This window comes from Ursus maritimus, unplaced genomic scaffold, assembly GCF_017311325.1.
Source record: "Ursus maritimus isolate PB19 unplaced genomic scaffold, ASM1731132v1 scaffold_2, whole genome shotgun sequence".
In the NCBI taxonomy this organism is placed as follows: domain Eukaryota; kingdom Metazoa; phylum Chordata; class Mammalia; order Carnivora; family Ursidae; genus Ursus; species Ursus maritimus.
In genome coordinates this window covers 75,641,495-75,785,673 of record NW_024424452.1, presented here as the reverse complement: position 1 = coordinate 75,785,673, position 144,179 = coordinate 75,641,495, and the positions used below count along the sequence as shown (strand labels likewise).

General features: G+C 41.6%; 3 protein-coding genes across 9 annotated transcripts; 1 reads left to right on the top strand and 2 right to left on the bottom strand.

The window, feature by feature from the left end:
• The first annotated feature begins 2,496 nt into the window (after positions 1-2,496).
• MYOC (myocilin) lies at positions 2,497-15,459 on the top strand. Its single transcript, XM_008696237.2, has 3 exons — positions 2,497-3,159; positions 12,516-12,641; positions 14,114-15,459. Exons 1-3 carry the CDS (start codon positions 2,598-2,600, stop codon positions 14,896-14,898), a joined length of 1,473 nt encoding a protein of 490 aa, XP_008694459.1. The 5' UTR covers positions 2,497-2,597; the 3' UTR covers positions 14,899-15,459.
• A 4,078-nt stretch (positions 15,460-19,537) lies between these two features.
• MYOCOS (myocilin opposite strand) lies at positions 19,538-22,868 on the bottom strand. Its single transcript, XM_040634594.1, has 2 exons — positions 22,774-22,868; positions 19,538-20,245 (listed from the first exon to the last, which is right to left on the bottom strand). The coding sequence occupies exons 1-2, from the start codon at positions 22,866-22,868 to the stop codon at positions 20,122-20,124; spliced, it is 219 nt and encodes a 72-aa protein (XP_040490528.1). The 3' UTR covers positions 19,538-20,121.
• Positions 22,869-36,522: 13,654 nt separating this feature from the next.
• Positions 36,523-128,962, bottom strand: PRRC2C (proline rich coiled-coil 2C). Of its 7 annotated transcripts, XM_008696205.2 has the most exons (36): positions 128,694-128,962; positions 107,214-107,375; positions 106,071-106,242; positions 104,261-104,370; positions 103,049-103,174; positions 100,825-101,048; positions 97,509-97,591; positions 96,685-96,818; positions 96,521-96,608; positions 95,345-95,489; positions 93,712-93,765; positions 89,002-89,623; positions 80,782-80,951; positions 80,090-80,342; positions 77,673-77,883; positions 74,226-76,475; positions 72,033-72,241; positions 68,200-68,354; positions 66,103-66,895; positions 65,609-65,694; positions 60,736-60,924; positions 60,337-60,588; positions 58,960-59,052; positions 55,812-55,913; positions 52,386-52,587; positions 49,506-49,709; positions 47,575-47,687; positions 47,039-47,175; positions 44,283-44,514; positions 43,957-44,064; positions 42,717-42,935; positions 42,152-42,255; positions 41,654-41,780; positions 40,489-40,725; positions 38,890-38,942; positions 38,228-38,450 (listed from the first exon to the last, which is right to left on the bottom strand). In XM_008696205.2, exons 2-36 carry the CDS (start codon positions 107,323-107,325, stop codon positions 38,378-38,380), a joined length of 8,442 nt encoding a protein of 2,813 aa, XP_008694427.1. In that variant the 5' UTR covers positions 107,326-107,375; positions 128,694-128,962; the 3' UTR covers positions 38,228-38,377. The 7 variants fall into 7 exon arrangements, with proteins under 7 accessions (XP_008694412.1, XP_008694419.1, XP_040492136.1 ...); XM_008696190.2 differs by lacking the exon at positions 38,890-38,942 and having other exon boundaries at positions 36,523-38,450; positions 106,071-106,248; XM_008696197.2 differs by lacking the exon at positions 38,890-38,942 and having other exon boundaries at positions 36,523-38,450.
• Between the last annotated feature and the right edge of the window lie 15,217 nt (positions 128,963-144,179).

Genomic DNA, 144,179 nt, shown 5'->3' with positions numbered 1-144,179 from the left:
GGACGGAACGCGGGCGAGGAAGAGGAACGATGCGCACACCCGTGGGAACTGAGCGGAGGAGCCACGGGGCTTACCGACTGGGAGCTCCTGGGTCATCCGAGGCAGTGCTGGCCCCAGAAAGGCTCTCAGTCCAGGGGAAGTCAGAACAGCATTCCTGAGTCCTAGATTCCTCCCTGACAAGCAGGGTAATCTGGAGCAAAATACGGCAGAATTACTCACGTTTCTCCTTATGTAAACTGCTTTCCTCTGCCGAGCCCGCAGCACAGGGACAATCTCAGTCCTTTGAACAGAGAGAAAACGTTCCTGAGAGTGAAGCCAAGCAGATTTGAACCAGTTCTTGCTGACTAGAGGATACTCACAAAATCATCTTGGTAATGTTTACTATCTGATTCAGGAACTGAGAACAGGACCCTTCCAACGGCAGGAAACAGACACCTGTTTGTAAATGTCTCAAGTTCAAGTTTAACTTGAGAATCAAATAGGAATAGAATCTTCTGGGGTGCCTGGGTGGCTCAGTCGTTAAGTGTCTGACTTTGGCTCAGGGCGTGATCCCAGAATCCTGGGATCGAGCCCCACATCAGGCTCCCTGCTCCGCTGGGAGCACTGGGAGCCTGCTTCTTCCTCTCCCACTCCCCCTGCTTGTGTTCCCTCTCTCGCTGGCTGTCTCTGTGTGTCAAATAAATAAATAAAATCTTAAAAAAAAAAAAAAAGGAATAGAATATTCTGAGCAAAATCTATTTTCCCAAACACAAGGTTAGGCTGCAGGGGCACATCTGAAAATATTTACTTCACAGATATTGAAGATGTTTTTGGTATCAGACACTATAAATTGCTCAAATGTAAACGGTATTTTAAAAGTTACTGGTGAGGCCAGTACACACAATCTGATTTGCACAGACCTCCTCCTAGCATTTTCGGTGTTTTTTTTTTTCATTTGTTATTTGTTTGTTTGTTTTCTCTTTTGGTTTATTCATGTAAAGCAGGGACTGTTAAACAAGGCTCCAGAAAGCCTGTGAAGGGAAAAAAAATCACATCTTTATCTTCTGTATCTTTTTTTTTTTTAAGATTTTATTTATTTATTTGACAGAGAGAGACAGCGAGAGAGGGAATACAAGCAAGGGGGAGTGGGAGAGGGAGAAGCAGGGAGCCTGAGATGCGGGGCTCGATCCCAGGACCCTGGGATCATGACCTGAGCTGAAGGCAGACGCTTAACGGCTGAGCCACCCAGGTGCCCCTATCTTCAGTAACTTCTAACTAAATTTTAGGTTTGACATTTCATTCCGTTACGAAAATAGCCATAAATCCAAAGCTGTATGAGCAGTTCCTGTGACTTTGTCGCTACCCGTAGGAATCGCAGACATTTTATGGTACATTACGGTTGGTGAGTCCATACAATAAATAGCATTTACCCTCAGACTCCTTGGAAATGAGGCAACCTTCCCTGTTTTTAAGTATTTAAAGATCTTGTTTTTAAAGACAGGGCACCTGGCTGGCTCAGTGGTAGGGCACGTGACTCTTGCTCTCAAGGTCATGAGTTCAAGCCCCGTGTTGGGTGTGGAGCCGACTTTAATACATTAACTGATTTAAAGTGTTAATGAAGAAGGATATGTATATTTCAAATTTTAAAAATATTTTGATAATAGTATTTCAATATCATGTGCTTCCTTTGCAGTCATGTATGTATTTTCTACATTTAAAAACATCTTCCTGAGAAGGGTCCCACAGATGTCATCAATGACGATGCAGGCGCTTTTGCTCTCTCTCTCTCTCTTTCTCTCTCTCTTTCCCTCTNTCTCTCTCTCTCTCTCTCACACACACACACACACACACACACACACACACACGGTAAGAACTAGCCTCGAGGCCATCCCTGACAAGGGTGCCTGATATGCCAGGTCTAGAACTAGAAAGCCCTCCCAAATACACGCCCACCCTTGTTTTAAAGCTAGGGGCAAGGGAAGGATTCTGCTTCCAACTGCTTCTACAGGATTGCTGTCGCCTGAAGCTGGTGGCTTGCTGCCCTTATATTCTGGCTGGCTATTTGTCTGTCACCACCACAGGGAGAGAGGGACCGTGTCTTAAGAATACCCGCATCCCCAGTTTCTAGCACAGTCCACGATACGGAAGCAGGTCTCAATAAAGTTTGCAGAGTAAATGAAAATACAAACTAGAAATGAATCCTTGTTGAAAGAGACGGGCACGTGGTCTGGGTGAAGCGGGCCTGTGTGAATGTGTGTATACGCACTCGGGTGGGGACACAGGGAATATTGAAGGGGTACGGGGTGCATAAAGTGAGGCATTCTTTTTTAAAAGAAATTCAAAACAGACTTCTGGAATGTCATATTCTAAGACGCTTTCTGGCCGTGTGAAAACAATTCCCCTGTGCATGGCCCCACCCAGCCTCACGTGGCCACCTCTTGCTCCCCCCCCCCACAGGGGTGGCTCTCCAGTATATATAAGCTCTGTGCAGCCCAGGCATGAACCAGCGGGGCCACCCATCCAGACGCCTCCCAGAGTAGGAGAGCTTTCCCGGGGAAGGCTTGCCCAGCCCCTGCACTGAGGGCTTCCGTGCACATCACTGCAGCTGCAGGCCCAAGATGCCAGCTGTCCAGCTGCTGCTCCTGGCCTGCCTCGTATGGGGTTCAGAGGCCAGGACGGCCCAGCTCCGGAAGGCCAATGACCGGAGTGGCCGATGCCAGTATACCTTCAGTGTGGCCAGCCCCAATGAGTCCAGCTGCCCCGAGCAGGGCCAGGCCATGTCAGCCATCCAGGACCTGCAGAGAGACAGCAGCGCCCAGCGTGCTGACCTGGAGTCCACCAAAGCCCGGCTCAGCTCCCTGGAGGGCCTCCTCCACCAGCTGACCTCGGGCCGGGCTGCCGGGCCCTCCGAGACCCAGGAGGGGCTGCAGAGGGAGCTGGGCACCCTGAGAAGGGAGCGAGAACAGCTGGAAACCCAAAGCAGAGAGCTGGAGGTGGCCTACAGCAATCTCCTCCGTGACAAGTCAGCTCTGGAAGAAGAGAAGAGGCGACTGGGGGAAGAGAATGAGGATCTGGCCCAGAGGCTGGAAAGCAGCAGCCAGGAGGTAGCGAGGCTGAGAAGGGGACAGTGTCCCCAGGCCCACAGCTCCTCTCAGGACGTGCCACCAGGCTCCAGGGAAGGTAAGAACATGGGGCGAAGGGCACCCGAGTCCAGAAGGTGACATGGTTCATAGTCACCTGTTACAGGTGGCCCAGGCTTGCCTTTCCGGCCTTCTCCTTTCTCCCCGAGCCGGTACCTCTGGCACGAGGCAGACGACTGAAGGAGGGCAACGCAATCACTCTAACATCTTACTAGTCATTTCGCTCCTGAGAGTTCTGTTTGGGTTAGTGGCTCCGAGTTCTTGTGCCTCCCATGACGGCCCTCCCAGTCATAGCAAAGTGAGAAATATAAGGACCAGGTGAGACGTATGTGTAGATCAGTAGAAAGTTGCCAACTATCCTCCTTAGAAAATGCCCTTTCGTGACTCTTTGCTTGGAGATTGTGATTTCTACCTTTTGTTGTTAATATAACCTCTATTTATGAGATGCCAATAGATCTATGAAATCATGATGGATGGTAGGGTTTTTTTTTTTTTAATGTCCTTTCTTGGCAAAATAAAGAGGTGGCAACCCTTTGTCGGGTTCCTCAGTCTATTGTTTGGGAAATTTCCCTACCCTTTGCCCAATCCGAGAACCTCTGCTTTCAAGACCCCAGGCCACTCCTTGAGGTGGTTCTTTCTCACTGCGACGCTCTTCTGTTCCTCCTGCTTCCTGCTTGAAGGTTAGTCCGGGCATGCGCGCTGCGAAAGGGGGCCCTCCCGCCCCATTATTCAGGAGGATAGTACTTGTGTCACTTTTTGTGCGATCGTGCTCCCAAATATTCCCTGTTTCATAATTTGTTTTCCGATCAGGAGGAAACAAGTGAGCAAATCCAACTGTGGGACTGTCAGTCCAGACTCTTCAGAGATCTCAGCCTCAAGCAAGAAAGACAAGGGGGTGTGGCTTGTTCTAGATTATAGGGGTTATGGAGATGTCGTGGCCCAATGCAGTGCCCGGCTTTGGATTGGGTCCTACATCCAGGGGAGAAGAGCCACAGGGACAGGTTGGGAATCGCTGAGGAAATTTGAATATAGGCCGCTTCCGAGGTCCTGTTGTTGATGACTGCTCGGTTTCTTGGGTGAGAGATGGTATGGTGGTTATGATGCATATCCTTCTTCTACGGAGACTCATGCTCACGTACTAGGGAGGTAAGGTGTCCGAATGGCTGCAGTTGACTTTCAAATGTTTCATCAAAGACTGTGAATGTATCAACAGTGACAGAAACAAAGGAAAACAAATGTGGCAAAATATTAACAATTGGTGAATCTCAGTGATGAGCACCTGGGGGTCGGGGGCTAATTGCATGATCCTTTCAACTTTTCAAATTGTTTGGAAATCTTCAAAATAAAACTATTATTTTTTTAGAAAGGCTGTCTAGGGGCACCTGAGTAGCTTGAATGGTTAAGCATCAGGCTCTTGACCTCAGCTCAGGTCTTGATCTCAGGATCATGAGTTCAAGCCCCACCTTGGGCTCTCTGCAGGGTGTGGAGCCTACTTAAAAAAAAAAAAAAAAAAAAAAAAAAAAAAAAGCTTTCTACCTGAGAGGCAAAGTCTGCATGTAAACGAGAATAAAAAATCCAAGAGTCGATGCCTGGGTATGACCCTGGGCAAGTCACTTAGCCTCTGCACCTTGGTTTCTTATCCGTTAGGCGGTAATGAAAATTCCTCCTGTGAATGATTTTTTTGGGTTCAAACAAGATAACTCTCAGGTGTAAATGATTTTTTTAAAAATCCTGTATTTCTATAGTTGGAAGACACTCGATTCTAAATTTTACAACAAAGAAAAATAAGGTCTGAAGACACCCAGGGCCCTGGGTGGCACAGTGATTGGTGGCGGCATGAAGATTTGTTGGACCGGAGTCTTCGAGCACAGATAAAAGAATCAGCATTAATAGAAACATGATGAAGCATTACTTATTTCAGACTGTTCAGCGATGGAGTCATATTCTCAACAAAAACCCGTGTGTGTGTGTGCGAGCGTGTGTGTGTGGGTGGGTGGGTGTGTGTGAAAACAGAGGCAAAGTTTTGGTTTTTTTATTGTCCTGTGGTCATTTAACAAGACCGAGGGAATTTATTAGATGTGTTCTCTAATTTTACATTTCTTTTTCTTCTTTCCAGCTGCCCTACTTTTGAAATAAGGACAACAGCCTATTAGAGTGAACTCCAAGCTTGGAAGGTCTTTTTAGCAATGGGTGTTTTTTTCATGAGCAGGAAATTACATTAGTACAAGAACCTTCTACGTTCTGCAAAAGCAGCCTGCAGGGCGTCTGATCCATTGGCTTGTTCTGTGCAGATGTGGAAACTGAGGCCCAGAGCTGGTCCATGGCCACCTGGCCAGCCAGTGGCACAGCCAGAACAGAGTTCTAATTCGGTCCCTCCCAGCTGAAGTCCCGTGGCCCTTCGGGACCTTGAACTGACCTCTGGTTTGTAGAACCTAAAGATAAAAGACAGGAAGCTTACATTTATTTGATTATTATTATTTTTAAAGATTTTATTTTTTAAAAAGATTTTACTTATTTATTTGAGAGAGAGAGATTGAGCATGGGCAGAGAGAGGGTCGGAGGGAGAAGCAGACTCCCCACTGAGCAGGGAGCCCGATGCAGGATTCGATCCTGAGACTTTGGGATCATGACCTGAGCCAAAGGCAGTTGCTTAACCAACTGAGCCACCCAGGCGCCCCTAAAGATTTTATTTTAAGTAATCTCTACACCCAACGTGGGGCTTGAACTCACAACCCTGAGATCAAGAGTCACATGTTCCACCAACTGAGCCAGCTGGGGGCCCCAGGAAAGTTACATTTAGAAACGTTTGGAACAAAAGATGGGCTTCAGGGTCCTAGATCTGAGGGTAAAGGGCTTTCTGGGTGGCTGGAATTTAAGTGTGGGTGTGCTTCATGTAGGGGCAGCAAGACTGAGGCTGCGTGAGCCCAGCAGAGGGAGGCCACAAAGGTGGACCTTTTCTCACTCGGCCTGTCATTCACACTGTCACCACCACTGTCTTTATTGTGCAATTGTTACCTAGAAAAAGGTCTCCTTAGAATCACAGAAATCACGTGTGTGTGCGTGTGTGTGTGTGTGCATATATACATAATTTTGTAGTAATCGTTTTGTAGCAAAATGTCTGGAAGCCTATTAAGCCCAAAGTAGAAAAATGCAGATTACCAGATGATAAATCAGAGCTGACTACTAGTGTCACCAGAGAAGCCCCCTCTTCCCTTTATCTGACCCCTACTTCAGATCGGTCCTCCCAGAGAACAGAGCCTGGGATGGGGGCCTGTGTGCGGTGGCTTATATGGGCCACGATCCCAGGGAGCCGAAGCTGGGACAGGGGAGAGTGAGTCAGGGAAGGAAGGGGAGCCAATAAGGAGTGGGGGGCATTCTCCAGGGGTCCCCACAGTGGGAGGTGGAGGCTTGAGGCCTCCACGCCCTTCTGGGCAGCTGTGTAGACTGCCGTAGAGGAAGGGAGCATTCCTTCATGCTTCCGCTGCTCTGCTGGCCACGGGTCATCGCCCCAGAGGGTATACCCCACGTCCACAATGTGCAGGTGTGGGCGCCAGGCTGGCTCTTACAGAGAGTCAGAGAAGCGGTGCACTGCCACTGAGGCTGGGTCCCGGCGCGTGGCCACAGCAACGACTGGGGAAAGGTGGGCAGGATTAGAAGGAAGAGCACCAGAGGTGTTCAATGCAATAATCGCTGGTGGAGGTTACCGTGCAGATGAGAAATAACAGGGAGAAGCACCCAGCACAGCGTCTACGCAGGGTGGGCATGCCGTAAGCAGATAGTAACTCTCAGGGCTTCTTTTCCTTTGAGCTGCGCTACTGTTTTAAAATGTCGTTTAATGATTAAAACATCGAGATAACAGTTTTGTAATGCACCTTGACCCTAGAGACAGTACCGGTTAGAGCAGCACCCAGGACGTTAGTCCGCCCACTAATCTTCACTTTCCTGGGGAGTTTCTAGGGTAAGCTCTCTACAATGTGTCTGCAAGGCAGGAGTGAGGGAGATAGGGCAGAGCAGACAGAAAATTTCCAGAATTTTGTAAGAGACATGAACTTTTCAACCACAGAAGAACTGAATTTTAATAGAAACAAATAAAAGCTCTGAAAATGTTTAGCTATTGGATACAATACAGTCAATATTTTCATAACCTCTTTTTGTTTTCTCCCCACATTCAGAGTGAAATAGGGGTGATTTTTAAACATTCCAGAGAGATTTTAATTTTGACACACTGTTATTGAGGACGTTTCATTTATACTTTGAGCTAAGAATACTGAGGCTCAGAGAGGTTGAGTAACTTGGCCGAAGTCACACACCTGGTACAGGGCAGGCCCAGACTAGGAAGCTATGACTTGGGGCCCAAGCCAGGCTGGTTCGCAGGACAGCTTCCCAGCCTCTGGGCTGTGCATGCTCTCCCGCCTGCCCCCCCCCCCTGGCCCCGGGGTTCTGTCCTCATGCCAGACAGCGCTACTCTGGGACCAGGCTGACCATTGCCAGGTGCTCCTGGCTGACACGACCAAGACACAGCCAGCAGGCTTGTCATCCACCCATCCCATCTGCCAACTGAGAAAGGGCCCTGCACTTATTCCAAAGCCATTCCCTGACATTATGTTTCACTGTGGCTGTTTACTCCAAAGAAAGCACATGAGCTGTGGTTCCAGCAACTGTGAAGAAAGGCGTGGGGCTGAGGCAGGGACAGGGACAGGGAGAGGGAGGGAGAGGCAGAGAGGAAGGGACCGGGAGAGGGAGGAAGAAAAGGGGTCCCTATGCAGAGCCGCGAGGGCCTTGGAGGCACCAGGAAAGGAACTCTGCCCCAGCCGGGAACCTGGGCCCCCTCTCCTTTGGCAGCCAGAGGAAAGGCTGGGCTCCCCAGGTGCACAGCCTGGGAGCTGTGTGCACATGCGCACCAATGTGGTGGCCTCCGAGCTCCGCTCCAGGAGGGGGTCGCCCCCCAAAGTTCTGAGCAGCAAGTTTGCTGCTGGTGGGAAGCCTCAGGTAGCGGTCTGCACCCCGTCAGGAGACAGAATCCACACGGCAAGTTAAGTCTTAGAAGTCATAAGTTATATATTAAAAATATTAAGAATTGGGTACGATGAGAGCAACTATGAGGTATAAGTATACTGCGCGCGGCACCCTAGGGCTGAGGAAAGGTCCCAGACGAAGGACAAACTTGGAAAGGGTTCAGGCCTTACTGACGAAGGTGAGGTCCAGCCCATCGGAGAGCAGAGAAGCTGGCCAGTTTGTCCAGGCTGGAGCTGGAATGGCCACCTCCCGAGGGCGACAGGCAGCCTGCGGCGTGGGGACAGTGGAGGCAGGGACAGGCTGCCCGAGCCCTGCAGAGCCAGCCGGGGGGCTTGCAGGGGAGGCCGGCAAAGCACGGGGTCCCTGTGCAGGGACTCTGGGTTCCGCGGGCAGGGCTGTGGAAAGGTTACGGCCAGGCTGAGGCTGCAAGGTCACAGAGGAAGCACGTCTTGGACCCGCGGCTGGGGCAGGGCTCCGCCAGATGTCCTCGAACTCACACTGCCAACCCAGTCCCCGGGGGCTCCTTGCCGCTGACCTTCCTCCCACAATGTCCCTCCAGCGCCCTCTACCGACAAAGCTTGACACCGTGCTCACGATTTTGAAGGAGAAATCTTTGTTTTACAGAAAGCATCTAGGGAAGGATGCGTTTGGCACCAAGGGGCAATTAATTTATAACTGACAAACCTCCCCCACCACGGGGTGGAAAAGTTCACAACTTCCATGGCCTTGGCAGACTTGGGCTCAAGTCCTAGTCCCATCACTAACCAGCTGTGTGATCTCAGGCAAGTTACTTAACCTCTCTGAGCCTGTTTTCTCTTCTGTAAAATGAAGATAATATGGTCCACGTCAGGACTGTTATGTGGAATAGAGGTAATGAGCACAGGACCTGGCTCATGGGAGGCACTTAGTAACTAATAATTAAATTAGTTGCAGATTGCAGTCCTAAGGCCTTTTTCTATTTCTTTAAAAGCTGTGAAGGTATCGGATCACATAAATAATTTCTATGAAACTGCTTTGAAATGCAGAGACAGCTATAAGCACCTGTTGATCATCTCTTTTCACAAAGGATCTGTTTTCAGTATTTCAGTATTTTAGCTATCTTCAGGGAAGTCACCCCGGAAAATGCCTGTTTGGATCTGTTTTCCCCACTTTCTTTATCCTCTCTTTGGCTGAAGTGGGCATTTTTCTTAATTTTCTACTCATTGACTTGCAGGTGTGTGCCCTTACTTTTCTCAGTAAGTCACTAAGCTCCATGGTCATCCTCGCCACATTCACAGAATAAAATAATGTGCCTCAGGTGTGAGAGGAAGGAGCTGGTACCGGGGAGGCCATTGTATGGCAACTGTGGGTCCCAAGCTGAAGGGCAGGGGACTGGGGTGGGGCAAGGGAACCCTCTAGAAGTTTTGTACAGATGCCACTGCAGTATTTCTCACCTCACATTGCCTAAAATTAGCTCCGGTATTCTGAGAATTAACTGAAACAATTAAAGCAGTTTGAATTATTCTGAGGAATAGTCTGTGATGGTCAGAGGAAAGGTACCGAGGAAAAGAAACAGCTCACCTCAGGGAGTTTGCTCAATGCTTTTGAGAAATTGAGAAATGTTGCTGCATATCTGAGCCTCCACTCAGTGTGGGAGGCTGGCAGGCAAGTCAGGGGTGGGTTGCTCCTCGTAGCCAGGGGTCAAGGCTCTGTCATTATGTTTTAGGCCTAGGAGAAGGCGTGAAGACGGGAGACGCAGACACAGAGGGCGCAAGTCTGCGCTCCAGGAAGCAGGGACGGTTATAAACAGCTCTGCTCGCCCCTTGTAGAGCAAGGGGGTCCCTCACTCTTACCTTTCCCTGGCAGCACACAAGAGCAGGGAGCCTCGGGCACCCCGCCCCTCTGCCATGCTGTCCACAGGGCAGCACCGATTCTCTGGTCTGACAGCCCTGGGAGAGGGGGGCAGGGGCTGGTGAGGGTCCTCAGTTGGTCTAGGAACCTCCGTCTGACCTAGTGAATCAGCCTCTGCCCTGGGTACCCCCTTAGGTGGAGGCAATCTTCAGAGCGAAGAGCGAAGGAATTTCCTCACCTCAACAGATTTTCAGGCAGATAGGAGATTGAGGGAACAAATTAATTTCCTAGGACCCTCCAGGAGCCATTTGGATTGTCCAAGGGGTCCTTGTTCCCAAATTGGCCTGGAATGAACCCATGTTACTCCTCAGCGAGAGGACTTTGCCAGACCATGAACTCCTCAAGGGGACCATGGACCAACTGTAATTATTCACCATGTATTCCGCACCCAGAACGACCTGGCACTGGTAGGTGCTTCAGAGGGGCTGGCTATTTAGATGGGTGGACAGCTCCCCAAGCCTGGGGAGACTGAAGACCTGCCATGTCCCCGGAGGTATTCCCGATCGCCCCTGGACTTTGGGGTGCACATGCTACACATTTTGGCTTAAGGGTCTTAACTGTTCATGCAGCCCACTCCGGACTGAGGGACATCCCAGGGCAGAAGGATGCACTCCCTCCAGGGCCATCGCTCCCAGGGAGGCCAGTTAACGCCTGCAGAGAGCACTGCAGGGGGCAGCCCCATGCCAGCCTGAGAGCCTCTTAGCTGGATAGGAAATGTTCTCTACCTCCCTCTAGTACTGTGCATTGAAGCTAAATGCCCCTCTAGTACTGTGCATTGAGGTTTAATGCCAGTAACCATAAGGGGCACCTGAGTCCAGACATGTGAAAATGTGAAAAAATGTATGTGGCTTAAAATTGATGAAATGTGTGTAGCCAGAAGGGTTAAGGGTTCCATTGTCAGCTTCTGCGCCTGCAAGGTTAAATTTAGCAGAGTGAAGCGAACAACATGATAGAAGACAGACCATCTTCCCGACCTTCTCGGCTGTGCAGGAGCCCAGCCCCAGGCACTGACTGCCCCCGGGGACAATGACACGGGAATCCTGACTGGGGAGCCAGGTCACTCAGCGGCAGAGAGCTGACTGAGATGGCCCGCGAGAGAAAAGGCCAATGTTTAAAGCATATCTTTTTATTCTGATGCTTTGACGTCTGGGCCTCACAGGGTTAACTGATTCCTGGGGACCTGTATGACTCACCTGCCGGCACGCCTTTCATATGCACACCCTCCGACCCACAGCCCAGGCCCCGCCCCACGCCACGCCCCCACGCCACGCCTCCGGGGGCTCTGACCCTCGTACTCAAGGCCGCTGTCCACCTGCCCTGATCACCTCAGAGCTGGGGACCAGACAACTAGGGACAGCCTGTGCCCCAGGGCCTGCTGAAATTATTCACCTTAGCCAATCCTAAGCCTGCTTACCTGGTCTCACCCGTTCCTTCCCACAGGAAAAACAATAAAGGTTCTTGCCTATGTTTCCCCCCCCCCTCCTGAGGGACCCTGATGCTGCCCCATGTGGCCCCTTTGGCATGAGTGTCCCTGCCCCTTGAGAGCAGTGAGTATAACAGACTATCTTCTCACTAGCAGTCAACTCCCCATCTGTCGGCCTCACCATACCTGAATCATAAACCTACATTTTAAGACAGCTAAGCCTGTTCCTTGTGGCTCTTGCTTTTTCCTTGTATTCAAGGACTCTTGTATGAGCCCAATCCTAAACCGAAGTAGCGAAGTGTGACGAAGCATGGTAACTTAACCTCTAACCAGTGTCCTCCACACCCCTTCCCTCAACATGCGCGACCCCCACCCCCTCCCTCGAATTCCTGCAGCAATCCCGCACACCCGCAGACAGAGTATTTCAGCCCAGCATGTAAAGCTGAAGACGTTACCTCTCACAGGAACATTTGCATTAGGACAGGGAAAACAACCTTATGTCATGCAGGGAATTGTTAATGTTGAATTTCAGGCATCCCTGAAGATGCTGAGGACCTTCTCAATATCCCTGAATCACACCTCACCTGCTCATAAATTAGGGAATTATTTTAATTGTGTACAAGCTTACTTTATTTTATGTCGAATACCCTATTCTGGGCAAGGCACATCGCTATGCAATTTATTATTCGTGAGCTTTTTGTTATGGGAATTTTTCAAACATTCACAAAAGTAGAGAGAGCAACAAGAACCCCAGGGTACCCATCACCCAGTTCCAACAGTTGTCCCCCAAATCCAATCTTGTTTTATCTCCATTCTCAACTTTTTAAAAATCTTTTTTTAGTTTTTGTTTAAGTAATCTCTACACCTGACATGGGGCTTGAACTCATGACCCCAAGATCAAGAGTCACGTGCTCTTCTGACTGAGGCAGCCAGACACTCCTACATATTTATTGTCTTAAATCCCGAACACCATCGTATCTTTGGAAGCCTATTTAAATACCATCCTCAACATAGTCATCGTGCTGTTTTCCCTCATAGTACAAGTTTGTGTCTTTCTTTTAATACAGTTTCTAAATGGAATGTGGAGACCGTGAACTTCCAGGAACTGAAGTCAGAGTTAACTGAGGTTCCTGCTTCCCGAATCCTGAAGGAGAGTCCATCTGACCATCCCACGAATGAGGAAGGAGACCCTGGTATAAAGTTAATTTTTCCCTTTTATACACACATCGTCTTTACCTGTGACTCGTTCTGTGTTCAGAATTGGTCAGCCGGCTTCGTGGGGAGGGTGGGCCACTGGTCAGCCCTGGCAGTGAGGCAGAGAAGGGGGTGAGGAAGAGCCCCTCTCTGCTCCTTTTCCAGAGCACGCTGGCAGGCAAAGCCCTGTATCTCACTCACCACCCACTTGGGGATGGTGGGCTCAGCTGGGCTGCACTGGGGGAAGAGGAGAGATAGGTTTATTTCACCCACTTGATTGCCACATAGAAATTCGTTACATTTTTTAGTAGATCCTTCATATCTTTCTTTATCCTAGGGTCAGGTGACATAATGCACCATCTCAGCACATGGTCAGCACATACTCAGAAAAAGTACCTTTTCTGAACTTTGGGTGCTGAGGAAAGGTACAATTGCCCCTCTCCAAAGTGTTCCCTGAAAGCCCGACTTTAAGGCAGGCTGTGGTTTTCAGAAACTGTGACTATCCATGTTATTGACAATTATTTCCAGCAGAAGAGCATGCATGGCGATTCCCTGAGACATGAGCAGCAAAGACTTCCCACCTTCTACAAGAAAAGTGAAAAAATCAAAGAGATCTGTTGTGTTTGTTGCAGCTAAATCTAAATTTTCGACCATTTCTTCATTATATTTTAAAAATTATGTGCAGGTTTTATTGTATTAGAATGATGCCTGATCTATGTGGTCCTTCGCTTTGGGATTGAAGAACTTTGTTTTACAGGGTTTCTTATAATGGCTTGATTTTTGTTTCGTTTTTATTTTTTTTCAAGATTTTATTTATTTATTTATTTGAGAGAGAGAGCACCAGTGGGGGGGGGGGGAGAAGGGGCAGAGAGAGAGGGAGAAACAGACTCCCTGCTGAGCAAGGAGCCCAACACCAGGATCCATCCCAGAACCCTGAGATCATGATCTGAATCAAAGGCAGACGCCCAATGGACAGAGGCACCCAGGCGCCTCTGTTTCATTTTTTTAAATGAAGGAAATCAGACATGAAAATCATAAAGAGTAGTATAATGGACACCTGTGAGTTCCTGCCTAGCTTCCACTGAATATTAGAAATATAGTTTGAAGCCCTCTGTGCAGCCTTCCTCTTTACAACTGATACCCAATAGGAGAAGTTCAATTCATAGGATATATGGATCACATAATCCTTTCTGGGCATTTGCTCTTTACCCAGTACCTAATACGTATAAGCCCATTTAACATTTACAACATCCCTCCTACCCAAAACATGATCCCCCTCTACAAGTGACCAAGCCAAGGTCGAGGGGGCTGAGGGACCTGAACATGACCCAGCCAGCGGAGGGTAGAGCCTGACCTCAACCCCAGACGCTCTGTCTCGGGGGCTCTGGCTTTGGCCGGCTCTGCCCCGCGGCCACGGGGCGCAGAGACGGCGGAAAAGCGTCCCGGGTCATGCCTGTCTTTACCTCCCCAGGATGCGGAGAACTGGTTTGGGTCGGAGAGCCGCAGACCCTGCGGAGAGCTGAAACAATCGCGGGCAAGTACGGCGTGTGGATGAGAGACCCGAAGCCCGTCCCGCCGCACACCCGGGAGACCACGTGGAGAATCGACACGGTGGGCACGGACATCCGGCAGGTGTTGGAGTACGACCGCGCTGCGCAGTTCCTGCAGGGTTACCCCTCCAAGGTGCACGTGCTGCCGCGGCCGCTGGAAAGCACGGGCGCCGCGGTCTACCGGGGCAGCCTCTACTTCCAGGGCGCCGAGTCCAGAATGCTGGTCCGCTACGAGCTGGCCACCGAGACCGTGAAGGCCGAGCAGGAGCTCCCCGGGGCCGGCTACCACGGGCAGTTCCCGTATTCGTGGGGCGGCTACACGGACATCGACCTGGCTGTGGACGAGACGGGCCTCTGGGTCATCTACAGCACGCAGGAGGCCAAGGGCGCCATCGTCCTGTCCAGACTGAACCCGGAGAGCCTGGCCCGCGAGCAGAGCTGGGAGACGAACATCCGCAAGCAGTCAGTGGCCAACGCCTTCCTCATCTGCGGCCGCCTGTACACCGTCAGCAGCTACTCGTCGCCCGATGCCACGGTCAACTTCGCCTATGACACGGCCACGGGGCGCAGCAAGGCGCTGAGCGTCCCCTTCAAGAACCGCTACAAGTACAGCAGCATGGTGGACTACAACCCGCGGGAGAAGAAGCTCTTCGCCTGGGACAACTTCAACATGGTCACCTACGACGTCAGGCTCTCCAAGATGTGAAGAGCCGCCGGCATCGGGAAAGGCCGCGGCGACGGTGGCTGGGGCTCCGGAGGGCGGAGTCCGCCGCCCAAGCCCCTGCAGCTTTTCTCGGCTTTCTCCGCTTTCATTACTCGCCCAGCAGGACGAGCGGGGTCACCGGGCCTGCGGGTGTGGGACGAGCGGGCGGGGGTGAGACGGTTACACGGCCCACGGGCTTTTCTTCCGGCAGCTGTTCAAGGGCTGTGTAACCGAAAGAGTGCAAGTTTTGGGGTGACTTGGGGCACAAGTTATAATGCATAGTAGTCTCTTCACGAAAGCACAAGGCTTTTATAAAAGGCCCTCGCTGGCTAAAAAGGCTGTGTGTGCAGGAGTAGGGCGCGGGCAAAACAGTTCGCCCCTCCCCGTGCCGTCGAGGGCCACCGTCCGCATGCTGCCTGGTTGCAAGCCACAGCTAGAGGAGGGGGAACAGCTCTCGTGGCCAGCACTGAACACCTGCAGGTGGGCTTCTAATGCTTCTCGTAGCGTCCAGTGGGGCACCACATAACCTCTGCCCTGTGCAATAAAGCCATCTTACATACGGTCCTCCAAGAACTTCGTGGGTTACTTAGCTTAGGAGAAGAGCACTGATTGCGGCCATCGGATTATTCCTTTGGGTTGGGAGCGGTGATTGCAGGACTCTAACGGTGTGTGTGTGTGTGTGTGTGTGTGTGTGTGTGTGTGTGTGTGAGGCCTGCACCTGGGTTTGAGGTGCTGCCCAGGATGACGCCAGGCCAACAGTAGAATCCAGCCCTCCGCTCCCCCATCTCCTGGTGTTCTTGGTCCTTCCCAAACCATCGTCTCTTTCCCCAGCTCAGCCTCTCTTCCCCCTGGCTCCGTGTTGCTTCTTACTGGTTGTTGTGGGCGTGAGTTCCATAAACTACAACCCCAGGTGAGCAGCCCGGACACCACTGGTTTTTAGTAAATGAACTTACTTGCTAACTTGAGGTGCCGTCGTCCCTGGCGGTAGAACACTGCCTTGCCATCCAGCGTGGACTCTGTCCCCTTAGCGTGTTTTCAGTCTGTTCAGGTTTCTCCGCTGCCCCGTGCTCCTCCGGGCGGCATGTGTGCTCCACAGCAGCCAGGGCCCTCGGCCCAGGAGGGAGAGGCATCAGGCAGAGATTCTTCTCGCACCTGCCGTTGGTCACCAGCGCAGCCTCCAGCATTTGCCACTGACTCGTCTCGGCGTGTGACCTCCGCGTCCTGGAGGCCAGCTCCAGCAGGCTGCTGCTTTCCCCAGCCTGTCCTGTGTCCCCTCAGGCGCTCGCGTGCACCAGAGGAAACTCAGGGTGCTCAGGCCCTCTCTCCTAGATTGGCCTCGGGGTCCCTTCTGCTCCTCTGCTGGTGTGGGGGCCACTTCCCTTAGAACTTTGCCACCCACACAGGATTTACCTGGAAGCAGGAACCAGTCTCCTCTGCCATCTCATGCACCAAACCGTCTGCGACATAAAGTCCTGACAAGAACTCTCTAGAATCGAAGCTCTCTTTCTCTCCTTTTCCTGGCTTCCCCCAGACGTTATACAGACTGCAGGGATGCCATGGTCGAGCCCTTTTCCTGTTTTCTTCTCAAATCTTGTTCACGGGACCAGGGCTCAGCGTTTTGGTTTCTAAGAGAACCAGCACTTAAACGTCAAAACCCTGGGGGCACCTGGGTGGCTCAGTCATTAAGCATCTGCCTTCGGCTCAGGGCGTGATCCCGGCGTTATGGGATCGAGCCCCACATCAGGCTCCTCCGCTATGAGCCTGCTTCTTCCTCTCCCACTCCCCCTGCTTGTGTTCCCTCTCTCGCTGGCTGTCTCTCTCTCTCTCTCAAATAAAATAAATAAAATCTTTAAAAAAAACAAAAAAAAGTCAAAACCCTGACTTTAAAGACAAGTCTCTCTATCATGAGTTCTAAAGAGTATACTTTGGAAAGCAAAACCCAGAATATAACTTGTCTTCCCCACTGAGTCAGTCCTCACAGAGGCTACGCATGCCAAGCGTGAGCAGGAACTGGGTGAGATGTCTCTCCACAGGTGTATGCGTCTGCTCAGGCCACCGTAACGAAGGGCCACAGATGGAGTGGCTAAACAGTGGAAATTTATTCTCTCACAGTTCTGGAGGCTGGAAGCCTGAGAGCGAGGTGTCGGCAGGGTTGTGTCTTCTGAGGCTTCCCTTCCTGGCTTGGAGGTGGCTGTCTTCTCCCTGAATCTCCACAGGGTTCTTTTTCTATGTGCCTTTGTGCCCTAATTTTCCCTTTTTTAAGAACAGCAGTCAAATTGGATTAGAGCCCAGCCTCTGTGACCCAATTTTACTGAAATTACCTCTTTAAAGGTCCTGTCTCCAAAGACGGTCACCTTCTGAGGTACTAGTGGTTAAACCTTTGACATACGAATTTTGGGGTGGGGGGACACCATTCAGTCAGTACCAACTGGATAGCACCACAGCACCCCAATGATAGCAGACTCTTAAAGACTAGAAAACCCAGAAGTAGGAATATGCATGAGCTCATTCACCCTTCTGAGCCCCTGTAGCCGCCAGGTGCTCGAGTGAAAAGTGGAAGATGAGGAGACAGCTTTGGGTGAGGAGACAGGCCGTCACAGCTCACACACTGGTGAGGAGAATCCTCACACAGACCAGCCCACAGCTCCTGTTCTTTCCCTCTATCAGCTCCGGCTTTGGGATGGAAGAAGAGAGTGAACAAAGGAGGAACGAAGGAGGGAAGAAGGAGATCTTTCTGCACTTAGCTTCCAGGACCCGAGGCTCCCCCTACATCACTGATGGCTCTTTTGGTTTCTCGAGCTGTTTCCTCCGTTCAGCCTGCGTTAGTCAGGGTTCTCCAGAGAAACAGAACCAGAAAGAGATGGAGACATAGATATGAAAAGAGATGTAGTATGAGGAATTGGCTCATGCCAATGGTGGAAGCTGAGAAGTCCCACGATCTGCCTTCTGCAAGCCGGAGACCCAGGAGTCTGGTGAAGAAATTCAGTCCAAGTCCGAGGGCTTGAGAACTGGGGGAGCTGACAGTGTAAACCCCAGCGCAGGGGCAGGGAAGACACATGTTCTGGCTCCAGCAGGCAAGAGGGAGGCAGAGGGGGCGAATTCCTCCTTCCTCCAGCTTTTTGCTCTATTCAGGCCCCACACTGGGGAGGGCAGTCTACTTTACTGAGTCCATGGATTCAAAGACTAATCTCATCTGGAGACACCCTCACATCACACCCACAAACAACATTTCACCTGGGCACCCATGGGGCCAGTCAATTTGACACACAAAACTCACGATCACATACCCTCAACCTCTGTTTTTTTAAGAGTGTATTTATTTATTTAAGAGAGAGAGAGAAAGAGAGAGGATGAGCAAGGGGAAGGGCAGAGGGGGGAGACTCTCTGCTGAGCAGGAAGCCCAATGTGGGACTCGATCCCAGGACCCTGAGTTCACAATCTGAGCCAAAGGCAGACGTTTAACCGACTGAGCCACCCAGGCATCCCTAGCCTCAATCTCTTAAGATTAAAGTGTTTCAGGGCTCAATGGTCTCCTTTTTACCTTTCATGGTCTCACCTAGCATCGTAGCTCTGAATCCCGCATCTATGTTGATAACCCCCAAATTTATACCTCCAGCCCACACCTTACTCCGAAACTCCAGATTCATATATTTATTTGCACACTTGACTTCTACATTTAAATGTTGCTTGGGCGGGGGCACCCGGTTGGCTCCATTGGAGGAGCATGCAACTCTTGATCTCATGGTTGTGAGTTCGAGCACCACGTTGGGTGTAGAGATTACTTAAAAATAAAATCTTGAAAGAAAGACAGAAAGACAGAAAGAAAGACAGAAAGAAAGAAAGAAAGAAAGAAAGAAAGAAAGAAAGAACTGGAAATAAAATACCACAAGGCTTAGTCTTTCTCGCTTTTGCCCTCCTGGATTCTATTCTTTACATGCTGTTTGACCTTAGACAAGTCACTTAACCTCTCTGTTCCAGCACGAATAGAACTTTCTGTAATGTCAGTCATGTTCCATATCTGCAACATCCAATATGGTGGCCACTAGCCCCATAAGCTACTGAGTATTTGAAATGTGGCTAGCGAACTGTGGAACTGAATTGTATCTAATTTTAATGAATTTAAATTTAAGTAGCCACATGTGGCTGGTGGCTACCCTACTGAACAGTGTAGTTTTGTTTCGTCATCTGACCGAAGAGGAGGTCGTGAGGATGTGCAACGCCGAGCTGGCTAGGACAGTCACTCCATGCATGCTCCCCCCACCCCTGCCCCATGCTGCTGCAAGGAAGCTGAGCTGATCAAAGGCACAGTCCACTATGCGTGTAGGGGGACCAGAGTACATTTCTAAGGGCAGGCTTGGAGAGAGGACACCCACAAGGACCTTATGAAGTGGATGAAATAAAAGACAGCACCTCAGGATATTTCCTGTATGTGGATTTGAATGATCACATTTTTAAAAGAATTTTCTTTTTAAAGGTTTTATTTATTAATTTGACAGAGAGAGAGAGCAGGAGAAGCAGGCTCCCCGCTGAGCAGAGAGCCCGACGTGGGGCTCAATCCCAGGACCCTGAGATCATGACCTGAGCCGAGTGATCACATTTTGATGGCTTCAAACTGCTCAGAAGCGCCCCAGACGTCCTTAGAAGTGCAGAGTCTCGAACATGGGATCTGAGCAACAGACTTCTCTCCCACTCTGCACTTGGCGCTTTTCAGGTTGGGCTTCTTCTGCTACAGAGTTAGAAATGCACTTAAGCCTCCTGGAAGCACACCTTGAAGATTCCGTCCACGAACGTGGACACAGTCAGCCCGGCGCTGGCGGAGAGGATACCGCTCAGTTAAACTAGCTCTCGAGGCCATAAAGCTGTAGTGTCCCAGGCTGAGTTTTGAAAACCCAAGTATCTCATGGTTCTCTGGAGCTCAAATCTTTAAAGTCACAGATTCCTGGATTTTCATTCATCCTGATTTAATAACAAATATTGAAGCCTCATCTTTTTTTTTTAATTCAAATACAATTGACCACATCTATAGAATGACAAAATTAAAGATCAGATGTGGACGTGTGTCAGAGACTTGACTTAAAAAACCAAAGATTGCTCTAAGTGCGTTAGTGAGGATAAACACCGCTCAGCCATGATCGTGAGAGAAGCAAAACAGGAAAGAAAGAACAAAGATGTTCCAAGACAGTCTTCAAAGACACCCCCAACTTCGCCGGAGTGCTGTAAGTGCAATTAGACGCTGTTGTCTTCGACCGGCGAGGGAGGAGGGGCTGGGGGCTCTGCAGGGACTTTCTCCAAATCCAGGGCGGAGGGAATCTCTCTGGCTTCATCACTTTTCTTGGTAAATCTCTCTTCTCTGGGAGGAAAGGCACAGTGAGTGTTTTTTAAATACACATAGGATTCTTAAAAAAAAGAAAAAGAAAGCCCCAGATCCCAGGACCTAAAGTGAACCACTCAGCATGTTGAAGGACATCCTTCCTGACTCATCTACCCAGGCTTATGGAACTGTCAGCTGGCGAAAGGGAGATGGGCTCTGTTCACGCTTCACCTGTCCAGTCAGCTCTTCCCAGAGCTCTGCCGTCTCCTCTCCTCCACTGGCCCCGTGGGTCCAGACCCACCAGCCTGCGCTCTGTAATTTCAGCTGAGCCCAGGCTCGCTCTCCAGGTTCTGTTGGCATTCCAGCCATTCTCTGGCCAGTTCAGCCTTTAAAAAAAATATATATATATATATTTATTTATTTATTTATTTATTTGGGGGTTGGAGAGGCAGAGGGCAAGGAGAGGGAGAATCCCAAGCCCAACACGGGGATCAGTCTCATGACCCTGAGATCATGACCTGAGCTGAAACCAAGAGTCGGTTGCTCAGCCGACTGAGCCGCCCAGGCGCCGCTGGCCGATTTGGCCTCACATTTACTTTGCCTGTCCTTTCTGCCTAACATCACCCCTGCACTCCTTCAAGCCTGCAGGCTATCCTACCGTTCTCTGGGGTCTACCAGGGTGTTCCCATCCTCCTCAGGGCTGGGCTAACCCTGTCTTCAGAAGGAGAGGACCAGCCTGTCAAGTGCTTGAAGAGTCGGGAACCTGGAGCTACCAACTTCTGACCTGCAGACTCTCAGCCACACCTCATGATAAGCTTCTCAGCCCAGCAGGCTGAGAGAGAAGGTGATTGACCCGGGTCACGCTCGAGGCTAGTAAAAGGCAGAACCCCGATCTCCTGAGCACAAGTTCACCACTGCACGTCCCAGTCAGAGCTGAGCCCTAACTTTGCTGGAGGGATAGGAGGTGACGGGGAGGGAGGTTAGGGGAGGCTTCAGAGTGTGGAAGCTCTTCCTTTTTCAGCAGGTGCTGGGGCAGCGACCACAGCCCCCCGGAGACACAGCCCACTCTCACGAGATCAACCAGGGCTGTCAAATTTGCCATGTACCCCTGTCAGTGAAGGTTTGCAACACCCCATATCTATAGTAAGAAATTGTACCTAAGGTTTTTTTTTTTTAAATCAATTCGCAAATGTCGCACATCCCCGCAAACTCAAAGGTCAAGAAATATTGTGAGTGATACCGGATGGAGGTCCGTATTTCAAATCAATAATTTTTATTTTTTGGCCAACTACATATCAGTGTTAATAAAGCCATTACTCTTCCATTCATACTGTACCTACAAAGAAAACCAAAATTGTCCGCTCTGCCAATTTTTGTTGTTTACTTACATTTGCGTTATTAAAAAGATTTCAAGCCAGGTTTCTTGGCAGAAATTTCGTTCGGCTGCTTGTCTCTTTGGAGGGTTCCATTCATTGAGACCAGATAACATAACTTGTAAACCCACTAACCAACACAAGTAAATTGCAACATATTGGCATTTGCCACAAGTGAGGGAAGAAGCCATGCCCCCCCCCCCAACTTCCTCCAGCTTGTAGCTCCCATCCCCCCACAGGAAAGCCTCGGACTGGACACCTGACGGACACACAACAAAGGAGCTGCAGCTAGCTGGTCGCCAGTTCTAGCTGAGCTCGGTTTTCATAGAAATCGGAGTCCTAATCGTTTCTTTCTGCACCTTTTTGTAGCAGAGGTCTTGGGCCCCGACTAGGTCTCAGGATCTCAGACCAGAGAGAGGACAGGGCACTCCTCAGAGGCCATCATGGGCTCATCGGAGTTAGCAAATCAAAAGACAGGGTGCCCAGTGAAATTTGAATTTCGGATAAACAACAACTGATTTTTTACTCTAACATTGCACGGATGTCCTTAGGCCATAAAACCTTTTTGTTGTTTATTTAAAATTCAAATTGCACCAGGGCCCCTGTATTTTATCCGCTAACCCCACCATCAGGGAAGGCGTCAGGCAGTGGGGGTTCAGAGCTCTGACCTGGCCCACAGGTGCTCCTGCTGCAAAGCCTCTCCTCGGGACCAGACCGACCGGACGCGCTGTCAGCATCGCTTCCAAAGGCCGGCCGGCCCTGGACTGGGCTCCAGGCCTGCAGTGGTGAAGGAGAGGGAAAGCTCCTGCCTGCAGGAGGCCTAGTTGGGAACGAGGACAAGCTGCAGGGAGTCCAGGCTGTCCCCAAAGTCATGCACTTTTATACCGGGAGGGTCACCACCACTTCCATCCAATGACCCAAGAGATCCCCACCCCCCCAAGTGAAGAGCCACTGATCCGAAGTCCATCCCAGCACCCTTATCATCGCCTGTTGAAAGACCACGTAAATCTGTTTCCCATCGTGGGTGACAAAGCAGTTTCTCATCCCTAAAATCTGCCTTGAAGCAACGGATGAACATGTTTGAGCACGTTTACGCAGACCAGTGTTTTCTGCGGTTTTGGGCGTCTGGTGGGGATCGGCACTTACTGTCCCGCCCACCCCCACGACCCAGTGCACCAGAGAGCTCTCAAGTACCTGGTGGCCATGGTGACTCTGCGCCTGGTCACCTCCGAGGCCAGGTCTCCGTAGGGCAGGTTATTGCCTTTGACCGTGGGGCTCTTCTGAGCCATGGCCTTGCACTCAGAGGACTCAAGGAATTTGGGTTCACGGGCACCTATGAATCTAAAATACAAGCACCAGTAAACAGACTCCAGGGGGCAGACGTGGGTCCAGCACAGCATGGCCTGCAGGGCACGTGGGCTGCCACATTCCCAGGGGGACCTCCCTACAACCCCACCCCACCCCCACTCTCCCCCAGCCCCGCCTGTCGCAAGGCAGATAGTTCTTCAAAATCGAGGGCAGTTACGATGACCCCTAGATAAAAGCTGGGGAAATGGAGGCCCAGAGAGGTGACGGCTCTCTCCCCAGGTTGCACAGCTGGGCCCCGTCCCGTGCTGCTTCCCCTCTAACAGGTGCTACTCCCATGGAGCCCTCCCTGCTCCCAGAGCTGTTTGACATCACTGACACGTGCGGGGCTTTCTTCGCGGAGCGCTTACCCTCTAAAGAACAGGAAGCTATATGCTGGCTAACTGAACATAATAATAACAAAAACAAATAAATTTAAAAAAAAAAAGAACAGGAAAGGGCCGTGGGCCAAGCTGGGGCTGACAAGGCTATGCATTCAGATGTGCACGTGGCGGAGACACTGGGGACTTGACACTGACCACAAAGGTCACAGCTGCCGCCCATTTAGTGCTGGCTCCCCGGAGAGGGCCTTCGACGTTATCTTATTGGAGAACGACAGGAATTATGCAAAAGAGGGTTCTAGGATCCCCCTGAATGAACGGAGAAACTGAGTCGTGGAGGACGAGCCCGGGGGCACAGAGCTGGAATGGGAACCTAGGCCTGCCTGGCTGCCAAGACTCCACTGCTGAGCCGAGCTACCCTCCAGTTCTGCCCCCGCGACGAGCCATCCCCAAGGAGCAGGCGAGGCGACTCCACCCCTGGACCCCCGTCACACTCTCGAGGTGACCCTGGGGCATGAACGCGAGGGCCCGAGCTCCCCAGCGTGATCTTCTGGCTGGAAAAGTTGGTTCTTAGGAAGACGCCCGACTGATTTACCTCTTGATCCCCGCTCAGCTCCGTTGGGGACCCCTTCCACACTTCAGCTCATGGTCTCGGGAAGAAACGCCCGTTATAGACTCTGGACCCGCATGTCAGCTACACCCCCTCCGCAGAGAAGGAAAAGACCAAAAAGCCACCACCGTCAGCTCCTGCAGCTTCTTTTATCCCCGTGTAGTCAGGCTCTCTCGGGAACTGGCGTTAATGGGGTTGATTTGCCCCTTGAAGATAGCAGCTGACGCAGATCTTCCCTGCAGACGTGACCTTGATGAGGAATCCCCCGATGAAGATGGGTCTTGCGTGCAGAGCGGGGCAAGGGCACTCGGCCACACGGGCGACGAGGAAGCCCCGCCTGAGACGCTGGGAGGTGTGACATCCTGATGTGTGACCTAAAGGCCACCGTTCCAAGAGCGAATTCATGTGCACCCCTGCTCCCAGGACCGTCCTGGGGTGATTCACGGCACGTCTGCTGAGGTGGCTGGGGCTTCGGCTTCGGAACGGAAGGCACAGATTTCAAGACTCTTGCTTTTGAGCTGAGTGAGCTTGCATAAGTGATTTAACACCTGTGAGCCTCGGTTTTCTTACCTGTAAAAGGGGAGTAACATTTTCTCCTGGGGCAGTAGTGATGCGTGAGAAAATATTGGCAAGAGTCCCTCATTTTTACCTCCCCCACCATTTTAAAATACGTAAGTATCTGCCCCAGGATATATATAAATGAATAAATCTATTTAGCCCCAGGATGAATATGAATCTATGCGTGTACACAGATTGCCCCTCATATAATGCAGGAACGGAAGCCTCTTCCTCACAAATACACTTTTGGAAAGCACGAGCTCCTGTTCCCTTCCCTCCCACCCCGGAGCCTGGCAGAGTGTTGAGATCCGAGGGGGAGCCCAACAGTGACTTACCCTGAGTCAGAGTCTGCGGCAGCATTGTGTCCCCATCTGTTTCCTTCAGCCGTATGATTCCCCAGGTCTCTAAGCTGCGCAGGGTTTTCAGTGTGAACAAATTCCTGCAGGGTGTTTGAATGTCAGAAGCAACGATTGCACGTGCACTCCAGAAGGGACACAGCCACTCTATTGATGCCTTAAAACGGTCCGTTTTGTGTTTGTTTGCTGCTGTTTGGACACGGCGGCTTTGGGAAACGTTTCAGCTTTAGATAGGAACGCGCGGGAGGGTTGATGTCGTGCCGATGCACCCAGAGCGATTTACCGCAGTCTCTGCCTCCCACACTAGGTATCCTTTAGGGTGGTCCATACTTACCTAAGACACCTTTCTGAATCCTAACACCCAAACCCAAAGTTTCCAGTCCAGGTGGGTAAGAAGCAGTCTGGCAGGAAGAGGGTCTTTCTTCACACTGACCACAGCAGAACCCCATTGGAAGGAACTGCTGCTTGGAAAGCCAGGATTCGAAATGTCGTCTGCCCGGCATCAAAGTTTATAAACTTAACAACCATGTTGGTCCACTCACAAAACACACGGGTGGGTAGATAAAATGAGAACATGTGTTGTCTAGAAACAACAGGCAAATATACCACTACCAACATGATTCGAAATAGGGGCAGCGAACCTTCCACTAAGCTCTCTTGGTGAAATTCATGGCACACAGAGGGAGGTGATCTCAGTGACAGGATCTGCTGTGTTGGGGCCATGTGGCAGAAGAGGGACAGGAATCCTCTCGGAGGAACGGGATGGGTGACCGTACTGGGCCTCACTGGAGAGTCTGGGGACTCCATTCCTTCACCATCCCTGTGACAACAGAAGCACATGGCTCCAGCCCTCTACGGTGACTGTGACTCAGCCATGATCGCCACGACCCTTACAAACCCCGTGTGATGTTTGTAGATTCTAGGATAAGCAGCACTAACGTGAGATCGCGGTCCCTGGCCCTGCTCAGCTCCCTGGCCCACTCCTAAGTCTTCGCACTTGCTCGGCTGGTTGCCGACACGAGGCCCCCACACCCCCTGCAGCTGTGTGTCTAGAGAGAACACAGCCTGGCTACTGGTCTCACTTTAAAGTCGTGACTGCAAACTTCCAGTGGGAGCTCGTCCCAGGCCTAGAAACCTCTCATCTCAAACCTCAAACACTTCTTCCTGATCCTCACTCAGCGTGGGACACTGAAGCAGTGGTAAGAACCCGCAAAGCACCTCTCCCCATATGCTTTGCCTCCTTTCCCGCACCTACAGTGAGCTGCTGGCCCTCTGAACTTTTTTCCGAAGTCACCCTCGTATTCAGGCCCCAGACCCCATCCTTCCTCACCCACTCAAGGTCTTTGCTCAGCAGTCCTCCCCTCCTGAACATCAACTTTCCCCTCTCCATTGGCTCTTTCCCAACTGTGTACAGATATGTTATTTCTCCCATCTTGAATCCACTGTGTCCCACCACAAAACAAATAAGCAAAAATCTCTTGGAGAAGAGTTGTCTATATCTGCCATCTCCAATTCCTTCCCTTCATGCTCCATCAAACCCACCCCAGTGGCGTTGGAAACCATAGATCCCTCCCTCCTTCCTGAGACATTTTCTTCCTTGACTTTCCAGGACACCATGCTTCCCCTGCTCCAAGCTCACTGGTTACTGCCTCCGTTCCTTTTGCTTGTTTCTTCTCATCTTCCTCATGTTAACATGAGAGCGTCCTCGGCTCAGTCCTTGAATCTCTTCTGTTCTCTCTACCCATTTCCTTGCTGATCTCATTTAGTTGCATTATCGTCCCTAGGATGATGACATCCCTCCGTCTCTCCAGCCCAGGTCTGTCCCCTGGACTCCAGACTAATACATCAACTGCCTACTTGACATCTCCATTTAACTAATAACCATTTACGCGTGACATGTCCAAGACTGAACTCTAATCAACTCCTTCAAATGTGTCCCACCAGCTGTCTTCCCCATTTCTTTTAATGGCAGCCCCATCCTTTCGGCTGCTTGAGCCTCAAACCTAGACGTCATCTTTGCCTGCTCCCATGATGGCTCTGGGAAGTGGGGAGTAAGGGATGGCCCACATTAAATAAAGTAGAAATTCTAGAACAGATGGAAGAAGGGAACAAAAGGATTAGAGACATGGGCATTCTAGACTGGATATACTGTATAAGGGCAGAAAACTCACCAGCTGAGTATGCTCTGTGGGTGAGCCTGCAGGATACTCACTTTACCAAAGGGACACAGTAAGTACTGCACAAAAGGGTTGCAGCATCATTGCGAAGCTCAGGGGTGGCTGTCCTCTGGAGGCCAGGGCTGACGGTGCGAGATGCTATTATTGGAATTGGCCACACAGAGCAGTGAGCAAAATAGGTAATAAAATAAGAGGTCAGCTGATAGTGCGCCATGATCAGAAACAGGTGCATAAAATTACCATAACGAGCAGCAAGATCTGAGCGGCAGCTGGGTGGTTTGACCCCCACAGAACTATAGAGGTAGTTAATAGAACACAGCATTCCTAGGAATGGTGAACAGTCAACAAATATCGCTCGGTTTCTACGAGCACATCAGTGGTGAATGCTTCTACAAGCAATGATCAATGGCAGCCCCCTCAACAAAAACTCACCACCTCTTGTTCAGGTTCTGGACCTGGAACCCACCGACTAAAAGAAATCAGGTAGAGGAAGGACCCTGTAAAACCATGGTAATGACTGCCCATAGGGACCCGGGGCCATTTACTCAAGTAGCCATACACTTGGGGACACACACTGTGAAGAACTTTGGACACAGGATTCAGCCTGATGCTGATATTCGAAGGGTCAACATGGTCCCTCCGTTAGAGCTGGGGGGAATAGAGAGTCCAGGTCCAGGCCTAACTCAGGGAGTCCACGGGGTCTGCGACTTGCCCAGGTGTTCCATCCGTACGTGTTGAGTATGTAATTGGAATGGATGTACTTGTAGGCTGGCTGTATTCTAACACGGGGCCTGCGGGAAGGGCTGGTACAGTGAGAAAAGCTAAGCTGCCCCCTCCCAGCAGCCAGAGTAAGTATCTCGTGGTAAGGTGGGGACAGCCCTGACGGATGCTTTCCTTAGAAACCTGAAGGGTTCGGGGATAGTGGTTCTTCGAACATCCCCATTTTATTTGCCCCTCTGGCCTTTACAAAAACCACACCGAAGACCACAGCAGACCCAGCAGAGTTGTTGCCCTACGTCATGGCGGCTGCCATGTCCCACGTAATGTTTGTTAGAGCAGATTGATGTGGACCGACCCCATCAGGGAAGTTTTTAGGGATCCAGAGGTCTGGGGCATGCTGTTCCATTCCCTCCAAATTACAGGACAATGGACTGTGCCTCCCACCTCTCGCCACTCTTCTTAGTGGAGCACAATGACTGGTAGGCCTCTTGGGACCCGGAAGCAGCGTATTCCAGACTTAGGAATACCGCTCGACCTAGCGCCTGAGCGACGCGTTAGCGTGCCGGCTCTGGGCAGATTCCGGAACAGGTGCAGCCGGGGGCCAGCGGACTCACAGCCACGGGGTCAATACTAACTCGAAGGCCTCATGGTGCTAAAGGTATTGGTGAGGAAACGAGCTGCTGTGTGCTGAGCTCCAGGAGCAGAATTACAATGCAAGGCTGTGTGTAATGGAGATTTTATACAAGGTTCCTGGGAGACACGGAGCCCCCGACCCCGGGACGTGAAGTGACGACATGGCCAGAACAGCCTGTCTTGAGCGGTTCTGTTAGCCCCTCAAAATCCTGAGTTTGAGCAGGCCCTGCTGCAACCCATCGTAAGACACCAGGGACACCGCCAGCACCATGCAGACGTAGGGCCTGAGGGACGAGCAGGTGGCCCAGGGCCCCACAGCTTCCACGAACTTCACACCAGATCTTCTCCCTAAGTGTGCCCCTCTGTGTGCGTGAAGGGTCCCTGATGGTCAGCTTAGAGAGAAGGAAGAAACTCCAGCCTGGTTCTGTGGGTGCGAGCCACAATTGGACAGCTGTGGCTCTGCAGCCAGGGTGGCCCCAGATGACAGTGATGAGGGGAAATGTTCCCAATAGGCACTTTTGGGCAACGCATCTGGTCACTTACTGCGTGGGGGGCGTGGGGAGAAGTGGCCCCAAACCGAGAATATAAACGGTAAAGGGCATGGCTGGTTGGTCAGGAACTTGGAAATACCATGACTGGAAAATCATCCCACACTTGGGAGACTGGAGTTGACACATTCTGAATATGGCTTTGCCTTCTCTGCCTGCAGGACCTTGGCTGGCTTTGGCGGAGAGCTTTCCAAGTGTTTTTCTATCCTCGTGGTTGGTATCCTACGTCTCTTTGGACCCAAGAAGCTACAGACATGGAAGGAGATGTGCAGTGGACGTATAACCAGGGAGCCCACTGTGCCTGTCCCACCCGGTACCACCTAGAAGTTGCCAGCCTGCTACAATGGAAGGGCCTGTTGAAGATGCAACGGAGGTCCCAGGTTGGAGAGAACACTCTGCGAAGATGGTGTGGCAGGGAGTTTCTAAGACTCCCTGATGATCCTGGCCTCCTGTCACTCACAACTGTGTGTCATCTCCGCCCCTGAATGTGTACTTACTGACTGGCTCCTAAGAAAGAGAGTATGGCAGAAGTGACAGGCTGTCACTTCCAAGACAAAGTTACAGGAAGACTGTGGTTTCTGTCTTAGGTGCTTCCTCACTACCTGTTGGGTTGATCGCTTTGAAGCCAGCGATGTAACGTGAGGCTGCCCCATGGGGAGGCCCAGGGATGAGGGGACTGAGGCCTACCAACAACCAAGAGTGATCTTGGAAGGGGACGGTCTCCTCATGACCCCTAAAATGAGGCTGTAGCCTGTCGAGACCTTGACGGCACTCACGAAAGACCTTGAGCCCTGGGTACCTGGCTGAACTGCACCTGTGTTCTTGACCCACAGAAATGGAGACATTGTCATTTGAACTATTAAGTTTGGGGATAATTTGTTATCCCACAGCACTGGGTAACTAGCATGGATGGACTGCCCTTTCAGAAACCAAGGGTGGAGTTGAGTTTACCATCACTCCCAGGCACCCACTTGGAGAACTGGGATTTCTCATCCCTGCAACTCTGGGCCCTGCAGGTTTAGAAATTCTTGCTCTGAGAGGAGGAATACACCCACCAGTGACACAGGAACATACCCACTAAACTTTTTAAAAGATTTTATTTATTTATTTATTTATTTATTTAGAGAGGGGGAGCAGGGGAAGAGGCAGAGGCAGAGGGAGAGGGAGAGAGAGCATCAGCGGCAGACTCTGCACTGAGTGTGGAGCCTGATGCGGGGCTTGATCTCACAACCCTGAGACCATGACCTGAGCAGAAATCAAGAGTCAGACACTCAACCGACTGAGCTACCCAGGCGCCCCAGGAACATACCCATCATATAGCTCAGAGTTACTTTGGGGTCACTTGGCACGGAACAAGTAAGGAAAGAAGTTACCGTTTGGCAGAGGACCTGACTCGAGTCATGAGGACGCTGGACCAGGGACGAGTATGTCTGACTCTGAAGCAATCTATGGGGGCAGACACACGTAGCTGCCTGTCGTAGGAAGGCCTGGTGAACATGGGGTCAGACTCCTTCCGTGATTAGGACCTGGTTAAGCCACCCTAACTAGCAGAGGTGCACGCTGACAGAGCAATCTAGAACAAGGAGAGAAGATGCCACTTTGGCCTAGGACCAGTTGCAACGGCAGGGAGGGTCTATGTTTTGCCCACTAACCTTCCTCCAGGAAGAAAGCGACCGGAGTCTGAAGCTCTTCCCAGAGCTGCTTCTCTGGAACTGGCGTATGTGAGCGGTGGGAGGGGGCACAGCCTAGACCCTCTCCTGGACGGAGGAGCTCCTACCCCAGCTATGGACAGCGGGGGCTCAAGTCCCCTGCCCAGAATTGCCCTCAGCTGAAGAGAATGCCCCACCCAAAATGTCACGCTCCCTCCTCCCCCACTCGGGGCACTAATCAGACAATATGAAGGTAAGTCTGGCCCTCTTGTCTCAAGGACACTGAAAGAATATCCTGTCTCCAGAGCATCTCACAGTATCTCCACAGCCTTTGTTGCAACAGCATCTCTGTTCTGTTCCTCCCGCTGCCCAATCCTCCTTCACTCCCTCACAGGGGCAGGCCCCAGTAAACCCCGTGGGCACCTTTTGCACCGTTTCCTGTGGCCCCTAAAGCACGGTAGCAGCTGAACAAACCAACAAATGGTTACCTTTTTGGGTGCTGTGCTGTCCCCAACCCATGTGCGCAACTCTTAGGTACTAAGAACTATGAGCTTCGGACCAGCAGAGACCATCCGGGGCTGAGCTCGGGCCTGTGCAGGCGCCTTCAAATGGGAAGAGTTCAAACCATCGAACTGGAAAAGATGTCAATGGTCTTCAATGGTTTCTTTTTGGTAGAGAACTACTTTTGGGGGGGTGAAGTCTTATGTGGGACCTCGATACTAAGATGCAAGTGGAGAGGGAGTTTTTTATTTTTTTAAAGATTTTATTTATTTATTTGACAGAGAGAGAGACAGCCAGCGAGGGAGGGAACACAAGCAGGGGGAGTGGGAGAGGAAGAAGCAGGCTCATAGCGGAGGAGCCTGATGTGGGGCTCGATCCCAGAACGCTGGGATCACGCCCTGAGCCGAAGGCAGATGCTTAATGACTGAGCCACCCAGGGCCCCGGAGAGGGAGTTTAAAGTCCTCTCCACCAGTGTGGCTTCTCTCCCCGTGAGACACCTCTGAGGAACCAAGGATTCCCGTATAATCTGTAGTGGGAAAGAGAAGCCCCGACCTCATCCCATGTTTACAGAAGCTACTTAGCTCTAGAAACTCCAGCTTCTTGAAGAGCACAGGCCCTGGGTTAAGCTATGTAGGTTTATTAAACAAGGCCATAAAGTTCTCACTTTTTTTTTTGCAACCTACCAAACACCTGGCATTCTATTTAAACATATATATATATATGGATTCCAGGACCCTGGAATCACGCCCTGAGCTGAAGCCAGATGCTTAACAACTGAGCCACCCAAGCGCCCCTATTTAAACATATATTATTTCACTTCCAATGAGGAAGACAGAATCATTTCCATTTTCCAGCTGGGAAAACTGAGACAGAGAGCTGTGATTTTTCCCAGTAACTTCGCTGACCGCAGCTCTGCCACAAGCTTTGACAATCACACTGCCTGGACCAAATCCTGGCTCCTCTACTGCATCACTTTGGGCAAGTTATACTTGCCTATTTATTTATTTATGAAGATTTTTATTTATTCGAGAGAGAGAGAGAAAGAGCGAGAGTGAGGGGAGGGTCAGAGGGAGAAGCAGACTCCCCACTGAGCAGGGAGCCCGACGTGGGGCTGATCCAAGGACCCCGAGATCATGACCTGAGCCGAAGGCAGACGCCTACCCGACTGCGCCACCCAGGCGCCCGCCCCATACCTCATTCTTCTAATGCCCAAGTGAGACTGAAAATACCACCTCCAAGGATGTTGGGAGGAGTCCGCAGCTCTGTGTCGATTCCAACAGTGCTGGGCACACTGGCACCTTCCGAATGTTTGCTACTTCCATGCAGACGTGGCGGGACTAAGAAGCTACTTTTGCACACGTGGGACCAGAGATACTATCCTTTGTTACCACTACTTTTTCCTGTGACCTCTGGCTGAAACATACTTGGGAAAAGCCTTCGTATTAGCGGGACGGATGGGAACCCAAGGAGTAGGAGCATGGTCTGGCACTAATGGCCAGGCAACCACCAGGGAAGGAAGTACCACTCCCATCTTTTTCACGCTCTGGCTCTTTGACTAAACTGAGTTCCTTGGGGTGGAATCCTGTTTTTGGGACCTAACAAGGATGATGCCTGCCACCTGTCAGGTCCTGCACAAATGCTTCTGGAATGTACTTTTCCCCATGGGTAAGAATGGGACTGCCTCACGTGGGACGCCCGTTTGGCCATTCTGCACTTCCTGATTACATCCCAAAGTGCCTTTGGGACAAAGGTTAACAAGTACCTAAACCGGGCCCTGATTCTGGGCTGCTGGGGGGTGGGGGCGGTGGGCTACAATGTGGGTAAAGTTCATGAATAACTCCATTTTTCTCTGGGAGGCTTTAAGCTGGATATAAAACCTGGTAATTCAGCCATTTAAGAGGAAAATTTGTAACATCCTTTTCTATCCCAGATTACAGAAATCCAATATCCAATCAACCCCCCCGGGGGCGGGGGGAGCACTAGCAGCTTCTGTGGGGAGCGTACCTTTACTCTTGGTGTCATATTCTTTTTAGTTTCTCATACTGAACAGTTTGACGGCAGCTCCTCCTTGGCACTGGTTAACCTTATTTACGTTAATGCTTACATTTTGTACAAGCCACTGAATCCCTCAGCCAAATATTAAAAACTGCCTCAGTTGAGGGGTGCCTGGGTGGCACAGCGGTTAAGCGTCTGCCTTCGGCTCAGGGCGTGATCCTGGCATTCTGGGATCAAGCCCCACATCAGGCTCCTCCGCTATGAGCCTGCTTCTTCCTCTCCCACTTCCCCTGCTTGTGTTCCCTCTCTCGCTGGCTGTCTCTATCCTGTCGAATAAATAAATAAAATCTTAAAAAAAAAAAAAAAACACTGCCTCAGTTGAACAGTATGTGTACTTCCTAGCATGAAAACCACAGCCCTAAGTCGGTACCCCAGGTATCCTTCCACACTGAACAGCATGACGTTAACGGACATCGAACACCCTCCCTCTTGGCAAATGAACTCCCGAGGGCCAGAAGCTACCTGTCCCTCCTTTCTGCTCCTCTCACTACCCTTGGACCTGAGACTCACTCATCCGGAAGCACAGGCCTGCTTGATGAAACTTCCCTGCTCTAATTCTCCACTAACACTAATGCCTTTGGGGGCTCCCTTTTCACTTCAGATGAGGAAACTGTTGACGTCTGCTTTTATTTTTTTTGCTCAGAAACCTAGAAGACCAAACTTTACAATCGTACTTATTAGCTGGTGCGTCAAGAGATGGCGAGAAACAAGGCCGCGTTAAGTACTGCCTAAATGTCTTTGGTTGTTAATCATTATTTAGAAACGTCAGCGATGTAGACAGATGCAGGGGGAGGGAAAAGGCATCCACTGGAAAAAAGAGGGCTCAAGGCATCCAGCAAACAGGTCATTAGTGATGGGAGTCTGACCGACCTCAGGCCACCCTGCATCTCTCCCTCCTCCACCAGACTATACCGAGGTAAGAAACGGACTTCTGCGTTCCTAGCAACTGATACGTAATTGATGCTTGCCCCCTTGCCTACTGTTACCAGTTCTCATCTCTTGCTTAAACTCTCCAGTTCAGGTAACATTTTCTTCTCCTATGGTATCTTATTCCTCTGTTGAGGATTGTAATGTGTTTTTGAAACTAATTCTCACACTTAGAATATGGAGTACATCAGCGAGTCTTAAGCAAACTTTAACCACTTCCTAGATTTCATACTGACTGATGCCCACAGCTAGTAGGCTGTTCAGTCTGCAGTATTCGATTTCTACCAATTTCACTCTAAAAAATTCTTGTCAAATTAGGTGTGGGGAAAACTGGAAAACTGAGGGCAAGTATCTGTAAAAATTCAAAGGGATTCTGTATTTACCCTACGTAAGAGACTGTAGCAGGCATCTCAAAGAAACGGCATAGGCTTCATTCAAGACTGGATGGGACATCAACGTACACCTAAAACCGAGGAATTAAGGCATTCCTAGTTTTCGATTTCCCAGTCCAGAAAGATCTAAGGGCTTAAGATTTTAAGTAATTTCTACACCCAATGTGGGGCTCAAACTCGCAGCTCTGAGATCAAGAGTCACATGCTCTACCGACTGAGCCCACCAGGCGCCCCGGATCTGAGGGCTTCTACTTAAGAATCCAAGTGACACCAGGTCACAGAAGCTTCATTTCTGTGGTAGGGTGAACATGACCCCAGGAAAGGCTGAGAATCAACAGCACTCCTGGCCTGAACTATGTTGCCGTTGTCTTCCAGGCAATTTCAGGAAACCCATAGAGCCACTACCTGGAGCGCCAAGAGCAGGCTCAGGCCTACACCTGAGCCCGTGAATCGATCAGCACACGGGAGGAGGAGGAGGGCCAAGCAGATGATTCCCTGCAGCAACGTGCAAATGCCAAGATGGCCAGTGTGACAGTAAGATCACACCGTCCAGTTCTCTTTAGTTCATTTCACATGCAGATATGTTATGGCTGAGATTTCTTAATCACCTAAAATCAAATCAAATCAAGATGTTTTCCACAAACAGGTCAACTGTGGCTAACTGTAGATTCCAGGCAGAAGAGACTGGAAAGGACATGTGGAAATAACGAAGATGCCAACGAGCTGTGAGATCCGCTGGGCACCTGCGGGCAGGTGTACTGGACACACTGAAGTCCTGATGGTACTCTCAGCTTTTTTATACCTAAGGCATATTCTGATTCCATCTTCTGCATCTTGCCTCCAGCCAAGAGTATGTTGGAACTTTACTTTCTGTAATTTGTATTGTGAAAATAAGCAAATTAAATGCCTTTTCAAACTATCCTCTCATTCCCCAACCCGCTTCCCCCAATTATTCTTCCATCATAAAGCACAATTTATTATTAACTAGGACAAAAACACCCTTCCCCCCCTTACCAGAACAGTTCAAGGGGCAGAGAAACGTTCACAGGGTTAGCTGACTAAAGCTACTGCCGACGACTAACCGCAACACCTTTGTTCTCTAGCTGCGTGCCAGAAAAGCCAGAGGTAAGGATTTTATGACCCAACTGTGGAGAAGCATTGACATAAAACCTTACTTTCACTGGACACTTTTTTTTTTAAGGTAGGGGGTGGTGGCGGGAGACCCACTGTACGATCCTACCTGGTGTCCATGGTTTTAACACAACCCAGTGAACAGCACACACGTGGCTGCTTGCAAACAGAGCGCAAACTATATAGTTGGCTGCTCTGCAGTCCTAACATTTAGGAGGACTGAACTCAGGGATCAGACTATGAAAGAGGCAACAGAAGTAAGTGACTTGGTAAGAAGGCAAATTCGTGAACTGGTGACTACAGGTCCGTTCGGTACAGGTCTGTGATCCTAGCCTTATCCCCCACAGCAATGTAGAGCCTATTGTGAGAAAAACCTAAGACTGAAAAGCTTGGCCATCTAGGCAGGGCTTAGCTGAGTGCTCGGAATGTTCGAGAATCACAGCATCCGTAAGTGAAGAAAGTACACAGGTCACCAGTGACTGAACTACTAGTTCTCCTAAAGCTGGGTCTGGAAGCCATGTGTTCTGGATACGGGATTTAGGCAATTAAATTCCCTCAGCACGTCATTTTACAAAATGAGTAAATAATAAAGCAAATCCCTTACAGACTGCTTATGTAAGGTGATCATGACTATGAATGTGCTAGGAAAGATATGAAAAATACAAACATTAAGTACTGAGATCTATTTTGGGCCCTTCAATTTCTGCCCTGAAGAAACTATTTTCTACATTCAGCGGCTGGCATCATCTGGAGAGACTTCTCTTCTCCTCGACAGACTTGTTCTCAGGAGGAGGATGGCTACCCTGAGAACAGAGGCCCTGACTACTATCCTCCCCGACAACATTTACTTGGACTGAATGAACTTCATAGTTCTTAGAAGCTGGAATCAGTCTTTGGATGATAACCTTTTCCTAGAGCATAATGTACTCTTGATCACTATTTTTGGTACATGACAGACCTTCTTGCTCCAGATTTTAGGAATGCATTAGAAGTTCCAAGATTCATTATTTAGAGAATACTTTATTAGTTTCTGTAATCAAACCCATGTAGATAAGACCTTATATATTTAATACAGTGCGTTACCCCTGTACAAATGGAAAAATTATGTTTAACATTTCTAGACCAATATGGCTGTTAATTTCTGTACAATGCCAACCCAACACGGTACAACTGGGATACTTTTTCCAAAGTTGACAGCACAGCTAAAGTTTCCAAAAATTCAAATTATTTATATATATATGTATATGTATGTATATATATATATATATTTATTTATATAAAAAGACCAATAGCAGTATGTTATGCATCAATAGCAGCAACAGCTTTTCCAGGTTCTGCAGTCATCTGAACAAAATTATAGAGACATCCAGCACACTCCATTAATAAAAAAGAAAAAAAAGGTAAAAAAACAAAACCCCAGAAAACAGCAAAGTTCTGTTACTGTTGTGGTACCTGGCACCATTTTTTTTTTATTAGCTTCTCAATCATCATCTGGAAAGAAAACATTCTAGAATAACGTCATTAAAAACAGCTCTGATAAAGCACGGTCACTATTACGCATCATAAAGCAGGTACAAGATATTTTACATTCACAGAGGTATGACACAGTACTGTCCTACATCTATAATACTAGAGGATACAATTGAAAAGGCATTATTTGAGACTTGATTCTACTTTTCCAGCAGAGGGCCCAAAGGATGGTATGACACAGCTCTGTAAAGAAACGCACCTTCTTCGATAGGATTTCCTTCCATTTCGGGCACAGTTCTAGGTATTCACTGCTCTTGATGAACATCAGTTAAAAACCGTTAAAAACAAACAAACAAAACCCCATTGGATTCATACAAAGATGACCGAGCGGAGGCAAGCCAGACTCAACCTAACTAGTATTTTACCCGATCTGTCACGTCTGAAGACATGACGACTCCGTGGAAGAAAGGAGACGCCAAGTAGCACTTCAAAGCTTCGGGCCACAAGCAAACACAGCATCATTTCCAACAGCAGCAGTAGCCAAACCCTGCCCGCCTGGACACGTGCAAGGACACGGACAGCATACTTCATCACCTGCTCACTCATCCAGGAAGAGGGGGAGATCAGTGACTGTACTTTGATTGTGTTCAACTCAATCACAAGGTTACAAAAATAGCAAGCTGCTGTAATAAAAAATAAGGCTCCTCTATCCAGCACCAGTTATCTTCAGTTCTTGGCCACCAAGCCCACAAATGCTACAATCACATCCCAAGAACGTAAGGGAGCAAAGAAACCACACCTGACGTATTAGCTGGAATCACCACTGTTCAGGCTCAGCTATTCCTCGGCGGGGTTATTTTCCTCCTACTTCTGGTGTTTTATGTAACCCTAAGGATTTCAGTTCTGAATGCTATGCACTCAAGGAACGCGTGCACGTGTCTGTATGTAAATTCGGACTGGAAATGCATGGCCATCAACAGAGTGCGCACTGTACAGCAGGTGCAAGCTGGCAAAGCCTCATCTTACGGGCGCAGGGCTGTGTGTCAGTGTAAATGGCTCCCACGTCCCCCGTGCACCTCCCAGCTCTGGACAGGATAACGTCACACACCATTTTACCCCTTTGGCTGCTGGCATTATCCGACTTCCTTCTCCCTCGTTCCCCTCTCCCCTCCCCCAACCCCCTGCAATAAACCACAGCCTTTAAGATTTTGTTTCTTCCGTTTTGATCGCCTGAGGTTTGATTGGTCCAGTTCTAACAGGTTTGGTGGCTATGGTGGGTGCAGGGGGAGGCTTTTCTTCTACTTTTTCCTGACAGACACCAGGAGGGTCGGTCAGTGTTTCAGGAGGTTTACTTGAATCACTGTCCACTTTCGGGGCTTTGCCTCCTATCTGTTTGCTCTGTTGTTGTTCGGAGAAGAACCGCTGCGTGGACTGAAGAACCTCTGCTCTCTGCTTTGCCTTAAAAAATGAGAAACCATGACTGAGAACGCGGCAGCATTAGCGAAACCTGTCCGTCCATCTCCATTCACTCTTCACCAACCACAAATCCGTTTTCCCCACATCTGGCCCAAACCAAAGGTACCTCAATGATCTTTCAGCTTTTAATGAACAGATTTCTTCCTATCTTGGCAAATATTCCACGTGATTTTTTTTTAAACATTTGAAAACAACAGGACCACCTCCCACCACATTTTCAAAGTTTGCCCTCTTACAAAATAATAAGACAGAAATTGCTGTTGGTCTGTAACTTTTCCGGAACAAAAAAACTTATATTAAGTTCTACTTAGGGAGGCTGCTTGCAAATTTGAAGACATATATACGTAACACTTAAAACTTCTAGTTATCAATATGTGGTCTACAATAAAAGGGAAAGGAAGCACTTATATTGTGGCATTACCAACACCTAGGACCAAATGTCTTGTGGCTGAGTCCTCTTCCCACAGCTCTCTTCTGCAGGGGAAGAGCATCAGAAATTAGTAACTACAACTTCACTTGATCACTAAGTTCTGATAGCTCCTACCACATTCTGAGCTGGTAAAATAATTTCCTACTTTTATTGACTATGTGCCCCAAAGAATATACTTACGTCAATCTGTAAATTATACCACTGTAATGTACACAATTAAAACTTAAGTTTCAGTACCTCTCGCATGTAACAAAGAGCCCTTCATGTTCTACAGGAAACCTATACTATCCAAAGATCTAAAGCAACTTCAAGAAATTTTTACCCTCCCCGACCCCATTATAAGCTCTAATGTCATTTCCAACATGGGAAGGTATGAAAATCAAGTTCCAAGGAGACAGGAAAACTGGAAACCATGGCCAAAGAGTTTCCAAAGATTCCTACACATACACGTATTTTTTAATAGTTATGAACAGAGGGAAACCCTAGGCACACAGCCTTAATAAAAGTAGATCACGTTTAACAAGAGTTTCACTGCAGAGTAGTCTTTAAATTTGATTACTCAGGATGAGAAATGAGGAGTATCAATGTAGAAAGAAACTAGCTAGTCAACCAAATTTTCTAACAGGATGATCATAAACATGTTTCTAATTCAGGGTAAAGCATTACTGGGGATGTTGCCTGTTTGAAGGCAGCAAGCTTTTCTTTGTTCTAGTCTGACCCGATACATACATATATGTGTGTATACACATACACATAGTGACAAATAGGCAAAATTACTAAGACCTCTCAAGTCAAGTCTAAGTAAATACAGACTCAATGGATTCAGCCGGCTGTACAGGCAGACAGACAGGGTTTCTAGAAACTGTCCCCACACAGACTCCTAAAGGCACTCTTCTGCATCAGCAAACCTCACGTTTATCAGTGCCTTTTACTATGAAGGATCCCAAAGTGCTTTTTTCAGTTCTTCATCTACAACTGCAAATCTGCTGTGGAATAAGCCAACTCAGGTGGCAGGGAAAAAAAAAAAAAAAAAAAAGGTATGGAAACAGTTTGAGAAGAAAACTGTACTTGCATGACTCACGAAGGAAGAAAAATCAAGATAGATAAAATCTCTTACCCACTCCAGAATTTTCACATAACCATGATTTGTATCAAGTCTAGGGAGGGGGGAGGGATAAAAAAGAAAACAAAGAAAAAAAACAAAAGAAAATGGGGACATCTATAATAATCCACATTACTTTTTTGCTCTTCCAAAAAAATGTAGCAGCTAAACTCAGATCTCCCTCAAATATTCATTTTATAAGCAATTCCTATTGCCAGAGTTTAAAATGTTAACTTATTTGCTAGCTATAGCTGCAAAAAAATAAAAACTAAAAAAAGAAAAAAATTAAAAAAAAAGAAAAAAGTGGGGGGGGAATAGGGAGAAAAAAAGAAATAAGAAAAAAAAAAAGGAATGAATAAAAGTAGTTAGCTTGGTTAAATCAGCTAAGACAATGAATGCCTGGGTTTGTGGTTATGGGTCCAGAGGCATCTTTAAGACATGGTTCAGAGACAGATTCTTGCTCTGTTGGCTGTTAACACTGTACTAACCTTCATGTCTTGTTCAGCCTTCAACGCAGCCTGGGCCTGATTACCTCTGACTCCAGATAGTGATCCACAAGGACCCCTGGCTACATGTGGCAAACGAGCATGGCTCATGAGGCCTGTGGTCAGCGGAGGAGGCATCTGACTGGCCAGTGCCATTGGCGGCCTCTGAACAGGCGCTGGGAAGGTGTTAGTATGTGGGGCTCTTACCAATGGAGGGACCAGGTTAGGCTGAGAGAGAATCTGAGTGAAAAAAACAAAACATACAACATTGAACTGTTAAAAAAAAAATTTTGCCAACTAGATCAGGTTGGCTTATCTCAGAGTAAATCTGTGCCCATTCTGCCAAGTGAAAGGAAGTGCAGGGATTTGTGCAATTCTATTACAGGGACCAAGAACAAACAGGCCATGCTTGAGAATCTAACAGAAAAATTAGGCAAAGCACACTATGGCACTGTAGTTGGTTCTAACATTTCAGCTACAAATTCTGAAGGGGAGATAGAAAAGCTACTAATTAGGATAATCTTTTTAAAAAGATATAATTGCAGAAAAGGCACACACTTATACCAAACATAATCTGAAAATAAATAAAAATAACACCAATTCAACAAATAAGTGTTTTCTCAGGAACCAATTCTCATTTGTGAGAGTTATGATCAATTTTAGTTAGTCTTTCCATTCGATCAGCGAAGGGAAGAGAAGCCAATATTTTTACACATATATTAGAACACCTTTTGGAAATTTTAACTCAACTAACACAGTTCTCTTAAGTAACAAAAAAAAACAACAACAAAAAAAAACGACGACGACGACGACACAACAAAAAAAACTTTAAACCTAGGAAACTTTAAGCACTGGGACCCTTCTCTGAAAAGTCCACTTCTTCAAAAAAGATAAAAGTAACAGGACTGAAATGACCAGAGCTGTGTGGGGAATCTTTTGACTATTTCTCTTGTCTGCTTTAGATACGGTTACTACCTGTATCTCATTGAAAACTGCGGAGAAGATATATGAATGTCATAAATGTACTGTTAAATAAGAAACTGTTTCTCATTAAAAACTATGTTTCTAAACTGGTTATAATATGGCAAGATTATGAAATCAGGTAATTAGCCAGATTAGCAATCATTTCCAAGTAAATAATACTCATTTCTCACTCATATCTGCCCACCTGGGGTGCAAACTGTGTAGGAAATGGTTGTGTCATTCTCACAGTGGCAGGGGCTGACTGGAACTGCTTCTGATAGACAATGCTGTTCATTTTGCTGGACTGGCTGTTCGGACTTGTGGAAGTAGCCCTTGGAAAAAAGCCATCACTGGTCAGTACAGTAGTGCCAAATAAATAATGCTGTTATAGACTGTTAGAGACATTGCTCTTGGTAGATTCTTCTTATGTGGTAGCTGATGAAAATTTACCAAGGTGAGTTACCAAACGTTATGGTAGTGGAGAGACACTGGGGGGGCAGAGGTGAGAAAGAATACTAGCTAGATTTCCCCTGTATTAAAAAAAAATTCTTAAAAATATAACAGATACATTCTTCATTTAATAGCTTAACATTTTAGATAAAATTATCAGAATGTCTTGTGCTTACCACAGGCCTGGTGACATAGTAAGTATCTAACAAACAAATTGTATTTAGTTATTTGGAAATTCAAATGCCCATTTTACCGGAAAGGACTAGATGTTGGTGTGGTGCTTCTACCGCTGATTGGAGGTGTGCCTGGTTTTATATCAATGCCACTTCCAAAGGCTTTCAGTTCCATTTCAGACATCTGAGAAAAAACACAGAACAGACTTCACATTTCTGGAATTCTATAAGCTAAAGAGGCAAAGAATCTTAGTACAAAAACCCTGTAATTAAGTTTCAAATACCATGGAATTATCAAGGCTGAATTTGTGGGTGGAAAGTCTTTTCCACAAAATTTGTGAATTCTTTGTTATTGGGTAAAAACCAGAGGATGTCAAACATATTAAAAGTAGATTTAAAACGTAGAAAAAAAAAAGCACCCTGGGGTTTGCGGTGCCTGGCTCGCTCAATGGTGGAGTTCAAGCCCCACACTGGGTGTAGAGATTACTTTAAAATAAAAAAAACTTTGAAAAAAAGCAGCGTATCAGGGTTTGAGATTCCTGGAGGGTGGTAAAAACTGATGCATTTTATTTTTATAGATAGACGTATATATCTAAACACATAGCCTTAAATTCTCAAAGAAACTGCAAATTTCTCTTCACTCACTTTTCCTGTGGTTGCGATCATGCTATGCTGTGTTCCAGCGGGGATTAGTCCTCTGAAAGGCTGGCTTACTTGCGCAGGACGACTCAGGCTCTGGGCCTGGGCTTGCGGGGTGGTATGCTGTAATGGGGGCTGGAGAGTCTGAGGCAGAGCAATTAAAGGCTGCCCTGTAGATCCAAAATTAGGTAAGGAAAGCTGGGACGCTGGTAAAGGTACTGTAACCTAGAAAGTAAGCAAAAAGAAACTGGCCATTTACTTCTACCTGTCATCTGTATATCCCTATAACCATCTTTACAACTCTTCAAAAACTTTTGAGTAACAGTTTAAACAGAATACTTCGATCTATTAATATATTTCACATATAATCTTTTGCTTAGTAACTACCTCCAAAGGTGCAACAATAAAACAGATTAGTAGTGCAGACGCTATATAACCAAAATCATTATGAAGATCTTTGAATGAATCCATGGTACGTGTCTACTAAACACCTAATACAATGAGGTCATGGGATACAATTTAAGAAGTAGTATTGTTGCAATTTCCCAAATGGACATTTCTCCAGTTTTCAGGTCTGACTAAAACGAGCTTTAACAAGAAGAAAAATAACCTTCCAGTTTTCATACAAACAGTATTTAATTTGAATGTCAATAAGGTAATAAATACATTTATGAATTTTTACCCCTGAATTAGTTGTAAGAAAATGACTAATGGGTTGCCTCTCTCCTTCGGTCCTCCATGAACTTTGAAACAGTAGATTCAAGACGCTGCTAGGAGATCGTGCGTTTCTGTCATTTACTGTCATACTCTGCCACACTGTTCTAAGTACTGTATTAACCAGTGTGATGGTCTTTAGAGGCCTCCTTCCCCTCTACAGCATAGATGGGTAAAGCACTTCTCTCACTTACATGTAACTGTATATCCTGGACAATGTTTTTCCCACTTTTATATTCATTCATAGAATCCTTTGTTAAAATAAATGATTACATGGAAACCAATTTAAAACAAAGAGCCACAAAGCAGAAGCCACTGCAGTGGGGCGGAGGAGAGAGGTGTGGTGGGACTGAGCAGGTTGCACCACCAGCGGACCCCATGGAATTCCCAGGATACCTCAGAGGGAAGTCTGAACACCACTGCACCATCTCCCCATCTTGGTTCTATTTTAAACTGCCAAGCAACAATAAACGCAGTAGAAGTAATAATAATAATGAAGAAAATTGAGGAAATTTACCATGCCATAGTTTACCTGCTGGAGAGCACTTGGTGACTGGGCAGTGTTATAAAAATTCGTCTGACCAGGCTGCTGTACTTGTCCAGAATAAAGATTTGAAGCCTGGGTAAGATTTGCTCTAGCCTAGAAAAAATTGTGTGAGAAAACAGCAGTTAAGATTGAAAATTTTCCAATTCAGACATCAAGGGGTGCGGCTTCAAAAACAATCTCTAAGAATTTTAGTATTAGATAAAAAGACCTTTGTTTTTCACTACGTCTTTAAACATTTTTCCTTTAAAAACTGTTTCCTTAAATAATCTGTTGCACGGGATGATGATGATAGTGCATGATTCTAGTCTTACCTGGAGAAGATGTGTATCGATTAGTTGGGAACCTCCTAGTCCCGACGCCTGACCCAGCTGATGTTCATACAATATCGGAATAGGCTGCGTATTTGAAGTCTGTTGAAAGGCAAGACCTGACTGTGCCTTTGCAAGTTCCTGGTGTTGGACAGTTGGAAAGTTGTGGATGGCAGTACCAGAAAGAACCACAGATGGCTGCGACAGACTGCTCTGCATAAAGGCTGGCTGAGATCTACACAGGTATTAAAGAGAAAAGGCAATTCTATTTTAGCATCTGGAAATCCTGGGAATGAGTATCTCAAATGACCAAGTTCTCTAATAAACACAATTAAGAAAAGAGAGAATGCAGACTGTGCCTAAGGTACTTGTTTCAGGATTTAGAGCCCCATACACAGCAAAGTTCTAGCGAAAGGCTTGCTCTTCCTGAGAAATTAGTAAGATTTTCTCCTCTTGAACAATGAGAATGATTCTCTTTTCATGTGTTCACTAGCAAGCTCAGAACCAAATCTGTTTTTCTCTTTGGTATTGACATTTTATTCAAATTTACAGCACTAATAGCTGACTTTTATTATTTGTATTTCATTACCCCCCATTTTTATACACGTGTGTGTTTTAAAAAGATTTTATTTGAGAGAGCGAGAAAGAGCTCGAGTGAGTGGGGAGGGGGCAAAGGGGGAGGGTAAGAACCTCAAGCAGACTCTGCTGAGCGTGGAGTTTAACGCAGGGCTTGAACCTATGACCCTGAGATCATGACCTAAGCCGAAACCAAGGGTCAGACTCTTAACCAACTGAGTCACCCAGGCACCCATATATTTCTTATAGAAGATCTCAAGACCTCTACAGAATGAAGCAGAGTAGTATTACCATCAGGATTACCCACAAAGTTTCTGTCTGTTTTTACTGAGGTGTAACGGACATATAATGTTTTATCAATTTCAGGTTTACAACATAATGATTCAATATTTGTGTGTATTATGAAATGATCACGGTAAGTCTAGTTAACATCTGTCACCATACATAGTTACAAAACACCTTTTTTCTTGTGATGAGAACTCTTCTCAAGATCTACTTTCCAGGCAAATTTCTTTCTTTTTTTTTTTTTAAGAGGGGGAGAGAGAGAATCCCACGCTGAGCGTGGAGCCCGATGCAGGGCTTGACCTCACAACCCTGAGATCATGACCAGAGCTGAGATCAAGAATCGGATGCTTAACTGACTGAACCACCCAGGTGGCCCTCAGCAACTTTCAAATATGCAACACAGTATTATGGTCAAAGGGTATAAACTGCTAGTTATAAATAAGTCATGGGGATGTAATGTACAGCATGGTGACTACAGTTAATACTACTGTGGCATATTTGAATGGTTTTTTTTAAAAACTACAATGCTGGAATTTAACTCCAGACTACACTCTTACCTCTGGAATGGGGGCCTTCAAGCTATACTTTTAAAAATGCTAAAATAAAGAGTAACTACATCAAAGTACTCTATTAAAGATAATATTATCAATAAATATTATTATTATGCTTTGTTAAAATTGACATTTGTGGCAGAAACAAAAGCCGTTAAGCAGGAGTGCTAGCCTAGGTTCATGAGCAGTCTTTATGCCTATGTGTCAGATATAAATTGAGAAATCGTAAGCATACTGTTATAAACTACCCTGTCCTGGGGTGCCTGGGTGGCGTAGTCGATTAAGCGTCCAAATCTTGGATTCAGCTCAGGTTGTGATCTTGGGGGTCTGAGATAAGAGAGCCCTGCATCGGGCTCTGTACTCAGTGTGGAGTCTGCTTAGGACTCTTTCTCCTCTGCCCCCACCCCCTTGCGTGCTTTCTCTCTAAAATAATCTTTAAAAAAAAGAAAAGACATGACAAGACAAGACAAAACCCCACAACTCCTCTGTCCTGGCAGAAGTTAGTTCAGGGATTCTGTATTAATAAACACTATGCTGATGATATTGAGAGCAAGAACAGAATGATGTGGCAGGGATACAGACAATCATTTTCAAAGTCTAAACCTGCGCCTTCCAATACAGTTGTTCATTAGTCACATTACATATACAGCTTACATTGTTTTTCTATGGAACAGGCCCGGTCTTAAGAAGTACATCTTCCACGGCAATTATTAAAATGGGGACTACAAATACAAAATGTCAGTGCACTGATGCTCCATCTCCCATGGCTATGGAAGACACTACTAATTCATCACTGAGCTGCTTCTTTTGCACACAGCTGGAAAGTAGCCCCAAACTTTTCAACAATGTTGCAAGTAGCTAATACCAATTAAAAGGAGATTTCCTTAATCACAAAGCTAACTTACAGTGCATCTTTCAAAAGCATAGTTTCTTCTCTACCTGTCACCACTATCCCCACTGACTCTGTTCCCTGCCTGGCACTCTCCACCCTGGCTCCCGCCCTCTGCATGCTGTTCTCTGCTAAGTCCCCACGCGCACCCAGGGCAGGCGAGGATCTACAGCCGCTGCGGCAAGGTGGTGGCATGCGGCCTTTTAGGCCCCTTAGCAGCTATTTCCTCTGATTTCTAATTGTTCTGGGATTTGTGGTATCCTCGTCTTCAAGAATACGTGAGGTCTCACTTTGTTCAATAAAGTCTTGACTGAAACTACCAGAAACTAAGTTTTAGGACATACAATCAACATGCTTAATTATTTACAGGAATTTTGTAAAAGGATCATCCTAGCTTCTGGGGGAAAAGGAGCAGTAGGGCTATGACAAGAAGGCTCAGCAATTACAAAAACATGTACCTATACGGCTGAAGGGAAGACGTGAATAACTCCTGAGCCTGGGAAACAGCAGGTCCGGCCCCCAAACTCAGCTGGGCTTGATGCTGTCCTTGCAGGGGTGCATAAATGGGGATCGGGATCTGTTGAACTGAAGTTGGCTGCAATGCAATAAAAAACACATGACCACCATATACACAAATCACAGTATTTGGGAAAATAAAAATCTTGAGATATGACAAGAATAAAAGATGTGTGTGTGTGTGTGTGTGTGTGTGTGTGTGTGTGTGTATCACCTCCCTTTTAAAACAAAACCAACTGTAAGCATCTAGATTTTCTTTCAATACACTATTTATTCTACACTGTCAGCCATTAAGCTTTGGCAAATTTGGGAAAGTTTGAAAATTCTGCCAATACGTATCGAGGTAATCATGGATTGTCCCATGTTGTCAATAGAAGATTTTAATTTCAAAGAGCCTTTATTTGTAGCCTAAGATATCTATTATACCACTAGCATGCAAAGAAACAAATACATCATGAAAGAAGTCTGTGGTACTTACCTGAGAGAGACCTGGTTGGAAGCCTTGCTGCTGAGCCAAGGATGGTGGAGCCAAGCGTGCATGTTGGGTATTGAATAAATGACTCGTGTCCATATAGAAAGCAGGGATTTGAGCTATTATAGACCATAAGAAAAACAAGCCGTTTTAAGTGTCTGTGCTTCAGAATTTTCCAAATAGTAACTAAAAACCAAGTTTTGTAGCAGATTTGAGCCCACTGGAAACTAATACAGCCAAGGAAAAACTAGAAATGTGAAAAAGAAAACTTCTAGCAGACAGGTATATGCAAATTAAAACAATAAAACTTAGTACAGTTGACCCTTAACAACATGGGTTTGAACTGCATATTTTTTCCAAATAATGCAGTGTGGTATTGTAAACGTATTTTCTCCTTCTTATGATTTTCTTCCCCCCCCCCCAAAGATTTTATTCATTCACTTGACAGAGAGAGAGAGACAGCCAGCGAGAGAGGGAACACAAGCAGGGGGAGTGGGAGAGGAAGAAGCAGGCTCCCAGCAGAGGAGCCCGACGTGGGGCTCGATCCCAGAACGCCGGGATCACGCCCTGAGCCGAAGGCAGACGCCCAACGACTGAGCCACCCAGGCGCCCCTCCTTCTTATGATCTTCTTAGCAACATTTTCTTTTCTCTAGCTTGCTTTATTGTAAGAATGCAGGGTATAACACATATACAAAATATCTGTTAATGTAACAGTTTCTTTTATCAGTAAAGATTCTGGTCAAGGTAAGATATTTGTAGTTAAATCTGGGGGAGTGAAAAGTTGTATGTGGATTTCTGACTATGCAGGGCCTCGGCACCCCTAACCCTTGCATTGTTCAAGGGTCAATTGTACTTGTGAGGGTATGGAAAGACAGACACTCATACACTGCCAATGGGGTATTAACTAATGAAATCTGACATGATCTATTCAAAAATGAACCTGCTGGTTTACCAGCAAATCTATTCTAATTTTATATCTACTTACTAGAATATAACAAAATATTTCAAAGGAATTGGCATTTAATGACTGAATTTGGTTCAGATTCTTAACAACAGATTTTGATGTATTATTTAAACTATTTTATGACCTGCTTTTATATAATAGCATGTTTTGAAGAACTTCCTGTATTGTTTTTAATTTGTCACCACTAAAAACAATACTGCAACGAACGAAGACTCTCATACATATGTCTCTGAATAGATAAGTTTATAAGATTCCTATGCAAATTACTACAGTTAAGTATGTACACATAAAATATTCTGATTCTTTTCTAAAAGAATTATGTCAATTTATATACTAACCAGCAATGTACTTTAAGAAACTATTAATGATACATGTGACCCTTATAGAAACTGGGTATCATCAATCTTTCTAATATTTCCACAGAGAAAGGCAAAAAATAACCTTACTGTTCTTTTATTTTGAATTTAAATCATTAGTGAGTTTGAATATTTTTCAAATATTAATATTAACATTGTGATATTTAGTAGGGTAAGTTACCCCAGTACCCCCAACATATAATTTTCTTCTTCTTTGCTAATCTTAGGTTTATTCTTCCCTATGATTTTTATTATTGATTTGTCAAGTTTCAGGTAACAAAGTTTTATAACTTGACTGGAATAACATTAAATGTACAAGTTATTCTGCAAATTACTAGACACCCATTTGTCTTATATGTAACGTATGTGTAAGAAACAACTACCAAGAGCCCCCCTAGACTACTCATCAAAGGGAACTCATCAAAGGGAACCTTCCCAGTCCCTTTATTTCCTAATCTCTCCACCATACTTCATCAAAAAGAGAGAACATTAAATTCTATGACGAAACAAATCTGCAAAGCCGATGAAAAAATATTTAAGCTTGAGAGAAAAAAAGCAAGCATGTAAAAAATTCTTCATTTTCTAAATTCCTTATACCCAATCCTAAAAATCTTACCTGCTGCAGATTGAGACACATAGACTTGTGGGCTCTGTTGCTGCTGGGCAATAAGGGAAGGCATACAGCTTAACTGCGAAAAATGACTTGCAGAAGGCAGGCTGCTTGTCTGTAATTGCTGGGGTTTCACTTTACAAATATTAGGAGGATCTGATGTGGTTGTAGATTTTGTACTCAAAGAAGAGGTAGTGTATGTACCAGCTCCTAGATGTGGGAGAGGGAAAAAGGTTGCGTATTTTAAAGTGCCACTGTTGTTCACTGTAAGAACAACTCAAGTGCCAGCTGGACACTGGAAAATTAATGTTTACGCCCTGCAAGTACTTACCATGTACTTAAGTCAATCACCAAATGTAAACAAGACTATAAAATCTGGAGAAATATAGTACAAGAAAAAAATGCAAAGAGAAGGAAATTAAAAGATAGAACTCATAAAATAAGGTGGCCGAGAGCCTACAGGGTTGTTACAGTTTAGCCTCAAGCTAATAGTTTTTTAATCATCACAAAGAAAAGGATGGTCAAGAGCTTCATTCGTGGCTATGCATAAATGTAACAACACAGAAGGACAAAACGCTGCACCTTAGGAATAAGTAAGAACGTAGGGGTGCCTGGCTGGCTCAGTCAGAACAGCACCAACTCTTGATCTCAGGGTCGCAAGTTCGAGCCCCATACTGGGTGTAGAGATTGATAAATAAAATAAATTAACTTAGAAAAAAAGTAAATGCACCTGGAGAGATCACAACTGCTCAAGAGTCATGTAAACAAAAGGTCAGATTTTTTTCTTCTTTTCAGTAAAATACCTTACGGGTAATCTTAAGAGCTTCGTTCATTTATGAATAAATATTAAAACATCCATTAAGGTCAGGCATAGACGTAAGAACACAGGAGAACAAAGTGCTGCACCTTAATAATCATTAAGGTAAAAGGGGCCTTAAGAGATGACAACTGCTTCTTAACGGCCATATAAACTTAAGGTTATACTTAGTCCTCACTCTCCTTGTATATATACCAGCAAAAATAGTTATATAGTAATACCTTAAAAAGAAAAGATAGACTGTTAATAGGTAGAATTATAAAACTTAAGACCTTGAAGGGTCAATTAGTTCTGTTGATCAATGGGTGTCAATGACTGTTAATACTGGAGTGAATGACAATACTGGTATCTGATTAAAAAGTGGGATGCAGTCGTCATTATTTTCAGACTTCAAATGATGTTTGATCTAAGAGAGGACCAAGATCAAGGCACCTCTGTTCTTCCACTTGAGTCTCTACCAGTAGGATGACCGGGCAAGAAACACAAAAATTTATCCTAATCGAGGAGAGTGTGGGGAAACCGAAGGGAGTACACTTGACCCTTGAACAACAAGGTTTAAACTGTGTGTGGGTCCACTTACATGCAGACTTTTTTTCGATTAAATGCAGTACAGTACTGTAAATGCATCTTCTCTTATGATTATATAACATTCTCTTTTCTCTAGCTTACTTTATTGGAAGAATACAGCATATAATACATATAACATATAAAATATGTGTTAATCGGCTATTTATGTTATCAGTAAGGCTTCCGGTCAATAGCAGACTCTTACTAGTTAATTTGTGGGGAGTGATATTCAGGTTTCTGACTGCATGTGTTGGTCGAAAAGTGTCAGTGCCCCTAACCCCACCCCTGCGTTAAGGGTCAACTGTGACCAGAAGGGAACCTTCCCAGTCCCTTTATTTCCTAATCTCTCCACCATACTGTATTCCTGGTGGCTTTATAGCCCCAACCCTACCCACCCAAATGACTGAGGCCCAAGCTAGTAAGCATAATGAAAATGTCTTACAAATGGACGGTAGGGAACGCATGAAAGGTCTTAAAGGGGGAAAAGAAATAGAACACGCTCTTTGATTTGAATCTGTTTGTCTTAATACATACTTTTGATTCCACATAACATCAAAATAACCATAGTACATCCCAAAGACCAATTCTTTTGGTACAGAACAGTGAAAATCAGTAGTGCAATCACTAAGTGAGAACCAGTCAAAGGAAGTAAATTCTGTGCTGGATGTATATCTTTTAGAAAGCAGCTTCTGCTGCTTTGGAAACATTAGATAATACTGGGAAAGCTTGAAGAAACATGGTTATACATATGGTAAAAGGGTGTACTTTCCTAGAGTCAAGCATTTTAGAAATTATTCAAGAACTGTAAAGCCCCCAAATGAAATACAGTTTAAGGAAAGGATTACATACTAGTGAAAAATTTAAGGAAGAAAAGCACTTTCTAACTTGGGGGGGTTGATGGACTCTCCTTAAAAACCACCCCCCCCCCAAAAATCCCAGTATGTATCATCTACTCAAATAACAAACTGGAATTTCTCTACCCCTAACTCTTCATCAGAAAATATATGTCACCCCAATAGATTCAGGCCAATAGCTCCTTCAAATTAGATACAGACCACAAAAATTTACAACCTGTGTTGATTCTGTATTATTAATGAGTTGAACTAATTAGCTGTATGAGTTACAAAATAAAAATCAAAAGATGAATTTTACAGAAAAATGTAGAGGAACAAGATAAACATCTTTTCACCAATTACTTATTAATACCTATAATGGGGGGGGCATGACATGGAGGGCATGGCGGCGGGCAGAAGCTCCACAAGCAAAGTGTTTTAGTATGCCATCAACAACTCTTTGTCAAACTAACTAAAATTGGAAGAGGGCTAAGAGAGGGGACGGTGTAAGAACGGCAAGAAGAGTTTACAAGACAGCTGATAATTAGATCTTTGTGCAGTCTTATGTATTTTATAAATAATAAATTTGGGGGGACAGTAAACAGGAAAAGAGCATAAGAAATTTTAAATAATTACGACATTTAAAGGAAAGGTACAAAAATTTTCTACCTGACAGTGATGTTGTGGGAGTGACTGAAGCAACAGGAATCTGAGGGATGGATGCACTGGAGAATGAATTGTAATTTGCAGTGCTTGGTCCACTGGCACTACTGCTGACTCCACTGGCAATTGGAGGTGCTGTGGAAGTTACTGGAGATCCCTTCTCCCTCACATTTGGAGAATTCTCCCATGCCTTACGTGCAGACTCCATCTGCAATAAAATGGACATTTTTTTAAAGAAAAAAAACCCCCCAAAAAACCCCCACCACACTAACACAGAATATACATATATACACAAACACACCTAAGTGCGTATATTTTTAAATTCCAAATATAATCTTCCAAAAAACTGCATAAATAAAAGATTAAGACCTCTAAGGCTTTCAAACCTTTCACTTTCTCCTTTATCTTTCTTTGTTCCCTTACTCTAACTGGGAGGCAGTGGGCTTTAATGATGTCTCTAAAGAGAGCTTGTTGACAGCTTTGTCACAGCTCTTGTAGCAGGTAAATATGAGTCCCTACCCCTACTGGTGAATAAGGAACAGAAATACCATGCCCTTTTAGGACTGGCCTAAGGCTCTGACTTCAGTCAGAAAGGCACTAAAGGCCCTCCATAAATTTCCATTCCTTCCATTCTTTCTCTGTAAGTCAGCGAATCTCAGTGGCAGATGACAGGTACCTTTAGTTTGACTGTTTTATGTTCAGTGTTTTCAAAAGGTGAAGTAACCAACCAGATAGGTTTTAGGCTTGGGTGCAGTAAAAACAGGTCTTGTTTTACATCCAGACCTCATCAAGCATTTCAGATACTGACTGCTGTCATTTGTATTTGTCGCTACAGGTTTTAGCTGTAGTCTCCTAGTTTCTTAAAATGCAGAAACAGATTGGGATGCCTGGGTGGCTCAGTCGGTTAAGCATCCTACTCTAGGTTTCAGCTCAAGTCATGATCTTAGGGTTGTGGGACTGAGTCCCGAGTTGGGCTCTGCACTGGAAATGCTCCCTCTCCCTCTGCTCCTCACCCTGCTGGTGTGGTCCCCCTCTTTCTCTCTAAAATAAATAAAATCTTTTTTTTAAAAAATATAGTAACAGATCTTATTTTATTCTATCTAGACTGTGCTATTCAATAGACATACAAATGCAAGTCGTATGTGTAATTTTAGATTTTCTAATAGCTACATTAAAAGAAATACAGGTAATACTAATTTTGATAACATATTTTATTTAACCCAGTATTATTTACAACATAATTAAAACCTATAATCAACAGAAAAATTGACATGTTTAAACTTTTTAAATATTAACGTTTCAGATTCAGTGTCTATTTTATTTTACACTTACAGCACATACTACAACTTGGATTAGCCACATTTAAGTGCTTAGTAACAACACATGGCTAGTGGACCCTGCACTGGAGGGCACAGGTGCAGGTCCTCAACAGGAAGGGAACAGATACGCAGATCGGGAAGTTTTTACTACTAGTCAAAATACTGGGCTGAGAAAAAACAAACAAACCCACAACGTAATCTATAAAATACAGCTACCAAAAAAATCAAGTAACAATTATTAATGCCATAGTCAGGAAGCTGTTGGTCCTTGAAGTAACAACTTTAAAATTTTTAACCTTATTTTAATTGTAAGAATGAGAAATCATTACATATCTTCCCTGCATTCTTGTTAAAACACATTACATATAATTTAACTTTTTCTTAGATGACTAATACATCACTGTAATACCAAAACACGGGACACCTCTATGTTTGCTTGAGTCCTCTCACAATCACTTCACTAGTTTCAAATGTGTTTTATTTTAAAACAAAAGTCTTGAGAAGTGAAAGAACAAAAAAACAAAAAATAAAAAATAAATTTAAAAAATTTAGGAAGTTAGACAAAATGCAATTTGTACTGAGATTTTATGGTTTAGAGCAGTTTTATAGAGCACACAATGCCTTTTATACTAGTTTTGTCATGCTGGGCACACATAAGTTACAGCTAATCAAACTTGTTTAATATACAGGCCCCACACATGTGGCTTCATTTCATTTCTTCAGCAACAAGAAAATTTAGATTCTATACTTAGAAATTCAAGGAAACAAGTACAATTATTTAATTATACTAATTTCTCCCTTGACAAATATGCTGTCAATAAGATCCACATAACACTTTTCTATACTTTATATATTATCCAAATACATGTCTGAAGAAGTAAAAAGTAAAGAAACTAGAAAAAGTCTTAAGCTAATGAAATTTAATTTAAATTCACCTTAATTCTAAATGCATATTTCTTCTTGGAATATTAAAAACATAAGTTAAAGGCAAGGTTGAATGGGTTCTCTGAAGAATTAACAACTGGCCTAAAGAATAATTTATGATCTTCTATTTGCTTATGTGAAACTGGACTAGCTTTGACTAGCATGTAGTCAAAACCACACAAAAGACACAGTACAAGACAGACTGAGATAGTCATTCCAGTGGGAAAACTCTCAAGGCAGAGCAGGAACTGGCAGTAAAGAGGAAGGACTGGGCAACAATGGGGGCTGACACAAAGCAGAAGTGGTTGCCTTATAAAATTTTACTCTCAAACTACTAGAAATGAACGTTGGCCGACATGTTTCCCCCTCCCGTGAAGACCATCATCAAAGATTCACTGCCAACCAATGCACTAGCATTAGGAAGTTCTGCTACAGAGGGTAAAAACCTGCCCAGATTATAAAACTGAACAAACCTCACCAATGGGATAAAATATATGCACTTTAAAAACATCTTCACTTAATTTCATGTCCCTTTGTTTAACCACTGACTAATCTAGAGGTGAAAAACTGATTTAAAATTCTCTCAAATAACTGTAAAAAAGCATTAGTAATATAGCTCACTATTATAAACACAATAGGAGATAAATAAAAAAACAAGCCTACATTTCTTGATATAAAAAATGTTGTTTATAATCTCTTTTGCCCTCTTACTCAAAAATTATCCAACAAAAATCATATCAAAATCACTTGTATTAATCAATTACATCTTCATAAAATATTCTAATTATTATAATGCATTCATTCAAATCATGCGGTTTACAGGACAGAAAATCAGCAGTCTTACCATTACGGGAACTTAGGATTAAAAAAAAAAACATGCAACACATCAACCGACTGGTTTTATAACACAACATAATATATCCCAAAATCAAGGTCTCTAAGAGGAACTCAGTACAAGCACGAAATGTTAAGTGCTTTCCTGTATCTCTAAGACAAAATTCACAGGCAAAACAGGCCTCCCTTTAAAGTGGTATTAGAAGTTAATAAAATTTTAAGGTATAACTTGACATAACTCTATTTCCTCAGCTTAATTAGTATCGTTGCTTACCACACAAAACGAGTAAAAATTTTAACTTATGTCCCCTAGCATGCATCATCAAGGACCTTTAGAGAAGGGTGTTGTACATACCTTGAAGGTGAGACTGAAAGTAGTGGGAGGAGCTGAAGTTAGGCTGGAGCTCTGTTGTATAGTCTCCCTCTTAGGGAGGGGGAGAGTGTTGGGCAAGGGCACCTGAAAAGGCAGGCAACACATATCATAATCTAACTAAGTCTGCTACAAAAGCCCCATTACAGATAATGCTAATGTACTCTTCTAAGGGTATTTATTTTTCATCGGAGCCAAAAGGAATATTTGATTACTTAGAGGTACATTGTGTCTGCATTAATTGATAATTCTGGACATCTTAGAGAAATACTATCTGCTTTTTTATGCATATAATTATAGAAAAAGAATTTGTCCCAAATATAAGGTATATACTTGAAGGCAGTGCCTCATGTATTTTAATGTGTACAACAGTCACCTGGGGATGTTACTGAAGTGCAGATTTCTGGTCAGTTGGTCTGGGGTAAGGCCTGAAATTCATACATTATACAGCAAAGCTCTAAGGAATATAATTTCCACCTTTAAGGGAGCCACAGATTCTATGAGAGGCGTTTAACATGATACTGTAAATATTAAGAAATTAACTTCTTTTCTGCAATACAGTCAACATTCTTATAACCAGACTCAAGAACAAAAGTAAAATCAGGAGGAAAGTACAAAGTATCACCACCACCCTGTTACACTAAACAAATTGCTTTGCTGTAGTTATAACATGATTATGGCAAATATTTTTAGAAACGTGAAGGTATTAGAAACTCACGAACCATACCTCTTTTTCCTTTAAGTCTCTGGATCTTGAAATTTTATTATGTACTACTGCATGACTGACTTTAATGGTTCACTTAGTTATTCAGATAAAATGACTGAGATGCCTGGAGGTTTTAAGATAATCACTTTGTGGTACTATGGAGTATCTAACAGAGATTGATAATACCATGGACTACTTAATGGAGATTACTTTATATATAAATCTTTAAATAGCTGTGTTAGGAATAATAAAAAACACCACCTGCATTTAAACCTTTAAGACACTCAAGATTCAAAATGATTGTCATATTAGGTAAGCAATAAATAACCAGCTAAAAATCCTTAAAAAGTAGAGTAAGCTTTGATAAGAGGAATAAGTCTTTATCAAGAATAAATTTTTCAAAAGACAAAAGTTCTATGCATAAAACAGAACCCTCAACCACACTAAGGAGTGAAAAAGGAACATTTCAAAAGGTCTTGAAATTTCTCCCATGCAGGACATTTGTTTTTAACATTACATTAGTCAAGTTCAGAATCACCACCACACTTGGCAAAAATACGCAACACTGTGAAATCATTCCCAACTGATGACCATTTGCAATGCTCCGTGACCCAAAATGGATGTTCCTGTTTTCAAACATGCTCTGGATACACAGCTAAAAATCAAAGGTAGACTATTTTCTTAGACACAAGCCTGGGTCTCTCCCCTTCAGTTGTCCCGCATGCACAAGTCACACTACATTTTAATTCGATTACAGAAAACCACTAGAACACTCATGGATATTTTCAATGACATTTAAGGGTTCTGAGAGTAATGATCTTTCCTTCCTTACTCGTATTTCTATAAATCACATTTTTTGAGGGTGATCTGGCAGAACGCATGATACACTTTCTTGAAAAAGTGACAGCTAAGAAATATTCTGTATTTTTTAAATGAGAAAAGACATGATTAAAGCAAAATTAAACTTTACTGAGATGTTACTGATTCAACATTTGATAATCGACATAGTGCCAGTGACTCCCTGATAATTGACAGAGAGTCTTCTGTCCTTCCCAAATTTCCATTACTTCTCATAGAAAGTTAAATAAATTTAAGACTTCCTCCGAAAGGTCAGGGAAAAGGACTGGCACATCAAGCGAAGTTCTACTACAGCTGAAAGCAGGAGAAATTATATTAATCGGTTCCTACAAAGCTCTCCTGCCACAAAGAGAAAATGTGTGACACACTTGCTTCTTTCTCTTTTCTTCAGTTCCACAGCCCAACTACCGAAGTTAGATTAAATGATCTCTAACGCATCTCACCTCTCTACAATTTCTGTATTTGATGCTAGAAAGAAGAATAGACAGCACAGGAAATGGCATAAGATTTTTATTCTCAAAATGATAGAGTTAAAGCTCTCTGTGAGAAACCTTTACATATATCCGTGAAGGAGAGATTTTTGAAAAGAATGAGCCTGTGCTCATTAGAGAGAGCTATATTTAAAAAAGAGAGCAGCTGACGAAATTTCTACCACACCTGCCCTCCAAAGCAAGGGCCATACATGTAACTTCTAAAATGCTCTTCTACGCAGAGGCTTACCTAACTTGTCTGGGTTTACAACTTTTAGCCTATCAATAACTAGGCAAAATGACGGACTGTACTGCCTTAATATAGTCTTGAATTATAACACAGCTGTTTTGGAAAACTACAGCCTAAAAATTTACATGACTTACTACCACTTTTTAACACAGCATTTAAGAGTTTTTGAAGTACTTACATATACATTACAGCTCAAACTTCAAAACAGAATTATTGCTAAGGTACAGCAAAAAAAAAATTTTTTTTTTTAGTTCAAAAAGAGGGGCGCCTGGGTGGCACAGCGGTTAAGCGTCTGCCTTCGGCTCAGGGCGTGATCCTGGCGTTCTGGGATCGAGTCCCACATCAGGCTCTTCTGCTATGAGCCTGCTTCTTCCTCTCCCACTCCCCCTGCTTGTGTTCCCTCTCTTGCTGGCTGTCTCTATCTTTGTCGAATAAATAAATAAAATCTTAAAAAAAAAAAATTCACAATTTGTTAAAAAAAAAAAAAAGAAAGAAAGAAAGAAACCCCTGAATTCTTGGTTAACACCCTGATTATCTTTTTGTTTTGAGTGAGCTTTTACCTCATTGTAAAAAGGTTTCATTAAGAACAAAATTGCCAACCAAATAAATTACTGAACTTGCAGAATGTGGAAGGGAAGAACAAAAACTACCGAAACCAGGTTAATAGGATTAGTACTTATGAAACCGAGTCTAAGTTTTGACTATTTTTGCTAATTATTAGTGCTCCAAAATGCAAATTCACTACAACCCATTCCCAGAGAAGAATTAAATACTGGTCGCACACTACGTATTAGATAACAATAGCCGGGTTCCTAACCACACTTTCCACATTTGAGGTTGATTACTTACATTATTAACCAAAGTATCCTCCATCTTTGCATTATTAGTAGCCACAGTGTTAGGCAGAGAAGAAGAAGGTGTAGTATAGTCTGTTACAGACTCCTGTGGAGTAGTAATAGAAAAAAATATGTTGTAAACTAAATTAATGACTCACTTTCTAACGGCAGCCCAGCAGCTGTAAAACTGTTTTGGAGGAAAGCAGGAGAGGAGAGCAGATCTTAAGACTCAAGTCACTGAAATTTTAAAGACCAATACTGTGATAAAACAAACGTGGACTCACCACGGAAGTGGTAGTAGTTCAACTATTGCTGCGTCCTGTACATTTTTAAAAAATGCACTGCTATGTTATATGTCAACTGTACTTTAAACATTTTTCTCAATTAAAAATTTAAAAAAGAATTTAAATGCATTGCATAGTACTAGGAGGTTGCCAGCAGTACCAAGTATTTATTTCTGTGGGCTACAAGAGAACTTCATGTGGTTCTCATCATCTACAGCTTACTTTCAACACTGATTTTTTTATTCTCTTCAAAACACAACAACATACATAAAGGAATGTCAAGATCTCAGTTGTTGCAGTCGGGTTTTAGGATAAACTTGTTTATCATCATGAATCTCTTCTTTAAATATGGTAGAGGTGGATCTTAAGAGTTTTTTATTTACATATACTGGCTGTATAGCAATTAAAACAGAAAAATATTCCAATAACATGAAAGTTCCCACTCATTTTTCTTTCCAGTATGTACCAGAGTGAACACAAAATGGCAGATATAAATTTTGCTATTCCCACAAATGTTAAGTCCATAGAAGTCACTCAGTGTATCTTTGCATCTTGCCTTAATGAGTATTTTTAAAGATACGCACCTTTCATTCAATGTGGTCCCTAAATTCAAGTCAGTTATTTCCTCTGGTGCTCAACCATGAACAACAATGATCTATTCCAACCCTGGAAGAACACTGCCTATACGGGAGTTACTAAAAATTTAATCTCACTTAGTTCCTGACTTCAAAATCTTATTGAGGGCAAGATATGCAACTGTAACTCCATTAACAAAATAAAAAAATAGAGCAATCTTTTCAAAGCCTGTAAACCCAACAAAAAGCATTCTAATCTTATGTACCCATTTTTCACTTCAAACTACTCAAAAGTCTAGAAATAAGAGATTTCCACATGAAGAAATAATTCACTATAAGGAATTTCTTTAGATCACAAATGCATACGATGAACTATTCTCTGTAGAAATAATAACCCAGTTTACAGACTCATATGCCTCAAGCCAAAATACGAAAAAGAAGAAGAGAAAACACAAGTCTCGTTGCTGTTTCCCTCAAAGCATGTTCGACACGGTTTGCATCACAAGCTGGTGGCCACGGCGTGCTGCTTACCTTCACGTTAGTGCCGTAGTCCGCGGACGACACTGAAATCATTGCTCCTATTTCAGTGGACATCTCCGCAACTGCTTTGGTTTCCTTTGTTGTTACAGGATCTGTACTTCTGACTGTAGCGGGGCTTGGTTTCTCTTGTCCTTCTGGCTCCACCTGTTGGGCATCTTTTACTTTTCTATTTTTTAATGAACGTTCTTTTCCAATAGGACCTGGTTTATGTTCTTTATTTTCTACAGGACTCAAATCTGGAAGCTAAAAATTCAATGTTTATGACCAAAAGGTAACATGATGAAAGACATTCATAGAACACTAAATTCAATTTCAAAATCATTAGAAGTTCTCCCATTTAAGTGTTAGTGGCTTTCATACAGTTCTATCTGGAACATGAATTATATTTACCTTCTGGGCTTTGATAGGGCCTGCCCGTGGCTGCTTCTGCCGTTGTTCTTTAGGTTCAGGTATCTTGTCAATAGTTTTTTCCGAAAGTACAGGCACAATTTCATTTTCATTCCCATTTGAAGCTGGAGCACCAAACTGAATTGTGTCAATTCCAATTTCAACTCCACTTTCTTGACCATTCTTTGTTCCCTGGGAAGAGAGTATTTTAAAACTTGCTTATCCAAGCAAACCGAGTTCAAATATGACTGAATGATGTATGTAGTAGCACATATTTCAAAAGTACAATGGAAGGAGGTTTGAAGTGATCTATGTATTAACCGACACTGATCATGTTTTGAGAAACTTTCCTTTAGCCACTACTGATCTGTATTAAAAAGGAACTAATAAAATGAAAACTAGGACAAGACTTAACTTTTTACTTGTTTATTTTTCAAGATTTGAGAGAGACAGACAGACCGCACATGCACAAAGACAGGAGTGGGGGGAGCTGCTGAGGGAGAGGAAGGAGGAGAGAAGCAGATTCTGAGCTGAGCATGGAGCCCAGTGAGGAGCTTGATCCCAGGACCCTGAGATCACGATCTGAGCTGAAATCAAGAGTCAGACTCTCAACTGACAGCCACCAAGGCCCCCAAGACTTAAGTTTTTAAAGTCCTGGCTTTAAGTGTCATGAGTTTCACTGGGAGCACATCATAGCCTCAAGTTATCTGCCCCTTTAAAACAAATGTAAAAGCAACAAACACACAAAGATAGCACCAGCAACAAATAAACAGAGGAATGAATGGAGAGAAGATAGCCACACCAGTGTTACCTACTTTTAAAAGGTGTGCTTGGAAATAAAATGAAACGATGTCCATTAAAATACTCTGTGACTGGTAATAAAGTGCACACACCTTAGGAATCCAATTAAACCGTTAATTTATGTGGCATCTTCTTCGTGCTAGGCACTGATCCAGATAGACTCTAAGAATCGAACTTGCAGAAGTTGCATTATAGTGAATGAAGAAAATGAACAACTAGAAAATCAGATGAGGGATATGCAAAAATCAAAATACGGGTAAACCACTTTAGATTGGTAGACAGAAAAAGGTCCTGAGGAGGTCACACTGAAACTCAATCTAAAAGAAAAAATCAGCAGGAAGTGTTTCTGGCAGAGCAAACGTCTAGTGTAAAGGTTAAGAATAAAAAAAAAGGGGGGGGGCTAGTAAGGCTGGAACATGGCAGGTGTTAGGAACAGTGGTAGAAGATGAACAAGCAGAAGGCTAGACAACACACGGCTTTATAAGCCAGGTATGTTTATAACAATTACTTAACATTTTCAGAAATAAACAGACAAAACTTGGGACAAAGTTCAATTTCAGGCTTTGGTCTTATAATCAATCATTACTTCATATCAGTTTCGGCATCCCTGAACTCAGTGCATCAATTACTGTGTAAGGTTACTGTTACATTTACCAGTGTAATAATGTCAACAGTATGAACAGGGCATGTCATTCAGATTTATTTTTAATATCTGAACATCCTCTTTCAAACACAGGCAAACATTATTGATGCAACTTAGAATAAAAATCTCTACCTGCTTTAGTCAATGCTGAAATTCCATAGTTAGTTCAGTATAAACGTACAGTATTAGAAGAGTGAAAACAGTAATTAATCACTGAAACCTACTATGTACAGAAACAATTAAGAACTTATAAACAGTTCAATGAAATTCAAAAACAGATGGACAGTTAATAGAACTTATTAGAGAATGTTAGTTTTAGGAAGAATATATCCTCTGAAACAAAAAATGTGTACAAAATATACATAATGCAAGGAAGGATAATCAAGCTTAGATCATATTATATTATCAATCTTTGTGAGACTATTCAGTGTATCTAACATTCGTAGCATTGCACAAAATAATCATTAAGAACTGCATTTCACTAGAGTAATCCAGGAAGTCCCATTAAGGAATGCTTTCTATCCTCTGAAATGAATTAAAAGTGAAATGTAACTTTACTAGCTCAAAAGCTCACCATGAGGCAATACTCCAAAATCATGTGCAATGAATGTCCACCAAAAAATAAATAAATCACATTTTATCCAGAAAACATAAAGAACATAAAGAGGATGAAGAAAGATGTGTGTGAAAAAAATGAGATACCACCAAAGTATCTTCCTCCTCCAACTGGCTGAGGGCAAACGTAAGCATTCTCTCAGTATTGCAGACCTGCAGAAGAACATGCGCAAGAGAAATCCTGCAGCTGAGTGTGCTGAGAAATCATCATTCCTGTACTGAATGTCAGTTTAAAAACTGGGACATCTTAATAAACTCATTAAATCCAGTGCACCCATTCAAAACAAAAGAAACAAACTTTCCACTTCGTCCTTCATTACTAGCATGAAATATCTATATAAGAAATGCTATGATTTGGGGCGCCTGGGTGGCTCAGTCGTTAAGCATCTGCCTTCGGCTCAGGGCATGATCCCGGTGTTCTGGGATCGAGCCCCACATCGGGCTCCTCCTCTGGGAGCCTGCCTCTTCCTCTCCCTCTCTGTGCTTGTATTCCCTCTCTTGCTGGCTGTCTCTATCAAATAAACAAATAAAATCCTTCAAAAAAAAAGAAAGAAAGGAAGGAAGGAAGGAAGGAAGGAAGGAAGGAAGGAAGGAAGGGAGGAAGGAAGGAAGGAAGGAAGGAAGGAAGAAAGAGAAAGAAAGGGTTTGAATATTCAAATATGCTTATCTACTACTCTATAAAAAAAAGAAAAAAAGAAAAAAAAAGAAATGCTATGATTAATCCTAATGCCAATACCAACAGGTAGAAGAAAAATGATTAAACCGAGGATCGTAAATATTGAATGCAATGATTCCATATTTTACTTGAGATCTCTGTAGAACTTTAAAACAGATGATGAAGTCTTCTTCAGACCTAAGTCAAAAAGCTGACGTGGGGGTAGGGGTAGCAAGAAGACTTCTATAAAGAAGTCTTCAAATTTTTTAAAAATTGTACCTTTCTCTATTGTCCTGTCTCTGCTTTAGAGCAAAACGACTCCCCTTTAAAGCAAAACTACTTACTCTAAGTCTCTATATGCATCTTTCCTCCCACCTTCTCTTAAATTCACTCTAACCAGGCTTTCGTGCCTACTGCCCCACTGACACTGCTCTTGTCAAAATCACCAGTGACCACCGTGTTATTAGCTCCAATTCTCAGGCCTAACTTATTTGACCCTCCAGCAGAATCTGACACACGTAATTTATCCCTCCTCCTTTCAACTCACCTTTCACTGCGATTTGAGGACACTTTTCCATCCCCCACAACCCCGAGTGGGGAAAGCCCTAGGACTTAGCTTCTGATTCTCTTCTCTTTTCTAACCACTCCCAGAACTCATTCTCCCTTGGTGATCTCATTCAACTCATTCACTTTAAGTACCATCTAATTAATGACTGTGAAAGTCAGGTCTCCAAACCAGATTATCTCCTGTGAATTATAGACTCTTCCACATAACAACAAGCTCCCCAACGGCTCCACTTAGATGTATAACAAACACCCTAAATCTAACATGCCCCAAACCAAACTCCCTTGTGTTTTTCCCTAATGCTGATCCATGTTATAGCCTCCAGTCATAATTGATGGCAACTCTATCCCTCTTGGTGCTCAAGTCAAAAACGTTGGAGGTAAATCTCATTCTTTTTCACAGACCATGTTTAATTCTTCAGTATTTGCCAGCTCTATCTTCAAATAGAAACCAACCATTCTTTATCATCTTTAATGCCATTTCCCTGGTCTAAGTTACCATCATTCGATTACGACAGCATCCTAACTCTACTCTCTGCCCTCCACAGACTACTCTTAACTACTCAGAATAATCTTCTGAGAAAGTCAGGTCCTGTTATTCTTTTGCTCAAAACTACTGATTGTCTTCCTACATCTCCTCAAGGCCCAGTAGGGTCTGTCTTCTGTTATCTTTCTAGCTTCATCTGTTCTCTCTCCATCCCTTAACTTCACTACAGCCACGCAGACCTCCCTGATCTTTCCCGAAAGCGCCAGCCACGCCGCTCTCTTGGGGCTTTTGTATTTGCTATTCTCTGAACCAAGAATTCACTTTTCTTCAGAAATTTCAATAGCATGCTCTATCACCTCTAAGTCTTTAACTCAAACGTCGCCTGAGGGGCACATGTCGGCCAATCTATTTTATTGTCTCCAGATCCCTCGAGGAATTTTTCATGCACCTTCCCTACTCTGCTATTCTCCTCAGCACTCATCACCATGTAACATACTATATGATATTTATTAATGGTTCACCCCCCCATCTACAAAGGAAGCCCCCTGACTGCAGGGCTTTTTGTCCATTTTTATCACTCTCTCCCATGGGTTAGAAAACTGCCTGGTATATCACAAGTGCTCAAGAAATTTTTGCTCAATGAGTAAGTGAAAAACTGCTGACTGAAGTTGTCATTTACCAATACCGCACATTCGAGAAATTATGTCCAGCTTCCCTGAAAACTCTGCTTCTAAGAAATTATACTGCCTAATTTTTCAGGCTAAAAACATGGTAGAAAAGTTGAAAACCTAGTAACTGCATTTATATTCTCTATATCACAAGCACTTTTATTGAGACTTGAATTAAAAAAATGTTAATCTTATTATGTCTAAAGGTGAGAAGCAGCCTAGAAATGTAGAGATCCAGCAGCAATAATATCACTTGGGAACTTGTTAGGAATGTACTCAGGCCTCAATCAGACCTAATGAGACAGAAACTCTGGGCACAAGTCTCAGCAATCTGTTTTAATAAGCTGCCCAAGGTGACTGTGATGCACACTCAAGTTTGAGACACCACATTAAGGAAACTGCTATACTAACCCTGCTGAGGCCATTATCAAGTCTACTCTTACCTCTGATGAAGTAGCTGATCCGAACGATGTTAGGGGCTTATTCCACGCACTGACTGAAGGTGGCTGTGGCGGACTAATGGGACCTACTGAAAAGAAGAAGTCATGGGAAATGCAATCATTAAAATTTAGAGGCTAATAATCCTAATGTACTTTATCTTTTCTTATAATAGCAGCTAGACAATAAAACAGAGATTTTCACAATATACTCAGATTTCAGCATACCAAAATAAATATAAGCCCCCCAACACCGTGTTATTTTTTTTAATCAACACAAAATTATGCCCATAAAATATGCCGTTAAAAGTATAACACATTTATTTTAGAAACAAAGGTTTTAAAAAAGGAAGCTAAGAAAAAAATTACTATTACTGCTTCTTACTAAGAAAAAGGAAGCGGCTAGGAAAAAACATACTGAGTATACAAATAAAATTGAAAACAAACCCCATGATTCTCATGCCATATAGTGTCATCCTTCACTTCTCTGTTCAACTTACATTTCTTTGAGATGTCATTCAGCACAGCTGGTGGGGCCACCTTGTTATCCCATAATTCAGTCGGAAGTGTGCCATGAGACTGTGAGGTCTGGATGGACTTTCCTGTGGCTACATAATCTGTGCCATTAGGTGTCTGAGCTGAAGGCAGTCTAACTGAAGGTGGTGGCTGTTTTGAGGACTGTGTTGTAGTCTGCAGCGGACCCTGGACTGGTTTATGAGCCTGTCCCTGAGTCTGGGCTGGTGCACTGGGGGCTGCAGCAGGGACTGGGACCAGGGCTGGGGCTGAAGCTGGGGCAGGGACTAGGGTAGGGGCTGGGGCTGGGATTGGGGTTGGAATTGGGGCTGGGACAGCTGGGGCTGAGGCGGGGGCTACTGGCGCTGAGGTGGCTGGGGCTGGAGTTGAAGCTGACGTCGGGGCTAGGGCTGAAGCGAGGATGGGAATTGAGGCTGAGGCAAGGATGGGGACAGAGGCTGGGGATGAAGCTGAGGCAAGGATGGGGGTTGGAGGTGGAGCTGAAGAAGAAGAGACTGAGGCTGTAGTTGAGGTGGAGGGTGGAATTGGAGCTGAGGCTGAGGCTGGGAGTGGAGCTGAGGCTGAGGTTAGGACTGGAGCTGGGGCTGAGGCTGGACCTGGGGCTGGGGCTGGGGCTGAGGCTGGACCTGGAGCCGGGGCTGGAGCCGGAGCTGGAGCCTGTGCTTGCTGGGTCCCTGGAGCCTGTTTTTTGGCAAACCTCGGAGGAAGCTTCGAAGTCTGATTTCTTCCTTTCTCATTTGCATTCTTTTTGTTCCAGACCTTAAAAAATTGGAAGGAACAATTTTTGTCAATAATGTAACTGAAAGTACAGTTCATGAACACAGTCTCTGACAAGAACTACTAATTTAGCTCCTTTACTTTTCAAAATAGGCACTCAACAGAGCAGAAATGTCAAGGCTGCTAAGAGATTTTAAATTATGAAAAGCAAAGATGCTGCAGGGGAAAAAAAGACAAGTATGTATTATACATTCTTTTTTAAATGATTTTATTTATTTATTTGACCGAGAGAGAGTCAGCCAGCGAGAGAGGGAACACAAGCAGGGGGAGTGGGAGAGGAAGAAGCAGGTTCCCAGCAGAGCAGGGAGCATGATGCGGGGCTCGATCCCAGGACCCTGGGACCACGCCCTGAGCTGAAGGTAGACGCTTAATGACTGAGCCATCCAGGTGCCCCTGTATTATACGTTCTTGATAAATGGTTCTACAATCTCTCTTCCGTAATTCTAAAATTCAAAACATTAAGGAATTTTTCAATGAATTCATTTGGCAACAAAATCTGATCCAATCTGACAAAAAGCTACTTACCGACTCACTCATGTTTACCACAGAAACATTAATCTGTGGGTGCTGCTGGGGGGTAATGCTAAACAGGATTTATGCACTATTTTTACCTTCCGAAACAAATGAATAAATAGACAAATCAATCAATGAATGACTTCTAAAAATATCTAGTCCCAAGGTCTGTATTTGACTGAACTTAATATTACCACTCACATAAGATTTTTACAGTGTTTGTTTTTTGAGGTTTCTCATCCATTAGAGCTCATTACCATGATGATCTACGTGTTTTACTTATTTTTATCCTGTGTTCACAGCATTTAGCAAAATGGGTGTTTGGGTTGATTTAAATGGAGTAACTATTCCTGACTCATATTGTGTGCTTAAATGAACTAATTTAGATTACAATCAAAACCATTATAGGTGAAGAATCTGCAACTTATTATACCATGGCAGTTGTGTTCATTAGATTTCCAAGGTAACTTAAAATTAACTCTAACTCTGCCACGAAGTAAGATGGGATAAATAAGATGACTAGTACTGGGACATGAAATCTTCTTGAATTAAAGTAAAGATGGTATACTCTAAGGCACATAGTGAGTACAGTGACTACATTCTATTTAAAATTTACCTCAATTCTGGGTAAAAAGTTTAAAGTTGTGAAAATCAAGTCATTCTGAACACTTGAATAAATGTAGCCTGGACATTATAGACAGAAACCTTAACCGTTTGGTTAATATATTTTGGGCAACAATCTAAATAACTAGCAACAAACTAAAACACTAAACCTGTATGATTTGTTCTTCCTTCTTTCGACGTTCTTCATCCTGTAAACGTTTTTGTTGTTTTTTGGAAACCACTTCAGTAAAACCGTCATCATTCAAATTTGACTGGGGGTCTTCAACCACTGTTACTTCAGGATGGTCGTCAATTATAACAACACCTACGGGTATAGGAAAAGATTTAAAATGGTATGTATTTTTTAAACCAAAAAGGTAAACAGAAATGCTTAATCCAGTAGTGATTTAAAAAACGAAAAAAAAAAAAAAGACAAGACAAAAATCTAGTTCTTATAACTCACAGTATAACCCAATTCCCATGCCACACAATAGCCATTTATTAGTAAGATCTGAAAAAGAATGCATAGACAGATAAAAAGATTTCATAAACAAGCTTAAAAGAAAGTTTTTTGACTTTTTGAAGTGCTTTGAATGATATACAACTTTTTTTCTCTTCAGTAATATAGCAGTGATGGCTTTTAAAACAGTATCAAAAAACAAAAGATAAAACCCCACTCAGTATCATCCTACTATCTTAGTCAAATTGCTTAACCTCTACTTTCCCAGCCTCAGATCTGTTTTGTGCTATAAAGATCTACACAGCACTTTACCATTTAACCAGTCCTAGAGGTGGGTATTACTACTGTTTCCCCTTTTTAAGGATGAAATAAACTCTAAGAAGCCGCTATGCTAAAGGTGAGCTGGTGAAGAGCCAAGCTGGTCTTATGACTCTTAGTGACTGTTTTACGTAGACCATCTGTCTAGGATATGTAGTTGTTAAAAATAAATGAAATATATGTGAAATATACATGTAAGTTCTATGTGAATGTAAAGTAGCAGATGTACATACGTCATAATAACGCAGATGAGTAACTCAAGATGTATCTTCAACTCACTGTCCAACTAACAATTATTCATTCTACCTTCTTAAAATCAAACATCCCAGTGAATGTAAGGAATCTAGATCCCTTAAATTTAATATTTAAAAGCAAAACTAAAATAGTTCAGGCAACATGACTTGTGGTTGCAGGTATAACGTTTTCAAATTAAGTAAGAAAAGGGTGAGGAAATTCAGATAAATTATTTTAACTTTGCAAATAATGTATGTTTTAATTGGGGAACACACAATAAAAATAGTTATGTGCTTGGGAATGATACATATACAACTCCGGATGGTGATAACTTGTGAGGGATGATGGCAAGAGGGTATTAATAGGCAGTGGTTCACAGGGAATCCACCTGCAAAAAATTCTTTGAATGGTTAAAAATGTGCATTTATGTAAACAATGACAGGAAAACAAATCATAAATACTAAAACTGACTTCCACTCCTTTTTCTTATTAAAAGATTTTATTTATTTGAGAGAAAGAGCACGCACGTGCATGCGAGCAGGGGGAGGAAGAGGGAGAGGCAAGCAGAAAGCAGACACTGTGCTGAGCGAAAGTCCCAGGACAGGCTTATGTCAGCACTCTGAGGTCATGACCTGAGCCAACAAGAGTCGGACGCTCAACTGACGGAGCCACCCAGGGCACCCCTGGCTTCCACTCTTTAAAAACCTGTTACTGTTATTCTATTTTTCTTTTCTTTTTAAAAAATACTTATTCAATTGATCTCTATACCCAATGTGGAGCTTGAACTGAAAACCCCAAGATCAAAAATTGCACACTCCACCAACTGAGCTAGCTAGGCGCTCTGTGTTATTCTGTTTTTCTAACAAATGCCTGATTGGTTCTGATTATCTATGACAGTTCTACATATGTCTTAAGGAGCACTGCTCATTTCAATGAAAGGTCAAACATTTCAATGGATGCCATGCACTCCATTACTTCACAGTGATAAAGAGACCTCTTCATATTTCTAAGTTCATCTCAGTCTTCTGACCAAAAAGTACGTGTGTAAAGCTTTCTTCATAGCCACGCCATCACCCATTATTTCAATTTTCTTGCCAAAGAGCTTTTTTAGAAAGTTCTGAAGTTAGTTTACCCAACTACATGCAACACTTACAGAAATCTGAACAATAATTTGTTCATTTTCAACACCCTGTTTTTCCCTGGTGCTTTGTAACATTTTGGGCTAAAGGGAAATCACTTAACGAGTATTAGAAAAACAACCTAAAGATGAGTAACTCTTAATAAGTTTTTTTAAAATGTATAGGTCAGTTTCCACCGTCAACTCAGAATTATAACGGAGTTCTTACCTTTTTATGTCTTAATCCAATAATGTAATACTTTGGGAATTTTCTACCCCAAAAGTTCTTTGGAAGAAGGAAAACTGGTAAACAGTTATTTGGGAAGACACATCTGCCATGTTTTGTGGACTTTTTGTAATCTTCATTTGCCATTTTAGAAATGTGGGGTTTCGAGTCTCCTTTCTCTATGGACCACCGTAAGGTTGGCATCCAGGCTTCCTATGGGTCTACTCTGTTCTCTCAATCAGGGCTTTCCAACTTGAGCACTACCAGCATTCTGCGGTGCCCATCCTGTACACTCTGGGAGGTTTAGCAGCATCCCTGGCCTAGACCTACTAGTATGTCACTAGCACCCAGCCCCACGTTGTGACAATCAAAACTATCTCCAGAGATTGCCAAATGTCCCCTGGGGTACAAAATCACTCCTGTTGAGAACCACTGCTCTACATAATCTAATTAAAAATTCTTTTTTTTTTTTTCTTTTTAAAGAGTTTATTTATTTGTTTAACAGAGACAACCAGCGAGAGAGGGAACACAGGCAGGGGGAGTGGGAGAGGAAGAAGCAGGCTCCCAGCGGAGAAGCCTGATGTGGGGCTCGATCCCAGAACGCTGGGATCACGCCCCGAGCCGAAGGCAGACGCCTAACGACTGAGCCACCCAGGCGCCCCCTAATTAAAAATTCTTAAACATGCAATTAAGCTAAGTTTGTTTCTTTCCCATGTGAATCCTAAAATGGCACTGTAGAACAGTAGTTCTCACACATTTGTGTGCATTAGAATCACCCGGATAACTTTGTTAAAACAAAGCGTTCCTGATTCAGTAGGTCTGAGGTAGGAGCCAAGATTCTGAATTTCTTGCAAATTTCTAGGTGATACTGATGGTCTGGGGATCGCATGTTGAGAACTATTGGTCTAGAAATAATAATGCCAAGGTCCTGGGCCCAAGTAAAATTTTGTGTATTTAAATAACCATTAACTAGATAAAAATTCTCATCTTTATTTTTAATACTGGAATAACAGTACCTAACCTAACTTTCCCATTACTACTATCTGGTCTTAGTAATCTCAATTTTACACAGTATTTCCAGCTTAAGCCTATCTGAGTGAATGGCAAACAGTGCATTTTTATACATATAAGTGCCTTCTCATAGATATTCCTTGTTAACTACTTCAACAAATACTTTCTTACTGCTTGTGTTATCCTTTGCATTTCATATCCTATTACTTCATGGCTTTCTGCAAGTATTTATCCAGAGCAACACTGCCTACCATCCTATTATGCTCAAACATATTTATCATATCTTAAGATACCAAGGTTAACATTTCTTTCATAGAAAATGAAGCATACGTACAGATATAATCAAGCATCCTCATTTAGTCTTCTATGCTTTCCTACACCTGTTTGGCAAGGTGGAGTGGTTAATTTTCCCCTTTCTTATGAAGAATAGTGAAACACTGTAGATTGTCTTTAACAAGAACTTTATCAAGCATTCAAGGCTGGGCTAAAAGTTGGTGTTATTTTAGTTCATTGTATCAATTTGTGATTCCTATCAGCCTCTATCTCGACCCTGTAGGTCCAATTCTTTCCCTCTTTAATGACTTATTATAGTATTGACTCAAATGTAACAGGTAATATACACACGAAAGGAACATACTTGCGTAATTGTTGAGATCGAACTGTGATAGTGCATCTACTTTTTCTTTGGGTTTTTTAGGGCCTGATTTGGGGTCTTCTCTTTTTTTCCCTGTGGAATCTTTGGTGTTCTTTTGTCCTGTACCGTTAGGTGTTCCTTCCTGGTGGTGTGCAGAATTACCACTGACGGGATCAACAACAGCTGTGCCTGCAGACTGGTCATCAAACGGCCTATAAAACAACAATTCGAGTTACTACTACCTCCACATAACCGAACAAAAGAAAAACGATTACTGGCAGGTTCTAAAGTTTAATCTAAGAATAAACAGCAGTGGGACAGAAGAGTCTAACTCTAAACCAACAAGCTTTAGGAACTTTCGCTGAGTACAACTTCCCAATAAAGGAGGTAGACTTTCTTTCCAGGAATTAAATTCCAGAATTCCAATTGTGCCCTGAAGGTTCTTATTGTGTCTGTTTGTCTAGCATGGTAAAAATAAGCTAATCAACATGGTTTACAGCAGAAAATTCCTGTGATTCAAGCTAATCTGATGTATTCGTTACTGAATCTTCTCCACAACAGGGCAGCATATGAAAAATTTAAAAAGCATTCTGTTTACACTGTATTTTTTTTAAAGTTCAGATACATAAACGTAAGTATACAAAAAGACACTTTTAATATGGAAATAATTCACTTCACAAACTAATGTATTTTCAAAGTTTTTTGTTTCCTATCAAATTTTATTCTTGGATTTTTTTTAATTTACAAAAATATAACATGGAAAATGGGTTTACAAATTCATTTTCCTCTTAGCCAATAGTATCACTTGAGGTAAAAGCTTACCAAGTGCTTGACACAAAGCATGAACTCAAACATTTAAAGAATAAAATCATTTTTCAAAATGGGACTCTTTCAAAGAAAGATTCACTTTAATTACAACCAATAATTGCTATTTCTGCAGGTTCAAAGTTATTATCTACATGGCATAAAAGTCGTGCTAAGTTGCTGAGATCTACATTACACAAAAACCAGATCAAGATTTCCCTTAGTATTATTAGTCAAAACTTGTAATACCTCAGTTACAGTCAATAACTACATTTTAACTACATATGCCATCCTAATTCTTCTTGCCTTTTAAAGAAAGGTTCAAATTCTGTGTTAAGAAGGTACTCAGGAAACACAACTGGTCACATTATTTCCCTAAATTTTTTTCTAAGTTATCAGAAAGCAAAAATATTTTCGTTGATGGGTGTGGTAGCCCGAAATGCTAAGTATACAGTAACTAACCAATGCAGATTAATATATTATCTGATTAAATTATCAGCTCAGGCTGCAAACCTGGGAATTTGATAAAAAACGAGGGCACACCATAACAGCTGTTTACTATATACCAGATATGTTATGTAGTTCACAAATATATCTGCAATCTTCACCAGTTTTTAGAAGTATGGTTACTTTCTCCCCATTTTACTGGTGAGGAAGCAGAGTTTATACAGGCAGTAAGTACTAGAACCTACATTAAAAACTAGGCAAATGAATGAATGAACAAAACTAGGCATACTTGTACTATAATTTATCCTAATATTAAAGAAATTAATAATTTACCATAAATAACATTTCAATATTTAAAAGAAGAGACCAAGCTTAGCACAGTTTTGAACAACTATTTTCAAATAAATCCCACAGTATCTATGTTACTGGTAGCTCTGGTGGCAGTTCTGGGCCTCTTTGCAGCTGGATCATTTATTGTAGTTTGCAACTCGAGGAAGATATAACTTATTCTTAAGGTTCCACATTCACTTCCTAGCGACCAGTACAGAGTGATAAAGCATACAGTTAAAATGTATTCATTTAAGTCCCAGAGGACACCTATGAGGACCAGAGTTTTGTAAAGAGAAACCAAAAAAGAAAAGGCGGCTGCTCATCATTAGTAAGATGACTTTACCAAAAGGAAGACACTGTACAGGTCCCTCCCCAGATGTAGAGATTCTCCCAAAGCTACAAATTCTTAAGAGGACTCTTCTGGAAAATGTAACTTAGGAGGCAAAGACTCCTGTGACCCATGAACCTCTCTTGCTCAAGCACCCTTACACTTTGAGAACAGACAAAAAAAAAATTTAGGGGAGAACAATGTCTGGGTCCTCTGTCTAGACTGGCTCCTTCGCTCAGTTCAACTTTCAGGTACGAATGCAACTGTATCGAAAACAAAGAACTCACCCTCGCTTCCCACTTTTTGATGGTGGACCACTTCTCCTTTCATTCCTAGGACCTGAGAAATTCCTTCCAGATTTGGGTGGTCCACTGTTGCCACGCCGATTCTGGCGATCTACACCAGGCCTCTGGCTAGAAAAACTTCTCTTTGCTATTTCCCTTTTGGGAGGTAAAACATTCTCTCCGGCCTTCGTAACTGCTTGTGCATTCAAATCAGCATTTTTTTTTTCATCTCTCTCACGCCTCTCGTTGAAATCACTGCTTTCAGAAGCTGTTTCCCATTCTTCATTTGCCTGATCTGAAGAGTTCTGATTAGATAAGTCTGGCGTCTTGTTCCCAGAAATATCCCCAGCAGGATTAACTGGTTCTTGAACCACATTATTAACAGTGCCATTTGTGGGCACTGCCACCTCGTTGGTTTTGGAAGCAGCCTCCCTCTCTCTGAGACGTCTAAATCGAGGCGGCTTATCTTGCCTCGGTGGTCGGGTAGGGCGTTGTCGTCGGGGCCTCTCTCTAGCTGGGTCAAATTTTCGCTCAAATTTTGGAGGTCGTTTATCTGCTGGTATAGGAATGAACTGCTCATGTCTTCTTGGTGGCTCTCCATCGTCTGGTTTAGGAGCTTCTGCCTGCCTTGGGTTCCACTGATTGTCCCTATAAGCAGGTCTTCGTAAGGTGGAAGGGCGCGACGGCCGGCCTCCAGGATCTCTTCCACCACGCCTGAATGTTCCCCCTCTGCCTCGCCGTGTAGGCTCTCCTTTAGGAAGGAAGCCTGGTTTAGATTTATCATCATCCCTCACATAAGGTTTTTCTAGAGGTCTATTATCTATTCGAATGTGATTTTCGGGCTTGAAAGAAGACTGAGGCTTTATGGGCTTTTTGTTTTCAGACCGTTCCTCTCTTTTGGGAAGTTTACCTTTACTTAAACTATCCTTATCACTTGCACTTTCATGAATTTCACTGTCTGTGTCAGTCTCTGAGCCTCGCTGTCGTCTTCTTTTGGGAACAACTTCAAAATCAGAGCTCTCACTTCGTGTTTCACTTTCTTCTCGCTGTCGAAGAGGTCCTGAGGGCACATGCTCTGTCCGTGGCTTATTGTCTCTATACTGAGGATAATCTCGAGTGTGCCCTCTCCCACCTCGGCCACGCCCTCCATAAGAACCTCTATAGCTTCGGCCTCTGGAATAGTATTCGCCCCGGCCTCGACCTCTATATCCTTGATCTGGAAACCAATCTCGATCTCTAGCTTCTTTCCAATAGGTCCTAGGGGGTAAAGTGGATTCTTTTTTAACTGCTGGTCTTGAATCTGGTCGAGGCCTCTCTAAAACGAGGTCCTTGCTACCGAGTTTCTCAGGTTGTTTTTCTTCTTTGACTGCTGGTGCTGTGACAGTTTGCTGGTTTACAGTTTTAGCCACAGGCTCCACCTCAACAGTACCTACAGGTTCTGAGGGCTTCTCAGCATCTTGCGGTGGCTTTTGAACCGCAGTTGAAGTTTCTGTTGGAGGTAATTTCTCCAGTTCTGGCTGAGGTGGTGGTGGAGCCAACTGTGGCTGAACCGGTGCTGCGGGTGGTGGGACTGGAGGAAGAGGATCCTTCTTTTCTGTCTTTTCAGGTTTTACAACTTTTTCGGTGACCTTTTCTCCCTTTTCCCCTTCTTTCTCCTTCCGCTGCTCTCGCTCCTCTTTCATATCTCTAAGTACAGGTTTTTTAATGGGACCTGATCTTCTCACAGGCCTATCATTACCTTCTTCTCTTCTGTTGGAGCTTGGCCTTGGGCCCCAACGAGTTTCTGATTTAGATTTATACAGTTTTTCAGGTTTTGGTCCCTCAGAAGATCGTATAAAGCCATCCTTCTTTGGTTTTTCTTCTGTCCTTTCTGCTGGTTCCTTTGAATCAACGCATCTGCTGGTTACTTTAGGAATGCTTGCAGATGGGTCACTTCTTTGCTCCTCTGATTTTTGAGTATGGTTAGATCCATGCGAAACACTTCTTTTGCGGGCAGGCTGACTTTCTCCAGCTGAAATCCGCTCTTCTTGAGGAGTGGATACAGTTTTTTGATCAGGTACATCAAAACAAGCAGACTGACTGTTTGCGTCAGTATGGCGAGGTCTAATGTCTTCCACTGATCTGCTTAAAAACTTCTGTACTTCTGTCTCACTTGATTCTCTGACAAAGTCTGCCTTTGGATGAACCTCTAATTGACCATGTTCTACAGGATAAGCAGCAGTAATCTGTTCCTGATCCAGTGGGGCTTCAGGCCTAAAAGAATGAGAATCAGAAGCATAACCACCAAGACAAACTCTTTCTCACAAGTGTACAGCAAAATAATCCCTCTAATTATAAACCACAAATGGATCCTGATCATAAAAACCACTTAAAAAGGACCCTAATCTTTATGCCTCCTTAAAAAGTTTAGTGCAGCATTATGCATAATAGCAGAGAAGTGGAAACAACCCTCAGTGTCCACTGACAGACAAATGGATTAAGAAAATGTGGTATATACATACAACAGAATGTCCTTTAGACTTTAAAAAGAAGAAAATACTGTTACATGCTACCAAATGGATGAGAACACTATGCTAAGTGAAATGAATAATCACAGGACAAACACTGTAGGATTCCATTTATATGAGGCACATAATGTAATCAAACTCATCCAAGCATAAAGTAGAATGGTGACTGCCAGGGACTAGGAGGAATGGGGAAATTATTTGCTACTCAGTGGGTTTAAAGTTTCACTCATACAAGATGAAAAAGTTCTAGAAATGTACTGTAAAACACCATGCTTATAGTTAACAATACTGAACACTCAAAATTTCGTTGATGGTAGGTGCCTCGTTATTTTTCCCCCCACAATTACAAACAAATGAACTTCATTCCTTAAGAAAAAAGGAAGTTTAGGCCATGCTTATGTGAATTTTTAATCCAGCAAGACTAATAATTCCCACCTATAATCAAAAAGTATACTAGAAGGGGTCTATCTTCCCCAATGAATCAGCATTACAAAATACACTCCTTAAAAGGGCAAAAGTTCTGTTTATAGTTATAAATTACTACAGATCACCAATTATCTGCTACTTTGAATTATCTCTATAAATTAGTATTTGCCTTTATCTCGGCATTAGAAGACTTCCACCAGGTACTGATAATCAAATGTCTACCATTCTTCATTAGTAGAAAAATTACATCAACACTTTAAGCTAAACTACATGTAAATAGCAAAAACGTGCCAATTTTACACGTTTCAATATTTAATTCAGTGTACAGAACTAGGGGACAAATGCTCTAATCAATACAGAAATGACAGAAAAAGAAAGCATGCCCAAAAATGAAATGACATAAACTAAATGGGAGGAAATCAGATTTGTCACTCAGTCCTAAATCAGAATGATCTTCAGGGACACAGTTTTCATTTTACCACAATATTCAATTTGTATTAATAATTGTTTTAACTACCTTGCATCCTCAGGCTCTTCTGTTGCCTTGGGAGTAGTGGCCTGCTGAGGCTCGGTGTGAGGATAGGGATCTGACCCCCACATTACACGAGGTTCAGAGAGGGAGATTGCATGATCTCTTGCAGATCGTGCTATATGCTCAAATGACTCAGAACTGTTTGGTGATCCTTCCATCTGTTCTCTTCTCATTAATGGCTTAGGAGGAATCATTCCTATACAAAACCAGAAAAAGATGGGAAAAACAATCATTATATACACGTAGAATCTGGGTTATTAATTACTATTTGGAATTCTATATTTGAGCTAAAGAAATACTTTTTGCCCAACTGATGAACTCAAGAAATGATCAATGAAAATCATACAAGATTTTCTGTGAATGAAATTTTTATTGCTGCTATTAAACAGATTTAAGAGGGGGCACCTGGGTGGCTCAGTTAAGTGTCTGCCTTTGGCTCTGGTCATGATCCCAGATCAAGCCTTGCACTGATCCCTGCTCAGCAGGGAGCCTGCTTCTCTCTCTTCCCCTCCCCCGTTTGTACTCTCTCAAATAAATAAAACCTTATAAAAAATTTAAAAATATAGATTTAAGAATTGAGGACACAAACAAAGCAAACCACAAGAGCAGCCTATTTTTACTTTAAAGGAAAAAAAAACCAAAATGCCTATAAAAATCAGATAATAAAAACATAATGAGGATTACCCCAATGGTGACAGATTTCCAGAGAAAATATTTCCTACAGATAATTCCATTAATGTAGTTTAATTAGTTGATCAATGCTATTAATTACCCCTCTTAAATTTTAAAATTGCAGTATAAATTTTTAAATTAAAACATGAATTTTTTTAAAAGATTTTATTTATTTATTTGACAGAGAGAGACAGCCAGAGAGAGAGGGAACACAGGAGGGGGAGTGGGAGAGGAAGAAGCAGGCTCCCAGCAGAGGAGCCCGATGCGGGGCTCAATCCCAGGGATCCAGGATCACGCCTTGAGCCGAAGGCAGACACTTAACGACTGCGCCACCCAGGCGCCCCAAGACATGATTCTTGATCATATTTTTATCCCTTCTAAACTTTCCTCTATATCATTTTGTTCATGAATTATCCAGATTTATTCTGATAGATTCCATACAACACTAATTCATTCGTTTTCAGCTAACCTATGTGAAAACTCAAGTATTTGGCAGAGAAAGCTAAAAAGCTGGAATACAGAATATATGGAAAAATTTAAATGCTTAAACACTTAAAAGAATGAAAACAATTTAGCAAATAACAGAAAATATTTTCAGAGTCAAAAAATTTTTAAATATTTACGAAACAGAAAATAACTACTAGCATTTTGGTCTTATAACACGTATCATATAGTGTCTGGCATTTAACTACTCTGTGCTAAAAGTTACAGAATTTTTTGATTAAAAATCTAGGTAGCCTGGGGGCACCTGGGTGGCTCAGTCAGTTAAGTGTCTGACCCTTGATTTCAGTTCAGGTCATGACTTCAGGCTTGTGAGATTGAGCCCCATTATCAGGTTCCCTTCCCAGGGGGGAGTCTGCTTGAGATTCTCTCTCCCTCACCCTCTATCCCTGCCCCCAGCTTGCATGTGCACTCTTTCTCTGTCAAATAGATAAATCTTTTAAATTTAAAAAAATAAATAAATAAATCTAGGCACCCTAGGACGCCTGGATGGCGCAGTCAGTTGAGCGTCTGACTCTTGGTCTCAGCTCAGGTTCTAATCCCAGGGTCGTGAGACTAAGCCCTGTGTCAGGCTCTGTGCTCAGTGAGAAATCTGCTTGGGGGGGCGCCTGGGTGGCACAGCGGTTAAGCGTCTGCCTTCGGCTCAGGGCGTGATCCCAGCGTTCTGGGATCGAGCCCCACATCAGGCTCCTCCGCTAGGAGCCTGCTTCTTCCTCTCCCACTCCCCCTGCTTGTGTTCCCTCTCTCTGGCTGTCTCTATCTCTGTCGAATAAATAAATAAAAATCTTAAAAAAAAAAAAAAAAAGAAATCTGCTTGGGATGCTCTCTCCCTCTTCCTTTGCCCCTCCCGCTCTCTAAAATAAATAAATAAGATCTTTAAAAATAAAAAGTCTAGGGGCACCTGGGTGGCTCAGACAGTTAGGCATCCAACTTCAGCTCGGGTCATGATCTCAGGGTCCTGGGATGGAGCCCTGCATTGGGCTCCCTGCTGAGCAGGGAGTCTGCTTGTCTTTGTCTTTCTCCCTGTCCCCCTGCTCCCCACTCAGGCACATGCACACTCTCACTCTCAAATAAATAAAATCTTTAAAAAAACATATCTAGGCATCCTACTTAAGTTCTTACTAGATTATACATCTTAAAGGAATTAAGAGTAAAAACGGGAGAAGATGAAAACCTCTGATCTTGTGTAACTGCCAGTGAGCCACGAGACAAACTCAATTTCAACTCACCAGGATGAATGGGTGGAATATCCATAGCAGGTCTACCTGATATCATTCGAGGATCCATGTATGACTGCATCATGAGCCACCTTGGATCAAAACCCATAGAAGCCAAATGCTGTGGGTGAGGCTGCATGGGCTGGTAGAGAGGTCTGTGTGGTGGAGGAGGGACAGCACCGCTGGACGGCTGTGAAGGGACCGTCTGGGGAAGTACACCTTGCTGCTGCTGCTGCTGCTGCCACTGCTGCTGTTTCATCTGTTCCTGAAAAAGCAGGATCCCACATCTTGAGATTTTGGTTCCACGTGATCAATTAATATAAGCAATCATATCAGAAAATAGTGGGCTTTTTTGAATCCTTCAAGGAAAAGAATTCAAAAGATATTTAACACTGAGAGATTGTAAGTCAAAAGAGAAGATAAGTCACGACATTTTGCCTTAGACATTTTGCCTTAAGAAATTAATCACTCATTAATTGTACTGCAGAAATCATTTCCTAGAAAGGTGTCTATAAATCAAGGGGGGAAATGACACAAAAGTTTATGGTAAAACCCATTATCAACAAACTTAACTATTAAAAAGGGAAAGAATTTCAGGGAAAACCTATATGCTTTGTGTATTTTAGGTTTCATGTCAAACTACTTCTCTGACTACTGAACAATAAACCTTTCGATCACATACATGATAAAATGTTTTCTGTTACCTGCTGTCGCTGAAATCGAGGTGGTAAAGACTTCTGAAACTGTTTAAAATAACCGGATAATACAGCAGGCCGAGGTTGAGATCCTGATTCTGGCTCTGTTTCATGTGCCACTTGCGTGGTCTCTTTTTCACTGCGATTGCTGTCTTGTCTAGTGAAAACTGCATCATCCTCTGTCCCAAAAAAAGATGAAAAATAATGATAATCATCTATGACACTTATCAAATGCATGATATGTGCACTGGCATAAAATTATTAGACTGATATTTTAAAAAGGTTAATGAGGAAGAAAGCATTATTTATTTATTTATTTATTTATTTAGATTTTATTTATTTATTTGACAGAGAGAGACACAGCGAGAGAGGGAACACCAGCACGGGGAATGGGGGAGGGAAAAGCAGGCTTCCCGCTGAGCGGGAGCCCGATGCGGGGCTGGATCCCAGGACCCTGGGATCACGACCTGAGCCGAAGGTAGACGCTTAACAACTGAGCCACCCAGGCGCCCCAGAAGAAAGCATTCTTAACACTTCAAAAAACTGTTTTGTACTCTAATACTGATAGCCATCAATGAGGTTAACATTAAAGTAACAAAACCTTAGATTTCCTCAAATCCAGGTTCTTCAGAGATCACAGGTCCAAATGCTTTACCAAGCAAAAATTTGTATCTGATATTTTGCGATAATAAAACATTTCAATTACTACCTATTTCTAATTATTTTAATAACTATTAATGCTGTCAGTACTTACCTTTGGTTCACTAGGACTGATATGAAAATACAAAGGGCTTAAACGTAAAATGTAACACAAATGTTTGCTTTTTGATCAAGAGACTATTATCTATAAAGAAAACTAATGAATCAAAGTCTGACAACAGTGATCATCAGCTATCTTCAGACATATAAATTATTCTACCTAAAGATTATCAAGAATGATACCAAAAAATACTATACACGTACTTATTTACTAACTAAATAAAATTTTTCATCCTAAAGAAAAACACAGCCTATTCGTTCTAGAGAATTTGTCACAATTACAAAGTGAAGCCTGTTATAAATTCTTTTCTCAGAGAACTAGGGATGCATTTTAAAAGGAAGTTTATTTTGCCAACGTAAAAACCATGCTCTGAAGAATCACAAACCACATTTTCTTGTAGGCATTACATTCAATATTAAGAATGTTGTAAAAAGGTAAATAAAATACTGGAAAGAAAAGAGAGCCAGTAGGTACAACACTTAAAATCAAAAGGGCACATCATGCTAATAAGCCTAGCTGAAGTTAAATTGCCATCAAAGAACAGAGAAGATGTGAATGAAAATAAAAGCACCAAGAAATGATTAAAAAGAAAAGCATAACTAATTGGTGTAGATATAGTTCCACCTGACAGTGAAATTAATCAATGTATTCACTGACAGAACAAAGACTAAAATATGATTTCCTTATTTCAAATCTATGGTCCTTTGTCATCATCTATTAATGAGATTCCCTAAGGTTGTTCTTTTTTAGCATCCATCAATATTAAGGTATGCCAATGCTACAGTGAGAAATTTTACTTTCGTATTATGAGCAATCTATGCTTATGATATGTAATAAAAGCCCATTATCAATATCAAATTATCTCTATATGCATTAATACAAAAATTTATGAAATCTGGCATGGGCCTTATCTCATTAAAAAAAGGTTAGGGTAACATACTCAACTCTTTTTATAGTTAGTTAAGAGCCAAGTTTGATGATGACTCTGACTATAAATAAAAAATTAAAGAAGAAATTTAAATAGCTTCATAATATAATTTCAAGCAGCAGGATCTTAAAGACCATGGGTTTTCAGATTAAAGAAAAATGTGTCAGTGTTTCTGTATCAGAAAATAGACTGAAATAGAACTACTTCTTTTTTTCTTTTTTTAAAGATTTTATTTATTTGACAGAGAGAGAACACAGGCAGGGGGAATGGCAGGGGGAATGTCAGAGGGAGGAGGAGAAGCAGGCTCCCTGCTGAACAGAGAACCCGATACAGGGCTCGATTCCAGAACCCTGGGATCACGTCAGCCAAAGGCAGACGCTTAACTGAGCCGCGGAGGCACCCCGAAACAGAACTACTATTACTTCTATTTTAAGTCATTGTTAAACTGTTCATTAAGAATGAACTTTACCGAAGTTCAGAGCAAGGTTTATACTATATTTTAATTCTGCTAATTAGAGTCTCTAAGATAAAGTGGAGAACAAAAAAGTTGATTAGAGCCAGAAATTTTTTTTAAAGGATAATTACAGTCAACTACACTTTGGAAGCTTTTATATTTAAACTGGAAGAAAAACAAATCTGAAATTATGAACTGGGTACAGTCAGTTAATTATGACAATCCCAAAATTTTCATTAAGCTCTATTCAACTGAAGTTTCAGAAGTATTAATATATGTGTACAAAATTTAAATGTCTTTGAATTTAAATGTCTTAGAATCAGAAAAAAGTAGAAGAATCAGCATATGTGACTATGAAGCAAATACAGTTTTGTAGACAAAATGGAACTGAACCTCATCTAACAACTTTGAGAAACACTACAAGGGAAGCTTTTTGTTTCCTTGTAGAATAACCCCACAATTATCCTTCTCCAAACCCAATTAACTTGTTTCTTTTAATACCCTTTATTGTTAATATGAAATAAGAAAAAATGAATCTAGTGCATGTTTTATAGTGCAAATGTTATCTTCACAACCTTTTATATAAGAGAGGATTCGGAGATAAATAGTGGAGAAGGAAACACCAAGAATCTCTTTCCAAACTAGACAACAACTGGCAGAATCCACCTGGTCTCAGTACTCTAGAACTCCGGAGTCTATTGAATGAAGGCTTGCAACTTTCAGGGGAAGGTTTGGATGATAAACTGTGGTTAGTATCAGTCAATTAAAGCTTTTAGCACAGTACCAGCTACACACCCCCCACCTCACAGTTAATTTTTAAAGATTTATTTATTTATGAGAGAGAGCATACATGCACGCACATGACTGGCAGGAGGGGCAGAGAGACAGAATCCTCAAGTAGATTCCCTGCTGGGCACAGAGCCATGAGATCATGACCTGAGCTGAAACCAAGAGGTCGAGGCCTAACCAGCTGAGCCACCCAGGCACAACCTCCCCTCCCCCCCCCACACACATTTAAACCCACATTGGAGCAAGCAAAAGAAAGAATTCGCAAACTTCAACAAGGACAACGGAAATTATTATGCCCGAGAAACAGAACAAAAAATAAACACAGCTTAAGGTACCTATAGGACAAGATCAACAGACCAAACATACACACTGGGAGGGAGTCTAGAAGCAGGGGAGAGACAAAGGGGCAGAGATGAATATTTGAAGAAATAATGGCCAAAAATGTCTCAAATCTGATGAAAGCATGAGTATAACTTCTAAGAAGCTCTATGAATTCTAAGAGTTCCAAACTGAGACACATTATAATAAAACTTTAAAAAGACAAACAGTGAATCATGAAAGCAGCAGGACAGCACTAAGGAGAAGTCACATAAAGTATCAGATTTCTCATCAGAAACACTGGAGGCCAGGTGACATCTCAAAGTATTAAAAGAAAAAAAACTCCTATCAACCAAGAATCCTTTATCTGGCAAAACTGTTCTTCAAAAATGAGGGAGAAATTGAAATATTCCTAGATAAAAGCTATGAAAGAGTTCATTACCATCAGACCTGCCCTCCACTAACGCTCAAGGGAGTCCTGCAGGGTAAAATGAAAGGATAGCACACAATAAATCAAAACTGCATGACAAAATAATGATTCTCCATAAAGGCAAACACATGGGCAATCATAAAAGGCAGTGGTATCATGTGTAACTCTATGTTTGCACACGTGATTTATGAAATGAATTATTTTTTTAAAAAAGAGCAATTATTAGTCTAAAAGCTAATAACATTATATCTTGGTTTGTAACTCCACATTGTTTTCCACATGATTAAAGAAACTAATTCATTTAAAATAATTATTGGTTTGTTTCTGGGGATATGACGTTAAAGATGTAACTCTGTGACAACCACCACCAAAGGGAATACGAATGGAACTGTTAAAAAAGGAATGAATTTTTGTATATTATTAAAGTTAGGCTGGTATAAATTTAGTGACATAACTTTTGCATATTTATGCAATCCCCATGGTAAAAACAAAGAAGGTAGCTACAGAATATAAACAAAAGGAAATGAGAAAGGAATTTAAAATGTTTCAATACAAAAAAATCACCTAAACACAAAAGACGGTAACGCAGGAAATGAGGGGCAAAAATGGATAAGGCATATAAAAACCAAATACCAAAATGTCAGAATAAGTCCCTTCTAATCAATACTTAAAATGGATTGAACTGGAAACACGTGATCCAACTATATCGTTATCTCTAAGAAACTTAAGATCCAGAGACACAGACAGATTGAAAATGAAAAGATAAACACAGATGGTCCACAGCAACAGTAACTGAGGAGAGCAAGGTGGCTATGCTAATACCAGACAAGAGTGGCTTTGACTGAAAGTTTTACAAGAGACACAGGACATTATATACTAATAAAAGGTTCAAAGCAGCAAGATACGGCCAATATAAATATTTACACATACTTAACATATGTGTCTAATAACAGACCATCAAAATATATGAAGCAAAATACTGACAGAGTTGAAGGGACAGACTGTTGTACATTTATAGCTGGACACTTCAATACCTTACTCTCAATAATGGATACAATAACCAGACAAAGGGTAAGCGAGGAAACAAAGGACTTAATACAATAAACCAAAAGATCCAACAAACCTAGAGAACACTCTATCCAAGAACAGCCATCACATTCTCCTCACATGCACACAGGACATTTTCCAAGACAGACTGTATGTCAGACCACAGCATCAATGGTCAATAGATTTAAAATGATAAATCTCATATGAAGTATTTTCTATGACCACAATGGGATGAAGTTAAAAATCAAAAAGAGAAGTGAAACAGGAAAATTCACAAATCTGAGGAAATTAAACACCACTCTCAATCAAAGAACAAATGAGAAGGGAAATTAGAAAATACCTGAGATGAATGAACACAAAAACACAACATACCAAAATTTATAGGATGCAGCAAAAGTGATGCAAAGGGGGCAAATTTACAGCTATAAATGCTTACATTAAAAAAGAAAGACCTCCAATCCCAAACCTAGTGTTAACAATGTAAGGGAAAAAGAATAAGAACAAAGTAAAACCAAAGTTACCAGAAGAAAGGTAATAAAGTTCAACACAGAGATCCACAAAACAGAGAATAGAAAAATAGAAAAAAATCAATGCAGCTAAAAGTGGGTTCTCTGAAAAGATTAACAAAATTGACAAACCTTTAACTAGGTAAGTCAACCAAAAAAAAAAAAAAGAGAGAGAGAGAGAGAGAGAGAGGACTCAAACTACTAAAATCAGAAATAGAAACTGGGACATTACTACCAATTCTATAGAAATAAGGATTATGAGAGTATTATGGATAACTATATACCAACAAAATGGATAAGCAAGATGAAATGAACAAATTCCTACAAACATAAACTCTGCAGTAAGTTTTTAAATCCAGTTGTATGAGTCCTCCAGCTTTGTTACTTTAGTTCAAGCCAGTTTTAGCTACTCTGGATCCCTTGAGATTTAGGGTTTTCTACATATAAGATTGTAACATCTGCTCACATTACCTGCATTTCTAGTATACTAATAATGAATGATCTGAAAAGGAAATTACAAACAATTCCATTTACAATAGCATCAAAAAGAATAAAATGCTTACGAATTTTTTTTTAGGTTTTTATTTAAGTAATCTCTACACCCAACGTGTGGCTTGAACTCATAATTTCGAAATTAAGAGCCAAACACTCCCCCGACTGAACCAGCCAGGTACCCCTAAAATGCTTAAGAATAAACCAAGGAGATAAAAGCCTTGTACAATGAAAACTACAAAATATTGCTGGAAGAAATTAAAGAAGACATAAATAAATGGGAACACATCCCATGCTCACAGACTGCAAGACTTAATATTATTGACATTATCAATACTACCAAAAGCAATAGTTATGCAATCCCTAGCAAAATCTCAATGGTGTTCTTTACAGAAATAGAAACACCCATCCTAAAATTCACATGTACTCTCAGGGGGACCCAGAATAGCCAAAACCCTCATGAAAAAAAGTAACAAAGATGGACGACCCACATATCCGGATTTAAAAGCATACGGCAGGGTCGCCTGGGTGGCACAGCGGTTAAGCGTCTGCCTTCGGCTCAGGGCGTGATCCCAGCGTTATGGGATCGAGCCCCACGTCAGGCTCCTCCGCTATAAGCCTGCTTCTTCCTCTCCCACTGCCCCTGCTTGTGTTCCCTCTCTCGCTGGCTGTCTCTATCCTGTCGAATAAATAAAATAATAAAATCTTAAAAAAAAAAAAAAAGCATACGGCAAAGCTGCAGTAATAAAAACAGTAAGACACTAACATAAAGTCAGGCAGATAAGGCAACGGAACAGAATCAAGACCCCAAAATAAACCATCACATACACGGTCGAGTGATTTTATAAGATGTTGCTAAGACCATTCAATGGGGGAAAGAACAGTGTTTCCAACAATGGTATTGAGAAAGCTGAATATCCACATGAAAAAGAATGAAGCTGGTCCCTTACCTAACACAATGTACAAAAACTTAACTCAAAACAGGTCAAAGATGTAAATGTAAGACATAAAACTATAAAACTCTTATAAGTAAACAGAACAAACGCTTTATTATATTAGATTTGGCCATGACTTCGTGGACTTGACACCAAAGGCAGAAGCAACAAAAAACAGACGATTTCATGAAAATATTGAAGTTTTATGCATGAAAAGAATATCCAGAATGAAAAGGCAACCTATCTAAAGAGAGGTAACATTGGCAGATCATATATCTGGTAAGGGATTAACATCTAGAATGCACAGCCAACTCCTAAAACTCAACAACAATCTGATTCAAAAACAGACAAAGGACTTGGACATTTCTCCAAAGATACACGAAATGGCCAATGAACACATAAAAAGATAATACTCAACATCACTAATCATTGGCAAAGCACACATCAAAAATTAACAGTGAGTTACCACCTCACACTTACTAGGAAGCCTGCTATCAAAAAAACCCCCAGAAAAAAACAGATGTTGGTGAGAATGTGGAGAAATTGGGACCCTTGTGCACTGTTGGTGGAAATGTAAAATGGTAACAGCTGCCGAGAAAAACAGTATGGTGGTTCCTCAAAAATTTAAAAACAAAATTATCATACGATCCAGCAATTCCATTTCTGAGTATGTAATCAAAAAAAATGAAAGCAGGGTCTCAACAAGACATCTGCACATTCACATTCACAGCAGCATTATTCAAAATAGGTAAAATATGGAATCAATCCAAGTACCCATGAACAGATAAACAGATAAGCAAAATGTGGTTTTATATATAGATTATTGGCCTTAAAAAGGAAGAAAACTCTGCAATATGCTACAATATGAAAGAACCTTGGACGACATTTACTAAGTGAAATAAGCCAACCACAAAAAGACAAATACCGTATGAGGCACTCAGAACAGTCAAAATCAGAGACAGAAACTAGAACAGTGGTTGCCAAGGGGTTGAGGAGAGGGGAAAATAGGGAACTATTGTTTAATAGGTAGAGTTTCAGTTTTATAAGATGGAAAGAGTTCTGGAGATGGATGGTGGTGATGACTGCAAAGCATTATGAATATATTAAAACCATTAAACTGTACACCTAAATAAGGTTAAAATGCTAAATTTTATGTTACGTATATTTCACCACAATAAAAAAATTACGGAAAAAAGTATATTAAAATATCCAATAAAATTCAGCTTCTATTTAAAAAAAAAAAAACTCAACTGGGATGCCTGGGTGGCTCAGATGGTTAAGCGTCTGACTCCTGAATGACCTCAGAGTACTGGGATCCAGCCCCACGTTAGGCTCTGCACTCTGTGGGGAGTCTGCTTGAGATTCTCTCTCCCTCTGCCCTTCTCTCTGCTCACATGCATGTGCACCCTCTCTCTCTCTAAATAAATAAATAAGTAAATAATAAAACCAATCTTAAAAAAAAAAAACAACCCTCATTTTTATCTGATTACATACATGTATATTACAAACACACAAACATCCACACCAGAAGTACTATGAAGCCTCTTATAAAAGAACAAGACTCTCATACCTTTACTACAGTTGGTTTCACTTTCTGGTTTTTCTACCATAGGCTCTAAAGTAGGTTCTTTGTGTTCGGTTTTCTCCTCCACTTTTTCCCTTTCTTTCTTCTCCAACTCACATTCCTTTTCCTGTTCCTTCATCTTTTGCAGTTCTTTCTCCTTTTCTTGCTGTCGTTCTAGTTCTTTCTCTTTTTCTTGCTTTCTTTCCTTTTCCAGTTCTCTCTGTTTTTCCTGCTCTCTCTCCAGTTCTTTCTCCTTCTCCTGTTGCCTCTCCCTTTCTTTTTCTCTCTCCTTCTCTCGCTCCCGTTCTTGTTCTCTCTCAAGTTCTTTCTCACGCTCCCGTTCTTTTTCTCGCTCCCTTTCTCTAATCTCCTCTGGAGATGGTTGTTTGTCCACTATGCCAAGCTTTTCATCCAATCGTTTCAGTTTCTCCGCACATGCTGCCTTCCTTTGTTCTTCCATTCTTCGCTCTTCCTCTTCACGTCGCTTCCGAGCGCGTTCCACTGCTGCAGAAAGTTCTGACTGCTGTCTTCTTCTTTGCTTCCATATTTCATCTTCATCCGGTACTTGCTGCTTGGGGGGGAAAGGGCCTGGTCTTCCAGGTACTGCCTGCCGGTCTGGAGGAGGGTGCTGAAACATTATGATAAATTACCAGGTGAATATGACAAATCTATTTCCAACCAACATCGGATATCACAGACATGAAGAGGGAAGGAAAAACGCCACAAAATGTCACAAATGTTTCTGATTAAACATACATATTAAAATACAAACAAGCAGCATGGAGAAAATATTAAATTTAGAGAATTCCCCAAAGACAGAACAATTAATCTAGGCCATGTACCTATTTATCGTGGCAGACATTATTGCACATACAGAATTTGTTGAATAAAATCAGAAGCTGTCACAACATGAATTTCATAATCTAAATCTAGACATGAAGGAAATTTAGAACATGAGTGCTTTTCAGAGCAGCAACTGTCAGAGATGGAATGCCTAAAGAGAGAGAAAAGTCCATAAAGAGGCAGAACGGTGTCATATGAGCCCTGAGAAAACAAAAGTGCAGTTACAGGAAAACCACAGACACCCAGAGATGCTAAGTGAAAAAGATGGGAGACACTACTACTGCCAACACTTCGAGAAGGAGAAATTCTAGAAATCAGCCTGTATAGACAGAGTTCTCGGTCTTTGAACTGAAAGATCCAGAAATGCATACTTAGAACTCACAGTGGAATGTGGGATATCACTTGAGAGACTGAGTTTAATGACCTACTTTTAAATTGGTATGTTCTAAAACAACTATCTATCACTGCCAGCAACTATGCAAAACAAAAAGAGCACCTGAAGGGCTGAAATGTTAAGGAACTAAAAAAAATTGTTTTAAAAATACTAATTTTAATAGCTAGTAGGGTGAAGAAACCTAAAAAGCCATTTAACCAGTGAGAATCCTCACAAATGAGAAAATAACAGTATGACGAAAATACTAAATATAAAACATACATATATATATACATATATACATACATATATATATGTGTATATGTATGTATATATGATCCAGACTTTACCATTTAGTAACAGTGCTGTCTTAGGCAAACCACTTTATCTGCCAGCACCTCTAACCCCAAACAACCACTGGTCTGCTTCTGACAATACAGAGTAGTTTTACCTTTCCTACAGTTCCATATATATGGATACATCAAGTTACATTTTCTTTAGTATCTGGCTTCTTGTGCTCAGGATAATAGTTTTGAGGTGGCTATCAGTCGTCTGTTCCATTCTATTGCTGGACAGTATTCCATCATGGGCACATCATTTCACTTGTGGATGGACACGTGGATCCAAACTGCTTCTAGTTTTTTAACCATGAATAAACAATTATGGACACTCATGCCTAAGTCTTTGTGTAAATACATGTATTTTCATTTCTCTAGGATAAATACTTAGGAGTGCAACTGCCGAATCATGTACTAAATATTTTTCACTTTATTAAGACAGTGCCAAACTGTTTCCCAAAGTGGTTACAAGGTTTTATAGCTCCACCAGTAATATATGAGGGTGCTGGTTGCTTTATACCCTCACCGTACTTGGTGTCACCAGCACTTTAAATTTTGGATGTGTGACAAAATCTCACTGTGGTTTTAATTTGCATTTCCCTGGTGTTTAAGATACTGAACATCTTTTCGTGTACTTACTGACCATTTGTATATCTCATTTTGTGAAGTGAATGTTCAAATCATTTTGTTGGGCTATTTGTCTTTTTATTAGTTATAAGGGTCTTTTGGGCTTTTGGGGTTTTTTTTTTTTAGGATTTTATTTATTCATTCATGAGAGAGAGAGATACGCAAAGCAGGGAGCCTGATGCGGGACTTGATTCTAGGACTCCAGGATCATGACCTGAGCTGAAAGCAGACACTTAATCGACTGAGCCACCTAGGCAACCGTTTGTTTTCTTCTTTTAAAAAATATGTTCCAGGGACACCTGGGTGGCTCAGACAGTTAAGCGTCTGCCTTTGGCTCAGGTGATGATACCAGGGTCCTAGAATCGAGTCCCCTATCGGGCTCCTTGCTCAGCAGGGAGTCTGCTTCTCCCTCTGCCTGCCTCTCCCCCCTGCTTGTGTTCTCTCTCTGGCAAATAAATAAAATCTTTAAAAATAAATACATAAATAAATTCCTTTCTTAAAAAAAAAAAAAATATATATATATATATATACACACACACACATGTTCTTGGTCAGATATATTAGTTATATTTTTTTTGTGGACATATTTTTTCATTGCCTCAGAGATGTTTCTAAAACTCCAACTGATTTTTTTTCCCTAATCTATGTCTTTTGTGAATTGCATCTTTGTTGACCCAAGTTTAAAGATTTTTTTTCCTACACTTTCTTCCAGATGTTTAGTTTTAGCTTGTATGTATATAAAAATACCATAAAGGGCATTCAGTGGTTAAAAGGAAAGTGACTGGTGGAGATGATGGTGATGGTTGTGGTACGTATGCCTATCACAGTAGGGTGATCAGGGAAGGCCTGCGAAGTGTAACACCTGAGCAAAGAATTTGATTAGAAGAAGGATCTCTGGAAAACATTCCTCTAGTCAGAGGAAACAGCAAATAAAATGTGTTTTATAAAGCTGTGTGGCAAGAACAAAGAGAAAACTAGATAAAATGAGGAGAGTAGACAGAGACCTTAATGACCACTGGAAGGAACTAAGAAAAGACTGATCCAATATACACAGTTTTCAAAGACTGTTATCTATTCTAGGATGGAGGTGGCAGGTAAGCAGGAACCACAGTGGAAAATAAGACCTATTAGGGACCTACTGTGATAGTTCAAATGAAATGTAACGAGTGGTAGGCCATTACTCAGTGTAGGAATATATTCCGAAGGTAGGGGTGACATAATCTGCTGATAGATTAGACTGGATGTATGATAAAAAAAGAGGAAAGAGTTTTGAGTGACTTCTAGGTTTTAACTTGAGCAAATGGGTAAATTATAATGCCATTACCTAAGATGGGAAGACAAGGGAAGAAGCAGGGCCGTGTGTGTGTGTGTATACATATGTGTGTGTGTGTGTGTGCGCGTGCGTGTGCGCGCGCGCGGTGGGGCGAGGATATTGTTATGGTTTGGATGTATCTATCAGAAATCCAAGTGGAGATGCTTAATTGATCACTAAATACATGACTGATATGAAGTCAGAGTAGCACTTTAAGGGCTACAGATAAATGTACCATAAGCACATATATGAGATCTTCCAGGGAAAGGATACAGTCAGAAAAAGGAATAAGAACACAGCCCTTAATCCTCCAACACCCAGGAACACCTGGGTGGCTTAGTCAGTTAAGCGTCTAACTCTTAGTTTCAGCCCAGGTCATGATCTCAGGGTTGAGGGACTGAGTCCCGCATTAGGCTCCACATTCAGTAAGGAGTCTGCTTGGGATTCTCTCTCTCTCTCTCTCCCCCTATCTCTACCCCTCTCCCTTCCTGTGTGCGTGTGTGTGCGTCCCCCCAATAAAGGCCCAGAAGAAATACAAATTGAAGAAAGAGAACACAATAGTGTGATGTCCCCAAAAAAAAAAAAAAAAAAAAAAGTCTTTAAAGAAGGATGGAAAGATTAGCTATGTCAACTACTACTGAAATTAAGTAAAATGAAGACAAAAGAACTGAATTTGGCAAGATGGAAATCACTACTGACCTTCACAATAATAGTTTCAAAGGTATGGTGGTGATGAAAAAGTGTAACTGTAAAGGGTTAATGAGAGAGAAAGTGAAGACAGTAAGTGCAAACAGCTCACTAAAACAATTTTGCCATAATGGAGAACAGAGAAATAGAGTGGAAACTATAGGGGGATGGAGGGTAGTAAGAGTTAAAGAAGGGCTGATTTTTTAAAAGTTTCTTAAGATGGGAGACAATGTTAACCAATAAATGATAGAAGATGGGAGCAAGGTAACAGTGGAAGGGTTGCCATTAGCAGGAAGGACAGGAAGGGCACTGAAACAGGAAAAACAGTTGGTTCTAATTTTCTTAGTGAAATTAGGAGCATGCATATCAGCTGAGAATGAAGAGGAGCAGATAAAAGAGGAAGATATGCAAAGAACTAACCAGGTAATATCCATGTTTCATAAAAGTTATAAATAAGAAACATACAGAAATCTTTCCATTAAAACATATAAAGTCAAATAATACATACAGACCACAAAGAAGCATTTAAGATTTACCTGCTGTGCAAGCAATTTTGGAGGTGGTGGCAGGTGTGAAGATGGTCCACGTTCCTATTATAAAGATAAGGACTATTACAAAATAACCAGATAAAAGTTATCTACTGGAAATATTTCTGAACGTACTTAAGTTTTTTCCAGTGGCACTAGAAGACTGCGAACAGTGAACCATCTTCATCCTTTTCTCTTTTTTAATAAAAACACACCACTCACTGCACGGTAACATTATATTCTATAAAATCACTCTGCCATTTTAATAAGATTAGAATCTCAAATGGACTTTGCAAAAACTAGAATTTTAGTGTGTAAATTCTGAAATTCTACCACAGGTAATTTGGCTGTGGAGAAGTATGCCTTTAATTTTGAAATTTTATTTTACGTAAGCCATATTCTTTTTCTGAATTTTTTCCTAATGGCAAACTAAATGTATGAGATTTACCTAAAGAAATGAAACATCTAAACATACTGGAATCAAATAATACATATTCACCTGCTACACTTACACTATTCACTTGCTAATATATACATCAAAGTCACACACACACATACAAATCAAGACATTAAGATATGGCATACGATATTCCTCTATTCGTTCATGAGAAAGGAATTATCACTCCCCATGTTAAGCCAATAAATTAGTCACATAAAACATGAATTTTGTTTAAAAAAAAAAACACCTAAAAAATCCTTTTTCAGAGTTCACAAATTTATTCTCCAATGATTAACCAACGCCTTAAGAATAAACTTCAAACTTCCTTGTATAGCATACATTTAACAACTGGTTGTTACACAGCTCTCTTTAACTCCTCTCCTATATCAAACTACTGGAGACTTCTAAATGTGCCATGCTTTCTCATGCTTCTCCACCCTGAACATGTTCCCACTGCTTGAAATTTCTCTCTTCCCTTTGTTTACTGGCTAATTCCCACTTCGAGTACCAAGTCTTCTGCAAAACCTTTTCCAGAGAATGCTCTAAGAATTCATTATGTGTGCTCTGTCACACCATTTATTACAGTGTCATTTTAGAGACTGTTAGCTACCTACCTTTATCTCCTTGAAGGGACCAGCTCCTCCCTCCGTTTTGTATGAATTCAACAAATACATGCTGACTGCACTATGAGGTAAGTGGACTCTCCAGATGAAAGCCCTTTTTAATTCCCAGCTGGCTATGCAGTTTCTTGGAAGTAGGATCAAGTGTATCTGTTTACCCACATTATTTCCTTTCTTCAACAACGTTCTTCAAAAAGACTCACACTTAATAGATTTCTCTACTCCTTACGTGTGATTTCCCTACTCAGCATACTATTTCACATTATGAATATGGACTACAATTTACAAAGTACTCAGTAAACCATAAAGCACTTAACAATGTTTGGAAAAACAGCTTATACCTTCACTTTAATAAGACCAAACTGTTAGAAGATAGAAAAATAGTGAAACTTTAGTTTCTACTTGATAATTTTAGCTACTGTATTGACAGTTCCTGTTAATATACAATAAAATTATGGTTTAGATCTACAACTATTCACAACAAAAGATAGTTTCCTTTCCTAATTCTTCTTTCAACTTTACGGTAAGATGAATTCAACCGCAAGTACAGGTAGTGACAATGGTCTCCTTGAGTAAAACAAACCTGATTAAATGGAGGTCCCTTCCCATAAGGACCTTTTGATATTGATGGCTGGGCAGGTATCTGAGAAGATGACTTAGCGTTGCAAGCTTCATCTGCCTCTTTTCGGTTTTCAGTGTTTTCAGAAGCTTTTGAACCTTGATCCTCACTAAGGAATCAAAATCCAGATGAAATAAGAAAGTAAAGTAGACAGACTATACCACAAGTAAAAGCATTTTGTCTATATAAAAAAGATTATTTCTATATAGTTTTAGTGGGGGAAGTAGGAGTATATCAAGGAATGGGATGGTCTTGTGACCTAGTGGTGCTATTCATTTATTCATTCACTCATTCAGTAAATATGTATCTGTAATGTATTAGGAACTGGGTTTGGCCAAGTTATCATTACCAGGTATAAAGTGCAGTAGAGCAGTTGTCAAATATGGACACTCAACACTTGACATACAACTTCACAAAGGAATATATCCCCACCATTTTCTATCACCCCCATCCAAAAAGTCTCATCTAAGTGACTGTATTCTAATTTATTCTGACTTACTGAAAAGACAGAAGTCAAACTATAGTATTTTTTAAAATCACAAGTGCCAGGCATCTTGTAACTGATCATGAAACAGCAGTATATTACAACACCATGGCTAGAAACCTCTACCAACATGTGCATGCAAGCTCCTTATATTTTAAGAGCGCAATTTTTATGGTATACAACCCATATATTTCTGACTCTGATGCCCCTATATCAGAGATGAAAAGCTCCCATTTTTCAAACTTTAATGCTGCTTGCTGAAGTTTAAAAAATCTTTTAGACTTGACTGAAACAGCTACAGTAACTCAAGTAATTTTTCTCCAATTCGTAAATATGAATCAGTTCAAGCAAGTAACAAGTTTGATAGAGTCCCTGATATTGTCTTTCAAAATATCACCAATTAGATGGCCAGGATCTAAACATCTTTTTTAAAATATGTATTTTCTTTAGAAGCATCAAACTTTAATTCCTTGATTAGCTTTACTTTTAAAATTTGACTTATTAATCACCTCTCACTCAGTAAATTCTTGGAAGAGAATGTAGAAATTCTATAAAAAAGGAACAAATGACTATTAATGAAGCCTCTCTGCATAACTGGATAATGTTATACCAATAAATTCATAGTATTACTTGTGGAAGGCATTCCAACAGCTTACCTGCTGTTCTCTTTAGGAGTACTACTTCCTTGCTCATCATCATCACTGAAATTCAGTTGTTCCGTATAATCTACTTCCATCTGAGCACCTATTAAATTAAGGAAAATTCAGATTGACTGTTTAAAAACGTCTAAAAACTAAAAATGCTTGATTTTGCCTCTTACCTGCCCAACCTTCATCAGCTTCAGCATCTAGGTTATCAAATTTATCAAGCTCCTTTAGCTCTGATGCACTAAGGATGGAAGGGCGTTCAGGCTCTGAGGCCCATGAAGGTGGTGGGCCCCTTCCTCGAAGGCCTCTAATGAACAAAAGGTTATGAGGGGAAAAGATACAAAGTTTTAATGATTCTAAAATACGTAAATATTAAAAGATTGGAATTTAGTTCATTTTAATTCAACATTAGTATTGTCTGATGTAGAAAATATTTTGCACCTGACGTGTGTATGAAGAAATTCTAATATTAATACATAAATTCAGGACAATATATAAATCTGTTGCAAGTATTTAATATCAGACAATGGGTTTTTTAACTCCTGAAAATTTAAAATAAAACAAATATGTTAAAGAATAATATGGCTAAGACTACTACTAATATCAAAATGAAGAATGTTAAGAAAAATCATTGAGGAGAATGCTCAAGTCTCACGTTAAGAAAAAAAAGAAAAGAAAATGGGGAGTCATTAACCTCATGGAAGGAAGAAGGGATAAACAACTGTCATGTCTTGTTAGGGCCATGATTTTCAATTTTCAGAATCTTATGTCAATTAATTTAAAGTTTTAGAAAAATAAAGTATTTTTGTTCTGTCTTATAAAAGTCAATTATTTGTTCATGGCAACTGTACTCTGAGGTCAAAATAATGAATCAATCAATCATCACAATCCATTCGACCTCCAGAACACCTTTTTTTTTCTTCCAATCTCCAGAAAATCTTAATGAGGATATATGTGCCTTTGTGCCTTAGCAACTTTTATCATTTAATAGTCTTACTTGTTTGTTTCAGATAAAGAAGGTGGAAACCTCATGGGACCGTGAAGAGGAGGATACGCCATCCTCGGATATTGCTGAAACATCTAAATGAAAAAAACAAAATTGATAAATTCTGCAACCAAGTTTTTATTTATTTATATATATATATGTAAAAAATATATATGTATTTACATATACATATATATGTAAAAAATATATACATATATACGTAAAATATATATATATACACATATATATGTAAAAAGATTACCCTAACTAAACATGAGATTACAATTTATAGAAAGATTATAATAAACCATTCTATGAATAATTAGCTGTATCAGCTGGTATAAATCATCATTCATCCTCAATAACAAGCCATCTGTTAAGACTACGCATCTAGCAAGACTTTACAAATACAGATAATAACTAGGACACATCCCAGGAAGAACTTCCGCTATCCCATTAACAAAATCACATAAATGATTATGAACCAACGTGAAAAACCTAAAAAGACAACATGCATATACCCCAGAGAACTGCAAAGCCCTACCAAATTCAAATATTTGAAAGGAAATAATGTGACACTTCATCATAATGCAGTAGATCAACTGAGGGCAGATTTGTTGATAAAGAGAAAGTCAGTTTAGATAAAAGTATAGTCCACAATCCAGAGGAGTGAGGAAGACAGTGGGTATGGAAGAATTTCCCATGGGTGGGAAATAGGTGGATTCTGATTCAAGTTAATACACAGATCGTTATCATAAACAAGGATGTTTGCTCTCTATGGAACCTGGGATTTGAGAAGCTAAGTTTAGGAGAAGTTGTAAGATAGATTATGAAGACAATACCACCAAGGGAAGGGAAGAGATGTCAAAAGAGGTGCTTATAACTATTTGCTTATAACCAGGTCAAAATACAAGAAGAAAATGAAAGAAAGAAAGAACGAAAGAGGGAGAAAAAAGAAAGAAGGAAAGAAAGAAGGAGAGAGGGTGGGAGGGAGTGAGAGGGGAAGACAGCCAGGCAAGGAAGAAAAGAAGACTGTATTACCTAAAATACATAATTTATATCCTGAAATAGATTAGCTCTCTTAAAAAAAAACAAGAAAACAAAACCTGTTAGGTAAAGAAATTACTCTGTACTTGAAGAAAAGGCTATGTTTATATGATCATTCCATCTAAAGATGCAATTTCTAAGTAGGGTTAGAGCAAAACTAATTAAAAATAAGTTAAGCAGCAGCCGAAGCTCAAATAGAGAAGCTTTTTGTGGCAAATACTGAGAATTTTTTGGTTACATCATCCTGTACTGAAGTTAGCAAAAAAACAGTTGGAGGCAAATATTCATAGGTAAAGTTTCATTAGATCCCTCTTTGGCTGATTAGTCAGGAAACAGAGATTAATTTCATGTATTAAATGCTTAAAATTTAGGAATTTGCCACAAAAATACTTGTAGAAATAATCTTTAAATTCTCAATATACAGTGAAGGTTTTAAAAACATTTTTGTTTTTGTTAATTAGTGGAACTCATTATTCAAATAAAAAGATTGATGAAACTGGGAACAAAGCCTGCTTGGTCTCCCCTTTTAAAACTTTCCCTTCTACCACCCCACCCCCAGGCCTGAAAATTCAGGGGTCTTTGGAAGAACAATTTGGAAACTATTAGGAGACAAGCAGTTAAGTGTAAATAATTTTTCAATGCCAGGTTAGCATATAAGACTGATTTTTATCATGTTCCCAAATTTTTAACAAAAATTATTTTTAATAATTTCTTTCCTCTACCCTAGAATAATTAAATAATACAAAGAAATACAAAGTATGAAAAAATATGGATATTTAGAGCCTGAATACTTAGGAATTAAATCATAATAAAAATAAATATAAGAACCAGACTCTTAACTCTCTTTGAGATTAATGGTCTCCTGAAAAATGTTAATTTACTTGGGCACATGTAATTTACCATATCATTTCACAGGAGGCTGAACGCAAACAAATGTATGAGGGCACCATATCTACCTATTAATTTATAGAAATGTGAGTCACAAGTATATATTAAATAAAGCTACAAAGATAGAATCAGCAAAATCCAGACTATGAAAAACTCCACAGGGTAACAAATAAATTATAACTCAAAAAAAAAAAAAAAAAAAAAAAAAAAAAAAAGAGAGAGAGAGAGAGAGAGAAATGGAAGGAAAGAAGTAACCAAAGAAAAAAGGATTCCTAAGAAAAATAACAACCAATCTCAAAGAATAGATGTTATTTGGATCCTAATCATGAGATAATCAGAGAAATCGGAATCGGAATACCGACTTGATATTTTTAAAAACTCTTCATAGGGGCGCCTGGGTGGCACAGTCAGTTGGGTGTCCGACTCTTGGTTTCGGCTCAGGCTGTGATCTCAGGGTGGTGAGATCGAGCCCATGACAGGGTCTGTGCTCAGGGAGGATTCTACTTAAGACTCTCCCTCCCCCTCTCTCTGTCCCACCCATAAATAAATAAATATATCTTTAAAAAAATTTTTTTTTAATAAAAAAAAACAAACTTTCCTTTTAGGTGCGATAATGCCAAGGTGGATTTTTCTCCTCGTCTTTATGTTTTAAAATACAACCTAAAATATATATGGATGAAATGATGTATCTAGGATTTGCTTCAGTAATTGGAGGTGGTGGGAAATAGCTGAATCAAGACTGACCCCAAGTTGATAACTACTGAAGACGGATGGTAGCTATGGAAGAAGGGGGAGGTTCATTGTACTATTATTGCTGTTTTTGCATGTGTTCAAAATATTCCATAAGAAGAAGTTAAAAAGAATGTAAAGGTGTGTTCACCAATAAAAACTTTAGAACTGAAGCTCGTATTAACCTTTTCTGTGCCATGAACAACCCCTGTGGCAGTCTAGTCAATCCTACGAATCTCTTCTCATAGAATGTTTTAAATCCATAATCTAACATACAGAGTACCAAAAAAGAAAACAAGTCTGCTAAAATTCTGTTAACACAATATTTAAAAAACAGATTTCTGATATGGTAATGTATGTGCTTTCATTAAATAACAAGTGGGGCTACCTATGGGTCTAAATTTGAAGTATTACTGAGTTTATTTTGCCATATCCACAGTATGACAGGATACGAAAGTATCTACGATCCCTATTAATGATAAAAATTAGGGTACTCCCGATACTTCTGTGATTTATGTCCTGCATCCATAATCAAGGAAAATGCTAATTTTTAGTTAGATGTTAATGCAAATAAGGACCTAAACTTTTCCATATTCTAATTCTCTCCTTGGAACCCAGAGCGAAAACCTCTTATTTAACAGTTTGCTTCTTTAACAATACTTACATAAGGAGGCATCATAGCTCTGTACTGGGAAGCGAGAGCAGGCTGTTGTCCATTCAGTTTAGCCTGTGGAGGACCACAAGCTATCCTCTTTTCCACCACTTTGAGGATATCATTTTGTTCTGATGTTCCGGCTGTGCTTTCATCCTGGCCAGAGACCTTTTCATCTTGGTCAGATGTCAAGGGTGAGCCAGCAGACTTACCACCATCTCTCCAACAAGCAACATCTGGTATGGAGAGAGATTAGAAATTCAATTAAAACAAAGAAACAGCACCACAGAGTTCAGAATTGAAATTAAAAAGGGGGGAGGGGGGGCGCCTGGGTGGCACAGCGGTTAAGCATCTGCCTTCGGCTCAGGGTGTGATCCCGGAGTTATGGGATCGAGCCCCACATCAGGCTCCTCCGCTATGAGCCTGCTTCTTCCTCTCCCACTCCCCCTGCCTGTGTTCCCTCTCTCACTGGCTGTCTCTATCTCTGTCGAATAAATAAATAAAATCTTTAAAAAGGGGGGGGAAGGGCATAAGAAGCTGAAAATGGAATACAGTGAAATCAAACCAGGCACATTTCAAAATTCAATAGAGTAACAAAACACAGTGAAGGAGAAGTGAAAATCTAATCTAGACCCTACTGCTCTCAAAGTGTTTAGGTAATCAAGAACAGTAGCTTCCAAAGCAGAGCAGATGTACCACAGAGGGTACCACCAAAAGCAAATACTGGGGTTGGGGAAGAAAATATTAGAACTTCTCTATCGAGCTTTACCAATATTTGATATAGAGATTAAAGTCACTGTTGTACTTGAGGTGTCCTGAGGGAAGAGGGCTGGAGTCCTGTGATAACAGTGATGCCCTCAATTGTTTTCCGGCTGCCATGGCTAGGTACATGTGCCCAAGGGGGACAAATTCAGTGACTATATTATCTGGTAAAACTACACTCAGTAAAACAGGTAAAGGATTTTATAAGGGTATCTCTTTGGTAGGTAGCCTCTAAGATGACCCCAAATGGGTTTCTATCTCCTGGTATTCTCATCCTGTGTAGTAGCCTCCTCTCAGTGGACCAGGATTGGTTTGGGTCACCTACAGAATAAAGCAGCAGTGATGATGTTTCTCTTACGGGATTAAGTTATAAAAGACTGGGCTTCCATCCTGAATGGGAGTAGTCCAGTCCCTCTTTACTTCCTCTTGGGGAAGCAATGCTGTGAGGAGCCCACACACAAAAGAGCTACCATGAGTGAGCCTGAAACAGCAGCCCCATCAAGGGGGCATCAGATGACATACTGCAAGGTTGAGAGAGTTCCTTAGCCACAACTCTTAGCTAAGCAGCTCCCAAATTTGTTATGCAGGAACAGATAACTGGTGAAAATCAACTGAACAAGAAAATAGGAGAGGGGTGCCTGGCTGGCTCTGTGGGTACAGTATGGAACTCCCGATCTCAGGGTTATAAATTCGAGCCCCATGTTGGGTGTAGAAATTACTTAAAAAACTTAAAGAAAGAAAGAAAACAGAGCTGATAACCTATTTCTAATATAAATGCATCAACTACATAATAGAAATTAAAAATAAAAATAAGAAAAGATGATTTACCCAGACAAGAAATGAGCCATAAAAATGAAATGTATTAGGTTATCAGAAATAGAGATTTGTAACCATCACTGAAAAGAGAAATCTCCCATGTATACAGGATTCTTTGAGATATTTGGTAATGACAATAGGAAACTAATATAATTAATAAATGAGACATTTAATCTCAAGGATTTTATATTCTATTTGTAGTTTTTCCTTTATGTCCAAAATACAAGTATTTCTTACTACCCAAATTTATTTGGCTCTTCGCTATGAGTTCAGAAAGCACGGGATCGCTGAATGTTAACAGAGTAGCAAATAAATGGATATAATTTACAAATAAATATTTGCATATTAGGGAGGTTGGTTCAAAATTTTTACTACTGTAAAAATGACCAATATTAATGTGCAAAGAACTCACTCAGGAATCTTGTTAAAATGCAGATTTCTAATTTAGTGGGTTGACTGTGAGGCCCAAGATGTACATTTCCAACATGTTAAGTTATACCAATGCTGTGCATGTGAGAACCACACCGGAATGACGGCAGTTGCTCTGTCTTTTCAAACTAGGTAAGTCACATGTACTAATACTGGGCAGGTTATCTTACAAAATAAAATACAAATATAATCTCATTCACTATCTTTATGAAATAAAAAGTATTCTTACTTGGTGGGCGTAAACTGGGTCCAGGTCCATAATTGTCATCACTTGTTTCTTTTTCTTTTTTTTCCTGATCCCCAGCTGCCTGCAGGCTGGGAAATTCTTGCTGAAAATGACTATTCACCTGGATTCCTACAGATTTTTTTAAAACATTAAATGTAACTTTTATACTGAAGATAATGAAAAAACCCTCCCAGGATAGAAGTCTCTGCTTTTCTCTGATAAACTGTTCCACTTTTATATATATATTATGTAGTTTATATATATATATATAATTATTCCACTGTTTATATCCATAAAATTTTAAAATGTATTTAAAATTAGAATCCCTTGGAAAGTTAATGAACAGCCATGAGGAGATAAAAATCTAAAAGGAATCTGCCAGACACTGTTCAGGACTCATTAAAGATGATAAGGAAAATGAGAGTTTCACTCCCATTTTTCTTTTACTACGACTCCTTACATTTTCAAAAAGTCAAATTCCTTTGCTAATAACTCTAAGAATCAAATAATATTACTGAAACAGCATATATGAATCAACACTGCAAGTATCACAATGAGGCTTAACAGCCTTCACTAAATTTATGACTGAGATACTGGTTGCACCTCACTAGTCACCCATTCACCCATCTACCTACCTACTTGCCTATTTACTTAATGCTTCCACAAATTAAAAGATCTGATTTTACTAGCTTGAGGGTGTAGACAGGACCTAGATTTTCTATACAATGTTTTATAGATCTTTCCCGTTTTGCAAGTGGGAAATTTAAATTTTGCTGGGGTGTCCATCATTCCTTGGTGGGGGGAATAGTATTACAGCTACTGTCTGGCTCTTCCCTACCATGGAAATCCTGAGTAGCACATGTTTGAAATAGAAGAGGTTAGGGAGCACAGATGGTGATGAATATAGTTTCTAGCAATTTACACAGTGTCTGGGTACTTTTATGCCCCAAAGAGTAGGTACAAAGTTTTTCTGGTCATGTAGGGTGAAAATAAAACAATGTGGGACAGAGGGTATCCTAAAGACTCCTTTAAAATCCCTATCATTGGCTCATACATGGGTCTAGTGCCAAGAGATGAAAGAAAAGACGCTTTTTTAGGACCTGAGTATATCCTTGACAATGTTCTCTGCCCCTGTCAAAATCCACCCCTTATCTCCTGCATGGCTGTTCAGTAACTATCAAACCTAGCCGGTTTCCCCAGCTAATGTCCACTTACCATCTCCTTGCCCACCTTGCTTGTTACTGGCCCAAGATTTGGGAGCAGGTGCTACTTCTGGGGGAGCTGCAACCCCAGGTTTTGGCTGTGCTGGTGGAACTTCTGGTGTTCTTAAAAAAAATATGAATCCATTATTTCAGATATTGTATGTTTAAATAAAATAAAAATGAATATTGTAGTTAAGGTAAATTTCTGTATGAACTGTTTTGGCTATGTATTTACTCATAGATGCATCTCTCACAAATGTTTTTCCTCTGCAACATTCCTTTAAATAAGGTATAGCTATTTTCATCCCCTTTCATTTCTTCCTTTGAATAACCCAAGGAGAAGACAGCTTTACTTGTTTTTCATTTTGTAAAAAAGAAAAAAAGAAACACTCATTATTGAGTATAGCTACCAAAATCTATTTTAAAGAAGTAAACATTTATGTATAATTAGAAATAACATTATAGGCATACATACTGTCTGGACTGGTAGACTTGGCCAGGGCTAAGGCTAAGCAAACTCTCCAGCTTGGCAGTCAACAGGTTCACCACTGTACTTATTACTGTTATTCAAAGCGGTTAACAGCAACTTGCCTGATACATCCCCATGAACAAAAGGTGTTTTGGGGGGGGAGGGGCAGAGAGATTCTTAGGCGGGCTCCACGCCCATCGCAGAGCCCAATGCGGGGCTCAATCTCACAATCCTGAAATCATGACTTTAGCCAAAGTCAAAAGTTGGACACTTGAATGACTGAGCCACCCAGGTGCCTGAGTAAAAGGTGCTTTAAAAGAATCTAAAGTTGGGGCGCCTGGGTGGCACAGCGGTTAAGCGTCTGCCTTCGGCTCAGGGCGTGATCCCGGCGTTATGGGATCGAGCCTCACATCAGGCTCCTCCGCTATGAGCCTGCTTCTTCCTCTCCCATTCCCCCTGCTTGTGTTCCCTCTCTCGCTGGCTGTCTCTATCTCTGTCAAATAAATTAAAAAAAAAAAAAATCTTAAAAAAAAAAATCTAAAGTTTTATTCAATCTTTGTAATGAGTTAATGCTTGAAAATGAAAAAGGTAGTAGTTAAGAGACTTAAGAGAGGCAATGTATTTCTGGTACACTCAGACCTGTAACTGGCTTGCTACTACAAAATAATTCTACAACAACTAAGAAACAGAGAACAATGTCTCTGACAAGTCTTATCCAAGTAAAGTCAAATTTACTATATGAAGCTCCCCAAACAGGAGTACAGAAATTTGATGATACAGGCAAAAAGCATCAAGTACCCAATTACTTGTATTACTTTTCTAAATTACCACTACTTCACTTGGTCATTCAATAAACTAAGAATTCTGTATAATCCCTGAAATACGGAATGCTAAATATATGCCAAATAATTAAGAGGGACATTAATTCTATTGTAGCCTGCTTGCTAATTCTTTATTCAGTATATAAGTATTCAGTATATAAGAAAAGCTGTGATTAGCAATTCTGTCATCTGTTCCACCTTGATAGATGGAAATACTGCCACTAAACCTACTCACACACACAAAAAATTCATCAAAAGGTTGACTATGTAAATGACTTCAAATGGCCTTCAAATGGAGGTATCTAACATACATACGGTTCAACGTCTAGCACACAGAACAAACTCAAACAGAAGTTCCCTACAGGGGTGGCCTGCTAGCTCAGTCGCTGGAGTGTGCAACTCCTGATCTCAGGGTTATGGGTTTGAGCTCAACGTTGGGTGTGGAGATTACTTAAAAATAAAATCTTAAAAAAAGCAAAAGAATAGGTTCCCTACAAAGAAACAGTTTGATTTTTTAGTTAACTTTGACTCACTTTTCTTCTTCATGCTGCTCTTGTTTGGACGCCCATCCTGTGCCATCTTTAGGTACAATGTTCACATTAGGGTCATTGCCTTTATTTTCTGCTTTGAGACTTGGGAGGTTAGCAGGTGGAGGCATACGCCGTGAAATACCAACTTTTCCAAGACTCTGTAATCCATGTCGAGCTGCAACTAAAGGTCAATAACATCAACTTTCTTAGAAAATCTATTTTATTGCTCAATTTATTCTTAAAACAATATAGAAAGACAACAGGGGTTAATGGAATCTTGAACTATTATTTCCTTCTATCTTAGAAGAATTTTAAAACTAAGCCACACACCTCCAACATTAATCCAGTGTAGAAATTATATTAAACTATCAAGCCACTGAAAAGATGATTTAAATATTCTAACAACCCTATATACTATGAAAAGGAAAACACAGGCAATAAGTGGTTTTGTAATCTTTTCAAGGAATCTATTTTAAACTCAAAATTTAGTTTATTAGAGAATAAATATGCTAACTTTACATTCATAATGAACACTGCTAATATACCATACATGGTTCAGGTTTCACCTTTAACTATAAACACTGGGCTCAAGGTATCAAAGAACAAAACAAAACACCCCAGGACTCTCTCTTCCATAACTAGAAGCAGTAGGAAATACCCACTACTGTACCTATGCCTAGCAATCTCATTGACCAAGTCTCCCCTTTGGAGCCACACAGTTCTACTTACTTTCTGCTGATAACAAACAGGAAAAAAGAGACATATTTTAAAACATTTATAAATGTTCAGGGCCCCAAGGTGGCCCAGCTGGTTAAGCAGCTGTCTTCGGCTCAGGTCACAATCCTGAAGTCCCCAGATGGAGGCTCAGTGGGGAGCCTGCTTCTCCCTCTCCTCTACCCCTGCCGATCATGCTCATGCTCGCTCTCTCTCAAATAAAATCTTTAAAATAATTTATAAATTTTCTATCGTAAAATACTTAATTCATCCCCCTGAAAAATGAGTGCACACATAAAAAGCCCAGTGTACACAGGGTTGCATAAACATGAGTTTATCCTAGCTCCTAGTAGCAAAAGCTCCAGAGTACCAATCACAGTAATAAAACAAAACCATGAAAATCATAAAAATAAGCCACTTGATTTTACTCACCTGTGGTTTTCTGAGTTTCTAAAGATTTACCCTTGTAAGTATTAAATAAACTGAGTGTTGCATACTTTTTCCCATCCTTTGCTTTTGTGCTCTGGCCTGACTTCTCCGACATTTCGGTGGAAACTCATCGAGTCCAAAACCTCCTGCCACACCCCTTCAAACCTTTAAGACACACGTAAGAAAGAAAAATGAGGAACATTTTAGCTTACTTTAAGAAACTATCAGTAGGGGTGCCTGGGTGGCACAGTTGGTTAAGCGTCTGCCCCTGGCTCAGGTCATGATCCCAGGATCCTGGGACCTAGTCCCACATCTGGCTCCCTGCTCAGCGGGGAGTCTGCTTCTCCCTCTCCCTCTGCCCCTCCCTCCTGCTGGTGCTAGCTCTCTCAAATAAATAAATGAAATCTTAAAACAAAACAAAACAACTCTCAGTAAATTCAAATGTTCCCACAAATGCTGAAAAATAAAAACACCAAGGAATGAAATCCATCTTCAATAACTCATATTGATAATAATCTCATACCTGTTTAATACTGTCAAATTCCAAGAGCCAACACACAACAAAGTCAATCAAACTAAAATGCCCTGTATTCAGTGAACATAGTAGTTATTTATGATATGTAACTGCTTAACGGTATCATAGAGAATAAGAATTTTAATCCAGAGGCGCCTGGCTGGCTTGGCTGGTAGAGCATGCTACTCCTGATCTGCTCAAAACTGTGTGTTCAAGCCCCACACTCCATGTGGAGCCTACTTAAAAAAAAAAAGAAAAAGAAGAAGAAGGAAAAGAAAGAATTTTAACCCATACTGAAATGAGCAGGTCAAATACAGTAAATCTATGGAGACTATTTAACAAATCCTATTCAATTTAATAGGCTTGAGATGACAGGCATCAATCAGTTTCTACATATGGAATGCAAATATGATAGGAGGATTAACATCATTCTTCCACAAATTGTATGCCTCTGTTTTCAGGCAGTATATATCTAACAAACCTGTAGTAATTTAACAATTTAGAATAAAAAGAAACATTCTATTTTCTCTGCATTCGCAAAGAGTAGAACACTTCCTCATAAACCCAAGGAACCTAAAAACAATATTCTGTTTCATGGCTATGGATTAAGTGTTCAAGAAACGGTGTGAACTTATCAAAAGAAGTCTCTGTATATATGAGAAGTTATGAGAAGAAAATAACATTTTAAAGAACATTCATATACAAAGACAATTTCATCTTTGGAGCTAATGTACCCTAATCTTAGGTGTACCTTAAAAGTAGTCTATTCATAAAGAGGAAAAATACACACAAGAAATACACAAATCCCATACTATTTCCCTTCCAATTATTGAAGTATACACACATCAACCTTTTACAGTTTTGGTTTTTATAGTTTTTTTTTTTTTTTTGAGTGGTTACGGTGGAAGGAGGGCAGAAGATGGCCAATTCTACCCAAAAAACAAAACAAAAAAAAAATCCCACCCCACATCAATAGCTAAAAGCATTGAGAACTGAAACATAGGAGTTAAAGGCAGCAGAGAATAGACAGACAGATCATGCAAAAAATATTCAGTCAAGGAATGGCTATGTAGACCCTATCATCATAAAAGTCATTTTATCTACTAGTTTTACATATCAATTTACATATAGAGGTGTGGTTTCATTCGTACATCAACTGCCACACTGTGTATAGTTCCATAAAATTTATCGAGAATTTTCACATTATCTCATTTGAGTCTAATAACCTTATGCTATAGTTGGCATCCTGATTCTACAAATGAGGAAACTGATGTTCAGAGGTAAACGAGATTGGATTTGAAATCAAGACTCTGGGTCAGTCCATTACATAATGCCACCTCCTTCCCCATGTAACTACAGATAATCACTTAGCTCTCCATGTATACATTTACAATAAACAATCTTTCCTTGAGATAAATTGTGAAAAGGACTCACCTGCAACCAAAAGAACGACATAATATATAAACACCTTGCTATCTATTTCCATACACGGAAGAATGAATACAATTAATTATATCCCAAGGGTGCTAATAATGATGATGGTATGAAGAAAGCTGTACTCCCAGAATCTACTCTGTTGACATATTTTCACCAACAACATGAACAAAGATGGAGAAAAAAACATACTTCCATCTACAGTGACAAAAGGGCAGCCACGTACTAGATGACAAAATTAAGACTCAAGGAGATCTCTCTTCAGCTGAAAAAAAGTAACTGATAAATCCAAGAAAAATGGTCTAAGTGTTCTTTCACCCTCATTTGATAGCAATTTAGCACCTCAAACCTCTCTTAATATCACAACTATCCATGCAACACTCTCTTAGTGGAGACCCTCACAGGCCTACATCATAGAGAAAGCAGCAGTGTAAGAAACTCCTGAAACCTAGAGGCAAACCTACAAGCCCACCTGCATCTACATGCATCTTTCTCAATGGTTTCCCTTCCTCTAGCTATTATTACAGTGGTTCTCCATCATCTACAAACTTCTAGAAATGCAAATTCCCAGGCCCCAACCCAGACCTACTGAATCGAGCTCTAAGCATGGGGCTCAGCACTGTTTTTATCAAGTCCTCAGGTGATGCTGAGACATACAGAGGTTTAGGACCCACTGATTTATTAAAAGCAGATATAGTCTAAGCAACGGTTCTTAATCCTTGCTGCAACTGAAATCACCTGGGATTTAAAATACACCAGTAGCTGAGGTTTCAAGGTGGAGCCTGGGGGTCAATCCTTCTTTTGAAAAAACTCCTCGATTCTAATATGGGAGCAGTCTTCAAAATCACAACAGAAAAGTGGATGTATCTATCCTCCCATTCCACTGAAGGCCAATCCTGCCTCCCTTGCTACCCATCCTGTCCTCACTTCTTTCTCATTCTACTCTTCTCTGTAGGGAATCTCATCATGCCTGTGACAACCAACTGATTGTCCCAAATTTGCATATTCAGCCCAAAACTTTGTGTTCCTGAAGAATATATTCCACTGCCTATTTACATTTCTTCTTTGTTTTGCATAGTTTCAACTTTACCCAGAACACAGGAATCTATTTCATATCAAGGGTTTCAGAAATAAGCCTACCAAGTATCTGCACAGCATGAAAAAAAAATGGCAGTTTAAAAACTGTCAACGAAGTATCTCAACATCTGGCAAAAAAGTGGTTATATAAGAACTTCAACAAACTGAAGAAAAAGAACTTGAAGAAATGAAATTAATGCTATAAATAGACAATTCATTAGAGAAATAGTACCAATAAGCACTGTATTAAATGTTTAGTTTTTTCCCCTAAAGATTTCATTTATTTGAGAGAGTGTGAGCTCGCAAGAGGGGAAGCAAATGGTGCTGAAGCAATCAGGTATACATAACATAAAAAAATGAGTTCTGATCCATACCTCCTACCATATAAAAAACAACTCAAAATGGACCATAGCAAAGGGTACAAACTTGAAATCAGAAGACGTGTACGTTCTGGAGATTTATGCACAGCACTAGGATTACAGTCAAAATACTGTATTATATATATACATCAAAGTTGGTAAGAGACAAGATCTTAAATGTTCTCACTACACAAAAAAATAACTGTGATGTAATGGGATTATCGGCTAATGTTACAGCAGTAATCATTCTGCAATATGTAATTGCATGAAATCAACACGTACACCTCAAGCTTACACAATGTTATATGTTAATCGTATCTCAATTTTGTTTTAAAAAGGAGCACAGACAAAACGTAAAAACCTAAATTAAAAACTTCTAAAGAAAACAAAATCTCTGCAACCTTGGGTTAAAGAATTCTTTGACAGCACACTAGAATCTGCTCTCGGGTCTTACTGTCTAGCATGGTGATTCAAAAAAACAGGTAAATAGGATTACTTCAGATGGTGACATATGCTATGAATGAAACTAAACAGGACAATGTGACAAAGTGAAGTATAATTATTTTAGATTAGTTGATCACTAAAGGCCTGAGGGAAAGGCTTCTGATCTGGATCTAACAGGGAAGGAGTCAGCTTTGAGGCTGAAGAAAAAGCAAATGCAAAGGCCCTAAGGTCCTGACATGCTTATCATGTTCAAACACTTCTATAAAAGCGGTTGAAGTCGAAGCTAGTAAGAAAGGGAGAGTTGAAAGGGAAAGAAAGGGTTGGATGAGAAGGCCTATCAGAATTTTAAATTTTATCTTTAAAACAATGTGATTCTGAGCATTCGTTTTGAGCCCAGACGTGACTTTGGTTTTTAAAAACAACCTGGCTACAATGTGAAGAATGGATTGTAGGGGGCCAAAGGTGGAAAGTGGAAACACCATAGACTACAAAAGCCTAGGCACAAGATGATGTAGCTGTGGCTGAAAAATGGAGACTAGGTAGAGGAGGCCAGTAAAGAGGAAATAAGGACAATTTTGGTCTGGAGCTTGAAAAGCTAGACATGAGTAGGGTGGGGAAGACTATATTTAGGGAAGATGGGGGAGAAGGGGAGGCAAGAGTTCTTAGACATGTTTAGTTTGAGATCTTCATAAAAATACGCAGAGATTTGTACAGAAAGATGCTCAAGAGATAAGTTTAAAAGTATATATTATTTTTAAACAAATAATGTAAGTATTAAGAAATACAACATACATGACAAGCATGAAGGTCTACAAAAGCATATCACAAAATTACCAGCAGCAGCTATACTCCTCTGATTACAAGCAACTTTGACTTTGTTATACATACTGCAATATCTAAATATAAACAGTAAATGCACTTTGCTTTTGTAACAGAAAAGAAAAAATTGCAAGTGTTTTTAAGAGCAATGACTTGAAATGAAAAAAAAATTAGTTTCAAGACCAGAAGATTAAAAAAATGCATATGATTAAGTAAAAAGAATTTAAAAATCTATCCTCAATGGCATAACATATCTAAAATACGTAAGAATAATAGCAAAGACTATAGGTAAACAAAAAGTAGTTGATAAGTGTGGGTTCATCTGACTTCTTATCTGCCTTGTGGTTTATGCAACAAATAAAAATGGGAGAAAGTAACAAAAACATGCACATAACTACTGTGTGTTAAGTGAATATTCACTGAGCATAACACAACTGTCATTAATGCTCCTTACACCATCAAAGGCACTTGCAAGTATGGTAACATCTCTTCCTTTTGAGCACTGGCATAAGAAGCTAACTCACATCCATAAGTTTCCAAGGGATAACATACCTTTGTGTGTGTGTGTGCATCCCTGGATACTAAAACCTTAAGTAATGAAACCAATGATCTCTTAAAGCCTGCTGGAGGATTTAGTAAATTCTCTGAAATACAATTTCACAAAGCAATCCTCTACAGGTTACACAGAAACAACAAGCCTGAAATTGCCTTCTTACTGTTACAATGACAAATATTCATTCAACAAGATAAAACAAATGTGTGGAGAACTAACATACTGCCAAACCCTGTCTTAGATGTTAAGATACATCATGGAAAGACAGATGGAGCCCCTGCCTTCATGAAGTTTTAACAGTAAGTAAATAAAAATAAAAGAATAAAAAACTCAACTGGATAAAGGGATAGCAAAGAGGCGAAAGAGACTAGAAACAATGGTAAAGGTCCGAAAGATCTCTCTGAAAAGGTCACATGAGGGAAGAAAAATCAATCAGTGGTTCTCAACACAGGCTGCAGACTTATCCCAGAAGGTTTGTAAAGATACTACAGTCCCTGTACCAGACCAATTAAACCAGGATTTCTGACTGGGTCTGGCAACAGTATTCTCTGAAAAGCTCCTCAGGTGTCTCCTAAGTATAGGCATACGTCATTTTATTGTGCTTTGCAGATACGGTGTTTTTTTACAAATGGAAGTTTGTGGCAGCCCTGCGTCCAATGAGCAAGTCTGTCAGCACTATTTTTCCCACAGCACTTGCTTACTTCATGTCTGTATCACATTTAGTAATTCTCATATTATGAACTCTTTCATTATTATTATACCCGTTATGACGCTCTGTTATCAGTGATCTTTGATGTTACTATTATCCTTGTTTTGGGGCACCACAAACTAAGACAATGAACTTAACTGATATATGTTGTGTGTTCTGACCGCCCACCAATCAGCTGTTCCCCGAAGCACAACAATATTGAAATTAGGCCAATTAATAACTCTACAAGGGTCTGTAGTGTTCACCTGAAAGGAAAATTCTCGTGTCTCTCACTTTAAATCAAAAGCTAGAAATGATTAAGCTCAGTGAGAAAAGGAAGGCCAAAAGCTAGGCCCCTCGCACCAAAGTCAGCCAAGTTGTGAATTCGAAAGAAAAATTCTTAAAATTAAAAGTGCTACTCCAGTGAACACAGGAATGAAAGTGAAACACTTTTACCACTGATACAGAGAAAGTTTTAGTGATCTGGATCAAACAGAAGATCCAACAGCCACATTCCCTTAGGCCAAAGCCCAATCCTGGGTGAGGTCCTAACTCTCTTCAATTCTATGAAGGCTGAGAGAGGTGAGGAAACTAAAGAAAAATCTGAAACTGGAAGAGGTTGGTTAATGAGGTTAAAGGAGAGAAACCAACTTTATAACACACAAGTGCAAGCTGAAACAAGTGCTGATGTAGAAGCTGCAACAAATAATCCAGAAGACCTAACTAAAACAATTAATGAAAATGGCTATACTAACAGATTTTCCAAGTCAATGAAACAGAATATGCATTTAGGACTTTCAGAGCTGGAAAACTGCAAATGTGGTGGAAACAGCAAGAGAACGAGCACGAGAAGTGGTGCCTGAAGATGGGACAGAACTGCCAAAATCTCAGGATCAAATTTAAATGGATGAGTTGATTTTTATGGCTGAGCAAAGAAAGTAGATTCTTGAGATGGAATCTACTCCTGGTGAAGATATTGTGAAGACTGCTGAAATGAACAAAGGGTTTAGAATATTACATAGTTGATAAAGCAGTGGCAGGGTTTGAGAAGACTGACTCAAACTGTAAAAAAGTTCTCCTAAGGGTAAAACGCTATCAAACAACATCACAATCTACAAAGAAATTGTTCACGAAAGAACAGTCACTTGATGCAGCAAACTTCAGTGCTGTCTTACTTTAAGAAACTGCAAAGCCACCCCAACCTTTAGCAACCACCCTGATCAGTCAGTAGCCATCAACATGGAGGCAAAATCTTCCACTGCGAAAAGAAAGCTTAGATGATGGTTAGCATTTTTAGCAATAAAGTAACTTTTACTTAAGACATATATATTGTTGGGGCGCCTGGATGGTGCAGTCAGTTGAGCATCCAATTCCTGGTTTCAGCTCAGGTCATGAGCTCAGGGTCCTGGGATCAAGCCCTATGCTGGGCTCCTTGCTCAGCGTGGAATCTGCTTGAGATTCTCTTTCCCTTCCTCCTGCCTGCCCCTCCTGTTCTTGCTATCTCTCTCTCTCTCTAAAATAAGTAAAATCTTAAAAAAAAAAAAAGTGTGTACATATATATATACACACACACACATACACACACACAGTGTTTTTAAGAAACATAATGCTATTGCACAATTAATACACTACAATATAGCACAAACATAATTTTCATATGCACTGGGAAACCAAAAAAATTTCATTCGATTCCCTTTATTGAAATATTTGCTTTAGTACACTGGTCTGGAACTGAACTTTCAATATCCCCAAGGTATGCAACTACAGCCACAGTGGAACCACCAGGGGGGAAAACCCAATTTTGATCTGGAACGGGGAGAGGCAGGAGAGGAAGTCAGAGTAGGCAGAACTACCAGGCTAGGCTAAGGAGTACTGCCCAGTTTATTCTAAATGCAATGAAGAGCCACTGAAGAAAATTAATTTAAAAAAATCTCAGTTGCTGAATAAGGTATGGCTGCATTCTGCAGATCCACATCTTAAGTAACAAAATGGTACAATTTACATAATTAGTAATTTAAAAACCCTTGAAACCAGTAAGCTCCACAGGGGCATACTCTGGTTTCTCTTCAGATCGTATAAATCTTTCCCCTTTTACTTGTATCATTTTTAATTTTAAAAAGCTTTTTGGGGGCGCATGCATGAGTGGCTCAGTCGGTTAAGTGTCTGCCTTCGGCTCTCATCATGATCCCAGGGTCCTGGGATCAATCCCTGCATTGGGCTCTCTGCTCAGCTGGGAGCCTGCTTCTCCCTCTGCCTGCTTGTCCTCTCTTTCTGTAAAATAAGATCTTCAAAAAAATAAATAAAAATAAAAAACAACTTTTTGTTACTTGCATGCTATTAAGAATTTTTTTTTTTTTTTTTTTTTTTTTTTTTTCTTACTATGTACCTAAAAATCTGAATCATTAGGGTCTGAGGGTAAGTCTACAAAAACAGCTACTGAATAATAAATATACCCCCTTTAAGGGAAGAGAAAGTAATCATACTTCTAAATTCAAGGTTCTGTGACCCTGAGCAAAGACTGTAAGAAACTAGTATTTTTCACTGAAATTAGATATACCGAAACATGAGCATCTGCATTTTCCAGATCTGAACAATGTGTATTACCTTGTAACAATGGGGGGGGGGAAGTGTTAAGATGAAAGAAGACAGGAAAAAAGCAAGTATTTTAAAAACAGACTATTTCAAAAGGTCGAAGGGAAGTTTGGAAGGCAGCAGTTTATGATAATATAAATAACAACCTTTCAAAATGAAAAAAAATGACAACAGTGGTTACAAAAGGATGGTTTTCATGAAGGACAGCTATCACAGGTTAAAAATTTTAAAAAAAATCTGTAAAGGGTTTTCCACATTGAGGCGAGACTGGCTATGATCTCTAAAATTCCTTCAGTCTCAAAAATTATAAGATTCTATGATTACTCACCATTACAAAAGTATTTTAAAGTATTCAACACTAAAAACATTGTTTTAGTGATATCAGTGATATTTAAAATCTACCATTTTTGAAAAAACCCCACACTTTTCACAAATTGCCAATCTGCTCAATTTGAATTAAATGACAATTATCTTTCTGGCCACCATGGGCTTTCTAAGTATCCAAGCTCTGTTTACCTTTCTTTCCTCGTTATCTTATGGTGAGAGTTTAGTTCCTCTGGAAAATGGAATACAATGACTCACTGATTTAAATAGTTAACATTAAAAAGACCCTGCAACCATTTCCAAATGAGCATACTATATGCACTCAACAAATGTTTTACTGAATAAAGGAAGAATCTCTAGTAAGTAATAAGTAATAGTCAAGTATCAATACAAATATAAAAAGCAAAAGGATTCTGTGTAAACCATTTTCTTTGGTTTCTGTAACTCTCTGACAGCTCTCCTTTTTTTCTTTTTTTCTTTTTTCTAAAGATTTTATTTATTTATGTGACAGAGAGACAGCCAGCGAGAGAGGGAACACAGCAGGGGGAGTGGGAGAGGAAGAAGCAGGCTCACAGCAGAGGAGCCCGACGTGGGACTCGATCCCGGTACGCCAGAATCACGCCCTGAGCCGAAGGCAGACGCTTTAACGACTGCGCTACCCAGGCGCCCCGCTCTCCTTTTTTTCCTATCCCTGTACATAAATGTTAACGTGCTTTTGCCATCCCTCTTTACCAGCCCCCTCTATGTGCCTGCTCCCTCGGCTATCTCAACTATTGTTCATTGCTTCAATAAGTATAATTCCTAAAACTTTCCTTCAAACTACGAACTTCAGACATACATTTTTAATTGTCTATAGAACAAAATGTCTCCACTTAAACTTCTGGACAGAACTACAAACTCAAATGTTTGATTCCCCTGTTCATTCATACAAATGTTTATCCAGCGCCTACTGTATTATCAGGCACTACTAGGAACAAATGAAAAAGACATGTTGTCTTCATCAACTGAGTGGAGATAACAGGAAATGTGAGAAGGTTGGAAAAGGTTTGCAAAGATATACAACTAGGCAAACGAGGCATTGACAATCAGTGCTGGCAACCCAGTAGAAGCTGGAGACAACTGATATACAGTATTCCCAAGGCTGTCCAGTTTGAAGACTCTCATTAATGTCCAGCAGCACATTCAGGAATGGGGAATGGTGGGAAGAACACAACAGCTGGAATGATAAGGAATTAGTGCTGTGCCATAGGTGCGTAAAGAAAAGTAAGGCCGGAGAAGATACTGCCAGGGAAATGGTTAGAGTAACATTTCATGGAAGTCTAAGCCAGAGAGTAAGGCAGAAGAAGGTGGAATAGAATAAGGAGGACAGTAGAAGGAACTGCCAATTTTAATATGATTGTATAAAAGCTCCACCAATAGTAATTATTAAATGCTTACTGAGTCAAGCTTACTATGGATTGCTTTGTTCATTTAATAAAAACAACAGGAGGGGCCCCTTGGTAGTTCAGACAGTTAAACGTCTGCCTTCGGCTCAGTTCATGGTCTCAGGGTCCTGGGATCAAGCCCCGCATCGGGCTCCCTGATCAGCAGGGAGTCCACTTCTCCCTCTCCTCCCCACTCGTCTCTGTTGCTGTCTCTGTCTCTCTTCCTGCTTGTGCTCTCTCACTTTCGCTCTCTCTCAAATAAATAAATACAATCTTTTAAAAAATAAAAAATAAATAAATAAAAACAAAAGGAGGAAATGTACTGAGTGAGAGAATTGGAGGCACAGGAGCTTATGACGTGAATTTAAGGTTTCAGGTGATGACAGGGGTTTAGAACAGCAGACATTAAAAGTCAAGCACACACTGTTAATGTGACTGAGTGTGCATATGTACACATACCCACAGAGAGTGATAAATATGGTAAACTATGAACAACCAGGGAATAGGGATGAAGGAATACAGGAATTTTTCATACTATTTTTACAGTTTTTCTGTGAGATTAAGATTATTCCAAAAGAAAAAGTTTAAAATGGGCGCCTAGCTGGTGCATGCGACCCTTGGTCTTGGGGTCATGAGTTTGAACCCTGCACTGGGCATGGAGCCTACTTTATTTTTTTTTATTTTTTATTTTTTTAAAGATTTTATTTATTTATTTGACAGAGACAGAGACAGCCAGCGAGAGAGGGAACACAAGCAGGGGGAGTGGGAGAGGAAGAAGCAGGCTCATAGCAGAGGAGCCTGATGTGGGGCTCGATCCCAGAACGCTGGGATCACGCCCTGAGCCGAAGGCAGACGCTTAACCGCTGTGCCACCCAGGCGCCCCTNGGAGCCTACTTTAAAAAAAAAAAAAAAAAAAAGGTAAAACCAAAAAGCTCACCTGCTTTCCCAAACACACTCTTCTCCCCAACTTCACCACAACCACTTTCCCTAACCTCTAGATTTATCTTTTTTAAAATTTTATTTAAGTAATCTCTACATCCAATGTGTGGTTCGAAGTCACAACCCCTGAGATCAAGAGTTGCATGCTCTTCTGACTGAGCCAGCCAGGCACCCGCCCCTGACCTCTAGATTTAAAACCTTGAATGATCCTCCGTATTTGTCTCCCACTTCTAACATGAAGAGGGATGTAAGTTCTGTACACTCTAATGTAATAATGTCTCTTGAAGCCATCTTTAAAAAATCTGAACTCTACAGATGTAAAAATATCAGGCTGGAAATAAGAGCTCAAAGCCCAAGTCACCAAAATTTACCAATGAAGAATCAACTTTAGTCAAGTAAAAATAACTTGCCCCAAACTCATTTAGCTACGAAGAGATAGGGCCAAAATTAAATCCAGACTTTATGGCAAAGCCAGCGCCCAGATAACCTCTCCATATGAAAATCTGAATTTAATTTTCATTATAAAAGAGATAAACATCAAATCTTTAAAATGTAATAATAAATAACATGTCATTTTAGGCTAAGGAGATTCTAAAAGATTCAAGTTTTTATTTTCAAAATTTACTGCACTACAATACAGAATAAAATATCAAGGATAAAAAAATTATAGTTAACAAAATACAGTAAAAATGTATTCCATCTGTTGTAGAAATATAATAATGTAAAAAGTCTAAGACTCAATGCACTGAAGACTGTTAAAAAAAGAGAGAGAGAGAGAGAGGCAGGGGGAAGCTATGTACAGAATTGTTTCTCTTCTCAAAATTCCTATGTTGAAGTCCTACACTCTCAATGTGACAGATGGTATTCGGAGAGAGGCCCTTCGGGAGATAATTAGGTTTAGCTGAGGTGATGAGGGTGGGCCTCTTAATGGGATTAGTGCTCTTTTAAGGCGAGACACCACAGCTCTCCCCCAACCACATGGGAGACACAGAGCTAGAAAACAGCCATGTGCAAGCCAGAAAGACCTCACTGGAACCCGATTATGTGGGCACTCTGATCTTGGTTTTCCAGCCTCCAGAGCTGTGATAAATTCCTGTTAAGCCACCTAGTCTATGGTATTTTCTTTCTTTTTAAAAACTTTTATTGATTTATTTTAGGCAGAGAAGAGAGAGAAAGAACGAGCCAGGGGGAGGGGCAGAGGCAGAAGCAGACTCCCTGCTAACCAGGGAGCCCACCCATGACCTGAGCCTAAGGCAGCTTAACCAACTGAGCCACCCAGGTGCCCCTATGATATTTTTCTCAGGGCAGCTGGAGTTGACAAGGACCAGGGAAGCTGATGTATTAACTGAAGAGAACATATGTCTATCAAATTTTAAACTAAATTTTCCATTTAAAATGAAAAGGTCTTGCTCTCGGTAAGAGATCAAACTGGTCAACTTCTAAGTTCATTTCGATCTTCAATTGTTATAATCACTTAGTAATTCTAAAGTCAGAGTGGCATCAAGTATTTTTAAGATCACATTTGCTGCTATAATAGAAAAGCTAAGAATACCACCATATGTTGAGTGCTTCTACTACAAATAGCACTACAGCAAAAGCATTAAAAATTGTCATTTTTAAAAACAAAGTGTAATATAAATAAATCTGTTGGAATTCTAATCAGAATGGTAGAAGGGCTCAAGCTGTTCTTAGAAACTGAAACATGTGAATTAAGTTTCTGGGGCAGAATGCCTTAACAATCAGAAAAGATATGTAGCTATCAAACCTTCTGTACCATAAATTATGTTCTAGCAAAGTAACAAATCTATGTGTCCACCATTTACTAGATGAGGTGATTGCCACATTACTCTTTTTGACAACTTACAGTATTTTTAAACTGTTCATATCACACCATTACTTTTCTTAAAACTGGTTTGGTTAAAATCCCAGCTCTAACATTTTGTAGCTAGGTGTTTTTACAGCATAATTGTGGCATATGCATATTATGGCATATGCATTTCCCTAGTCATTAAATATAATTCTGATTTTGTATTTCCTCATCTGTGGGCTATATCTTCTAGTCTATTATGACATTTAATTAACCAAGTGTGTATAGAACTCTTAAAATGGGGGCACCTGGGTGGCTTAGTCGTTAAGAGTCTGCCTTCGGCTCAGGGCGTGATCCCAGCGCTCTGGGATCGAGTCCCACATCAGGCTCCTCCGCTGGGAGCCTGCTTCCTCCTCTCCCACTCCCCCCGCTTGTGTTCCCTCTCTCGCTGGCTGTCTCTCTTTCTCTCTGTCAAATAAATAAATAAAATCTCAAAAAAAAAAAAAAAAGCTCTTAAAATAGTGTCTGGCACTTAATAAAAGCTTAACAAATGGTAATAATGTTTTCGAAGCTTAAACATTACAAATAAAAACCAAAGCATAAAAGCTTCTTCCATCCACTATTTTTTACATGGCAAGTATGCTGTATGTTATAGCAGAAAAACAGAAGCAGTCTCTTTCAAGATGCTCAACTGACATCATGAACTATCCTAAACCTTTCATATAACTAATCTGCTGCCTTCAAGGGTTGGAATTTCAAGTTTAAATTTGTACGTGTAGAGAACTGGTTAGCATCCCTCCCTGCCACGCACTGGCTCTGTTCCTCTATCATTAAAATGTCTGTCTTCAGACATGTAAGCCTACCCATCTCTCCTTTTGCTACTTTCTACTTTCATTCTCTCCATGTTTCCAGTTTGTCATACACAAAACTACACAATAAAACAATATCTGTTGTTTATTATTACTTTTTTTTCCTGGCAATCTCTATGCCCAACATGAGGCTCCAACTCATGACCCTGAGATGAAGAGTCGCATGCTCTTCTGACTGAGCCAGCCAGGCACTCCTATTCCTGACTTTTTAATCCTTATTCAACAAGTTCTTTCTCCAGCAGGAGAGATACTTTCTCTGCCTCCAAAATGTGAGATATCTGATCTTTCTACATTCTGAATCCTAATTTTGATGTGAGTTACATGAATGTACACATATTAAAACTCATAGAATTGCACACCAAAAGTTCCAATTTTTATCTAAATTTCAAAAACTCATACAGAAATATAACCAATCTCTACTTCTGTCAAAAGCCTCATTCAATTCCGGCTTTTAAAGTAAAATTTCTCTATCCGTTCCATTTTCCTGACCTTCAGAAGTTAATTCTATACCTCTTATGTTGTGCTTCTTTAGTTAAGATCTACATATATGGTCTATTTCCTAGTTACCAGAAATACTGAATAAGCTACAATATTCATCTTTAAAATACACTGGATAGGGACGCGTGGGTGGCACAGTTGGTTAAGCCTCTCATTCTTGGTTTCAGCTCAGGCTGTAATCTCAGGGTGGTTGAGATGGAGCCCTATGTTGGGCTCCGCACTCAGCCCTGAGTCTACTTCTCTCTCCCTCTGCCCCTTCTGCTCGTGCGTGCATGCTCGCTCGCACTCTCTCTGAAATAAACAAATCTTTAAAATAAAATACATTGGATAAAGTTGATGTGTACTTGTTCAACTACTTAACCCATAGTAAAAAGTACTAGGCTTTTTGTTCCTTGGTGAACTTTTTGTGCAAATAGAAAAACATACCCTTCTGGGAAGATACAGGTAATCCTCTGGGTGGGGTACTCATACACTGGGGAAAAGTGGGGAAGTGATGGGACAATTAACTCTGGGAGGCCTAGCCAGAGCACAGGACATTCTGCAAGCAGAGCACGGAGTAGATTTCAGTCCTTGTTGCCTCCTTCAGACCCACACATTTGTGCAGTACACAAACTGCATAATCATACACAGCAACCCTACACTTTCAGATTATTCATTAGTAAAGAGGAAAGGATGATCAAGTATTAACTTCTCTAGCCACCCATTCTCCAAACACACAGGCATCCATCTCTTATCTTGTAAACTCAAGATTTATTTGGAAGGGATCTTCCAACATCATGGAGAACCACCCTCCCTTTACCTTTAACTTCCTACTTTTCATAGTTCTCTTTCCTGTTTTAAATATGGTCAAGGCTCATGTAATATCAAAGAATATAAAAGTCAAAACATACAGGGAAACACATTTAATATATAATCTTTGCAACAATCCTCTAAGATAGGGGAAATGGGTATTTTCCTTATTTCACAAATGAAAAAACAGGTTTCCCCTGCTATCAGAAAGCAAAGTGTTCCTCTTAAACCTTTTGTAAGCTGAAATGGCTACAACAAAGAAACAATTACCACTAATTCATATGGAAAACTTTTTGTGCTGCTCCCTGACCCAAGAAATAACCTCTTAGGCTTTTCTGACACCTTACGACACATCTTGGTAACAAATTCACAAAATATATCATGATAAAGTACACTGACAAACTAGATGCTGAGTGTAGTTCCAGGGGAAGGAGCTTGGTGGCACCACACTTGCTGCTCAGGGTGCGCTCTGCCTCTATCTCGCAGCTGCCTATTTTCACTTTTGGCCTTTTTCCATAAAAACAAAAATTCTCTTCAGAATTTTCAGTTAGCAAAAGCAGGTTATAATGTATGTCTTTCATAAAAGCAAAGTGGGGTAGTCCGAACCTTCAAAAAGCGGGGAACACCTGGATCTAAAATTTGAAGAAGCCATGTCACTCGCCTCCAAAGTTAACAGCAGGCACAAAGGACAAAACTTAGGTGACAAAAAGGACTAAACCTAGGTTTTTACATTCATAGTCCAAAGTGCATATTGAGTATTCAAGTCACCTAAAAATCAAGAAGTCTCACTACTTATCCCTGCATAACCTTCCAACCTCATTACTTGACCTTAATTCTTTTAGGGTCACCAATGATCTCTCAGCCAAATCCAAAGGCCACTTCTCTTAGATCTTTCTACTCTGCTACATTCGGCTCTAATAATCCTATTTTTTAGATTACTCTCTTCCATCCTGATTTCTTTTTTTTTTTTAAAGATTTTATTTTATTTATAGACAGCGAGAGAGGGAACACAAGCAGGGGGAGTGGGAGAGGAAGAAGCAGGCTCCCAGCGGAGAAGCCTGATGTGGGGCTCGATCCCAAAACGCTGGGATCACGCCCTGAGCCGAAGGCAGACGCCTAACAACTGCGCTACCGAGGCGCCCCTCCATCCTGATTTCTGTAATGACTTCCTCCTTCACTTATTCATTGTTGCTCTCCTTCTCTTGCCATAGATGGTCTTAGATATCCTGCTATATTTCTGTCTAACAGATATATACCTTCACTTTGTAGTTTATCATGGAAATGGTTGCCCCGAGTAGGTAGTTAAGGCTCTAATTTATAGCTCATCTCCTGTAATACTGCCATTGCCTGTGATGAATCTGTTCCATTCTAGGCTTTCATCACTTCTGGCCTTCATCAATTCCAACTGTTGCCTGATTCTATCCAGCATTCATTTCTTAAAGCATTTATGTCCTAAAGTGTGAAATACAAAAGACTACGGATGACATACAAGATAATTTTAAGTGGTCCATAGAAGCATATTTAAAATTATGTTTATTTTGAAACACACTGAAAAAAAAAATAACAGCAAATAATCATGTATATTTTCTTTGAAATTCACTTAATTAAAAGATAGTAAGTTGAATTAAAGAAAAATATTAAGACAGATGGTTTGAAGATTTAAAAAGTCATGACTTGTCTTAAGGTTGGGCAATACTGGCCACTGGGAAGTCCATGTAGGGTAGAACTAAAGCACTACCGTTAGGCTCTGGGTCAATGATTCGAATCCCACTTACTAGCTAAGTAAGTCTGAACGAATTACTTAAACCTCTTTAAATCCCTGTTTTCTGGGGCGCCTGGGTGGCTCAGTCGTTAAGCATCTGCCTTCGGCTCAGGGCGTGATCCCGGAGTTCTGGGATCGAGCCCCACATCAGGCTCCTCCACTGGGAGCCTGCTTCTTCCTCTCCCACTTCTCCTGCTTGTGTTCCCTCTCTCGCTGGCTATCAAATAAATAAATAAAATCTTTAAAAAAAAATCCCTGTTTTCTAGTTGTGTTAACAGAGATAAAATAATCTACCACCTAGGTGTATTGTATAGATTGAAAAAGATAATCCATATTTATCTTAGCTCAGTGCCTGGCATGGAAAGTGCTCAACAAATATTAATAATTGGAATTCTTCTTTTTAATAATTGTAATTATTCATGATCTCTCTTGGCCATCATGCCTTCATTTGTAATCAACTAGATACGTGACCTATACTATAGACAATTTTCATACATGGATTTTCTGCCCCAAACTTCCCTTATCTGCTTTTATGACTTTATTTTTATCTTCTGGTATAATCCAACGATCACATGATAACTTTTAACATTAATCTTTAAAACTGTGAGCATCTTGGCAGTGGGAACCAAAAGCCATATTCCTCTGACTCACTAGGCCTTACAAAATTAAAAGAGGGGCGCCTGGGTGGCACAGCGGTTAGGCGTCTGCCTTCGGCTCAGGGCGTGATCCCGGCGTTATGGGATCGAGCCCCACGTCGGGCTCTTCCACTGTGAGCCTGCTTCTTCCTCTCCCACTCCCCTTGCTTGTGTTCCCTCTCTCGCTGGCTGTCTCTATCTTTGTAGAATAAATAAATAAAATCTTTTAAAAAAAATTAAAAGAGGGGCGCCTGGGTGGCACAGCGGTTAAGCGTCTGCCTTCGGCTCAGGGCGTGATCCCAGCGTTCTGGGATCGAGCCCCACATCAGGCTCCTCTGCTATGAGCCTGCTTCTTCCTCTCCCACTCCCCCTGCTTGTGTTCCCTCTCTCGCTGGCTGTCTCTCTGTCGAATAAATAAATAAAATCTTAAAAAAAAAAAATTAAAAGAATCTTTAATGTTTGTTGAATAAATCTAAAAACTAGAAAGGAAAATCTGCTGCAAATAAATCTCACAATGCATAGTACATAGACACAAACTGTTTGAAAGCATCTGATACTATTCTAATGTGTAAATAAGGGGGGGCGGGGGGATGAAAAGGTATTCTTTTGCTTCACTAAGATATCTGTCAGTTGAATCTTGGTTGTGGGTCTATTCTTCTGTTCCTACTCTCATACATTCAGGAATAAAATCTAAGTATATGCCAACCACTGTATAAGGTGATGACGACATGCAAACAATTTAGTAAAGGAAAACAGACTAATATTGCAACATAGGTAAAAAGAAAATTACTAAATAATATGCTATGTAAATAATATCCAAGTGTTTTTTTTAATATCATATGTGCTCCACAATGGCTGACTATACCCCATCCTCCTTAATGTAGAGCACCCAGCAGCATCGCACAGGGGGGAAAATATTACATCACACTAATGGTAATAACTTAATTGCTACCTTGTTTTCAGACTGTACGTAGATGCTAACCATATAAAAGTTTTTGCCAACTAGACCGCTGTTGAAATTCACTAAAAGCCCTTGTTTCGTCTGATTTGCTGGCAAACATGCACACACACAGGCCCCAAAACATGACTGGCATTCTGTTAATCTACAGCAAAATGACTACAAATATAACTGGCAAAAAGATCAGTTTATATTTAGCCTTTCTGGGGATTGGGAAAAAAAACACAATAGAAAATGTACTGAAGTTACCCTCTCTAGAGAATACTTTTACCCGCCATGATGTCCTGACTGATGCACCAAAGGCTTTATTACTGAGAAATTTAAAATGCTATGACTCAGAAAACTAATATTAATTCTCAAGCTTCTAAGCAACAGTTAACAGCGTTGACTAAGATAAGCTATCACTGTGTTACCTTTTCATAAGTTGATAAATCTCACTTTACTGGAAGTGTGTTAGTCGTAACTCAGTAAGACACAACTCTTGGATCTCCTTCACTCTAAGAATAGGGTTCTCTACCAATTTGTGTAAAACTTTATCAATAATCAATCCCCGTCTTACACAAATAAGGCATAAACAGCCTCTGAAACAGAAGTTACTCAACTGGCTTACAAGTTGAAGCGGTGTATGGGGGGAGGGCAAGAGGAAACCACTTGGAGGGAGGGGAAAACAATATAATCTTCAAAGACACTTTACCAATAAAGGTGGTGGGGTGGCATAAGGGTAGTGGGGAGACAGGCCAGAATGAATCAGAACTTCTGTACTTTCAGCTGTGCTCAACATACTGAACCCAGGGTTACTGACTGTAGAGCATGAAGAAATCTTTAAGAAACAAAATCTAGTGTTTAAGTGTAGAAAGAAAGAAAGAAAAACTATTTAAATTTCCAAAGAATATATACTCCATTCTAAGAATATACAGATTACTCACTGCTTGGGAGAGTACTTTCTTCTACTAATATTCTGCCAATTCACTATTAGCTGGCCTTTTACTATATACTAAGCACAGCAATTAGCCCTTTACACACATTATCTTTATTAATACCACAGCAAACCTTGGAGGGAAGTTACTATTATCGTCATCACCTCCATTTTACAGAAGGGGAAATATTTTATCAATAATACAGGCCGGATCTCAAAATTTAAAAACTGTACGCCATACTATACAGTTAAGAGTTTTAACCAACTGGCCTTTGAATAGAAAAAGGTAGAAAACCTATCCTATCCCCAAAGTAGTTATAACCTATTTTTTACACCTTGCAGCACTTTCACCATTGTATGCAACAATGTTTCTACACTGAAATCAAATGAAAGAAAAAACTAGGTTAACAATGCTGCATCTTTAGTTACTACAGTTTCTGAAATTACAAGGAACAGGAAGGCAGCTGATGGCCCAGAGCGTCCTTTGGATTTAGACAGTCTGGGCTTGATCTCTACAGCACTACCAATAACGCCTGAGTGACCTTGGTCAAATTAATATCGTAGATTTCATTTCCTCATCTGTAAAATGGGATGATGAAAATAACAGCACCTCCCTCAAGGAAAGATCATGTAGGTAAAGGGCTTATTACTATGCTCAGCATACAGTAAAACGTCAACTAATGGTGGAGGGAAAACAGCCACATATATAAGCTCACAAAACCAAAATATAAAAGTAAAAAGCCTGGATTCTCACAAGTCCATTATAGAAAAGAAGGAAATCACTATTTGACTACGTGTTGAAGATAAAATCCAAATCCAACCTATTCCTAATTGTTTTTAGGGGATCAGTGCCTTTGAGGTGGGCCAGAAACGATGCTGCTGCAGTGCATCTGTGACACACACCTAAAAATGGCTCCAGTCAGAGCGGCATCTTAATCACCAACAGAGGAGCTTAAATCTACTTTTAACAAATGCTGGAGTTAGACTTGGTGGGTGCTTAAGCATCACCCTATCGTTTTTATTTGCAGGAAGGAGCACGCTATCAGGCAGGCACTTAATCAAGAATCGTGATTCTTCTGGTGCATTCCAAATGAAAATCTTACAGCACAGCCGCCTACCACACAATTAATTCCAAGTGCCCTAGCAAGGCATGAATCTATGGACCGAGGCTGAAGATCGGCCAATGCAGAAATCCGGGTAGCTTTTAGAAGCCAGCAAACATCAGGCATGTTGGAAACCTCAAAAAAGTCAAAACAAATATGCATCCCTTTAAAGGTACTAGACGCATTCCTCTCGGGCAAAAGAACAATTTATCAGTGTTCCCACTGGTCCCTATGCCCTGAAAGTCCTAAAGTGAGGCCTTTACCCTAACACCAATAATATTAACGCTATCTCAAAGACAGAGAGCTGCAGAGTGGGATTCACTACGCAGGTTGGGGGATGGCGAGGCCTAGGGTATGAAATGACTACCAAACCCTCCTCTGGAGTTGGGGCAGCTCGTCCCTAGCGGAAGAGGGTAGGTCCAGATCCCCCCCCCCCAAGAGCCTCCCACCGAGTCAGGTCTTTAACCCGGTCTCTCTCACACACTGCTCACTGCAAATTCCACCCTCACTACACACGGAAAAGAAGTAGGCAGTCAAGGCCCTAGATGAACCCTTGAGTTGTTTGGGGGACGCATGCCACATATCTGGAAAAAAGACAGCGCGCCCGCCTTTCCCAAGGATGGAAACTCCCTTCTTCAGCCGGCAACGCGAGCGAGTAATCCCCCCTCAGGGCCTGAGCTGGGGACTGGGTGGAAGAGAGAGACTGGCGAGTCCGGAACTCCCGCTGCAGACCACATGGGGCGGGTCTGACTCCGGTTTCCCGCTCCCCGACCAGGAGGCCGAGACTTCCCCCCGACACAGACACGATGGGAACCAAAGAAAAAGAGGGGGCTGGCTAGACCCAAGGCCGTCTCCAAGCGGCTTCCCAGTATCTGCCCGCCAGCGTCGGGGTGCGCTCCCACGCCCCAGGCGGCCCCACGCCAGCCCTCCCCGATGGGGCCCGCTTTGATCACAGCTCCTACGCCCTCGCTTTCCTTACCGGCCAGGGCGAGTGTCAAGCGGAGTGTGTCTGCGCACTTCGAGAGTCTCCGCCGAGCTCTGACCGAGGGAAGGGGAAGGGGAGGCTGGGAGTAGGGGGTGGCTGGAAGGACCACCGGACCAGGAAAGCCGAAGCTGCAGATGGACAAACCGCCAAAGCACTTTCGCTGCTTCCCGAGAGGGAGAGAGCGAGCGAGAAAAAGAAGCAAGATGGCGGCTAGCCAGCCCCTACGTACTACGTCATGCCGCGCCGTACGCAAGGCAAATCTCCGCAAGACCGCTCTCCGGCGCAGAGGCGACCAGATCACGTGAAGCCTCCGTGGCGGCCCAACCCCGGCGGAAGGCGACGGCGCCTCCTGCTGGAAGGAGGGAGTTCCTGCAGCCGAAATTCCCGGGCCCAGCAAAGATTTGCGGTTCTCTCCAGGAACTTGCAAGAGAGGACAAACTGTACGTTGATCTGCTTTAGGAAAGTGAGCACTCGTGTGTGGTGGATGGGTCTGTGAATTGGTTCAACCAATAGTTTGGCACTATGTATCAACATTACACTACGCATAATCTTTAACCTTGTTATTTGACGGTATCTTGATATTTTCCAGAATTGTGAATACAATATTCATAATACCGAAACCTGTCCTTTGATAAAGACAGATAAATGCATTAATGATAAATCCACATAATGGACTATTCTGAACCCATTAAATTCAGATTAATACTTAATGATCAGGGAAATGCTTATGCCATAATATGCTTATGCCATAACTGTGTTATAAAAACACCCAAATATATGCATATCCACAGAAAAGACTAAAAAAATGTACTCTGGATGTTAATAATGGTAACATTAACAATAGTTTTCTTAGAGCAATCAGATTTTAAAAAATATTTTATGCATGCCTTTCTATAATTTCCTGATTTTATAATCAGAAATCACTTTTTTTTAAAGATTTTATTTATTTATTCGACAGAGATAGAGACAGCCAGCGAGAGAAGGAACACACGCAGGGGGAGTGGGAAAGGAAGAAGCAGGCTCATAGCGAAGGAGCCTGATGTGGGGCTCGATCCCATAACGCCGGGATCACGCCCTGAGCCGAAGGCAGACAGTTAACCGCTGTGCCACCCAGGCGCCCCCAGAAATCACTTTTAATGTGTAATGAAAACTTTGTGAGTCATAAAATTGTTATGACACACATGATAAATGTGTGCATACATGCAGTGCACATACTATGTGTGTGTAACTATATATGGTATTTCTTTATGTTTCATAAAGCATTACATATTCTTTAGGTTTTACTTATTTATTTTTAAAGATTTTATTTATTTATTTGACAGAAGAGAGAGAGAGAGAGAGCAAAAGCAGGGGGAGCAGGAGAAGAAGCCAGAGGGAGAGGGAGAAGCAGGCTGCACTCGGGGCTCCACTTGGGGCTCCAGCCCCATCCCAGGACCCTAGGATCATGACCTGAGCTGAAGGCAGAGGCCTAACTGACTGAGCCACCCAGGCACCCCTTTAGGTTTTAGAATAAGACAAGAACAGGGTCTGCTAATGCATTGCTCTGTATTATGACAAAGTTACTTAGTATCTCTTAGATTCAGTTTTCTCATGTCTAAAATGGAAACAATACTTACTTCTATGTCAACTGTACTTTAATTAAAACATAATAAACATAGCAATTTTAAAAAAATTTTAAACATTTTATTTATTTGAGAGGGAGAGAGAGAGAGTGCATGACACAGAGAGAGAGCAGGAGCAGGGCGGGAGGCAGAGGGAGAGGGAGAAGCAGACTCCCTGCTGAACAAAGAGCCCAATGTGGGACTCGATCATGACCTGAGCCAAAGGCAGACACTTAACCAACTGAGCCACCCAGGTGCCCCTAAAATGTTTTAAAAATTAAAAAAATTATTCTTCCACAAAAAAATAATATCTACTTCTCAAATTTGTGTTATTTACTCACCAAATATGTATCAAGTGCCTACTGTCTGTGCTAGGTACTGGGGATATAAAGATATAGAACAATTAAGACCTTGGTCCTAAGGCAACGGTCTAGTGATACAGATCCAGTAATAGGTTTGGATGTGTGCAATGAAGGAAACAAACAGGATATCAAGATAAAGAATAACCAGGGAGAAGAGCAGGAGGCATTTACTTTAGAAAGTGTGTCACTGAGTACCTTTCTGAGAAGGGCCTTTTAAACTGGGACCTAAATGATAACAAGAAGCGGTACTGCAAAGAGTAGGTGGAACATGCTCTGGACCAAGAGAATTGCAATTGCAAATGCCCTGATCTGGGAAAGAGCTTGGAATGTTCTAGGAACTAGGAGAGGAGTATCTCTGGAACTGAGTTAAGAGAGGAAGTGACACAAGATGATACTAGAAGGAGAGATGAGGGTTGGATTCAGAGGGGCCTGAGAAGCCATATTAGGGAGCTCGGAATGTCATCTAGGTGCAGTGAAAAGCTTTTGGGAGATTTTAAGATGAGGAACCACATGATTTGATATTTTACATTCTAAAATCGCTGTAAGTAAAGAGTATGAAAAATAGATTGTGGGGAGGCAAGAAAGGAAACCAGCAGCCCTGCTAGGCAGTAATGAAGTAATTACAGCCGTGAAGAATGATAGCAGCCTGGACTAAGTAAGATGGAGGCATGGAGTTGGAGAGAAGTAGACAGATTTGGCATATATTTTGGAGCTAAAATATACTTGCTTCTAGGAAACGATGGCTTCTAAATGTGGGGGAAGAAGAAAATCAATGACAACAGATTTATGGCTTGAGCGACTGGGTGAATGACAGCAATGTTTATAAAGATCATGGTGTTGGAAGAGGAAAGGAAAATCATTTGGTTGGTGGAGAAATATTAAGAAAAATTGGGGAAAATTAAATTTTGGACATGCTAAATTTGTGATGTTCACGTGATGTCTACCTGTAGATCAAGTATGCATTGACATGCATGTCTAGAGTTCAGAGGGGAAGTCAGAGTTGGAGAGAGAGATTTGAGTCTCACAGATATAGGCTTCAGACTTAGACACACACATTTCATAGACATGTGTTTAAAGTGACGGAAGCACATAAGATCACTTGGGGAGAGAGTAGGAAAAGAAGAAAAAAATGGCCAGCCCTAACAACAGCAATATATAAAGGTTAGGTGGAGGTGGAGAATGTAGCAAAGAACACTGGGGAGAAGCCAGAGAACTGGGAGGCCTGAAGACAATGATGTCACAGAAGGCAAGAGAGGAAAGAATTACAAGATGGCATGAGCACTCACTTATGTTAAATGCTGCTGAGAGGTCAAGTCATATGAAGAAGGAGCCAAAAGTGTCCATTGTGTTTGGCAACATGGAGGTTACTAGTATCTTTTACAAGAAATTTTGGTGGAGTAATGAGGTCAGACAGTCATATGATGGTGAGCAGAAAAGGAGATAAATGTTGAGACAGCGGAGACTATGCACAAGTTCTGTTATTTCCAGAACTTGAACTTTGCCAAGACAGAAAAACAAGGTAGCCGGAAGGAATGTGGAATAAAGAGAGACATTTTTTAATATTGGGGACTGTAGATCATGTTTGTATGATGATGAGAATAATCCAGAAGGAGGTAGGTAACAATTATGTAGAAGAGAGAGGGACGCCTTAGGAAAGAAGGTCCATGAGAAGGTGTGAAGGGGGGGCGCCTGGGTGGCTCAGTTGTTAAGCGTCTGCCTTCGGCTCAGGGCATGATCCTGGGGTTCTGGGATCGAGCCCCACGTCAGGCTCTTCCACTGGGAGCCTGCTTCTTCCTCTCCCACTCCCCTTGCTTGTGTTCCCTCTCTCGCTGGCTGTCTCTCTCTCGAATGAATAAATAAAATCTTAAAAAAAAAAAAAAAGAAGGTGGGAAGGGGTGGATTCAGAGCGTGAGGGAGGATTTACCTTTGAAGGGGAAAGTAGGTGCAGCTGTAGAGAATATTGATGATTCGATGTTGGAAACAAAAGGGAAGTCCCTTTGTTGATGGTTTCTGTTTTCTCAGTGAAGTAGGGAGCGAGGAAATCTGCTGAGAGGGCTGGGCTTGTGGGAGTTTGAGGGGAAGATTCAAAAGTAAGAGAATGAAAAATTAAGCCTAGTGTGAGGAAGAGAGTAGAATTGGCATACTCTGCTGAGAGCACTTTTGATGTTTGTGATGATGAATGTAAAATATGCCATTCAGTTTGTTTATACGATTTCTCCAGCTGTACAGCATTTTGGTACAGCTATGGAGAAGACAGACAGATTCACCCATGCTGGGCTTTACTGGGTAAGCATAACGTAGGGAAGTGAGGGTATCTATAAGTAAGGGACCGTAATGATGATAATATTGAGTTTGAGCATATGGGAGATGTGTGGTAAATGAAAACTTGTGTTCACTTTATGAATTATATAGGATATATTTTAAATTCAAGGATTCCCTGCCATCTCTCACGGTCTGAGCTGTATTTCCCACCAATATGGTCAAGGATTGTCACTGCAGCAATGTTAAAATAAATAAAATAATAAACAGAGGTGTCACAAGCACACACCAACCCCCCCCCCGCCAACCCATTGATTTCAGTGGTCTTAAAATGGGAAAGCTTGGCTGATGTACAGTCATTGCTAGGGGAATGCCTGCTGACTGTCCCCAAGAGGACAGGGAAGACTTACCTTGGTCAATTTTTCCCAATCCTCTAGGATCTGGCCTAGAGTGTCTTTTTTTTTTTTTTTTTTAAAGATTTTATTTATTTGTCCAACAGATAGAGCACAAGCAGGCAGAGTGGCAGGCCGAGGGAGAGGCAGAAGCAGACTCTCTGCTGGGCAGCGAGCCCAACATGGGGCTCAATCCCAGGACCCTGGGGCCATGACCTGAGCTGAAGTCAGATGCCCAACTGACTGAGCCACCCAGGTGCTCCTGACCTACAGTGTTTTAGTCTCAGAAGTACCTTTCTTTAGCAACATAAAACAGCTCCAGCAATCAGATGAATTTATATTAACCAAGGTCATGAGAATGATAACCAGAATATTAATTTATTAATTTTTAATTTATATACCTGAAGACTCAAGACTGCAAAGCCCGTGTATTTTCTACATAGACAAACCTACTCAGGAAACCTAGGCATTATCAGAAGGCTGCTTGATGAGCAAAGATTCCGACCAAGTAGAGTTATGTGTATAGATTGTTCTTGATTCATCTATGTCCACTACAGGATAATTTTGTCCCGAAGATGGAAATACTCAATTTCCAATGGTTGCAACTTTCTACATTGATCTCCAATACAGTAAGGACATCCTGCCATGCCATTGATTTGAGCTTCTTCTCTCCTTGACAGCACTAGGATGGGCACTGACGTGCTCCTGTGTGCTCCTTTCTCTGTTTCCATGGCTACCCAAACCTCTTAGCAATCTTGTTTCAATAAAAATCAAGTTATAGTCAGGTCAGGCCAGTTTGTGTTTTAAAGGTGACTTTGCTTACTTCTGGTCTTATCCATTGTGTGTAATCTTAGAGTTCAGCTCTCAGCAGTCTTATTCCTTTATTTCCAATATCTTGGGGAAATCGGACTGAAATCTCTAGGTATTGGACCAATGTCCAGAGCCAAATAATATTTTTTTAAAATTTACTTTGTTTTGTATCATTCGAACCTTTCCTAACACACCTTCAGCATAGGTACATTTGTCATAATGGAAATGTTGTCATGACATAGTGAATGAAAGCTTATCATTCAATTTCCAGGTCTGCTTTTTAAAAATTAATTTTCAGGTTACATTATCAAATTGCCAATTGGTGATATGCAATCAGGCAAACTGTTTCTTACTGAAAACAAATTGATTCTCCAAACAATATGACCTATTTTCTTCGTGATTGCCCAGTCTTATTTGCTAATGGTTTTTTTGTTTTGTTTTGTTTTGAGAGAGAGCACATGCACATGAGTGGAGGGAGAGGTGGAGGGGGGAAGGGAGAGGAAGAGAGAGAATCTTAAGCTTGCTCCACACTGAGTGAAAAGCCTGACATGGGGCTCAATCTCACAACCCTGAGACCATGACCTGAGCCGAAATCAGAAGTCGGATGCTTAACTGACTGAGCCACCCAGGCACCCCTTGTTTGGTTTTTATTTAGTTTTACCCTTCTCATTAGGATTGATTCTATAAACCTAGAGGCACTGCAGATCTATGAGGTATTAGGTAAAAGATAAAAGACTCAATGACCATATCATGCTTTACTAGTAATAGTGTTTCTTAAAGGTTTATGTGCACAGGACAATTTTGGTCTCTTTCACCAATGGTCCAGCAAATCATATTTAGTAAAACTGAAACATTACAAGACTGATGTAATGAAAATCATAATACTCAAATACTGTATGAAAATGTAATCTAATTTTCTTAACTTCAACAGATATTGAACTTTGCTAATGAAGAAAAATATTGCCAGTGCCTCAAAAAATTACCTTATGTCAAGTTGTAAGAGCTTACATACTGAATATATGTCATATATAAAATATTACATTATATAAAGTGTAATAAATATCTTTGTTTTATCAGTCTGTTTTGAATTGGCTCAGCAAACCCTTCTTATAATGGAATAAAAGGTACAATCTGGTGAAAAGTGTTATTTGTTAATCACAAGTCCTATGTTAATGAAATTTGAATTAACTGGAATTTCCTGTCTACCCAAAATTTCCCCCAGATTTTTCTTAGCTAAGAGAAGTAACTAAATTCTTGGAGCAGTGGACCCAAGTCAAGAGGGTATAGTGTTGTTAACGAACAGAGAACAATATTTGGGAGCACGGGGAGGGAGGGAGGGAAGAGATAGGAGATAGGAGAAAACAGTAGAACACAGACTTGCCAGGCTCACAGCTCTGCCTTAGGCTGGAATTTCACCTGAGTCTGGAAGTGAGTAATGATAAAGGGCAAGAATCTAGAGACCAAAGGGAAAAAGGGTGGGTCTAGGGAAAGAGGGTGGGTCTAGAAAAGGTTAAAAAGGAAACTAGCCTGGGGGTAATTGAAGGTACTGAATAGGGGATGTGTTAACTTGTTAGTCCAGAAAATAGAAACTTGACATATTGCTGATGCATATACTGTGCTCAATAATTACCTCTAAAATTGTAACCCTGGCTGCTGCTTTGTAGCATTTCTCAAAGTACAAGGCACTTTTTTTTTTCTGCCTGACCAATTGTACATACAATGTATAAATGAAACCACCCGGTTTCATTTTTCATTTCATCTTTTATTGCTCCTTAGTAATTAAGAGAAGTAAGATTGATAGTACATTTCTTTGTTAGCACCGGGACTAGGTATTGTTTTATTTTTAAACTGAAGTATAGTTCACATACAATATTAGTTTCAGGTGTACAATATAGTGATTTGGCGTTTATATTCATTATGAAATGCTCACCTTGGTAAGTGTAGTTACCACCTGTCACCACACAAAGTTAATACAATATTATTTTCTATATTCCTTATACTGTACTTTTCATCCCTGTGATTTACTTATTTTATAACTGGAAGTTTATCCCTCTTATCCCCTTCCTCTATTTTATCCATCCCCCTACCATCAGTTTGTTCTACTTATGAGTCTCTTTCTGGTTGGTTGTTTTGTTGATTCCACGTGTAAGTGAAATCATGTGGTATTTGTCTTTCTGTGTCTGATTTATTTCATTTAGCATTGTGCCCTCTAGGTCCATCCATGTCACGAATGGCAAGGTTTCATTCTTTCTTATGGCCAAGTAGTATTTCATTATTTATATATGTATGTATACACATGCACACACATACACCCCGCATCATCTTTATCCATTCATCTATCTGTGGACACTTAAATTGCTTCCATATCTTGGCTATTGTAAGTAATTCTGTACTTTTAGGCTTCCTATAAAAAAGATTTCATGTGTTACAAAGTATCAGCAGCCCATGCCTAGTTCAGGTTTTGTTTCTTTGTATTCTCCATTCTTATTTCTGCTGGGTTTAATTAAACAGTTATTTCAGAATTATTTCTTTGAATTGCTGAGAGTCTCAGTGAGATGATTGCTTCACATGGGAATTCGTAGTACAATACTCCAGGGATTGGGCCATTGTTAACTTTATAGGGCAGTCTTAATAGGAAGAAAAGAGAAAAGGAATAGTGACTGAAAGAATAGAGAAAAAGCTTCTCAAAGTATTTAACAGCCTGGGTAAATTGCAGTGAAATGAACCTCTTTTCAATTCAATATTCAATATTACCTATATGAAATTTTTAATTGGAAAATCTTAATCATCGTAATGATTAATAAAATTGTGCTACCTTTTAGGCTACACGTAACCAGGCCACTTGTCCAACTTTGAGACAATGCTGGTAGGGTGGGGGATCAATCATCCCAGTTTGCGTGAGACTGTCATGGTTTTAGTTGGACAAGTGGCCTGGTTACATGTAGCCTAAAAGGTAGCATGGAGGTCTGATGGCCCAGGAAACCTCTCAGTCTGGGGCAAACTAGGACAGTTGGTCACCTTCCGCTTACTACAAGGAAGTGGAGGCATGGATCTTAGTCCCAAGCTACTTCCACATTAAACTCTCCTTTGGATCCCTATTATCTGCCTGAGAAGATATCCTTGCTGGAGACCACTAACAGGAAAGGAGGCTTGTCTGATGCCACGGGCGATTCTTTTAATCCTGGGGGTTAGCCAAGCTGCAGTCAACTAAGAAGTTAGTCCTGAAGAGCCCCCTGGCAGCAATTGGACACATCATTGCTGTGGTGCTCACCTGGTTGTCATTGCTGCATTAACTCCTTCCATCCTGTTCAAGCTGCCAATGATCAAATGCTTACTGGGGGCCAGCAGGGTGCTAAGTCCTTTGCACACATCATTTTACATGGCAAACTGCAATACGGATTATAAAACTGAGGTTCCAAGAGGTTAAATGGCTTGCTTCATGAGGTCACAATGCCAATTGGTATAGAGCTGGTTGGTGTTTGGACTGAAGTATAACTTCAAAAAAATTTAATGCCCTCATCCACTCCGCAGTCTTCAAGTTGCCTGGAAAGCTTACCTACACACTCTCTCTGACCTTTTGTTCAAGGTCTGTATCTCTTCATCATTTGCTCTATGACCTGGAGGTATGGTGACTGACGCTGTTGACGAGACCAGGCTCTTTCTCTATCCATAGAGCATTGTACCCCTGTGCTGGTGGAATCTCCCTCAGTGACAGAGGATGATTTCAAGTGATTCTTTAAAAACCACAAAAAGAATAAGCATGAATAAATACTATCCATTGGTAAAAGATCAATAACAAAAGCAAGAAATCCTGTTGCTTGAAATCATTAAGTAATAAATCATTAGTAATTTGGTCTGATACAATTTAAATCACTAAACTAGATTACTGATTTAGAGAGTGATCTAATTCCTTAGTCACTGTTCTTAAAATCCCAGTTGACTTGACAATTCAGCAATGCATTAATTATTTATCCAATTTTGTCAGTGTTATGAAATGAGATAATGGGAAAGCATTTAAGATTACATAGAACCATGCAAGTGCAAATTCTAGTTATTACCATGGCATTTTGAGCTTTATCTAAGGCCAAAGGATAAGAGAAAATTTTGGTCTCAAGATTATTATTATTATCATGTATTCAGCACCCGAACTTGCAAAAGGCAAGCTTTTTCCAAGAACAGTGGAGAAAAATGTCTTTAATGAACAGCAGCTGTTCCATCTTCTCTAGCAGTGTGACTTTTAAGCCAGTTAGCCAGCACATGGTAGTAGCTGAGGGCTTCATGGCTTTACTAGGAAAAAGAGCACTGTTAACAAATCATTAACTAGCATCATCTTGTAATAGAAAAAAATTTTCTGGGGCACCTGGGTGGCTCAGTCAGTTAAGTGTCTGCTTTCAGCTCAGGTCATGATCCTAGGACTCTGGGATCGAGCCTGGCATCAGGTTCCCTGCTGGGTGAGGAGCTTGCTTCTCCCTCTCCCTCTGCCGGCTGCTCCCTTTGCTTGTGCTTGCTCTTTCTTTCTCTGTCTCTCTCTCTGTCAAATAAATAAATAAAATATTAAAGAAAAAAGAAGAAAACAATTTTCTCAGATCACCCAAGAGGCAATTTGGCTTTAAAGAATTGGCATAAATCTTAGAAGTAAGCATTGCATAGAAATTTTAAGATTTTATTTTTAAGTAATCTCTGCACCAACTCATAACCCTGAGATCCAGACTCACATGCTCTACGCACTGAACCAGCCAGGTGCCCCTGCATAGAAATTTATTAGGTCACAGAAATGACCTGATGACAGGGAGGAGTTCACCTTTTTCAAGGGAATTCTTAATGCATTACTCAAATTGTATATTTGCTATTCGTAAGCATCATGTCACATATTATAAATCTGTATTATTTGCTTTTATTTATTTATTTTAAAGATTTTATTTATTTATTTGACAGAGAGAGAGGCAGCGAGAGAGGGAACACAAGCAGGGGGAGTGGGAGAGGGAGAAGCAGGCTTCCTGCTGAGCAGGGAGCCCAACGCGGGGCTCCATCCCAGAGTGCTGGGATCGTGACCTGAGCCGAAGGCAGATGCTTAACGACTGAGCCATCCAGGCGCCCTGCTTTTATTTTTAATATGGAACATTTCACTTAATGTATGCTATGCTTGATTTACTTTTTTCCTTCAACAAATATTCATTAAGAACTTATATCAGCTATTGTGCCAGTCATGGAGGACATAAAAATGAGCAAGACATTCTAAACTCCTGTTCTTGGGGAACTTATAGTCAAGTGACATGGGAGAAATAAGGTAAAAAAAAAAAATATATATATATATATATATAAGCAATTATGACTAAAGATGGTAAATGCTCTGACAAGGCAATTAAAAGGTACCATGTGAGTCCAAGAAAAGCAACCAACCCAGATTTGCAGAGAAGGGTGATCCGGGAAGATGAACCCAAGCATTCTACAGGAAATAGCTCCATGCTTGTGTATGTTGTGTTATGAGTGACTTAGTGTGTGTCTGTGGTGGGAAAATAATGGCAGCAGGTGGTAGGACAATGTTTGGGGCGAGGGGGGAAGTTGGCTTACATATAGGGAAGGGTGAAGAATGTTCCAGGCAGAGGGAATATCACATGGAAAGACCCCAAAAGCGAAAGGGAACATGGCATGTTTGAGGATTTTAAAGTAGCTCAGCAGCTCTGTTTAAAAAGTAAAAGAAGTAGGAGCAAAAAAGCAAACTTGCAGAGGTAAGCAGAAACCAGAATGTGAAGAGCTATATAAATGAGTTTGGATTTTACACCAGGGGCAAGAGGAGCCTTTGAATGGGTTTAAACTGGGCTGTTATGTAATGTAGATAAATCTGTGATCTTTATAGACACCACACGTGAAATACAGCTTAATGTATATTATTCCTTAATCATTTCCCCCCCGACAGTTATTTTTGTTGAAGAGTTATTTAGAGAGAGAGACAGACAGACAGACAGAGTGTGAGTGAGGGGAGGGGCAGAGAGAGGAGGAGAGAATCTCAAGCAGATTCCTTGCTGAGCACGGAGCCCAACATGGGACTTGATCCTACGACCCTGAGATCATGACCTGAGCAGAAATCAAGAGTTGGATGCTGAAGTGACTGAGCCACTCAGGCACACCCCCCAACAATTATTAATTCAGCATGTAGGGTGTAGCAGGTACTGTGCTAGGTGCTGGAGATCCAAATAGCTAGTGGTTGAAACATTATTTAGCTGAAATGTAGCAAATGATTTGCCTGGGCACAGGAACATCTGTTCTAGAAGGCTGTGATGGTGATTCAAGGACTACTCATAGTGGGGTTTGAATCCAGCAGGATGGATGGAGAGAGGTAGGCAGAGGCCATTTCCTCAGGTTGTTTTTATTTCCGCAGAAACCTCATCATTACCATCTTAAGACATTGGGGAATTATTCTTACAATGCTGTGATTTCAGAAGGCAAGCCCTGTAAAACCCCTTCATACGCATCAAATTCAGAATTTTATTAACAACCTAGTATAGTATTTGCAGCTGATGCCTTCATAATATGTAGAGTTGCTATCAACCTGAGAAATAAGAGTCCCGTGTCCCAGTGAGAAGGCTATCAGCTATGGAAGACCCTGAGCTATGTGCCCCAGACCTCCCTTCGGAAAAGAATGACTTATTTTACCAGTTCCTGGGAGTGCTGGCTGCCCTCAGATATGAGCCCTCTTTGGGGATTGCCTCATCTAAAGAAAGCTGCCTTGCCCAAGGTTGCTCCTTCCAGAGGCATCCACCTTCTGATGTCTGATTGGTGTGAGGGTGTAGAGGTCTGTCTCGTTTTCATCTCATCTGAGGAACCATTCTGAAGGGACATCTTAGTTCCAGAGCTCCACGTCCGGTATGTTGAGACTTCCTTGGGACTGTATGTAGATCAACTTCTCTGTCTAATTCTGCTTCCTTATCTCTCTTCCATTGGTATTGATCCCCAAAACACTCTAGTTACAATTCTGCCTGCTAATTTCTGTCTATTCTCCAGGGAATGCAATCTGCAATACCATCCTCTATCCAGCTTGTTCAAGCCAGAAATCTGGAAAATCCCCTAGATCCTTTTCTCTCCTTTATCCCCAAACACCCTCCATATCCAGTCAATCACCAAATCCTTATCTCCATTCCAGTTGCAACCATCATAATCCAATTCACCCCCATCTGTTATGCAAGTAAACTATTTCAGTAGTTGCTAATTTGTTTTCCTATCTTTACCTTTGGATCAAAGTGACTTATAGTTTAAATAATTTTATTATGTTCAATAGATTTTTTGAAGTATATGTGACATACAATATGCTGGATATATTTATTTATTTATATTAAAGATTTTATTTATTTGAGAGAGAGGGTGTGTGGGGAGGAGGGGCAGAGGGAGAGGGAGAAGCAGATTCCAGGCTGCAGGAAACCCCACCAGGGGCTGATCTGAGGACAGTGCTTAACGGATTGAGTCACTCAGACACCCCTCTGCTGGATTGATTGATTGATATATATATTATATCCATTTATCTGACAGAGAGAGAGGCAGTGAGAGAGGGAACACAAGCAGGGGAAGTGGGAGAGGGAGAAGCAGGCTTCCTGCCTAGCAGGGAGCCCGATGTGGGGCTCGATTCCAGAACGCCGGGATCATGACCTGAGCCGAAGGCAGACTCTTAAGGACTGAGCCACGCAGGTGCCCCACTGCTGGATATATTTAAAGTGTACAGGTTGAAGTGGCCCTGGTGGCAGTCACTGGCTCAGGTTCCGGTGGGTTCCTGGGCACCAGCCCCGCCACGCCTCTGCCGGCATGCCAGTGTTGGTGACCAACACCAATATTCCCAGAACCTCCGTGCCGCCAGTCACTCCTTTCCAGGGTGACTCAGCAGCTGGTGCAGGCCACCGACTAGCCGGCCAGGACACTGCGGGTCCCAGGCCAGCCCATGGCCTTCAGGGCTCGAGCGAGAAGCACACTCCGCAGTCTGCCCTGCATGGGCAAGATCCGTGCGGAGAACTGCTCCTACAGGAGCTGTGCGGACTGCTGGCCGGTGGCCGGCGTGGCAGCCTGGCTAGGATCCACACCAACGACTGAGACACCAACGTGGTCAACGTGAGCTGGCCCGGCTCCGCCCTCGCCTGACGGCCCAGATGCCCCGACCAGACCGCTCCAGACCCTGCAGCCCCGCACCATAGTGCCGGCTCTACCCCCAGCGACCCCCACCTCCAGGTCAGGAGAAAGAAAGGGTTTGGAGGCTGAGAAAAAAAAGCGTACAGGTAAATATATGTGTATACCTGTGATACTATTACCACAACCAAAATAACGAACATATCCACCACTAATTTTATTTTCCTTTAAATCACAAAAGCTGCGCAAGCTAGTTGGAAATGTATAGATAAGCAATAAGAAAGGAGAAGCAGAAATTCTCTTTCCCCGCCCTTGAAGTGATCTTTTAAAATTTGAATCCTAACAAGTTTTTCCCTTGTCTTAAATTGCTTTAATTACTTTAATTGCCTTTATTGTTTATTTATTTAGTATCCAAAATCTGTTACTGGGATAGCCTTGCTTTTCCTCCTGTAGGCTGGTTGAGGAGAGTGGAGCGGCCAACACACAAAACTACCCTTTGTGCTTGACTAAAGACGGTGTGATTTTGTAGCGTCCTGGCCGCTTCATGTCCAGGAAGCAGGAGCTGGGGCTCTGCACCAGGCCTTCTTAGGCTCCCCTTCCAGGGCGGGTGGAGGAGGTCCTTCCTGTGGGACATGTTCTTCTGTGGAGGTAGAAGCTGCAGAAAAGGCATCTTTCCTGCAGGCTTGGTCTGACCCCCACCCACCTTTCCAGCTTCCTCTGGCAGGCCTCTCTATTTCTAGCCCGAGGGGCTTGGATTTTCAACCAAATTAGTGTTGCCTTGCCTCTCTTGCCTCAGGGCCTGTGCCCAGGCTTTGTCCTTTCCCCCCTACTACTCTTTTCTCTGTTTTTACCCCCACATTTGCATATTCCTAAATATGAATGAATATTTTAAATAATTGCTAATTAACGATTATTGAATGCTTAACTCTTTGTCAGGTTCTATGCTTTGCATACATTGTATCTCTTCAGCCTTACAAAACCTGTAATTGGTATTATTTTCCTTATTTTGCAGGTAAGGAACTGTGACTTCCCCCAAAATCATGCAGGTAAGAAGTGAAGTTGCTGGGTTTGGAAGGATTCCCTTGTTGCTGAATCCTTGCACCAAGATAGGTTCCTGGTTACAGCCTCCTGTGTAATGGCCTCCAGCTTTCCTGTAGAAAATGCCTTGCACTCAGGCCAATGCAGGGCTTGAACTCATGATCTTGAGATCAAGACCGGAGCTGAGATCAAGAGTCAGACACTTAACCAACTGTCACCCAGGTGCCCCTGCACTCACTGTTAAATGTCTGTTTTCCCATTTAAGCTAGAAGCTGTATGAAGGTAGAGCCCATGTGTGACCTGCATCTGTGTGGGGGCCTAGTGCATAGTAACTGCTTATTACATACTTCTCGAGTGGATGTTGAATACAGGCAATAGCTTGGATTCTGGAGTCAGAAAGCAGGGAAGTTCAAATCCAAACTCTGCCAATATATGACCTTGAGCTGGTATTTAACCTCTGTGAGCCTTAACTTCTTCACCTATAAAACAGATAATAATACCTTCCCTCTTACAGAATTGTTCTCTGGAATGAGTAAGATGATGTGAAAAAGTTCCCAACACAGGATGGGACACGTCCTTTTGTCTTTCCAACTTTCAATGTCAAACATTCGAGGGCAAGTAGCAAACCTTGTAATCGTTTTGTATCCTCTGCTATGTCTGGTATATACAGAGTATTTAGTAGACAGCCAATAAGTAGTTATATCAAATGCCAGGAGGTATTTCTGGGGGCTAGCTCGGGTTTATGATTTTGGTTTCCTTACTTTATGAGTCAAGGGGTAAACAAAGCAGTTTTCTTGTCACTGTCAGTGCTCTGGGTCGAGCGAGAAGGTTGCTGTCTGCGCAGGGTGGAACTGGGTGAGGCAAAACCCATCAGAGTCAAGTTAGCATCTAAACAGACCAGAACACAAG

Excerpts from the sequence above, each read along its gene's own strand:
- MYOC (XM_008696237.2), top strand. The coding sequence starts at position 2,598 with ATGCCAGCTGTCCAGCTGCTGCTCCTGGCCTGCCTCGTATGGGGTTCA. Across the intron at positions 3,160-12,515 it reads GCCACCAGGCTCCAGGGAAG|TTTCTAAATGGAATGTGGAG; the intron begins GTAAGAACATGG and ends CTTTTAATACAG. Across the intron at positions 12,642-14,113 it reads GAATGAGGAAGGAGACCCTG|GATGCGGAGAACTGGTTTGG; the intron begins GTATAAAGTTAA and ends TTACCTCCCCAG.
- MYOCOS (XM_040634594.1), bottom strand. The coding sequence starts at position 22,868 with ATGGCTCAGAAGAGCCCCACGGTCAAAGGCAATAACCTGCCCTACGGA. Across the intron at positions 20,246-22,773 it reads AGAGTCACCATGGCCACCAG|AGAAGAGAGATTTACCAAGA; the intron begins GTACTTGAGAGC and ends CTTTCCTCCCAG.
- PRRC2C (XM_008696190.2), bottom strand. The coding sequence starts at position 107,325 with ATGTCGGAGAAGTCAGGCCAGAGCACAAAAGCAAAGGATGGGAAAAAG. Across the intron at positions 103,175-104,260 it reads GCAAGGTGGGCAAGGAGATG|GAATCCAGGTGAATAGTCAT; the intron begins GTAAGTGGACAT and ends AAAAATCTGTAG. Across the intron at positions 41,781-42,151 it reads CCAACATCTAGTCCTTTCCG|GGCTACTTCCACAAGTCCGA; the intron begins GTAAAATGGGCA and ends CTTTTTTCCAAG.